Genomic DNA, 144,179 nt, shown 5'->3' with positions numbered 1-144,179 from the left:
AATCTGGACAGGGAGATCAAAAAATGCATTTCCAAGACAAAGGACCTTTTTTCTTACTTTTCATAGAAAAAAAAAAAAAAAACTATAACCGTAGCAAATGAATAGAATTGGTAAGGGAGGGATGAAATTTATTTTTGAAAGTCAAAATTAAATTGCAAGTATAATAATAATAACAATCACCATTAGAATAATTGGAATATGACATTCACCTTGCATGTTGCATGTTTCACACTTCCCTCATTATTTTGCAGCATTTTTGTGGAGAAAAAAATGCATACTGAAACCTGCTTCACATCCCCTTAAAACCAATATTGACACACGATCAAATATACCAGCCTACATGCTTGATAAATCCCAAGGCTTGCCTTCAAATTCCCTGTCATGACTGTGTACAGATGCCTCCTTATAGCCCACCTGTGTTCCTGCAACTTTTTTGAAAATCTCATCTTTTACATTTACTGTGCACAGGCCTCTTTTTGTGTGTAAAAATTAAAGTCAACACTTCGACAACAAAACAACATTCTTCCTCCTGTTTACATTTTCATGTCTCTTTTGAATAGACTTTGGTATGTGAAAAAAAGGTTTGGTTTTTATTATTGTGCTTCATTCAAAACACACAGTCGTTGCAACAGGTTTATTGTTGTGAAAACCACGTGACCGATTCTAATAAAATCAAATGGTGATAGTGGAATTCATACATTTTCTGAAATAATCTTCCTCTTCAAATGCACAAAATGTAGGAGTTCAAACATGCATAAGTTCTCTGAAACCCTTTAAAACTGAAGGCAGAAGGTTTACTGTTCATGATGGAATAAAGATAGAGAACAATGAGCGCTGCAATTGAAGATGTGATCCAAGATGTAACTGTCATCAGCAGCTCTTTTTGAAGCAAAAAAAAATACTTTTTCAATTAAATAATGAAGTTTAGACAGGCCTCTTGAGGTCAGCAGGTCACCTACTGTTATTCATGATGTCTCATTGGCTTTCCATATGAAATATGCAAAAAACTGTGGAGCACCATTAGTCATAGTGATAAATCTATTGCAGTTATCTTGATTAAATCATGCTTGGCTAACCGAAGGCTTTGAAAACAATCCTTGTTGCTTATTTGTGCATGAAATAGGTCAGTTCTAATTCAATATTTGGACACAGTCAGTAACATCCACTTGGAATTTGCTGAACAGACACATTAAAACAATCAAGACTTCTGCTTGCATCACTTTCACTGATCAGGACGAATTAATTCTCTAGTATAAATATAAGTGCAAAGGCTTGAAAATAACTAGTTAGTCTGTTGCACAGCCAAAAATAAAAAAAGCTGATTAGAAGAGAAGAAAGTTACAGCTGCTGCTTATTCTGCAGTTTTAAAGGAGGATCATCTGGGTATGCAATGCCAGAATGAGATCTATTTGCATCCCTCAAGAATGCCACTCCTTATTAATTCAAGCATAGTATAAATTCAATATGTACAACCACACATCTTAGATGTACTGATAATTGAAACTATTGTGTAAGAAAAAAATCTGATATGATACGATATGAAAATACTTGAGAACTGAAACCATTTCTTAAAAGTTCTTCTGTTGAGGTGTTATTTAACTAGTGTGCAATATTGTTGTGTAGTTGTAGTTTTTTAATCTAATTCCTGTCAAAATGTTACAGAATGTTTTACAAGAAAAAAATAAAATAAAAAATTCATGCCAAATTGAAAAAAAAAAACCCAACCAAAGATAGATGCATAAATGAAAAAATAAAAGACAGTTCAAAACTATTCTAATCCCTATGAGCTCACTACTTGCGTTCGGAACAATTGAATCGAGTGCAGTGTGACCTTGCAGTCCAAAGCTGCAGTAGTTAACTTTAGGGATGTGAAATGGCATCTCATTAACTTAACTTAAAAGTTCTTCTGTTGAGGTGTTATTTAACAAGTGTGCAATATTATTGTGTAGTTGTTGTTTTTTTTTTAATCTAATTCCTGTCAAAATGTTACAGAATGTTTTATAAGAAAACAATAAAATAAAAAATTCATGCCAAATTGAAAAAAAAAAAAAAAAAAACTCCAAAGATAGATGCGTAAATGAAAAAATAAAAGACAGTTCAAAACTATTCTAACTCCTATGAGCTCCCTACTTGCGTTTGGACCAATTGAATCAAGTGCAGTGTGACTTTATAGTCCAAAACTGCAGAAGTTAACTTTAGGGATGTGAAATGGCATCTCTTTAGTTCGTTTAGTTAGATGGTGTTCGCATTTACGAGTGATTCAGACGAATCATAGGTGGGCTCACCCAAACACGCAGGTTAGCTTCCAGAACCCTTTATTTGGATAATTGTTCACGATTACATTTTGATGGGAAGCTGTGTATGGGTGAGATTCCACGCTACTTGGTATGGACATTCCCCCCAGCATACTCTAAACTTTACATTATGTTTTAAAGTCTTAAGTCAATAGAACAAAACTGGTAACCAGGGTGTACCCCAGTTACTGCCTGAAGACAGCTGGAATAGGCTCCAGCGTGCCCCCAAGCCTTATGAGAATAAGCGCTTTTGCTAATGGGTGAATGGATGGGCAAAGCAATATTTTTAAATGATATACCAGGGCCTTCCAACTTTGTCTGGGCCCTCCTGAGTGATTTTCTACTTTGTATCGCACATATAACAGTTGTGTTGATGACACACATTGACGAATGGAAATGTGCCTCAGTGCTCGTTGATGTATGCAAGAGGCAAGAAATGCCTTTAACTGAATAGTATTGATTGGCTGCGCTTGCTCAGGGAAGCAGAACCAGATCACATGCTATTTGATGGAGAGTCATCTTGGTCTTTAACAGCCCCAGCTTCCACTCCCGTTAGAGGCCCACCACGCTCATTTATGTCTCAAATACAGCTTTCGTTCCTTCTTAGCCCGGAAGGTCCACGCTTTTTATAACTTTTAATCGGCTGTGTACTTATAGTCAGGGTTGTCTGAAAGAGAGGGCCGAACTTTCTTGAATCATTTCAAAACGTTGTAAATCAATTACCTCTGGAGTTGTGCTTAGGTTTATTTTTTAGGGTTGCCTGCCTCCATGGTGGTCAATCCCTGAAAGAAAAGATAATTGCAGAGGTGATAAAATGAGGAATGTGACTCAGGCACAAGCCGAGATCGGCAAAGGAAATTGGCGAGAAAGGTTTGACTCCAAGCCATGTTTTGAGTCGGAAACAAGCCTTCTCTAATTACGAGCTAACATGAAGAGAAACCGCTGCTTTGTTTGTAAATATTTAAACCAATGCTTTGTAAAGGAGACACAAGGAAATTTCTGGAGGGAATATCTAAGACTTGCACCACAGATCCAAGTCACCATAAAGCACCCACGCCCCCATCCACCCCTTCCTCCAGTCCCACTTATTCAGAATGTCGGTGACCCAGAACCACTGGCCTCAAATACACTTTTAGAAATCTGTCAGGCTCCCAAAGTTAAGGGCGCCCACTTTACAACAGGGCAGAGGAGGTGAGAGGTCAGAGGTTAACCGCAAGTCTTTGGGCTGAAACGAACTTTGATGACAAGTTGTGTTGTTGATGTGCCAACAGTGGAGGTCAAACAGTCCCCCAGCAGAGATGTGTTACTTCATCACTTTAACTGCAGAAAAAACAATCAATTTGTCAAGAGCCATACGGTACGCTTCCACTTGTCTGCCACAACAATGTATGGGCACATTTTTTTCATTTTTTTTAATTTGCAAGTGCAAATTGTGTTTAGCTCACATTTAGGATTGTACCAATCTAAATATATTGTGTTACAGTTTTGAGTAGACAACACAATCTAATTTTGGTGGGGGGAAAGAATGACACAATACATCCTTTACTGCATGGCCTTTCATTATTGATGGTCCATTTGCCGACAGCCAAAATGCACAATATGTCTTGCTATTACTTCCCTGACCTCATTCCAGCTTGGGGACAGCATTACTCATGAGAGAGGAAGCGAAAGAGAGGTGACGTCGGTGGGAGGAAATATTGTGAGTGCACATGTGTGGCCATCACAGAGACCTGCAAAATAATCATCAATAACACAAATCCCCTTAGTGTACAAGAGAGGAGGCAATGGCGGAAATGGTTAGAAGAGTGACGAAGGGGTGGTACAAAGGGTCATACAGTGAGGGATTTGAAAAAGTAAAAAAAAAAAAAAACTTCTCTTACATCTCTCTAGCGCAAGGTAAAGGTGTCCGAAATCTGACAGCACGTGAGGAAAGAACCATTAATCACTTAAGGAGACACCAGTCTTCACAAGCAGCTAAGAACGGTGCCCCAGGAGAGGCACAACAGGCAGGGTTAGATATCTGAACCTCGGGTCAAGATAACGCGAGGATGGATTGGTTTACAACACTTACCGCTCATGAATGTTTATTCATTTGTCAATTTGTACATATTTCATATAGTGTGCATGTTTGGCTTTAAGTCTTCATCAATGTACTTCATAGAACAGGCATTCTCGGCCTCCTGAGTGTCTTTGTTTTTCTAATCACAACAAGAGACCTGTTCCTTTTCAAGTAAAGTTATTGCAACAACTCTTGAAAACATTAAACATGTGCATTCAAAGGTTTTGAGTGGCAAGGTAACTTCACATTTTCACAATTCATTTACAGTGCTGTGGAAAAGTGCCTTTCCTGATATGTGTGTCTTTTTATATTCAGCACTTGCAAAGGTTTGATTTCATCAAACCAGTTTTAACACCACAGACAACCCAAGGATATATAAAATGCAGTTTCTAAATGCTGGTTTTATCCACCAATTTGGGAAAAAATAAACACCAATGTGAAAAAGTAATAGACCCCATGTTAAATCCCAAAGCAACTGTGACTAACCACAGTTTAGTGAAAGCTGACTTCAATTTCACAGGGCAGACCCAAAAAACCGCCGCGACCTATGTTGAATCAAGAAATCACTTAAATAGACTCTGTTGGACCATGTGAAGTAGGCTACAAAAACCCAAGACCAAATGCATGATACAAAGAGCCCAAACAATTCTAAAAGTGGGGGGAAAAAAAATCATTGAAATCTATTGGTTTATGAATGTTTACAAAGATATTTCCAGGGCTGTGGGGGACCAGCCAGACCACCGTCAGAGCCGTCATTCACAAAGAAAACTTGAATAGTGGCAAACCATCCTAGGAGTGGTCAAGCAACAAAGATTGCTCCAAGAGTGTGATGGTGGCTCATCCAGGAGGTTACAAAAAGAACCTAGAAAAAAAAAAAAAAAAAAACACACACACACACAAAAAAGAAAAAACATCAAAAAAATCTCATCACCAATTATCACAGACATTTGAATACAAATATTGCTGATAAATGTGGGACAACTTACTACAAGGGTTTAGGGGACAATTACTTCTTCATTTAAGTGTAAGACAGGTGGCTAATTGCTCCAACCTTGGTAAATAAAAGCACCATTTGGAAACTGCATTTTATATAGCATTGGATTGTCTCAGAGTGATTAATATTGGTAAGTAAAGGCGAAGTACATTGTACATGTTTTTCAATTTTCTTTCCCTGACACAACAAATTCAAATGATCAGGATTGTTATCAGGCATGTAATGAGCCTGCTGATGAGATGACCATTTGGATCAGGTGTGTCAGGGCAAGAAACCTGAAAGCGTGCAAGATGCCCATTCTTGAGAACTGAGTTTGGACATCCCTGGTAAATACAGTGTTTTCTCATCTTACATTTAGAGATTTAAAGATGCCATCCTCCTTAAACTTGTACCTTGAGTACTTGAGTACAAGTTAAGGTGTGGATTGCTTTAAGTGCGTGAGAAAAATAAGGTCGATTAGGTTGGGATGCATCAGTTGTCAGATGAACATTGGCAGTCTGAACAAGTTGAATGAGGTGAAAACAATTCTTGTTGACATTAATCATAATATGCAGTTAGAAAATAAACTGGGTTAAGCAGTTTGACGGATTAATAAACACACGGAAGCGGGCGGTCCTCAGTTTGGCACCTGGCTAAGCAATGTGCGCTGTCAAATTTTGACATGAGTCAAAAGGAAAGAGGACAAGCGAGAAGATTCCAGTTTGTACATTTTTTGGAACAAAAGTAAGAAAGCACCTCATCTGTCAATTCATGTGCATCTGTCTGTAATTGAGATGTCAGGTACATTGCGGAAATGAATACGCCTCTGGAGAAGGTATGTCTTCAACCAACTGCACAGATTAAAACTGCCATGCCCATGTTAATGTCTGAGAATGCAATCATGCAGAAAACTGAGATTTGCACACATCCTCACCAGCTTGTAATTACAAGTCGAACAAGCAACCACATGAGCGAAAGGAAAATGATTTTTTAGCAACTTTAAGAACTAACGATTAATGATATCGTCTAATTTTTAACCAACAAATTATGGAACGAAGATGAACATTATTGTATTATTTTCGGGCCTGTATAAGGTTTAGTCGTGAACCTAAATATAAGCTTTGTATTTAATACTTAGGGGAGGAAAACTGCAAGGAATTATAATATACTGAGCAAAAGAGCATCACATCAAAATTACAAGAAAAATGCAACAAGGTTTGTCTGAAGTTTATTGTATAGATTATAAGAAGCATAAAGATTTATCCTTTGTAGCAACAGATTTAAAAATAATTATTTCTCATTAACATCAAGTGGAATGTGTGAGAAACTGAGAAAGTGTGCCTCTTATTGTATGTGCATGCTTAAACTTGTAACACGATTTTTATAGTTCTATGGCACAGGTAATATTCCTCCACAGAGACCAATTAGAAATCTTTGCTCATTCTGCTGACAATATAATGCTAAGTTTTAATGTGGTGTTAAATTATGACAGACTATACTGTGGGCAAAACCATGCAGAAGAATTAATGTCTGCAAATTTAGAAATGTGGGCTTGGCATGAGGGATGGGGTGGAAAATGGAGAATGTTAGCAATTTACTGAGACACACAAAAGGGAAAGGTTAAGGATAGAACATTGGATGGAAGCTAAAACAAACATTAACTTGTGCTCTGCCTCAATCATACATTTTCAGCTTGAAGGGTGGACTGCCTTGAATTTATAATCAGCATTAACCCTTGGAATATTTTTAAAGCTACCTAAGGAGTAAACATATTAAATGTTTCTCACAAACACCTTAACAGTTTTCGATGAGATTATCTCAAAAAATAATTTCTGTGACCAAAATGAGAAACAAAAATCAAAGGATGCAAAAATAGAGGAACTTAAAATGGCCCCAAGCTTCCATGTAAAACAAAAAGCCTCCTTTGAAGTTAGAGGAAAGGTTTAGCTTCCTGATAACCCTTTCACCCGCTGCCCTTGGGTTAAAATCAGGCAAAAAGCATGTAAACATGTTTTATTACAGCATAAAACTCTGAAGGGCTTATAGCATGTCTGGACTTACTTTATTTGTCAGAGAGAGGCTGTCCCAAATGAGCTCCTAAATAGTGTGGTCGTAAACTTGTATGACTAAGTGCATGTTAATGGTAAAGGGGCTGGGGAGTCACGGACTAAATTAACCATCAGGTTGAAGTGCTTGGTGGCACACAGCATCATGGTACACTCGATTTACTGGAATAACAAACAAGATGGATAAACGAAGAGAAAACTATATCACTGACTTTTTTAATGGCCTTGTTTTCAGTCTACTTTTTTAAGAGTGGGTATGATTTCATTGCAAACTTGTATAACCTTTGTAAAGTGGTCCGTGAATGAAAGATTTTGGCAAGCTCAAATTTTATTAAGGGTATGTTTGAGCGTGACACTATAAAAATCAAAGTTTCTCAAATTTAAATGTACAATAAAGGAACATGGGCTTGCTTGAAAGCAACCTGTAAAGATGAAGAATTCAATTGCATTGTCTGCTTTTCTTTATTGACCTTCATTAAAATGTATGAGACGTCAAAGAAAGTCACCTTAAAAACTGATATTACCCTGGTAAAATAATATCAAATAATGTCACTGGCATCATGCAGAGAAGCATGTGCGAGAATATTTCATACTTGTTTGTGCTCAAAACTCAAATGGAAAAAAAGACACAACTCTACACCATTTATGCACTTGGGGTTGCACTGCACTCACCGTTTTGAGAAGGGACAGCATGACCGTATTTGCTGATGCATAGTCATTTGGATTTGCATACTTTAATTTCTTATGATGTAAAGATTAACAGTGACTGAAGATAATATAGTGTGAAAAGGTCCACCAAAGCCGTGTTTCCCAGCCTTGGGTACTTGAGCGCATTGCAGGGCGTATGTAGAACTCAATAAAACTCAGATGACTGATGGAAATGAAATAAAACTGCATGCTATGTCTATGAATATTATTCTTGTTCATTGTTTTAATGGCTTGCAATGCTGCAAAATTCAGAAACAACTGTTGTATAAATCAAAAACATTTGAAAATTGCGCGGAGGTAGATTTTTTTTTAATTTTTGTTCAAAAGACAGCCATACTGCATTTTCTCCAAAACTAGGAGATTGTTAGATCAAATGCTAACTCATCATCCAGTCACGAGCTCCCTTTTAAAAAAGGGTAAGTTAGAGTTTTCCTATGTAACACACAATATAATTGTAGTTCCCCATGCTCATTGAAGGGCAATATAGAAACTCATTACCACACAGCTTTCTTGCAGCCAAAGCAAACCTGTCTTTGGCTGTTCACAACCAAGCACCACGCTACAGGGGGTGTTTAGTTCAAAGAGCCACATGTAGCCTTAGCCTTTCTCCGGTATATTAAGATTCTGTCTCTGGACTGTGTCACGCCATTGTCTCCAGAGTTAACCTTTATTTTATGTCCTGGTATTCTGTTACGCATGTGCTTCGGTGGAAAAGAGGATCTGCAGAATTGCAAGTAAAGAGAGTGGTTGACATTTTGGTGGTTGTTAAGTTGGGAGCAGCTCTTCGGGAGCCAGTGGATGGAAAATAGAGGCTGTAAAAGTGAACGCTGAAGATCAATTCACTTGGTGCGCATTAGTGAGGAGACCAAGGAAAAATAGAAAAAGAATGCAAAAGCTCATGTATATTGCTCTCAAATGTATACGTCTTGGAGATAAAATGGTGAAGTCTTGTAGGATACTGAATTACTTCTCTTTCTAAGATGCAAGGAAAAAGATCTTGAAAGAGACGTCGTTTTAAAAATGATGTTTTTAAGAGTACGTATTTTCACACTACACATTACATGGGAAAATGGTAAGTAATAGAAATTTAATCACCATAAGAAATGAAAGAAAACACTAAGTCATGAAGATCTTAAAAAAGACAGCTAGTTCTTGCTGTCAGAGATCACTTCTTACATAACTAATCTATCATCGTCCGACAGTTGCAGTGTCATCCCCCACCTGTGTCCTCAAATACGTTTATTTATCTTCCCTTGGTTCCGTTGATGAATGGATAGGGCCACGGCTGATGAATTAATAACAATGTTAGCGCCATGATAACGGTGGCGAGTACTAAAGTGGTATTGATGGCTCAATCAAAGATGGGCAGCTTCCAGGCAGTATCGGTTTTCTTCAATTATATTGTGATTTTGTCCTTTGCCAAGTATAAGTATACCATGTAAAGCTATTTTAATTTTCATGTAGGAATTATGGTTCTTCGATTTTCATAATGCATTAAACAGATCTCCTTAATTCTGCTACATCTGTTGTTTCTTTTAATGCAGTAATTACAATATATATAATGTACCAATTTCCCATTCTCTTCGGATTCTTTACCCTTTTTTCATTTCCTTTCAAAGCCTCAAAAAGTGTGTTATTTGACTTCAGCAGGCAAAGAATGTAAATTTAATCTATTGCCATTCTTAAGTACAATACCAGTAGACTTAGGATTCCTCGAGTGGGGAAATCAAATTGTAGTACGCTTTGCTTAGATTTCATCAAGTTGGGGGATCTTGATGATACTTTTTCTCAATCTTGTAGCCCAAACTTTAATGTGAAGCGAATAGTTTTGAGCATGAACTTATTTTCACTCCAAGTTTAATCTTAGGCAAAGGAGATTCTGCACCTTGTTACTTCGTGACACATTTATTTCAGTTCCTCAGTGGATGTTTGATTGAAGATTATTGGACTTAATTTCTGCAAGTTTTTCTCTGGATCATCCTAATTATGTTAGAGTTGCACCCAACAGGATTTATCACCATGCAAAAAATTCAATATAATTACTTTTTATATGCTAATAATTGTCACTTTTAGTTATTTTTTTCTTTATACAAACTACATGGAATTATACAGTAAAATGCACACTGCTAGCTGATGAAACTGAAGCACAACTGCAGGTTTAATTGACAAAGCTTTGTAGCATATTAAACAGTGTTCATGTTTGTTTTTAAAAGTTCAGAGAGTGTAAGAAGGTCATTTAGCATGGTTTGCCTCTGTCTAGTTTACCGTCTGCAACTGGCAATGAATGACCCATCAGTCATATGTCTGCACACCGTTCTGAAACAGCCTGTGTTTATACAGGTGTAGGTATGTGTGCGTGTGCGTGTTTGTTTTCCTCTGTTGGTGTGTTACACGGCAAGCTTTTATCATTTACTGTGCTGCAGCCGTTTGCTTTACTCTTATGGGGATGCAAAATAGTCTTTGATTTTCAGCACAAGTTTCTATGGCTTGAAATGCAATAAAGACAGCCTAGTGAATAACATTCAACTCGTGAACTTGCACGTGAAAAGCTCCCTGACTAATGAATAACTTCAGGAAGCCTTTTTTTGCCTTGTTGTATGTAAGTTGCAACATCAACCCTGGGTGAGAAACATGCTGCTTCAGTCTTTTGTTTAATTGAAGATCATTACACAATGCCCTTTAAAGCTCAAGTGTGTAATATTTAGACATTTTTCATTTTTGTTATATGTAATTGTAGGTCTAGTAATTGCTATTTATATTACATGGGTAGCACCGCTCAGACAGAGACTGTCATGATTTGTCTGCACATCTCTGGCTTTGGCTTTCTTGTTCGATGCATGGTAGCCCGGGGTAACCACCCGGTGTTGGCATACAGTATATTTGCACAGGTTTTTTAGATTCTGCATGATTGTGCACTGAAACCAACAGTGAATTGAGTTTATATTCAATTGCTCTCTCAATTGCATGGCATATGCAAAATATTCTCTCTCTGAGACACCATAGTCCCAGTAAAAGGCAACTCTTAACCTATACAATGTGACTTTAAAAGATTGCCTTTTATCATCTTTTCCAACTAAACAGTCCTGCACCAACTTATGAATAATTTATATCATTTGAATTGCTAGGAACAGTGGTAAAGAATAACATTTTCTGAAGTTGGTTTTGTCCTGTGTAGGTTTGACCCTGCGAAGTGTGGGTGCTTATCTGTCCACATGCCAGCATTACTCTTCGTGCTTTATTTAGATACCTGTGTTTTCCGGTGTGGATAGATGACGCTACCGGGTCTCGCCTCCCACGCTTGCCCTGCCCAGACTCACACAGGAGCCGCTAACAGATAAGCTGTGGGAGACCTGAAGAGTTCTTACGGCGCTTGGAAGACCAGCCGGACATGTTCCACTGTGAACACAGCAGTTTCAGAGCTGAGAGTAAATATCTCAAGGTCAGTTTTAATGACAAGGTTGCGTAGGTAGAAATTGGTTTGAGGAAAATGTTTTGTTAGGCGAGGATTGTTTGAAAAAAAAAAGTTTTTGCCTGCTGTTACATACTCTTGTCTGTTCAATAGGCTTGGGCCTACACAAGGATATTTCACATCTTAAAAGAAAGCTTATCTTTGGACGCTCCCACACATAAAGATTACAAAAACAAAAGTCATGCAAAGAACAGTGTGTCATCTTGTGTGTGTCGTCTACTACAATAATCTCAACGCAGAACAAGATACACAAAGATTCCACCACTGGTCTAACATTCAGTCTTCTGGGACAGAGTTTTCTTGTTATCATGCGTGATCATTTTGAAAATACTCCCAACCATCTGGGAATGCACTTTGATAGGGAAAAAAAAAATGACGGTACAACATACTCTGCTTTTGTTGATTAAATCCTCTCTTTGTCTTTTGCTATTCTACTTTATTTAGTTCTTTACAAAAATAATTCCAAAAACCAATTTATGTAAAAAAATACAGAGTGGAAGGAGAGGGAAGTGGTTGGAATGCTGATACATTCACTAATTCACTGATATATATGTTTTCAATGGAATTTCTGAGCTGCGTTTATTTACATGTTGGCACTAATTCCTGCTCTTTTTGTGGAGCAGCATCCAAAAGGAGGCAGAAGCCACCTCCACGAGGATGGCTCAGTTTCAGTCAGTGGGAAGAGGGAGGTAGAAAAACATCTCCTCTCGCTGGTGATTATTTCCTGCTCACTACACTTACACACACACGCACACACACACACACACACACACACACACACAGCTACATGCACGCTTCTATCATGCCGGGAAGCCCAATGGCTCTCAAGGAAGACAGGATTTTGCTCTGTTTCCAGATGACCTATTCTTACTTGGGTCCTGGCCTTAACACACAGGGGAGCATAAGGGGCACAGTGTTGCAAAATTGTCACCCAGAGTGTTGAAATTCCACCAGGAATGTTAATCTGGTTGGTCCCCCCAGCACACACCATTGAGTAATCCCCAACCCCATTGCTTAAAACGGATTTGGTTGTCCACCACTCCTAAGCCTACAGCCTCAAAACATCAACTTTCTAGACTCAAATTCGACTGACTTAAAAAGAGCTGTCTGTCATTTTTTTTTTAACATTTTAATAAGAATGCTTTAAAGCATTATATATATATATATATATATATATATATATATATATATATATATATATATACATTGCATATTTTTTTTGTTCAAGTGTCATTTCTGTGGATCATCCCCTACTGATTTTAATAACTAATTCAGATTAGATTCTTTGTATTACTCACATTTACTTATTTGGGCAAATTAATATATTCAAAACAAGTGACTTTACACCTGTGGTGTCCATATTGTGGACCGGGGCCCACCAACATTTTTTCAGTGTCCCACTGCGTTACCTAAAAATGTTTGTTGTGAACATTAAGGCTAGCTAAAAATAAATAAATAAATAGGTCGACATATAACTTTTCTAATAATGCAAAAATGCAAATGATTACTATTTGTGCAATTATTTAGAAATGAAATTTATTAATAAGGACTATTTTAGAAGCAAAAACTCTTTCATCCACCTTTTGTCATATGACTTATGACTGGATCTAGTCTAATGGGATAGTGTGCCTTAGGCCACACCCATATTTTAGAAAATCTTAACTATTTGCCTCATAGTCTTTGAGAGAAAGTTATGTATTTTAATTTCTTGGTTCCTTGATTTTAGTGTCTTCGATAATTGAAAGCAGAAGAAATTTACAATCTGCCATTTACTATCTGAATGTGGCCCTCAAACAAATATGTTTGGACACCCCAGCTTTAAATACACAAGCACATATTGTCAATGGCCATTTTATACCCAAGTATATTTTGGATAGAGTGTGAGTTGTCCAATTTGTCTTGATATCCAAGAATGATTCCCCACAAGGCTTCTGTTTACTGCACAAATCTATGTGGACATGTGAGAAATGGTGTGTAAGCAGGGTGTGTAACATTGCTTTGTCAGTGTGCACTGGGTAATATTTACTTGCAGGATGATTGGCCCGGACTGGTTTGTTTTCTTCCTCCTACATGTGTCTGCAACTCAAAGCATTTCAACTTCTTTATATTCTCTGGGCTTTGCCTCTCATTTAAATGGCATCATGCAGAAGCTGCTAACATAAAAGCATCATGTTGCCAAACTATACAAAAAAATCTGCACACAATTTTACCATGGGCTACAAAACTCATTGGTGGATAACATGGTTCATAATTAAAAATGGAGTCTTGCTAGCAAAGAACCTCTGGGTTGTTTCTCCCAGTTGGTACAGGGAAGTTTGAGCAGCCCTTAGGCAAGGCACCAAACAGCTAACAGATCAAACATGTCCAGTGTTCAAGTGGTCTGATTATAGACATGTCTGTACATGCAATAATCTGGACAAATTGCAGGGGTCTACATCTGAAGGAATTTAGTATTACAGTAAATAATGACAACTTTTTATAATAGCATTTTTTAGACACTAACATGGACATTACATGAACACATTCATGCATTCACAAAGTCATAAACCAGTGTTGGTAAACTACGTTATGTAGCCACAGCTGCCTCTGAGAGCCTGACGGAAGTGTGGCGACCTTATTGCATCTACGGTCCCTTTGGTCAACCACTGGAGGCTAGGTGGGTGAATTTTCTTGCCCAAAGACACAACGAGACATGACTCGAACACAGTGGGATTCAAACAGTGAATGTTAGGTTGACTGGATGACCCCATGGCTGCCCCAAAGTGCACCTTGTGGTGTCCCTGAGTACGTCAAACTCCTGCTTTTGCTTGTAATACAATGCAATGATTAATAACTGACTGGAAATCGACTAGGTTAAAAAGAAGCCAGGTGGCAGAAAGTCACCCCCAACTCCCATTCCACACTGCTTTGGCTGGTGTTGACAGAACTGTGAAAAGGAGGCAGCTGTACAGGCGTGTGTCTTTAAACACTTATGACATGGCGACCCGGTACAGTGTTGATGTGTTGATGCTGCTGTAGTTATTGCTCCTGTGTTCGGTCAACATAACAATGATTTGCTTCCTCGTATGACAGCTGTGAAGTTCATGCTGGTGTTGCTGTCAAAGCTACAACAAACAAGAGAGGTGTGAAGCTAATGAGGGCTGAGGCTCGCTTGCAAGTCTGTTGATGTGTACCTGCCTGTAAAGCCACATACTCAGCTGCGTTCAGCCAACTGTGTGTAAACACAGATTCCAGCGTCACTGTACGAGTCGTCACTTGTTATGCAAGTTATGGAGGAATGTTTGAATTTACATTGGTAAGTGGAGCTCTTCACTTTTGTGGCATTTTTAGAAATCAGAGGTGAGCGGCCCGTCACCTTTCACTGAGGTATGCCCATTTTGATGACAAATTATGAGAACCTTGACAAAATTCAAATTGGTGACAGAAAAGGGGTTTATCGTAAAACATTGTATTAGTCATTCATTGGCAGAAGTGGGCAGTACTTCTGGATGGAGGTGAGCATTTTGTCTGTTCATCTACAGTGGATATTCTTTTTGCTGATGTACCAGCAGAAAAATTGTATAATTCCCATTTAGTGGTGATGGAGCCACGATGGAAGCATGGGTAAAATAAAACGAAGGACTGACGATTACGATTTGCCATTTTTCCAAGTCAAACTAGACTTGACGATGACGGATTGGGGCCCAGGATGTTTATGATTATGGACGATCAACAAAATCTGTACAATACCCACTTCTGGTAAAAGTGATACTGTGAGGTGAATCAATAATACGCATCAAACAAATAACTGGGGAAAAAGAGACAAACTGCTATGTGGTCAATTAGACCATGTTTTTTTTTTTTTAGTGGTCTGTCCCCGTGTGACTCATTAATTGAAACTGAATCAAACTGATTTTTTGTTTACACAGAATTGTGTATGAAAATGAATTTCAAAATCTTTACAAAGAACTTCCTTTTGATCCTATTAATTTATTTACAGTTCTTTGCCCAAATATTGTCTTGTGCTGCTGTGTGATTCATTCAACCCAAAATGTTGGGTTAAGTAAACAACCAAAAAACACCCTTTTTGGCCTTTATTTTTCCAGGGGGAGGGATATTCTTAACCCAACTCATTTTAGAAACTTTAGAGTGATTACACAAACATTCAGTACTACCAATACTAAATGAGAGACATCTTCAAATTTCCTGCCTTTTCACAAATCATATTTAAGCATTTCCTTGTGTACTGTAAGAATGTTTTTTTTTTTTTTAATCAAAGTTTTTGAGTTTTCAAAACAGTTATGTCAACAAAAAAAGAAAAAAAACACTGTTCTGTCCATTTTCATGGCCTGGTAGCGTTCATTGTATTCTTTATTGTTGGATTTCATGGTTTCAGGCTAGCGCTGAATGGAAAAGGCGCTGGCACGAAGAGTGAAAGCATAAGCTATCGCAGAGATGAGAAAGGTGGCAGGAGGGTGGACAGACTCACAGCTTGTCCTACAGTTCCTGGCCTGGCTCACTCTTTGTTTGACACCTCAGCCGAAAGCAGAGCTCTGTCAGCAACGTCCGCTGCTGGCTGACAAACAACATATCCTGTCTGTGTCGGCCCAGCTCTCCCTCTTTCAGCCAGCAAAGAAAGTGAAAAATGTGAGAGAAACACCAGAGAGGAGGTGATTCAACTTTGCACCCAGCTTAAACCTCTGAAGTAGGCTTTTTTTTTTTTTTTTTTGCTGCTATGGTATATTTCAACATATACTACCTTGACCCACAAGTATGCAGCTAGATGCATCCCAAAAGAGCACCTGTTCTAGTAAAAAAAAAAAAAAACAAAAAAAAAAAACAAGACACTGTACCTGGATTCATTTTGGCTTCCCACGACTTAGCGACTTCCAAGATGCAATCTCTGTTTAGACAGTGACATTATATCCTTGTAGCTCAATTATTTTCACACATATTCTAGTCCCTTCAGACATTTTTACTAAAAGCTGTCACTTACCAAATTACAGAAGATGGAAAAGGGATCAGGGGACATCAGGGAGAGAAGGTGAGAAAAAGAACAGATGGCGTGTTATGTGTCACGGTGGCCTAAGCAGATGTTTACTTCAGAGAGAATGTGATCAGCCATCTTGAGACTGTTTTGTATGACCAAAGGGAGTAAAAGTAAATTAAGTTAGCATACATTAATATTGCTTCTATTTTTGAAGGCCAGCCCGACTTTTTTAAGTTGTATGATTATATGTTGTATGATTACCAGTGTTTTCCCTCTAGGATTTTTTTTCAGCAGTGGGGGCAGGTGTTCGGGAGCTTGCTGTGCTTGATGACCGTGACCCCCAAAAAAGGGGGAATTACTAGATGTGTGAAACACAAGTGTCATGCAAATGAGCATATACAAGTATATTTCCATACTGAGAAGATAATATATAATGGCTCTACACTAACTTTTGCACATGTAACACTGCTCACATCGCACAGGAGTTGGTCACATACTTTCTTATTTTATGACATAAAGATTAGAAAGATTGACATTGACTCAAGTTATGATGTTTGCAAAATATTTTACTATAACAAGACCTGGTCAATTATTATATAAATCTTTAAAAGACAACATTAGGGGCAAAAAATCGTTTTGCTTTTATGTGAACAGGTGAATCTTGCAAAGGTTAAAGATTCAGAGATTTATTGTCACATGAATAGCATGAAACAACACAATGAAATTCTTACAGTGCTTCTCAATTATATTTTGCCAACCCCCCTTGGAAAGAGAAAACCTTTCACCCCCCCCCACCCCCCCCACCCAACACACACACACACACACACACACATGCACACATAAAAACGACATGCTGACTATCTATAAAAAATGTATAAGTATCCTAAACCTGTATTCTTTTTAACATTAACAAAAAAACAATACAAATAAACTTCCAATCACTCTTAATTATTTTTTACAGTTTATATCCAGGTTACAGCGCAATCTAAAACTGAAAAAAATAACCAAGTACATCAAAGTGCCTGATTTTTTTTTTTTTTAATTGCAATTACATTTCACGTGACAAAAACAAAGCCTTTGCCCTGGGGACATCATTTTAAGAGCATGCTGTTAAAATTATTTTTCGTAGGTGTTACTATAAGGCTGACATTAAGGCAGGATTTGTTTTTAAGTAGTGCCGGAATTCAGCCACAGCAAAAAAGTGCATATCTTATGCATCATTACTATCTTAAATCCCTGTCTTCTTCTCAGATTTGATTTCCACTTTGCAAGTTTGCTGGAGCTCTTTTTTTCCTTTCTATCTTCTTACTAGCTTCTATTTCATACATAGCTCTGCATCGGAAGAATCCTTTTTCACAGTCAGAGGAAAGCCGGGTTCTATCAAAGCTGTCTTCACTCACTTTAACTTGAGGTTCTTCTCAACCCAAGGTGTGCTAAATGGTCAATTGCTTCACTTTTCCAAAACATGGCTTAGACCTTCAAAATCCTGTTGACAGACTGGCATTATTAATGTAATCTTCCACTAAATCTTTAAATCATTATTAGAAAGACCTGAATAAGGCCTTGTTTACATAAGACTTACTTGAGAACTTACTTGTGAACATTCAAAGATGCAAATTTTCTGAAATGGGGAACAAGACACATTTATGGTAGCTGAACATAGTACAAAAAGCCAACCCTCGATTTCAAGCTTATATTCCAAACTTTACACATTAAGTTATTGTTAGGTAATGATAATGGAAAAAATATCTAGCTTAATATGTAATGGGTCACCTTTTGTCCATAGTTAATTAAAAGAAAATGAGAGTGTATAATCCTGACACAGACAAAATGTGGACTGACAAAAAAGAAACACAGAATTGGTAAGAAAAAAATCTGACTTAAATTAGAAAATTGGTAACAAATGGAAGTAATCCAAAGCAGAGGGGACATAATAGAATCTAATAAGTCACAGTACTCAACGTGCTTGATCGCATCAACAAAGGTTCTTAGAAAAACAGCTTCTTAGCTTGTAATTAAATCTGCATTATAGAAGAAAGTCAGGTGACTGGAAAAAGTAGAGCTTGTACAGTTACATGAACAGACATTTTAGAAACTCTTAATGTTCTGTAGATACAAATGAACCAAACAATTAGGTTCACAGAATTTCATAAAGCTACTCATTTGCGGTGAGCAGTTTTGCCCGTTTTGCCTACGGACCAATGCATGCTAAAAAAAAAAAAATGCTGAATAAAGAATGTTGGAAGTTTAATTTTCATTCGTTGTGGAAATTGTCTGGGCAGACATTATGTTAGATGTTTGTCAGTCTGACACGCCCCTTTTGCTGACTGAAATATAAGCCAACTGCTTGCATGTTTGTCTAGTTTATTGCTGCATCTTTAGACTACAAACTGCAATCTCTTTTTAGTCAATGTGACAATAGTCACGTCACTCTGGCACCAAGCAGTGGAGAAATAAGTTCAGTTGAGTGAATAAACTGGGTTGGTTTAATTCACCACTTGTCATTCACAGGTATAACACAGCTGACTTTATTGGGGACTTTGTTTGTGTTCCCTTTCTGAGTTTTGAGGTTCCGCATACTGTACTATGCATACAATCTAGCTCAGAAGTTAAAAGTAATGTTAAGAATTAAGTGTTAAGAAATTTGTTGCATGATTTTGCTTTTTAAAAATGATTTACTGGTACATGAATAAATTGCTTTCTGAAAAGAGCATTCTGTGAAGTGTGTTCACTGCAAGAAGGTCACTCTTTCAAGTAACCAAATATGTTTACAAGCGTTCTCTTTTTCACTCTTTTCCAGGAAATGCAAGATAGAAGTTATTAAATTCCCTAATTAAAGGGGCTTGTACAAAAATATATTAGACTGCTATTGTTTTTGCCCATACCAGGTATTTACACACACACACACACACACACACACACACACACACACACACACACACACACACACATATATATATATATATATATATATATATATATATATATATATATATATATATGTATATATATATACCGTCTTGTTAGACCGCTAAAGGCAATCACATAATTTTATTTTCAGAGAATTAATTTGCATTTGCCAGTTCCAATGACTGCTTTGCTAACAATTTAGTCAATTTAACAACATGCAATTGCTAAATAGAACCTTTATGAAATGGCAATGAATAATAATATGGGAGGCTATCCTGCTTGCACTTCCTTCTCACTATCTATGTATTTCTTTTTTTGTCATTGCTCCAAACTCATTGTGGTGGAACATCGGGTGACGTCTGCATTTTTTCTTTTTGTTGTGGTGCCTACTAATTGCTTCCCTCCCAAATAAACACGGTGATGCCTTATCTCTTTCTTGGCCATACCATGCTCCAATGGGTACCCCAGAAGCAGCAGCATCTTATACCCCAATTGCCTATCTCATGCAACCAGTGTTGTAGCCTCTAATTAAACCATTTGCAGTGAGGTAGCAACAAGACAGGAAGCAGGAGGAGAAGGACATCAAGGAAGAGGCAATATGAGTGTGTCCAAGAGTGTAAAAGGATGAGCTTGAGCTTGATAACTTTAATAAGATGATTTTGATTTTCTTTTTTTTTTTTTTAATGAGGACACGAACAGCTTGAAATGTCTGCCCATTGCACAAGACTGATCAACTCATACCTCCAGAGACAAAGCTTGTTACTACAGAGGGAGTGAAGGACTAAATAGGAGAGAAAACAAGGAGGGCCATTATAGAGAGTTGTGTTTTACACACTTTTCGTCTGACTGGTGTCTGAAGCGCTAGAGGGTGAAGGAAATGGAAAGGCAAAAAGAGACGAGGAGTCTTTGTTCTAAAGAGACGTAAAGATTGTTAAATTGTAACTCTTCAGTATCCTGACCAATCAGGTAATCAACTGAACATACATTTGGACTATTATTGTTAGCACAAAGTTACATTCAACCTACTGAAGACTTTGTTGAATGATATAAAATCATTCTGAAAGTGTGGTGAGCACAAAATGTGCAGGGTTAAAGAAGTATGTTTTGCAAATCTGAGTGCAACAGATGATCCTAATACATTTCAACTATTGCACAGTTAGCACTTCCACAATGGCAAGTTCAAGTGAACATTTAAAAGAAGTGCTTTGAACTTATTTTCATGATTAGTAATACTTTCATGTAAGAAGGTGAATGAAAGGGAAGGAGCGAGGATAAGAAAATTATGCTTTGAGTAAGAGGTAATAATTTAGCCTTGGCTCTCTGTGTGTGTCTGGAGGAAGGTGAGGATTCAGCGGCCACCTCAGGGCCTTTTCTAGAACGTACATGGAAGGGGGGAGCTTAAGGTTAGAGGGTAAGATAAGATAACACTGACAGCAGAGGGCGGGGTTATTTAATTGTGTTTATCTGGAAGTTTGGGGCTCTTGTGAGAGTGTTTGCACGTTTGTGTGTGTGTATGTGCCTGTGTGTGCACATGGTGTGGGGAAGCATCCCTGTGGGTCAACATGGCCTGGGAGTCATCACAACCCAGTTTGACACAAGGGAGACAGATCACTAAGGCGGTGGTGGAGGATAACACACACAGGACGTTTGGTGGCGTTTGTTTGCATCCTGTCCCCCTTTGCTTCAATACCCCATGTCAAATGAAAAGACAGACGAGAGTCACCCCCTAAGCAAAGCCTAAATCACCCCCTTGTGCATTTTTAACATCATAGATCTAGCAATTACCTTCCACCCATCAATTCATTGTGGCAATATGAGATCACTGATGGCACTGACAGACTAAATGCAGTCCCTGGTCCACTTAATAACATAAACAGACTTCTAATGGACAGAATGGTTGATTACGACTTCAATCATCCCTGACATGTGTATAGCTAGTCTCATCGTTACCCCCTTAAAGTAACCATCTTCCAGAATGGGAGTGGCCAGGTAAAATGGATGCCTCTAATGCAGCCCAGTACTACCTGCGTGCGAGCTCTTAGGAGGTCACAGCCCTGAGGCGTTGATGAATGATAATGGTGCCTTTTGCCTCAGTTAAATGTTCCTGTCATATCACTTATCTAGTGTTATGTTTCAGATTGTTGTTTTTAAATGGTTAACTTCTCGGAAGCAACTGTGACCTCTCATGAATCCAAATGGATTCATTTGCAACTGCAGAAGTTGGAGACAGAGAGCTACAATATATACAGAGATATAGAAATAACAAGTTAAATGGCAGTTGATATTAAACATGAGCCTGGGAAACATCACAACGTGTTTAAAAGTACGTACAAGGCAAGGCAACAAAGGCAAGCACAAACCTAGCAGGCAGACTTACAGTAACTTGGGCAGTAATGATGTGTCTGAGACAGAAAGGAGATGAGCAATTAAGTTAAGTCATTGGAGATTAAACTGCTGGTCGATCACAATAATGCATCCCAAGAATGCATGCAGAGCATAAAAACTGGTGCAATAGAAGTGTTAAATTTACTCTAGATGATAAAAAAAGAGAGTGGTTAATAAGGCTTCGTTTTCCCATCACTACAAAACACACAAAAAATTACAGTACATTTATATTTTTCTTAATCAGCAGCTGTTCTTTTTTTGTAAATACACAAAGTATTTATTTATTTAAAAAAAATAGTTATGATCCACTTAGTTCCTTAAATGCGTAAAAGGGCCACTTAGGCAGAACTGAGCAACCACCTGAGTCACTCTTACAGGAAAAGGGAAGTCAACTGGAAGCTGTAGTTGTTCTAACTTGTCCAGAGTTCCTGGCAAAGACAGGGAGAAGAGACAAACACGTCTTCATGCAGTTGCTGTGAAAGCATGTGATGAACTTGAAGCTGAAACTTTAAGGCTGTAATAAGCGATAATACAATATATATTTCTTCTTTTAATGCTTTTAAAAGCTTTCGTGTTGTCAACACTGAATCAGTAACAGTCAACAAAATGTAAGACCTTTTTTATGTTCATTTACCAATGATTATATCATGTGTAAATATCTAGCATGAAGAAAAATTAAGGCATGACCTTACAGTTAACACACTGCTGACAGGATCATGATTAACGTACACTACAGAAAAAAAATCTCTATTATAGAAATAGTGTATCAGGTACTTAGCACATAGTTAGTTCAAGTTCGTTGATGAGATTAGGAGGTGTTGGTGGAAAAATCAATGGTAAAATGGGGAGGTATCTGCAGGGTAAATTTGAGTAAGGAGAGTCAGCCCCCATGGGAAAACATTTTAGCAATGGAATGAGAAAGTCTGGACAGTGTTTTTAAATTCTTCCAAGAGGCTGACAGCAGCAACGTGTTCGCCGTCTCTGTGGAGTGCAGCTGTGGGATAAATTTCTCTATTTTCTCTAATTTCAGCTATTATATATATATATATATATATATATATATATATATATATATATATATATATATATATATATGATACACACAGTTATACAATGCGGTGAGGTGACAAGGTGGTAACAATTACAACAATGGATTAAAATGCACCATATGTGCTGCTCTCTCAGTTTTAGTCCATCTTTTTCAAATCTTTCGTTGTCCGGCAGTCCATTGGCAAAACATTGGTCTGTCCACTACTGTCTGTATATATGTATGTGTAAATAAAATCGTGACAGCATTTTGAAAATCTAAAATTTCTGATGAATTGTTCACGCAGTGGATAGCTTTGTAGTTTCTCCATATACAGTATAATGACTTCCATTCCTTGTCCTCCATGTGGTCTTGACTTCTTTTGGCTCCTTCTGCCTTTCCTTATTCCAACGCAAATTGCTCAGCATTTTTCTTTGAAAACTACCTCAAAACACTTGCCCTCTCTATTGATGAAGATTATTCACAATTAGCCTGTGAGCTCCGCCAGGAAGAGGCCTCAGCTGTATTATTTCCATCACTGACGTTGTGGTGTCATCTCAGCGTGGCACTGGAGAAACAGCAATGGACACATATATACCTATATATATGATTTAAAAAGAGAATTGTGCCGAGTTTTTCAACTTTTCAACCGACTTTTTCTACTTCATTTCTATGGAGAACATGGGCAGTACAAAAAAGAATCATACTTGTCTTTATTTAATTCATATCTCAGTGCATTAAATTAATTGCAATTGTGGTGTTGAGGTTTTCTTAAAAGAAATTGTATATTAGGGGTTTCAAAATTAGCATGTTGATATCAATGTCTCTTTCATTCAACAATTTCTTTCGAACAGCGATTAACACATACACCAATGCAGCAGAAACTTTATTATAGATTTAATTTTCAAAGCTAATTACAATGCTGAATTCTGAGAAATAACGAGTGCTGCTCAGGCCTGTCTTTAATAAGCCTCTAGCAACCACAACAAGCAGGGCGTGTGGAGATCATCCAAATGAGAAAATACTAAACAGCAGTGATCCACTCTATATTACAAAAAAAAAAAAGATTATGGATAAAAATGCTGCATCTAACTATGTAAAATTTAGTGACGATGAGCAGAAGACAAGTACTGCTTTGCGATTTTTAATTTTTTGTACTTGATTTCATTCAAATATATTAATCCAAGGGGTCTGCATGATGGCTTTGCACAACCACTTCATTCAAACACTTCACCACTACCTTCTGTTTTTAATTTACTCCTAATGATCTTACTCTTATTTATTGTACACACATAAAACTATGCTGCATGACACTAGCTGATTCTCTTGCAGGGTATATAATAAAGATGTTCAAAGACTGTTTTGGTTTCCCGAGCAACAATGGGAAACTAATTATTTTAACATTGTGCTGTGAACAAGGTTTATGTATGTGTGTTCACACAATCAGAACTCCACTTTGAAGTCGCAAATCTGTCCATTGCGGACACCAAGACTCTTTTCTGCTAATAATTATTTGGCGCTGGGTGGCTTAGTCATACTTCAGCAACCACACAAAAGGTTTGGCACACATAATTGCAAGAGCATCTTTGGATATCTTCCTGCCTGTTGTGAAACTGTTTTGTGATGATGAGGCTATAGTTTGTGTAGGGAAATATATGGTAACAATATAGTAATTTGAACTATTTTATCCTGACAAATTACAGTACATGGAACACATCTCTAGTCTACTTCATCACTGAGTACAGTACTCACCTTCTTGTCTTTCTCCACAAGAAAGAGAACTTTTTTTTTCCAAAGAATTATTCATAAAATTTATAATCAATTGGCAAAATATACCTTCCTGTCCCACATTGGAAACACACTGCCAGAAAACTCTACTCACTACGTTCTTTCATTTCCTGTGATTCATCGACACAGAAGCAGAAAGTCATTCTAGTTTCCGGTACAACATGAAAGTAGACAGTTTAAATTCCTTATAATGTATTATCATATTGGTTTGATATATATTTATGCATGCATATGATTGGTATGATAATTGCTGTTAGCATACATACCAAAACAATTGGCTGACTGGATTTAAAAAAAGAAAAGGACATCACGATGCAACCTAAATAAAACCGGAACAAAACAAAGACTGGCAAAATTTGTTAGGACTCGGGTCATAAGGCTTAGAAACAGGACTGTCCTAGTTAAAAATGAACATCTAGTTATCCTAGCTTTGGTTCCAATAGATCAGATAATCCTTTAGAATCCCCTGAAGGGAAATAGCCAAAAGGACAAGAAGAAGAGCTGATAAATTTAAAATGTACAACATACAAAAAAAAAAAAAAAATCCCATTACATTTACAGTTTAATCTCACATGATTGTTGGTCTCTGCTGACTTGTGAATGTTTTGAAGTGTTACTATAGGTCTTGCATCAGCCAATGGCTGTTATGTTAAACTCCCTGTTAAACCTTCCCTCTCTCTCTCTTGCTTTTTTTGGGTGTGCAGTATCAGCTGCCAGCAAGTGGGCAGTTTCTTTCTCAGCATTCTGTCAGCCACTCACTCACTTGTGTTCCTCTTATGTTTTGTTCCCCTCGGTGCACCCTGCTTGTAATGAAATGAGCACCACTTTAATTTGTCTTCCTCTTGTAAAGGAATAGTGTTGCAAAACGAATATGGTAGTATTTGACCGCAGGACAATTGCAGGAGACATAATACTGGGACTTATAGAACCATGGAGTTTAATTGACTGGTAAATGGAGATAATAAAGTGCAGTACTTGCTGAAATTACATGAGAAGTGTGACCAAACCCGTTTTCCCACCTCATATGAGCTGCATATTTCATCAAATATCCATTATTGTTCAAGGTCTTAAACTCACTGAAGAATTGGATATTAGCTGGTTGCACGCTTTACTGAAGGTGTACCGAATATCCCAACTGGAGTTAATGTGAGAATCAATGCTACATGCTCGCACTATATATTCATTGTTATAAAGACTGCAATTCATCGATCATTGTTCTCACCCTCTTCTCTGCATCAGTCTCTCTGAGAAAAGATGACAAAAATATGTATTTTCCTTGCAAATGGATCAGGGCTATTACTCTGCATGTTGACAACCAATCAATTCTGCAAGTGATTTCTGGGCCACTTGAAGGAGGTGCTCGATAAAAAGAGCCAGGCATACCTCACATAAGTTCTGGCCACCATAGCCTTTCTGAGTAGGAATTCAATCGTTTATTGCATCTTTGCATGGACGCCTTTGTACTGTAACTCACAAGAGTAAACAAATTGTTGAATAAATTAAATGTAAAATGTCACTTCAACATATGAGCCCATTCAGTATGCCACCAATGTCTAATTAGTAGGGCTGTAACAATCCATCTGTTTAACCAATGTTATTGATTTGTCCTGCGCCGATTGATTCAGCTGAATCGATCAGCACTGGACTACTATCCACTGATGCTAGCCATATAGACACAGCATCTTTTTTTATAAGTTATTGATTGTTTGAATCAATATAATTAACAGGATGTCATTTCATGTATTTTTCAGGTTCAAATGTCATTTTAGGCACCCAATAACATCACACAAGCAACAAAGATCAGCAGAGATAATGGTGATGAGGACGGACATTTTTTAAGAGAAATGATTGTTTCACAACATTTTGTATTTTACAAGAAAAAACAGTTTTGACAAGACAGTTGCCGCATCTAGCCTGAATGAAAAATAACAGTAATGTTATGTGGCAATTATATGCGGCATTCTACTATAATTGATAGAAAAATATTGCATCGGAATTGCCCTCGTCATCTCAAATTTTATCTTTCTCAAATCTGTAGATATATAAGTGAAGAAAAGTTACCCAATTACTACTACATCACTACTTAAATTGTATTTTATTGGTGTAAAACTTCACTGTATGAATTTAACCACAATAACTGAAAACAGGAAAGCTCCCAGATCCAAATTCACCACAAAGACGCAGCATACGGAGGCAGAAAGTCCATTTCTTATTCCACATTCTGCTTGAACTGTTTTCAAAAGAAATAACAAAAAATCTCAGTCATCATTTGATGTGTATATATATATATATATATATATATATATATATATATATATATATATATATATATATATATATATATACACACTGTATACAGCTTCGGTGATCTTCTCACTTTTAGTGTCGCCTCACATTGTCCCCTATGGCTCTGACCATATCCGTAGAAACTTTTCTCACATTATCAGCATGCCTTAATGGTCTGCAACATGTCAAGAAGACCTATCCGTCTCCTCGCCCACTCATCTGACAGCCGAGACAGTGCTTCCCCCTTCCAGCTCCGGAATGTGATCGATAGCTCCTCAGTCCCCCTCACTACTGTCTACAGGTGAATATCATTAGCAGATGATAAATGTCCCACCAAACCAGTCAGTCCTCTATTCTCAGTATAAATGATAAAACCAACATTTAAACACATGTAGAAACAATCAGATACGCATTCTGTACATTTAATAAGGTATTGCTGTGATGGTTTAACTCCTAAATAGCTTCACATAATCCAAAAGTCTCTCTATGAATCACTGTTAGAAGCATTGTCTACTCAACACTAAATAAATGTAGTATATACTTCCAAGATCAAGGACATATGTACAATTTTCGACTTAATAGTCGACCGTAATAAGAACAGGAAACCGCAGGGACATGAAGAAACCAGTCTATGAGCAAACCTTATGTGCAATAAAGTCGCTTGGAAAAGAAGCAATGGTTTTGGGCGTTAACCCTCAACCCAATCCTTGGTCATATTTTCATTTGTTTTCAGAAGCAACCTTTTACCTTCATCTGGGCAAGATGACTTGAGACTGGCAAATATGTGACTCACTCCCACCACTGGTGCGTACACAGGTCTATGGTAGTTTTTGCCATTCAATTAAAGAACATTTATTTTTTCCTGTTCCACTTTTTATCCAACAAAACCCCAAGTATTTACCCTGAACTGGTTGCTAGCCAATCACAGGGCACACAAATAACCATTCACAGTCCCAGACACATAAGGGCAATTTGGAGTGTCCAATTTACCTACCATGCATGTTTTGGGGATTGTGGGAGGGAACCGGAGTACCTGGAGAAAACCCACAGCGAGAATGTATAAAATCTACATGGGAATATCAAACATGTTTCAGTTATTTCACCTTTTGTTGATCCTTGTCCTTTGATATTTAAATCAAAAGCATATTGCATTAAATGTAAGAGACCAGGGAGCTGAAATTTCACCCAGATGGTGAAAACATGTCAAAGTTGAACATGGCCACTTAGTTATCAAACTACCAGAAGTGTGCCATCTTTTTACTGTGAAAACACTGCAACAGAATTACGTTTAAGTTTATTACTCCATTTGTGTTCATGCGTAGTTTAGTTCCCTTTATCGAGAATGTACAAAGCAAATAGTCATGAAAATAAAGAAAATGCATATAATGAGAATTCAACCTTTTTACTTTTTACCACTTTATTACGCGATACAAAGCAGTCATGGTATGGTGTTATGAGAGGCTGTTTCAATGCAGCTGGAAATTGCATTTGCAAAAAAAAAAAAAAATCTGCACTGACATTCAAGTTTAATGTAGAGCCAAAAACATATCGCTCCCCAGCTTGATGGCTAGTCAGAGACTTAACTGCATTGTGTTTACAAAGTATCTGTTGTGATGTAACAAAAGGCAATTACACTGCCTGTCTTTTTCTTAATAATTTCTGACTGGGAACTTGGTGTGGTGCAAAGACATACTGATTGTGCCATTATTCAAGTAAAAATATCCCTAATAAATGCCTGTCGGAATAATATTTTTTCAACAAAAGTCTAACCTGGGATCCATGTTAAATACTATATTCCACTGTACAGGGGTTCTTTGGGTCATGACGGTGGTTCCATTTCTGTGGAAAAGACTTATCCTGCATTTTGTATATAGCCACATGTTTGAATGCACTACAGACTGTCAAGTCAAATTTATTTACTGTGTATACAATAGCCCTTAATCGCACAGTCTCAAAGGGCTTCACAAGTAAAAAAAAAATAAAAAATTAATAGATCACAGAGAACATCACACATTCACAAAGTTATCACTTGAACAAAACTCCTAGAGGGGCAAAACTCAAAACCTCTTTTGGGGAAAATTTGAGAAGGGACCACAGATGGGAGGAGCCCCCTTACAGGCTCATCAGGCTGAAATAGATAGCAATTGCTAAAATAAGACATTGTGCCAAATTGAACTATAAGTGTCCAGTGTGAAGACGGCATGATGCCGTAAGACACCTTGCAGTAAGGACTCCTCACAATCATGCCCTGTCTGTCCATCTCCACAGAAGCGCCTTTGCGGATGTGGCCAGTCCGTCAGTGCAAATCCGCACAAATCCGCATGGAAGCATTCTGGCACTATCCTATGTTAATGTAGTACTAGAGTAAATATTTATAGCTGAGTAGTTCAGAAAAAAACTATAATTCTAAAACATCTTTGAAATGATACATGCTGTCAACTGTGTGACCTAGCCTGGTCAGCCTTTCAGCAACATTGTGAGCTGATAACCCCTTATAATTTTTTTTACTAGCTGTCCGTGAGCAACTCAAAATGGCTCCGTGACCCACTTTTGGGTCCAAATCCATCAGTTGAGAATCAAAACTATAAAACTAGAGATTATAATCCACAATACCTGACACATCTCCAGTGAGAAGGGGCTAATAAAACAGATTACAGGCTACGGAGTTGTTTTCATAAAGTATCGGTATCATTCTTCAATGATATTGTACTGCCATAACCACTCTATCTGCGATTGCTATAACCGAGGCTTTAACTATCAAGCAAAATCATATTTTGACTCCCTTAAAGCAGAGGTGTAAAGTCCATTCTAAGAAGATATAATCAACCGAAATGAGATGGGGATCCTCTATGACATTCATGGTCGCAGCAGGCTCACAAAAAATGTCAACTAAGCCTTCAGAGTAGATCATAACACGGTGTGTTGTTGTTGTTTTTTTTTTTTTTCAATCCACTTGTGAGCGATTTACAGTAACCTCCTAAGAATGTGTAGCACTTTTCAGAAAGATCGTGAGTCTTGTACTACATTTTTTCTTCTTGATTTACAGAGATAATGTCCTATCTTTACAAAAGGCACAGACAGGCAGTCGCCGGCGTACTCGCTTACCGTCCGCTTACAGACTCATGCTTTGTTTAGTCTCTCACATGAAGAAACAGATGATCAAAGGTGTAAGATCCCATAGCGTAACTTCTAGGAGCCTGGCGCGGTTTAAAGAAACAGAACATATGAAACGTCCCTTGTGAATTCAATTCCAACTGCCCATTTTCTATACAGGTTATCCTGTTCAAGATTATGGGGTGCTGACACTTAATTCCTGCGGATTTAAGAAGAAACGTGGAATTAATACTGAAATTGTTACCAAATAGACACAGGGCGCATAATGATGCCACACCTGGGCCCACACTATCTGCACCAAAATCAGACAAATATATCACTACGCCATCAGTGACTGTTTAAAAAACTGAGTCTGTGTATTTGATAACAGGTTGCGTCAGGAATTAGTGATTTGCTAAAAAAAAAATAGTTTTTTGAGTAAAAGTGAGCAAACGATGCAAATCGTTGTTCTCTCAGTTATGACCAATCAGAGGCCAGGATTGGGCAGGGGAGGGACGATTGAATGTACTACTATCCTACTGGCATTAAAGAATGAGTCAGTGAGTGATTGTATATCATTTCCTGTTCAAGATGAATCAGTGACTGAAACATACGTCATTTCCCGTCCAGAGTGATTTGTTATTCGCCAAGAAGTGAACCATACTCTTATTCCTCAGGGAACCGGCACTGGTTCATCTGGGATATACTTTAATTGGCATTCCTTTAACTAAGTTATCAGTCGATACAAACCACATTTAAAAAAAAAAGCACATATATTTAAATAAATATATAAGAGCACTCATTTTAATAACACTAAGTGGATGGTCACAACAAGTACAAGTGACATCTGTCAGACTCTGTCCAATGTGAGGGACATGTCCTTTAGACATTTTTTTTTTTCTTTTCTTTGTATTCACGCAAGAAGGGGGATTCGGTGAACAAATCTTTTTAACAATTTGTTTGAATGAATCTTTTCCATTGATTGAGTACAATTAAATAAAATGCTATGCCCATCGGACTACACCCTGAAATGTTTACCGATCAGTCAAAGGGCAAGTATTGATGCCGCAACTGAACCCACGCTACCTGCACCAAAATTAGATAAATATAATACGACACCACCAGTGACTCTCATGTAAATTGAGTGTGTATTTAGAAACAAACTTAAATTGCTGTAAACATTAAAAAGTTAAAAATAAAAGATTCAAAATTGTAGATTACAAAAAGCGGTGGTTTTATAATAGCAGGATTCCCATGTAATTTCAATACAAGTGGTGTAGATACACAACTTGCTTGAAATTTCATAGTTTGGTATCCAGTTTTCTGCCTTGCTACTTCATTATACAGCAAGAGAACTCACAGACTGTTCCAAATGCTTAATGCATAATGCATAAGCATATTTATTTCGAGTGGTAGCCAGTTTGTTTCTGTGCTCCGAGTTTAAAACACCAATCTGCATCCCAGTCGTTTCCCCTTTCATCATGATTAATTGATCCTTGTTTGTATCCAGACATGTCACACTTGCCCCTTCCTGTCTTTTTAATTTAAAACGCAAATGTAGATCTCAGAAGAAGCTCAGTATGGCTTTGACTCCGTATCATATAGGGAGGGTATGATTTCAGCATTATCCGGTGTTATCTCTAGCTGTGGGACACTCCCCGGGCCTTCTAACTCCAGCTATGAGGGTGATACATCAGAGAGCCAGGGAGGAAAGGAAGGAATAATGATGTGAGGTTATAGGCTGGAGCTATCTGTCCAGTCCAGACCCGAAACCGGTCTGTTTGACTTGGCCAGCTGACGAGAACATCGCTATCGTCAAGAATTTGCAACGTGATATACGATTGGCCATTGTCACTATCACTCTAGCACTTTATGACAAACTGTCAAATGTTCATGCAGAAAATATGTAGTTTTGCAGAAATGTTTCCAATGGAATATAGTGAATATCATAAACAAGGAGTGAAAAATACAGTTTGAGATATAGTTTACCTTTTTTTGTAGCAAACTGTTGTAAAAATGGTTTGTGACTCACATGCTTGTCTCGGTCAGGAGCAGGTCGGCGATTTGGAATTTGGAACATTTGAAGCAAGGCTGATTATTCTCATTAAGACAATCATTGTGCATTGTACAAGAATGGATGGCAGAGCAGCTTCTGGCAGATTCACTGTTGTTCCATGATAGCAATTGCACTTTTATATCTGGGTTCAATCACTTACCTCTTCACTGTACCTCTGGGAGTGGAAAAGACACAAATCATTCTGTGAAGCCTCATTATGTGTGTTGTTTACATTTGTGCCTTTTGTTTTTTTTTTACTATAAATAACAAATGGCAAGTTTGAAATGTGTTTTTGCCGCCTGCACTCTCTCTCTCTCTCTCTCTCTCTCTCTCTCTCTCTTCTTTGAAAATCAAATACTTGTTACGATACAAGGCTTGTTGTATATGATGAAGTCGTATTGCAAATGATGTCACAAGATGTTCACATCTTGAGATGTATTCACAATATGTCACTTGGTTGGATTTTAGATTAGAGCTGAAGTCCTCTAAAATGTCGGTGTGATATATAGGGAAGGGTACTTGTCAATTATATTCTTGATTTGCTTACTTAACCATGTATTTCTTTCTGGATTGAGGAGTTTGGTAAATCCGGTAAACACCCTCAACTTCATAAGAAATATTTTCAGTTTAAACTCCGAGTTCACAAGAGGAACTCTTATCAGAAGTCTCACACCCATTGTTCTCATCAAGAGGAAAAGTGACAACAGGAGAAGATGAGGGAAGTAAGAACGAGACAGTCAGTATTATACGTCGTCTCTTGTACCGCCTTGAGCGATACATCTCCCCCGAGAGGATCCCACTGACAACTTGACATCGAAAGAGGCTGAACATGGGGGGAGAGTGAAAAAGGTAATCACCTGCTACAGGCATGAGAGATATGGAGATGAGCAAGGACTACTCCCATATCACTGTCGTCTTCACTCTTGAATGAAATGACTTACACCAGATGCATACTGAGTGACCCTTGTATGAGAATACATCAATGATTATTCATAGGCACAATCATAAGCGTTGAAATATGCCATCTATGCCAATCATAATCACAACCACATCTACGCTACTTAATGAATCCATCCAATCAAATATGGGTTCAATCATGCCACATGGATTAATCAATACCAAGACAATAGAGATATTTTTTTCTTTTTGTTTTTTTAGTATATGCTTTTGGACTTTTGCACTTTGAAATTGTTGGCACCACTGACTGAAATGTCCAGAAACTACAACAAGACAGTGACAATATACACCCCTATATATATATATATATATATATATATATATATATATATATATATATATATATATATATATATATAGATATAGATATATATATATAGATAGAGAGAGAGAGAGAGAGAGAGAGAGAGAGACTGACTGTCTGACTGATGTGTACTTTTTCTCCAATGGGGAGTCCTTCAAAGGGTGTGATCCTGTGATTGTGAGTGAGTGACATGACAAAAGCACATCTGCTTGTCAGACTGACAGACTTTTCCTGTCCATCAAGGTGTTTCAGAGGTTATGTGGCTCAACAGCATGTCACAGCAGTTTATTTTTCCCACATTATTATGGTAAAAGACATCCATATACAAATTATCTAGTCACAGATATCTCTCGATTCATTTTGGTGTTAAACTCTTTGAAACATATCGTGTGGTCTGATGGAGATTTGGACAACGTACTGTCCATTCTTCTTGAGATCTATCCTCGAGGGCCGGTATGGTTATTCGATTCATAGCTCTCATTTTTGCACAAAATTTGAACATTATTTAGTGTGCTTGTACACGACACAAGTTCTTTAATAGTAAGAAAAAACGTTTTTTACATGGCAGGTGGCACACTGTAATGTGCATAAACCTGCAATGGAATATGATTGCATGGTTGAGTCAAAGGAATGAGATATGGCCCTAAGATTATTCAGAAGTAAGAACAAATACATTTTGTGTCTTATAGTGCCTCTTATCTGTTTAAATTTGTGAACATATTCAAACACAAGAATACACACCTTATGGGTAACTTCGGTGAACAAATTACTGAAAGATCCCAAAGTCCAGCCAGATGAGGAGAATGAGTAGGATAGAGGAGGATTAAAAGCTGGAGAGGGAAGTTAGCAACAAACTGCCAAGCAAGTATTTGCCAGCCTTCTGAGCATCCGCCAGGCTTGCACAAAACCTGTGTGTGAGAGAGGGATCATGCTTGAGGTGCTCATCATAAAATATACTCCTCCTAATCTTCTTCCAGCCTTCTCCATTCCAGTCATTCATCTGGCTTTTGGGTTCACACTGATTCAGGAAAGTGGCAGCTAAATGGAAACCATCGCTATGCTGGCATTTGTTAATCAGAATCACGGTCAAACAATAATGTCTGTCGGTGACAGATGTTTGAAGAACTGATCAAGACAAATAATTTAATGTGTTCACGGTATAAGTTCTCTTTAATGTGCTACCAAGTGAAAATACATGTGTATGACTTTATTTTTAATTCCATTATAATTACAGACACCTGAAAATTGGAGCTGTGCTCTTCTGCTTAATTTGAACCAAACTAGATTGTTAAAGCATAGGCCTGAGCATTTTGTTGCATGTTTAACATTTTCTAATGTGTAAATGGGTTACATAAGTTGGCACACTTACAGTATATAAACACACATGCGTGGACCAATGCCCACATTTATCTATGTTGTGATAATGAGTGTCAGTATGCAATTCCATAGTATCCTGTGCTTTTAATCACACTTTTGCAGCAATGCTGGAAATTTACAAAGCAACTCCCAAGAGTAAGAATTACTTTTCCACATTCTATACAACAAAAGATTCCTGTTAATACTCAAGGAAAACACTTAATAAACATCAAGCGAAAGAATGTTTTGTAAATTACTCCTGGTTGGGAATGTAAACAACAACACCAAGCTGCTGTGTACATTATGGCATCAAAGGAAGATGTAGGCTAGTTGTTGAAAACGGACGAGTAATTATATTTACAGTATGTAACTCACAAATGGACTGGTAAGCCAGTGGCGGAAGAAAAGTGTTCATTCCTTATATGGTGGGGGAGGAGTGGCATGGATATCCAAGTGTGTCACCCTGCACTGTTTCTGCTATGTCTAAAATATGTGAACAACTTTTTTTAAAATAATGTATCTCATGTCCTACAGTCCTCAGTCTTTGCACTCAATTTTAACACATCCATCTGAGGATTATTTTCCTTCCAGCAAACAGCAGACGAAAAATGTGATTTTATGCATATAGCGTAACACATTTTACCTCAATGTTACTCACAAAGACTTAGAAATGGTAAAATTACTATGCGTCAGACGGCATATCTGTAAATGCTGGAAGCAAAGATGACCTCGTCTGCATGAGAACTTATCCAGAATCCATATTTAGCCTGCCAGGTGTCACAGCTGATCTTTAGTTGAGGTGAATTTTTAGCAAAATGTGTAATCAGACAAACATTTTGGGTTTATTTGAACTTCTATGATATTAAAAGCAACATTACTTGTAGCAGTTTGTGTATCAAAGGTTTTCTGACACATTGGATTTAACAAGGTTGTGAAAATGTTATGAGAGCAGATTTGTGATATTCGGACAACTCTACCCATGGCAATCTTGTCAAGAATTTCTGTTGCATGGCGTATTTTGTGGGGTGCAGGTAGGTAAAACCAAACATTAATGGAAATCAACTACCTGCCTACCTTGCACTGTACCTGCCACTTTGACATGATCAGAACAGGTATAAGGTTTATATCGATCTTCTGCAACCAAATTGTCACTTTGGCAGGCACATCTCCCAGACAACTTTTAACATTACAGTGAAGGGATTCAATTTTTAACATCCCAAAGTAAAATATTCCTGATGGGCCTTGACAAAAAAAAAATGAACCCTAAACTTATTGCGTCCCAGAGCATCAAATTTGTTCAGTAGAGGAGCTTTCAACAGCTCCGGGCTGTCTATGCAACTGCTTCCTTTCAGACTTGACATATTCAAGTGTCCTCATCAGGCTCATGTTTCCCCTCATCCGGAAAAACCTGGTGTTACCTCTGGGTCAAGCCTTCGAACTGATTACCTGTCTGTGTCATGCCTTTGCTTGTTCACGCCTGCCTTCTCTAACTGTGACTGTATGGGTCATTCCCCTTTCATGTCCATCTGCTTGTGATAGCGTTTGCTTCTGTCTTCATCTACCTTCATGTCTTATCACCCTTTTGCGTACTCCTCACTTTTTACGGACTTCTTATTTTGCCCTGCCGTGTCAGTGTTACCATAGTTACTGGCAATGTCTAAAGCTTTGGAGAGTTTAAGGGACTGATGTAAAACACAGCCCTCTGTGATATTCCTTCCCTTCATCCTCATCCCTCTTGCTCACCCCTTAATTCCTTATTTTTTTTAAAGCTTCATTTAAATGCTGCTAGAGGAAAGTCATCTGAGCTTGTGCCAGACTTACTCTATTTGGCTATTGATTGTTACCCATCAAGTGAAGCAACACAGGCATTTGGCAGGGCTATTTGAAAGACAGCCCACTCTCATGTTGAGAAGAATTAAAAAATAAAGTCATGATGTGCTTTTGGTTACCTTCAGTCAGTTATTCATCAATTTGTGCAAAGTAGAAGTACAGAGAGAGACACTGAAAATATGTCAGCTTGTGACTACATTGTTCAAAGTATGGCATCTAAATATGTTCATTTGAGGAATACAGGAATAATGACTGTCGCTGTCTGCCTGTTACGGTGTAATCTTTGTCATTTTTCAAGCACGATGCGCTGATTGTCGGGCCAACACCACAACAATAAGTATCGGTCACATTTGGCTGACGTAGGTTTGGTGGCTCTGGGCCTTAAGTCATTAACTTAATATGAAGTATACAATACAGAGGTTCCAGAGGAACTCAGTCACAAGCTCATAAAATTTATCACAGGCAGAAAAGGACAGAGGCAACAAGAAAGAGGTGAAAGATGTGATGATCAAAGTATGTTACCTAGGGAGTGAGGAAAGAAGAAAAAGAAGGGGAAAACACACCGGCAATGTTTGTATGTGTGTGAAGTCACGGGAGGGAATCCTGTGAATAGAAGGGCAGTGATCAAAAGCCAGATGAGGCGAAGGTGAACCGAGGAGAACCGAAGAAAAGTGTTGGCACTACAAGACCCGTGTGCGCAAACCAAATTTAACATAAGGTGTACTACTTTTTTTTCTTTCATGCTCCTTCCCCCTCTGCTAGATATAGGCATAGACATTCTCAACTCTACCTTTCATTAAATCTTTACATCTGCCATTCACAGAGAGCGCAACTCCTGTAAAAGCAGTCACACGGTGCCCTACAGCTTTGCTTGGTGGTCCAACCAAAGACAGATTAAAAAAAAGCCCACTGATGTTGCAGATGCTGTTTCTCCCTCCTGTACGAGCCAATTTAGAGAGTTTCCCTCACTAATGAGCAAGCACAGGGAGAGGCCAAAACAAGGGAACAGCAGGAAGGTTTAAATACACACGATTCCCACAAGCGGCAAAGGAAGTTATTTGCATAATGCTTCCATGATTACCCGTCTCCCTTCCTGCCTCCACATTGACATACTGGTCTTGTGGGTAAAGTGAGGAGGAAGGAATAAAAGCAGGGGGAAAAAAAAAGGGGGACAATGTTTTGATTTCCAGTGTTGCAAGCGTTGGATAATGAGATAATAATCTGCAAACTCGACATCAGTGGCAAAGATCAGGGAGATCCCATTTCCCTTGTCTGCTTGGTGTATTACCATATTCTTATTATTCAATGCCATGTCGCAAGGTCAGAGCATTCCCTACATTTTTCTACCACCATCATTAATGCTTTTAAAATTAAACATTTAATGAAGAAGACATTTGAGTAGGATAGTAGAATCTCTCAAGTGAAACATCACTGCGGGATGCTAGTTTAAGTCAGATTCATGCAGATTTAGGATCAGTTTGGAAGTAATTAACTGTTGCACTGTTGTCATAGTAACAGCTTTTTCAGTATGATATATAGTACTTTATCAGCTGTGAATTCCAAAATCTATGAGTGCCAAGCTCTCATTAAATGTACATGAACTCCCATAAAGACAGTAAGTAGGAAATGAAAATTCATTATTTTGATGCTGTATTCATGTATGAAACCATTGGCAGTTCTTGAATGAAGAATGTGGCATCTCGCTGAAGTTAGAGGGCCGCCATCTTACATTGCCACTGTTACTGACAGTCTCAATTCGATTTTTGTTGAAAAGTATTGAGCAGAGTTTTACAAAAGAATCTCTGTATTGAGTAATTAGTAAACTCCACATCATGAGTCATGACTCTTAGAAGTTATGTTTATATTTCACAGGAAGTATCTGCTGTTAATGATATGCACACATAATACATTTGCTGAATTCTAATTTCATGTTAGCCGTGGACACATGAAGTAATGTGAAAATGATGCAGAGGAATCAGTCTGTATTTAAGTTAGGTGTGCATGTGGCAGAGCAAGACGAGAATCTAGATTAAAATCAAAAGAAAGACATCGACCTCTTTATGGACAATAATAGCAGAATTATTATAAAAGCAAAACTAAGAATGTTGTAAGTATATAAAAATCATAAACATCATATGCTTTGAATGGCCAGGGATCGTGGCATTAAACACACTGTTGAGAGTTTTCAGTGAAAGTTTACATAAATTGTCAATTGCAATGGCTACGTAAAATAGCTGTTCCCTGGCTTCAGCCATGAAGGGCCAATTAGTTTATCCATTCGTACAGAAATAAATGCATTACACATCCAGATTATTTTTAGAGATTGGTGGTTCCGACTAGACACTTCAAACTCTTGTGTTGACAGAGTTACAGAGTTCCTGTAAATCGTTATGATGTCAGTCGCAAATAAAAACTGTGTCATGATTTTAAGCAAGCAAACAGCGCAGCACATCAATCATTAGCATTTGGAATCTGAGGGCCCAAACTTGACCTGGAGGTTAGCAGCCTTCGGAATTGCTGAGATTTTCTTTACACATTTTATGGATGATACAGGACTAAGTGGTCCATTGGCGGCTGGGTGCCACAGAGGCAAATTAGTATTGACCAGGGGGCACCACAATCAAACTGACCTCTGTTAGCTCGTTCCAGTGTATGCCCCTAAAGTGGGCCGATAGACCTCAAGTGAATTAAAAGGCTACAGTGCTTGCAGCACGGGAATCTTTGTTTTTATTTCTCAACCTTTATTAGCATTTCGTGTCACACTCTTAGACCACAGGATGCGTGACCAGAACTGTTTCACAAAATTCTGTTTTCAAAACTAATATTGTGCAATTTTAAATGAAATGAATTAATTTAGCAGCATGTTCAAATCTGTGAGATACCGTGTACTTCTGCACTATTAATCAGATCCTGTGCCATGAAAGCATAAGGACTAGAGTTGGTTTAATACCTTCTAGAAGGCTGAAGATGGTTTAGGGCTGCATTGGGGTTAGGATCATTGAAAGGAATGCAACTGATGACAAAGGTGATACAGTCGACAGATTGATGGATGGCTGAGAGACACTTGGAGGAAAATTCACAAAATGACAATGCTATCTTTTATAGAGTGAGAAAAATAAATAATAAAAGGTATGTTTGGTTAACGTAATCAATAGAATCTGCTTTTAATGCCAAACAAAAGGAAACATAACTTATATTGTTCTATAATGAAAAAAAAATGTATGTATTTTTCTATCAACAGGATTGAACTAAAGGGTGCTCAGTCGAAGAACCCCCCCAAAATCCTTGATTGTGCATTTTGGGGCTGGTCTAAAAGCCACTTAATTGTTGATCAATGATCAATGCTACAACCCAAAGGAAGAGTGAAATGCTTGGGCCATGTCGATAACATAAAACGTGCTAGTTTCGTTTTGATATTGAATCGGGTTATAAGTGTGTATCTAGAGAAACATGCATTTTTTTTCATGTGCAAACACGCATTAAATATACATGTTTTATCATCAATAGAATTATTTGATATGCATGCGAATGCAAATAGATTTTGAAGTGGAAATACTGCTGGTCAGAACTGATCTTATTCCCATAGGTTTAAAAAAAAACATTCATAAGTACTCTATGTTATATATGGGTGTCTGCGCCATTACCCCTGCCATTTAGTTGTTCTCAATTGCCTGCTCTCACGGTATTTGCTATGTCTGTCTTGCTCCGTCAACATCGCAGCTTGTGAGGTCTCCGGTTACGGTGCCTAGACGCTATTTCAACTTGGCTGGGTGCCACAATCCCAGCCAAGTTGATTTCTTTTTTTTTTTTTTTTTTTACAGCAGACATTTGGACTTGTCATGGGCATAAAACACACAGGTGTAAATAATAAGACTAATGACGGGGCCCAAGTCCATTAAATGGCGCTGCAAAGCGTGTCAGTAAATGAACATGCACAATAGCGATGCCCTAAAGCTGGCTCACCTATATGAAGGCAAGCCATCATTGATGTAATTAATCATCATTCCAGATGTACATTTCTTCTTTTGACATGCCAAAATGTCTATAGTCAGGTGGTGCAGAAGCTGATTTATGGTTTGTGACTGCCTGTAATCAACCCAGTTTATTTTAGTTTCACGGAATTTATCAGCGTAAGAGGTGGCGGTTGCAACGCGGCCATGAACAATTAGTGTCATGAAGGCCGAACATTTTTCACATAATTTTTGTTCATGGCCATTTATAACGAAATGGCCCTTAACTTAAATAACATATGCACTGTCAATAAATGAAATATTTGTAAATTATTTCGTGACTGGTTTTAGTACCATAAATACAGAATCTTATACAATTATAATTAAAGATACCACGTAAACACCTCCAAATTGGGAGGTCAGTGAATAAATAAAGCTATTATTCCAAAACTTCAGAAAAGGAAAAGTGCACATTTTTCTTGTATAGCCATCATATTTCAAACAGTAGGATGATGATACTGTCAAAATAGTTTATGGAAAGGAGGAAGCTGTTGCACAGTCCTTTTTTATTTAAAATAAATAAATAAATAATAAGTGTGCCCTTACTGATTATTATTACTAAAATCACACATAAAAAAGTGTGCAAAAGTGGATTAATACTGAAAAAACAGGACTAGTAAAGAATATGATTATTAAGCATGATCTTGACAAGCTTAGTGATCCACAGACAAATGCAACACAGTAAGAGGTGTGCAAAAGTATATCAAATGTGGTCATACTAATCTATTGTTTGAAAGGGTCAAAGTTGCAACTGGAATGTCTACTTGATTTTGTGTGCAAAGAAAATAAAGGTTTCTGTCCAGAGTTGTATCATCATAGTAAAATGATGTTGTCCTTTGAATTCACATCAATGGCTTCTCATCTGGTGGCATTTTTATTGTAATTTTCTTATTTTATTTTAGACCAAATGTTTAATATAAAATGACCATAACATAATACTGAATAAAATTACAACTAACTTGTGTTTTTTTTCTTAGGTAAAATTGTAAATCTACAGAGAATATCTTTATTTACTGCTATTCCAGTTATGAATTAATGATTAGAAAATTGTATTGCAGAACATATACAGTATTCCTATATAAAGAACAATTTTCATTTGCTTATGTGTAAAACTATTCTAATAATACAGATTGATTCTCCAAATATTTGAAATATATTACTTAATTACTGCTGATCATCTGAATCATCTTGCTAAACCACAATAGTACCAAGGGCCTGTTTGGGTTCATTCATCCATCCATTTTCTATACTGGTTGCCCTCATTAAGTTTTCGGGTTGGCTGACGCCTACCATGGCTGAAAGAACCAGGGTAAGGTACCTTTCATTCAGACTTAAAATGCTACGTATTTTTTTTTTTCTATTATGATTCTTTTTTTTTACAGACACACTATGTTTGATTATTATCAAATCTAACTGAGTAACACTTTCTTCTGATCTTTGTTATTTTACCCTTTTGTTAGAGTGTAGTTGGACTCCATCTGTGGACACCTTAGCAGTAAATCTGAAGCCTTAAATCACTGTGCATCCAGGAAATAAAGGAAATTTCACATATTTTATTGAAAGTGAGCACATGTATAAGCTGCATTCAATTGTGTAAGATTGCAATGTTGATACACATGAGAGTTTTAGCTGTTTGATTGATTACACATCTGCCATCCAGCACCTTTACACAAGCACATCTATCGCTTGCTACTCTACACGTCAACCCCAGCTTACACATGTGCACACAAGCCATTCTGGGGTGACAGAGGCCCAGCTAAAGGCATATTAGCCACCTGTGGGCAAGCCAAGTTCTCTGTAAATACCCAGGGGAGAGAGGAGATGAGCTGAGGTGCCCTGTCAACCCTAATCTAGGAGGACACCTAATCTTCACAATCTTCCACAGAGCCGTCACCATCACTCTCAGAGAGATAGTAATAATTCCTGAAGCACTGCTATGACAAGATGAGTGCAGAAAATCTTTGAGAATTTCAGACTGGATGCTTGTGTGCATTATACCTTTAAGCGCCAATTTGACAATAATAATAATAGAAGAAAAAAAATGCATTTGCTCTAGATTATCCCAATACATCTGAAGATTAAGTCAGTGTATCACATGCATTAGCAGCTTTTTCATTTTCATTTTGTAAGCTTTTATTATTATGTCTCAAATACTGATCATCCCAATGTGCATATGCATGTCAATACCTCTTGACATTATGGGAAAAAAATGCTATGCTTTTAGCATGTATGCTGCAAGTGGGTTTGAACGTATTTGTAAGTATTTTTGAATGAGCTTGCAAAACAAAAATGTTACTCCATATAAGCAGGTCTGCCCCTCCACAGAAGAGTGTTGAAACTGAGTAGTCATGTTCAGCCAAGTAGGCCAAAGATGTGGTAGCCAGATCGACTTGTTCAAGGAAGTTACTCCAGAAATATCACTATGCAATTAAATTGATCACGCTTTTTTTTTCTCAATTTACAGTCAGATTTATTGTAAACATAAAATAAGAAAGAAATTAACTTAACATCTGGTGGAGTATTGCCCCATCCCCAATGAAGCAGTTCCCACTGAGTGATTTAATTATTTACAAAGAAAAAGATGATCAGATCTCTACTTAATTTTCTTGAGATGCAGATTGCTAGTATCCTGTAACGCAGGATACATTTGGAAAGGTTTCTTACAGAGAAACCTTTAAAGATATGATTTAATGTTGTTGCAGCTGTAATAACCCATTCAGAAGACATTGCTGTTTCCACTAAGGTCTCTAATTGTGGTTGTTCAGCAGTTTCCTGTTCATAACTCAATCCAAGTTCAAAAGTGTGCCCTTGACCCCATAACCTTGTCTTTTACATAAGGATGTGGGCTAGAGTGGGTGTGGAGGTAGTGTAACAATAAATAATGCATTTGTCTGAACATGAAGCTTGTTTAGTCATGCCTCCAATACCGAATCAGATATGTTGGGCAAGGACAGACATATAATAACTCAATTGGCTTCTTCTGAAGGACATCAAAATACATTCCTTTGGTTTAAACATCTGTTAAAGTGACTGGTCAGAGGCGGAGTGGGGAGCTTGTTTTTATTGGAACAAGGACCTTTCTGTAGAAGTGGATTTGAGCTGCATCTCCACCCCAAATGCAGTTACTCGTACCCAAATGTTAGCGCTGTAATAGTGTGCTTGCACTTCAAATAGAACTCAAAAGGTGATGGTGGGCTAGGTGGGGAGGAACAACAAGCAATTAGCATTTTTCAAGTGCCACTCAGACAGTTGGAGTGCTAATAAACAATTCTATGATCCATTAATCTGGATCTCACATGGCTGCCATCATAAAGCGCTGCTTGAATTTGTGTGGCATCATCAGAGGTTCTAATGAGACAATGGCATTAATCAGGCAAAAGCAAGTGTAAATTCATCAGTAGACAATCTATTACAGTAAGTAACAGTCAATTAAGTGACAGCTTGAAATATAGTACTGCCTCTCAGTGTCATCCATACTTTTATTTTGAATATGCATTGTGCATTCAGCATTGAAAGATGACAACAAATACCTACAGTATATATTTTGGAACAATTGGAGGCCATGCTATGCTTTCCATTCATCTAGACCTGATCTTACATGAGGATTATATCCATAACACATAATGATAGCACTCTTAAAACAATTGGGTCGGTCAAAAAGGGCCGGTCCAATGTTTTGGTCAATTTGACCCAACTTTCGATAATGTTTTGCTTCTTTTAAAAAATGTTCCTTTTTGACCCATGATTGGGAATAATTTTAAACCAACTGTTGGCAAAGCATATTAATCATTTGATGATCGATTTATCATTAGAAACTTCGGATCGTCCAGATGATCAGAATTCACAGCACAAAATATTCTCAGATTTCTTGTGTCTTCTCTGAGAGCAAATGGAGTGATATTTTTCTGATCACACTCAAAAAACGGGTTAATAAAAACTCAATTAGAGTTCAGATAAAGGGACTTATTCATTTTCACACAGTAATATGGTAAGAAAAATATTACTTTCATATGCAAGTAACTGGTAATATGAAAATTACATTTTGGAAGTATCTCACCCAACACTTTATTTCACATTTATATTATAAACATATGACAAGAAGCAGGGTGTGATGAGAATGTATGGAGAGTTGTCACAGATTCATTTCATTTCATGTTATCAACCGCTCAAATGTACCGCTATTTACATCTCAATATTGAATCTATTCAGAAATAGTTTCACATAATTATCTTGAAAACATGTTTGCATGTAGTTCAAACCACTTGAGAAAATGTATTGTTGTACTGAAAATTAAAAAAAAACCCAGCATCGTAAAATGTACAGTTTAGGTACTCATTCCGGTTCCTCGTCACGTACCCCATGAAAAATCAAAACAGCATTAGTGCCCCATGTAAACTGAATACATTGCCCTCTTTGTTCTGCTACCTCCCCTCTCCGAGCACAGAGAACGGCTAAAATACTTGAATTAGATCCCAGTGTTGGCCATGTGTCTCCTCCAAATCGGCACACAGTGATATGCAAAATTCCTGATCTGCTCAACAAAACAGCAGACAAAGAACACATCAAACTGTGTGTCCCTGAATTGGGACAAGTGATGCCGGAGGTGGCAGGGGGATATTGGTGTCATGGGGAGGTTATGCAAAATCGGTGCGGGTTGGCTGGCAAATGTACAAGAGATGCACATACGTTACACTTTTTTCCAAGCAAGGATACTTATGTCAGGACTTTTCGATACGCTATCTTCAATTCCATCAGACGTCACCCTGCCACAACATGTCACACAAGCATCGCGCACAAGTTTCACAAAGCTTAAAGTACGGGTGGGGAGGAGGGCATCTGGTGTTACTGTGGGGCTTTAAGCCAGTTAATGATAGCAGGCACCAGAAGCCCCACAGATGGCTAATCTAACTATTGTCTTCCGTTCCTAGTCCCTTCAAGCAAACTCCATCCCATTGCCCCCCCATGATGCATGCTACTTTTTACCCCTATTCCAACCAATTCTAATCTTGTTTAGCAACATTCTAAGATCTCTGAATGGCTTATCCCCCTCCCTTCATTGAAACATCCCCCTCTCTTCCCTCGCCTTTTTTTTCACCCAAATGAGAGAACAGCATGGCAGTGGGTGAAGGCAGTTATCTTCAGTGGTGTCAAAGGAGAGATTGGGCCTGATGGTGTGGGTGGAAGGGCACCATCGGGAGGGCCAAGGAATGTTCAGAGTTTCTTTCAAGGCGAGTTCATGCCCTCGCCTAATTAGCAATTATACTTCATAGTTTTTGCATTCACTAATATGTGGGGGATGATAGATATGGTGCTGACATGCTCAGACTCCTGATGCTGCCCTCCCACCGGGCGGGTCAGTCTTGCTCTCTTCTCATATCATCTGTCACTCTACATCCAGCATGTCAAATCCAGCTACTGTCTTACTTGCTGATACTGCAGGGATTTTTTTTTTCAAACTATAGGAGGGTGGTTGTCTGTGTGACAGATGTCATTGTGCCGTATGTCTAAGTAAGGATGCACTTTTTTTTCTTTTCAGCAAAACACATTTTCTAATTGGTTTTGGCTGCTTGGATTAAAATTTCAGAAAGGTCTTTTGTGATATTTTGTGTTGTGACAGAGTATGAGCCTGTTTGCTTCTTGGTTACTTAGTTCTTGGAGAATGCAAACACAAACTGCTGAGAGGTGTATACTATTCCACTTGGAACCTTCACCATTTAATGTCTTTAATGTCTTTGTTGTGTTTGCTACTTTATGTAGTACTATCTACTTGTCACATTTGTCATATAGGATTTAACATGATGTATCGGTTGCTGTGCAGTTGCTGTGACCTTTAATGGTTCAGTTTGCCACAGAGTCATAGTCTGACATAGAGATGTTGAGCATGGCCCCAGCTGGAGTTGCTCTAATAACATTTTGTCAGGATGTCAAAGCCGTCTTCTTCATTTCTTCCCAAATCAAGATTCCAAGTCAGTTTTCAAATTTACTCCGTTTTGTTTCCTACTCCACTTTTGTTGTGGATGTGTTGGATTTTTGTAAACACTGACTTACTACTACTCCTTCTCAACTTCTGTATTTTGTTTGCTCAATTGAACACGACTGGACTATTTATAGAGCACTTTAAAACAATCAGTTACAAATGTACATTGAGTAATCTTTGTCTCGCAAGAAGAATTTAAAAACAATACAATGCAATGTAATAGAATACATTGTTATTTATACAGCCACAAAACTACTATGCTAAGTCTCATGTTATGTCAAAAGTCAAAGAATTAAAATAAGTTTAAATAATGGTCAGAGAGCGAGCTTTACTAACATTAAGAGGGAGGCAATTCCAAAGAATAGGGTCGTCAACAAAAAAGCTTCGATGTCCTCTTAGTCTGTTAAACCTCCAATAGTGACTGGTTCTCTGACCTGAGGCAGGTGCGTAGGGCTGAGGAGCTAAGAGATAAGACGATAAGGAGGGGAAAGTCCATGTTAAAATGTAATTTTAAAATGGATGCCAGAGTTGGAGTTATGCGCTCCTTACATTGAGCACGAGATTGGAAGCGAGCGGCAGCATTTTGGACCAACTGGAGATGCTTGAGGCAGGTTGGCGGACTCCAAAATTAAATACATTACAGCAGAGATGAAAATCAAAAGTAAAATTCAAACTGGCGTCAGGTCCGACCTATGTCACTGTTTGGTAAATTTCATATTTTTTCATAAATCTTAACTATCAGTCGATCAATATGTGTAGGTGTTGTTTCTACAAATTAGTGACCTAAAATGTTGAAAATATTTAGCTGTCTTTGATTATGCAAAGGTTGAACAAATTTGCTTTAAAACAAAGCCATCACCAATTTAGTTCAATACTGAATGTGTGAGTATGGCCTACAAGCATTACATCTTCGCTCACATCCTAAATGAGACAGCTACATGGAACATTGCCTAGAATTCCTCAAAAAAGAGCAGATCGGAAAGCCCTACGTGTTCACGTTGCCTTCACTCCTCATCTTTTTACTTTTATGACCATACATATCAAAGCACTTTCAGTTCCTTTTCTTAGCTTGCTAATAGGACATGTTGCCATTTATACAGATTTGAATAAGTGGATAAGTAGCACAAAGGCCCCAACAGAATAGGGAATGACTTGGAACGCTTTCATCGGCTGCTGAAAAGGACATTGTTACTGTCCGACCTCACTGCTGATTTCCACAGGCGCGGGGGAAGGGGATGGGGGGGCGGTTACAGGCGAGGAAAGAATCCACTTAACACATTTTGTTTTGTAGTACAATCTTTTCTTCTCATTCTATTTGCTTCATGTCGGCTATGTGAAAAGGAGGAATTATTGGCAAATGGGATTTGTGCCTGTGTGTTGCGTCCAGGTATCGACACGCCTTGACATCAAAGGCTGCAACGGCGCTTTGAAGTTTAGCGTGACGGGCAACACCTGTGTCGTCCTCGTTGAAAAAACGTTCGTCACACTTACACTCAACACCTGTGCCTGAGCCAAGCTTGCAATCTGGGATTTGTGTTGGTTCACACAATCCATTCCATCCTTTTTCTATACCGCTTATCCTGTCCAGGGTCACAGGGGGCCGGATCCTATCCCAGCTGACTTTGGGCAATAGGCGGATTATACTCTCAAACGGCCACCAGTCAATGGCAGGGCACAGAGACACAGATACACATTCAAATGCACACTATTACAAGTGAACTTGCGCAGGAGTCAGCGACTTGGTCGCAAAATGTCCCAAGTATGCAAATGTGACTTCAAAATATTTGCACATGCTTCTAAATTAGCTAACATGGATTTGGTGCTCTATAAACATTCTTTAAATAGGATCAGATATCTCAACACATCTGCAATGCCCAACCCCTAATGAGGATTTTTAAGCCTTGTTTGAAATAGTTAATGAAATTGCCGTTCCTGTGAAGCGACTTTTCCAAACATTCAGGGTTTGCCCAGTGTCAAGCCATATGTCTTGTAGATTTCTGAGCTTATTTAATTTAATATGCCCGATGTGGATTTAAGGTCAAAGTATAGCTTCCCTGTCACTTTCTCTTTGTCACCAACATGCTACAAACTTTCAGGGATTAAAAATTAGCAAAGCATTTACCCTTTTTAATACCGCATGGTGTCTGAGAGAAGGGAGTAGTGATGGGACTTAAGGCTCTTCAAAGTGAGGCATCCATTCAGGAACGATTCGTTAAATAGCGCTGTACAACTGTTTGAAGTGACCCAATACCATTTTTTTTTTTGCCCCTATGCGACCTGTCTCTGATCATTGTGGTACTTCTATAAAAACTTAGGCGAAGCACACCTGTTGTGAGTGACATCGCATTGCCCCCAATCCACATGCGGGACACTTTTGGCCTGTTTAGCATTCACAAACAGGTTAAATACAGGTTGTATGTATTTGGAAATGGGAATGACTTCACCAAAAAAAAAAAAAATCCTCCAAAAATCTGAATTAAGTATTAAGTCCCGCTGTGTGAGTTTATCCTTACGTAGTTTTTGGTTTATTTTAAAAATATGTTTCACTCATAAATTAAACAGTGAGATTAGATTATACATTTCGGTTCATGTCGTACTTGAAGTGTATAAGCAATGGCACATGTTGATATTATCTTCTAAAACATTGTAAGCTGTAAATTACATAAGGCATGTTAATGGCCCTGTGTTTGCTACTTTATGTCGCAAAATGAAACGTTGCTTTATTTTGTCACATAGAAAAGTCTAAAAAATAAACAGTGAATAGCTTCTTGTTCTCCTTACAACATAAGTCATTATAAACATGCAGAACAATTTAAATTTGTATTTATTCTTTTTTTTTTTTGGGGGGGGGGTTCTTTACCTCAAGCCTGCACAGTGAACAAAAGCACATGAGATTCTGTCTGAATTTAGAATAACAGAGCTAAATCTATAATGTAAAAATATGCTACAATTAGAATAAAGTATTTGACTTACAATGTTTCATAAATCTACTGTGTCTTATAATCAATTTATTGATATTTGGTGCACTTTATGGCCCTAAAATATAGTATATGGTACTTGCATGTCTGGTGAATCATTTATTTGTGTTTGTAGGATGAAGGTAAGGGTGTGAGGACTATATAATTCTTGTTTTTAATGGTGAGGGCAAATTATTTACATTTCAAGTCAAGCTGCTATTACCTGAGACCTCCAAGAGAGCAAGGTTGGCAGCAGCATCAATAGCTCAAACCTGGAATGTGTTTCCCAAGCTTAATGGGAAAGCCCCAATACAAAGAGAAGTTCTGTTCCCCTATTGATGAGCCAGCACAAATGGCCAGCCTCCACTCTGAATCATTCTCCCAGGAAATGTCCTTCACCACTGGCTTTTTTTTATGCAGTAAGTCTCCTTCTGCCCACACTCCAGGCACTGTAAATGGCATGCCGGGTCAGAGTAATTGAAATCATTAATCGTGTTTTATTCCACTTTGGGGCAAAGTAAGCTGCAATTGCAAAGGAGGTAAGTATGGATTATGCTCCAGTGTTTGTGCAAAGTGAGTGACACAGAAATGAGTTCCATGCACTGTTGAGTTTCAAAGGTGGAATAGATCATTATATAATCATTGTGAAATCATTGATTTATTGCTTAAATTTGCTCTGAGCCCAGCCGCCTTGAAAAACACAATGAAAGTCCTAAGCACATTTTAATATGCACCGAATACTTATTGTTTTATTCTTTGTAATACGCGGATTAGATGCTGGTTTTGTTCAACCATTATATAGTAAAAGGAACTGAGCCATTATTTGTAGATATTCAACCATTCCCATTTGATCTCAAAAATAATCATTTTAAATATTTTTTACAAAAGCACCATATCTCACACAGAGAGCACATTATGCTGATTCAAATGCACACTATGGCCATTGCTCCCAGTTAAACTACACCACACTACCATTATATGGCATTCTTATTTACATACACTATGTTGTAAAATGAGACAATACCACTGTGAGTTTCCTGATTTTATGGGTTCTTTCTAAATAAGATTTTGGTGTTTTTTTAACATTGTGATTGACTGGTGACGAGCTTATTTTGTGATTTTGAATTGAGCCGGTATTCATAAATTATTTGCATGAAATCAATTATGGCCAGTATAAAAGAGCTGTTTTTATAAATTTGAATAAAAACATTTCTCTAGACTTAATTGATTCTGCATGAATGCCCTGGGTATTGTTTTTTTACTTTTAAACGGTAGGAGGACATGGTCCCATGCACCAAAACTAGGTTGCCTCAGGGCGAGGTTCATGTAAACACGCTCACCTATAGGCACAGTATCGGAAAGCCAGGAAATTGGTACATAGCCCAGCTATCAAGAAAATCATTTTTGCATGTTCAACTCAAGTGAATACATGCTTGCTGACACATTGACTGAAAGCAAACATGCCAGATAATTTCCAAGGAACATTGTCCTGATTGCTGAATGAGTTTGTGTTCCATGCTAGTTGCTCTTTTGAAACACTTCTGCTAATTGGAAGCACCTTGTGACAAGATAATGTAAGTGCACATTAGGCGCTTTAAACAAAGCAGCTGATTCCTCTTGTGCATTCATTGGGAGAGAGTGATAAATTGCACATTGACTTGGATGCGCTGGAATATTGCTCACAAATGGCTGTTTGCTGATTTGTTGTCTTTCTGTAAATCCAGACAATGCTGTTGTGAATGACACCAATGACTCATAAACGCTATTGATTCTTGATTCAGTTGATGTTATGAAATAAATTGTCCTGGGATATCATCTCACTTTGATTAAATTCAATCAATTGATGTTGCCAGATTCTTAGTCAGCAACACTGAGTAACCACAACAACTTTGGAATCTCACACAAATTAAGCTGAGCTTTGTCTAAAGTGAACATAAATCATCTTTAAATATGTTCAAAGAGACATTTAATCTTTTACAAGGTTAACCATTTTTTTATGTGTAGGACAGACACATCCAATTAGATTGAAACTGTTTCCTTACGAAGAAATCCGAGTACCTTTTCTTGCTAATGGCAATTATCTGACTAAGCCTCCTCCAAGAGGTGTGTGAACCCATTTTACAGCTTGATTGAAAGCTATTCATCACAGTCAAAATTCTCCTCCCTTTGGTTCTACATCTCTGTCAATGTGGGATGGGCTTTTGTGAACATGAACAAATATAAATAAGAGCACAATGCTGTTGTATTTGCTGTCTAAATTTCCCAGTACGCAACCCATGTAATCATGCTTTGCATTACTTGTTCATGATTTTTTTGAACACTTTTTAAGACACACATGGACAGGAAGAGAAAGGAGTGATATGATCTCTGACTACCACACTGTTACCTTGTATTTCTGCTGAAGACAACATTGGAACTGGATAGGCCATTTGATAAAATGTGTCCCTGCATATGCCATTTTAGATGTGATGATTGTATTAGCCATCAAATCAGCAAATACTGATTCAAACAGTAGCAGATTAGGAACACAAACATGGTGTTGTTTATTTGATGGTTTAACTCATTTAGTGGCAGCTATTTACAGACCCACCTTTACATAAACATAAAAAATAATATTCTAAACAATTAAATTCTCAGACCCACCTTCACCTTAACATAAAAAAATATATACAGTATATTCTAAACAAGTATCTGGGATTGAATGTCTGGATTCTGCAAAGATGAGTAAATACATTTTTGGGATTGAAAAAATTCATAATGAGCATTCTCAATGTAGTCAGTCATAAATTCAGGCATGTGCGGGCAGGATGAGCAGATAGAGAGACTGTGTATAAGGAGGTACTTGATCAAACGTATTTGACCCAAGCAGATCCGATCTCGCTGAACATGACCTTTCTTTGACCCTCAAAGCAGATGGAGTTAGATTAACAAATTGGTATGAGATGAAGGAGGGGGCCTAGTACTTCAAGCATGCAATAACAAAATATGAGCCTTGTTAAAAATTAGCACTTCTTCAAGTGAGCATCTGTGTCTTTTTCATGCGAGTCATACCGGAGGTATATCATCCTAATCACAGCCTACCTTCACTATATCACATCGATCGAATTCCCATCTGTTTCTCAAAGTCCTAAAACGGTATTTGAGTGTTCAAGGTGAATCATGTTCACAGGCATAAGTATTTTTTGCCCACATCCTAATGCATGTTAAGGGATGTTCTAAACATGTGAATTGTTGTGTGTATGTGTGTACATATGTGTGTGTGACAACAATGTTCCCCGGCAAAGTCAATAAAGTCTGAAGATAATCACCAACCCAGTGAGAGGATGTATGTCCCGGGGAAAGAACAGCAGTCCAGCCAGTAAATACAACCACATGATGGCAAACTGCACAGTGGCAAGTTAAGAGTAATGGAATTGAGCTGTTGATCAGGGGGTCAGCAGTTCAAACCAATTTAGATAGTCTAAACAAGAAGGTTTGTCAAAAGTCTATTTCTCTCGATATACCTCGTCACTCTGATACTATTACTATCAGATGTGAACCCTGATCATGCCAAGACATATTGTTCAAATATACTAATAAAAATTAGACATATGATTATATTTGAAATATGATTATATTTAAAACATACCGTTGGTCATTAAAGGGACAATCTGTAAGATTAAAGATTTCCTCATTAAAAATTAATATATTCAATGAATGTAAATGTAAAAAACTTGCAAATTAATGTGTTCTTAATGACCAACGTTATGTTTTAAATACAATCATAGGTGTAGTTATCATTGAATGATATTACTTTGGGGGTGGCACTTCTCCGGAAGGGACCATATTTGTTATAGTTACGGACAATGGTAAATGCAGCACCTCCTCCTGACCGTAATGAAAAACGCTGTAAATCTTACACACTGTCCCTTTAAGAACACATCCATTTGCAAGTTTTTGAAATCATTTAATTTATTCCTTTAAAATACAAAAAACGGTCTAAATTTTACACACTGTCCCTTTTAAGATGTGGGGGACATAGCATTTGTTCTGCACTTTCCATGTGTTTAGCATGACGGCTCTAACGATCTAGAATGTAATGAGGGGTAATTGCTGGCTCTGACAACACAACTATTGAAAGCCTTTATTGTTCTTTATTGGACGCCATTAACATCCTGATAGTGCACTCTGCTAAATTAGGCTTGATGCAAATCTTTGCTAATGTGCGCTATGTGAGCTCTGTGTGTTTAGGCTCATCTTGCTATAGCGATTAAATACAAAACTCACAAGTGTAGCATGAGGCCAACAACTACCATTAAAGTGTGAACGTCTAATTAGATTATTCAAATCTGTGCCTCATTTCAAAAGAATAATGGCTTCTCGGTTTACCAGCTGTACTTAGTTTTTTTTCACAACTGTTCTTATCCTTTCCTGAAAGAGAGGACTTTACCCAAAATGCATCACAATATGACCTGTGGATAACCCCAGCCATCATGATGCAAGTATCTGGCAACGGGCGGGGTCACACTTTTATCCAATCCGAAGACTCTGATGTGACCTCCTTCTGTGAGTGGTCCATTGTCTGACTTTGATGATCTGAATGGAGAGAGTGCGTGGAAGGTGGTGCGGACACGATATGAAAAAAAAAGGTGGAAAATCGAACAAGGCCCTACTTTTTACAATGTATTTCCTTAATAAAGTTTTGTTTTTCATCCACTCTGCCTCATGCTCATTTCTAGCCACTAATTTCGTTCATTGGCATTTTCAGGTGACTACTGTTTGCAGGTCAACCACGGTGCTGAAGTCTCGTTGAAACTATAATGAGCTGACACCTGCAAAAAAAAAAAAAAAAAAAAAAAACACCCTAAACACACCACACACCACACACACCACACACACAGCTGTGAATCCTAGAAGAATGTTTAGCACATTAGCCCATGCCCCCTGTGGACACACCTTTGTTTGGCTGCCACTTGACATTAGGCTGTTTTCCTTTGGCCTTATTAGAGGTCTTTTTGAGGTTGCGGGCTAAAACCTGACGAAAGACATTCATAGCTAGTTTAAATTATTTAATCAAAATCTATCTATCTATCTATCTATCTATCTATCTATCTATCTATCTATCTATCTATCTATCTATCTATCTATCTATCTATCTATCTATCTATCTATCTATCTATCTATCTATCTATCTATCTATCTATCTATCTATCTATCTATCTATCTATCTATCTATCTATCTATCTATCTATCTTAAACATGACCAATTCTAATGTCCTCTTGAAACTCTTTTTCAAATTCGCTCATTTTTTGCATGAGGCTCACAAACTATTTCACCCACGCTGAACTGTTTAACACACCACAAATCAAGGACAGCAGGGAGGACGGGGTATGATTGCTTTCCCACCCAGGAAGTAATCACAGTGGAGCTGCCACAGCTCTGATTAAGACTGATAAATATCGACGAGCAGTTAATGAGATGTCAAGCAGGAACAAGGCCCTTACCTTCATGTCTACCGATGGCACCAATGGAGAGGAAAACTGACCTTGAGATGGCAATGTCCCTACTGTCTTTCAGAAGTATGAGTAGCTCAGGCTATTTTTCATCATTGAAGATAGATTATTCAAATCAACGTTTTTGTATTTATCGTACTTTTATTCATGTTTTTGTCACAGAACAAATTAAAAAAATAAAACCTTCTCCAACAAAGAGATAGCACAGTCATATTTATTGTTTTACTCATTTTTTTAATTAGATATTCAACAGATGAGTATATGTATATGTATATTTACAAATAGAGCTACTGCTAATTTTTGTTTTGTCATTTTGTTGGTGTCTATTTTATGGAAGCTTTTTTAATGGGAACCTCACTGCAACTCATGGTCAAACTTGGTAATTGTTTTCTTTTGTTTTTCAATTGATGGGGTGGGGCGTGACTTCTCAATAGTTAATTGTAAAAAGATTTGATGGCGACAGCTTCATCTCCAAATGAGATTCCAACAATGTTACAAACTTTGGTTTGCTTTCCTAATAAGTGCCAACAGGGCTTATGTTAACTCGTGATCAGGAGTTGACGCTCCCACGTTTTAAATCCCTCCCCTTCTTTTTACTCTCATAAAATGTAGCATCTTAAATTAATGAACTTCAATGGAAACGTTATTATGTCCATCTGGATAATATATTCTTATTCGGCCAGATAAATTGCACAGTAATTATGTAATTATGTATTAAATCCTTCGAAAATACAACAAAGAATTAGTTCAGCAAGTAAAATGCATGGTACTTGTCCTTGTCAATGGGTTTTAGCTTGGGCCATGTGATTTATTAGTCATGCATGGTATTATTTTTCCGCCCCGTTTACTGTAAATTAAGACTCTAATCTTAATGGTGGGCCCCAGGGATAACTTATCTTCTCACAGCAGCATTTCAATATGTTTTTCGAACGGCCCTGTTTTACCTGTAGGCTATCATAGCTCTAAACATGTGGCACATCCTCACCACCTGTTGAGCTTTGACCGTGAACTCAAGGGCACCAGCTTGGTATGTGCTTGAGAACATGTTGACTGTTGCCCCCTGGATTTGGCAGACATAGTCAAGCGTCTCAGAGAAAGAACATGCAGCTGCACCCAAACAATCAACAATAGGAGAATTATGTGGGCCAGCAAATGCTTGCTGCTCTTTTGGAAGGTGGTATATTTTAACATTAAATGTGTCCTATATGTTTTTTCTTCAAATGTAAAATCTTTGTAATTTTCAACTCTTACATCTTACATTTGTTGTCAAATTGTTGATATTTGTAAAATAATTAGTGCGGTCAAATGAATATATTTTTCCAATTAATTGCCAAATTTTTCCACATTTGAAATTAATCACCTTTATCAACAATTATTTTCTATGAGGCTTGTATAAGATATCCACAGATATTTAAATATTGGAATAAATATGAAATTCACAAGTAAAAAACACATAAGCTAGTTTCATTCTAGTTGACATGCAACTGCTGTCTGAACGGCCAGGTAGTTTAAAAGACTATGGTAATAGGTTTCTTTGATCTTTCTATATGAATATTTTCCTGTATAATACGACTGTTGATCAAAACTACAAAATCTTACACATTGTTACAGCTATTTATTTTAATCTCACTTTACTCAGGAACAAAACTTCTCACATAGAGGTTTAGAGCTGCAACATCAGCACCGCAGTTCTTCAGTGTTTACGAGGACCTGTGGAAGTAACTTGAGCTCTGAGATGACATGCAGATGTACCACTGATACGGTCTTTGAACTTGGCTTTGAGTTTTGCTTCATTTTTTCAATGACCCGTGAAGCAACTTTTTAAAGTAATACTACATAAACGTCCATCTTTGTCTGTCTTTATGAGGGTAACTTCCCAAGTTTGGTTGCGGAGGTGGCAGAGGTCAGCTGGCACAGGGAGTAAATAGAATTTGGTTAATTGTTTTTTTTAAACACAATAAAATTTTAATAAATAGTCAAAGATATGCTTTAACTTTGATAGCCCTAAAAATAAATATGCAAAAAGTCATGGATTGTAAGTTTTCAAAACGCTAAGTGCATGAGGAGGAATCGTGACTGCTGACTCAAAAGTATTATTTGTTTTTTTGCTTGTTTGTTTTTAGGGAAGAAGGGTTATTGGTTTTCCCCAAAAACATTCAACGATCTTCACTTACATTTTTGAATAATAAATCGAAATGCTTTCAACCCCAAAGTGGGACTGTCTAATCAAATTAGTGAGTAGAGCTGCTCATGTGATGCGTGTCAACATTGTTTATAGTGAGAATAAGGCTAAGAAAGTCAGGTTTATTTGGGGGATTTATTATTAATACATGTGTTAAAATTCGTCACGTTTTCACATGTCAGTACTCTGCGTGTGTTTACGTGTGTGTGTGTGTGTGTGTGTGTGTCTAGATTATTATTCATTGCATCGCTCAGTTTTGAAAGCATAATGGCATGAGCTATCAGGGCAAGATGCATTTGTTAGGAATTGTTTTTCATGGTAATAAATTCATTCTTATTTTTAGTTGTTGCAGAGCTGGAGAGCTTTAGTCATGGACGAAAACAAAGATATGCACTCTGAGTAAATCTTTGTTGGGACTTCCTGCCAATTAGCAAATTGTGCAGTTGGATCAGTAATTGGGTTTTCCAGTTGACTGGATTCTGTGCACAGCCCAGCTGAGAGCGGTCCGACGCTAAACACCTTGCTATTTGTCCAGCAATTATGTCGGGTCCCTGTGTCACCGTACAGACGTGACCAATTAGCTGTGCCCAACTCGAATGAAAGAGAGGGATTAGTGCAAAAGCGCAAAGAGGGGAAGAAAAAGTAGCTTGTTGCGTGAAGCTTGTACGGGGGAGGATGAGCCATAGTCAGTTGAGAGATTATTAAGAGTGTGTACTTGTGTGCATTTCTCCTGTGTGTGTTTCACGTTGATCATCATCCTGACCGACATGTGGCTAAGGCATGTTAATGCACACTGATATTTATGCTAATACTGTCCCGCTGACCGAGTGAGGATTAGAAATTAATCTTTATTGACATCCCAATCATTTTACCCTGCATTACAGTATATGACTGGTTTTCATGAAACAGGTCTGCACACAATCGATAATTTCCATCTTGAGAACAGTGGCACTATGTCAATAGACGAAGGTTTACTGAGCAACAGTTCATTTTGCAATGTGCTTACGAGTGACTTTAGAAGGCATGGATCAAACGTTCCCAAAATGGCTCAAGGTGGATGATATGGTCTGTCTGGACACAATGTAATAGTTGTCAAAAATTTTCTGAAAAATCATTTTAGCTTGAAACCTCGAGAATGCAATTTCTCCAAACTAACACTTCAGCAGATTCCATTCTGACCTTTGGGTCTACGATTCTATCCAGAATCTATTTTTGATTCAAAGCAATTTTCATTTCGAAACGGTTCAAAACAAATTGCCATGATCTACTCTTTGCAAGAAACAATCACAAATTGTGACTTTACAGTGTGATTTATAAACATTTATTTAAGTTTTGAATTGAGAGGAAAGTGAAAGAAAAAAAACAACATAAATGCTACTTTATTCGTTATTTTCATTCATTGACATACCATGCACTCGAATGAAAGAAAGGAGCCTATTTAATTAATGAGGTATTTTACGTATAAGTGACTAGATGGACAATTTATTGTAATTAAGTAAAATATCAACGTAATTTCACTCATTATTTTTCAACTTTTTTCTGTCTGAGTTCAAGCAATTAAATTTGAAGGTACTACCTAGTTAGTGCAGTTACTTTTTGCCGTATCGTACCATGAAATTGTAAATGACTAGCGGTTTCTTTGCATCCTTTAATCAGCGATTAAATATGATTTTCTTTTTTTTTTAAGGCAATGTGTTAATGTTGGTAGAGACGTTATGTAATGGCAATAAAAACAGAACCGCAAGGAGTAAAGCTAGCTGGCAGCAACCGGTGCTGCGAAGGCCGGCTTTAAAAGCATTCTACTGCAATTGAATTGACACGCATGTATTTTTTGGGGTGTTCATTTTGAGGTTGGTCTTCACAGCACTCCTATCGCATAGGAGAGATGTTTTTTGCCTCTTCTTTGGCAGTGTGTGTCTGGTGTAGTTAAACTACAAGCCAACAGAGACTGTATATGTTTAATTATTATTTATTGTTTATAAAACCGATTTTGGGGATTTTTTTTTTATTGGTTGGGAATTATAGAAAACGAAACTGTTTCTCGTATAAGATGTTTTTCCTTCTGCCAAATGCATCACAAAAAAGTATGTTGCAACTATACATTGTACATCAAAGGGTAGAATGTGTTGCAAATATCTGCAGCTACCCAGACTCTGAGGCCACAGATACAAGGCTCTATATTTTCTGTAATTGGACAGGGAGAGGAAGAAGACAGGAGCCTGGGGACAAGGCGAGGGTTGGATGAGGAAGAATCTATGATCTGAGCATCTTTCTCTTATTAGCTGAGAAACAAAACCGTTGGCTCAGTGCCCTCAGAGACTAACTCATATTAATTGGTGGGTAGGAAATACAAGAAAGCCTGTGTTGCGCCTTATTGGCACACTGTGGATTTCAAACTTTTTTTTTTTTTTTTACTTTATTGCAACAGTTTGAAAGGAGATTTTTTTTTTTTATTTAGAGTAACTGCTCTTTTGCTAATCCCTCCATCCATCAATGTTGCTTTCTTGTGCTCAGTACCAATACATGCTCAAAGTTGCCCAGAGCATTATTGAAATAAACCCTGTAACCATGTTCCTTTAAAGCCCATTCAATGCAGTCCAAATGTGTGTCTAAAGTGAATCTGTTTTGTTGCAAATACAAATCATACACACCAAAAAAATCATACAATCATAAACACCCCAAAAATCCATTATAAAAGCAAAGTCTGGAGAGTGGGTCATGTTTCTTCAAATAATTTAATTGCAAAAGAGTTATTTAAAAATATTTCTACATGAATTTGTCTACGTTTTTCATTTTATGTTTGCCATGTCTAAATATTCTCAACACTCTTCATAGAGAAACTTTAGCGCATATATTTGGTATATCCCATCTTCTTATGATTTGATAAACATTTATAATGCAATGTAAAAATACAGACAGTTGTGAAAAGAGGTCAAGAAAGAACCGAGTAGACACGCATACCGTGAGTGAAAACTGACAACGGAAGCAAAGCCAAAAATGTCGAATAGGGAAAGGTTGTAGTTGCGTTAGCAGTGCATATTATATGATGGACGAGCCAAAAAAGGGCATGTTGGAGTACTTAGAATCAGAATGCTGAAGATATTGAATCCTTTTCAGGTAATTATAAATTACATTATCTTGACACATTCTAATTTTCATGTACAACCCAGAGAACAATTTTTAGCGTAGCTGTTGTATGTATGTTGTGTTGTGTGTGTGTGTGTGTGTGTGTGTGTGTGTATATATATATATATATATATATATATTATATATATATATATATATATACTGTATATAAATATATATACTGTATATATATATATATATATATATATATATATATATATATATATATATATATATATATATATACTGTATATATATATATATATATATATATATATATATATATATATATATATATATATGTGAAAATTGGGATTCCCACATTGTGATAAAATAAATAAGCTTACAGAATAAATGTTTCCTTGTATTTAGCCCTCAAGCTAAACATACCGTTGTAAAAACAAAGAAGCAAATTGTGTTGGATCAAATAACTTTCTTGCTTTGTTGTGCTTTCGTGCTGTTGCCATCAAAGTATATTTTAAAGTTATTCCTGCTTCAATTACTATTTAGCAAGTTTTGTTTTTACAGTTTTGTAAAATATAAACCACGTGGTTGATTTGCATTCCCCCTCTGACTATTAACAATAACCTTTACAAGACATATACATGGCCACTACCTAATATTACAATAGCACATCAATACACACCAAATATATAACATTCACATATGAATGAATTCACCCTCTTAAAGAACTGCCTGTAAGTTGACAACCATGACTTCCCAAATGGTCTTTATGAAATTGATGCAATTATTTAGTAAAATGGAGGCTGCAGGTTTTGGAAGTGTGCGCGCCAAGGCTGTTGATCTGCAGAAGGCTGAGCCGAGACAGGATGATTGCAGGCCAGACAGGAAATGAAGAGAGATAATGATAGGTCAGCCTGCCATATGTCTGTGTTCATGGTGTCCCAGCAAAGTCAGACCGGTTAGGAGCATTAATGGACCTGACAGACAAGACCAATGGGTTTCTCTTCTGACAGCTTCGGATTCTTTGATGAACATCCTCTTGTAAGGAAGTTTATTGAAGATCCTTGCATGGAACTCTTCTCAGGGCTAGTTGAGAAAACGTAATTCAGTTTCACTTAACACTTACTCTATGCTTTACATTCTACATAAAATAGACTATTTAAAGCATTTTGAAATGAAAAATGTACACGCTTTTATTTAGTATAGATTTCGGTTGTTACTTTTCTCTTAGAACGGATCAGCATGAGGATGTAATTTCAATTATTTCTTACTCTTTCTCTTCACCTGCATGCCTTCAAGTCATGTCGCATTACCCCCCAAAAATCTGTTAATTTTTTTTAGTTACTTATCCAATGGTTCTTAAAAACATGTACCGGTCGATTGGAACAAGAACAAAAATACAATATGCGATGTACAGTATATGTCATTTATTTTGTTTAATCATCATCAATTAATCAGCTGAATCCTCTTCGCGTTTCCATCTGATTGTTTCAAGTCCGCTTTCCCAAATGGTCTTTTGATCCATCTGGTAAGTGGTGGCAGGGAAGTGTAGGATAGGGTTTAGGGCACAAATAAATACATAGGGAAGGATGTCAACAAATTAAAACAATAATTTTGATTATTTCGGTATCCAGGTACTAGTAAGTAGAAAGTTGTCCACAATGGGGTTCTCTGCACCTCATATGCATATATATATGTTTCTCCAAAGTTGACTGTTTTTCCATAAAAAAATGAATTTTAACAGTTGTCCACAGAATATAGCATAATTGTTCCAGATATAATTGCTCCTCGTCATGGTTCAGTTCATGCGTAATTTCTCCACAGTGGCAAATAGCGGAAGCTGTATTGTACAGTATACTTGTGTGCAATGTGACACACCTGCACATCCAAGCACACTTAATTACACATACGCCCACACACACTCACAAACACACACACACACTAAAAAGGCCTAGTGGTCTGTCTATTGTGTTGCCACAGTCCTTGTGTCCCCGTCTCACACAATGAGTCCACTTGGGGTATTTCAGTTTGACCAGCCATTATGAAACCACAAATCTCCCTAAAATGTCACAAAGCCAAAAAGAAAAAAAGAGGACTGACAAAAACGGAAAAAGAAAAAGTAACAGTTGATGAGCAAGTGATCCTTATCTTGTAAAAACCCTCCTTCGGGTGCACGTGTCCAACTGTCCTTAAGCATTTGACGAACCTCTGCGATTACCCTGATGTTTTACTTCACTCCATCGTCGTACCTCAGCCTTCTTCAACAAGTGTCCTTTTAGATAACACACCTTCAATATGAAGATGGAGAAAAACACATGCACAGTGAAACAATTCCAGGCTAAGAATTGTCCTCTGTCTCCTTTTAGGTTTTGTCTTCCAGCATGTTCATTGTTTGCAATTAGTTACGTCCATCAAAGCTGTGTTGGGGGGGGCTCTCACATCAGGATCACTGTAACAGTTCGGCTGGTAAAGCCACACTCCCTAAAACACACGTTCATGCAAAGTCAACCTGCACCAGACCCGGTGAGGCTCTCTCAAATGGGATGATTACGCCGACCCCTTTCAGAACACACAACATTGTGATTGAATAGAAAAAAAAGTACATGATGAATAACATAAAACGGGAAGTGGTAGTGGTGAACAACAAAAAGTAAACAAGTTTGAGGCACTGCAAGTCAGTTTTTGTAGTGTCTAATTGGCAGAGATGGGTCAGGCAGCTTGGACTTTTCCATTGGCTCGATCTGGCACGGTTCCTCCCATTTTCAGTCTTGTGACTGCACCACTGTGGATGTGTCTTTCCTCACACCTGGACAGGAAGTGTTTGGTTCATCTGTAATCTCATGTCCTGAATGCTACCCAGAATCTTCTTCTGGTGGCCAGCCAATGTAACTCCTATCCGCAGCAAATCCCTGAATGATAGAGAGAAAGAAAATGAGGAACAAGGGAAAGTGAGTGCAGGTGCTTCGGTCGTAAAACAATAAAACAGGGCAATCATCACAATTCAAACGTTGAACTGTACGTCTAATATCAGTCGCAAGTAAACACGGGCAGGATGATCCACAGGCTTGGTCATCACCCATGAAACACCTCCATCAGTTTAAGTCAACAAAACGGAGAATACTGCTGTTGCTCGGCAGGTGAGCAATAGGGCATGTGTTAAACTGCCAGAAAGTGAAAGCTAATGATTAAATCGCAACCCTAGCTACTGTTAGGCAGCTGGAGTGCAAAGCAGCCTGATATGGCCAAAAGCCTCTATTCCTAAGGTGTTACCATCAAATAGATTTTGTGTTTTCTTTGGTAAACGTTGTAAAGGCTATAAAACCTAATCTCTGTAATTATAATTATTCCGTACCAATAGAGAAGCGTTGCAGACAACAATATAACAAGAAGGCAAAAATTAAGTTTATACCGCGCGCATACTGTATAATCCTTTAATTTTCACAAAAATTGACAATGCACTTTAAAAAAAAATAAAAATACTGCACCTTATGTGTGGATTGCTATACTGTATCCCAGTGCTACAAACACATTATTATACTGTGTGCCTTATTTTTTCCCCACCCCAAAAAATACGAAACAGTGCAAAATCAGTTTGCGTTATTTTAATTTTTTTTTTTGCTCCAACATCTATCATCAGCCAACTTCCTGCAATCTACTTTTTGACGATGGGGCTGTGACCATGCCTGGTTGGGGTGAGCTGAAAATTATGAGCTACTGATACAGTTCAGTACCGCAAGTAACTAGAATAAAAGCTTATTGTTACAAGTAATATTAGCTTGGTCCTCCAACAAACAGCAACTCCAAAACGTTACAGAGCCACTACGACGAGCCCAAACCTTGCAAGATATCTTTACGATGGATAAATCAATAAAGCACAACACAGTTACTGTAACTGAGTTTTATTGCTCTCGTTATTGAAAATATAGGGAGAGCAATGTAAACATTTAAAAGTGCTTTTGGTGAAATTAATAGTCTAATAGTCTACTATCTGTAGCCTGTTACATACTATATCTTCCGTTATCTTTTAGCCTCGTTGTTTGCATCTGTGTTCTTTATTTTTTTTCTTTTTTTCATGTCATGTGATGTCATGCGTTCCAACAATACTTCCTTCATGATTGACGCATTGAGCACCCCAGTCTATTCTCACCATGTCACAAAGCTGTAACATGAGTGATCTGATTAACGGAATCGGGAATGTAAACGGCAGACAGGAATAGATCAGGTCACATGTGAGCAGGTAACCAGAGATCTTTATTCAGAACAATTTAAATCGTAATGTCAAAAATGTCTCTATGTAAACAGCGGTAAGGATATTATTTTTTAATATGAGTAAAAGGGCATTACACTTATTTAGTGCTTGTCTACATACCCCAGATACTGAGTGCTCACATTGACAACTCATTTACCTACCAAATTCAAACACCAATGGTGGTAAACTACATTATGTAGTTACAGCTGCCCTGGGGGAGAACGACAGAGGCAAGGCTGCCATGTTGTGCCCATGACCCCTCTGATCAACCACTGGATTGGATTCGTGGCTATTAATACTTTTAGTAACCAATATGTTCTGCCGCATAGTCTTAGAAGCTCAAGGAATAAAGCAATTGACTTCAATTCTCTCTGAAACGCAATACCAAAAATGAATATTCCAGTATTCAAAAAAGACATTTAGATTCTATAGTTGAGAATCTTAGTTTTGCAAAAACCTTAATACGTGAAAAGATACACCGTTTTTCTCATTTGAACCCTTTGTCCCCAAAAGAATGTACACATCCCTGTGTTGGAGACAATGGTCACAATTTTGCTGAGAAAAGCTGAATTTCAAATTGATATCAAACAAAATCCACTCTACAGTTTGATGGCAGTATGAGGTATGAACACTTATTTTAATGTTTGATGTAATATATCGATGTTTCCATCCAGGTAAATACGCCAATTTAAAAGACCTGAGAGAGTGCATCATCTTCATTACTTGGGAGAATGTAATCCAATCCCTGTGGGGCAACGATTAGTTTACTGTTGGGGCTCTGCCACAGTCTGTGTCCTCTCCGTTCAATCACACACAAGTACAGGATAATCTAATATTACACTCAAATATCTAACACTATGCTTGACTCAGGGACTTTTGGAATTACGTGAACTCAACTTGCAAAAGGAGCACGTCCATGAGCGAACTCATATTCACACTACTTGTTCATCCTCTCCAAAGCTCAGTGAGGGCGTATCACTGCAATTACGCACAAATACAGTAAGGTTTTTGTTTTTTCATTGTTTGTCATCCCCATCAGCAGTGTGACAGAGGATGAAATGATAATAAATGGATGCCATTAGAGGAATTACTGGCCATTTGGGGCAACAGAGAGCCACAGTACACCACACCTGTCAGCCTGACCAAATTGAAACAAATTACCCCCACCTCTAGTGCCTATTATGTGGCTAATGGGGAGGATTTATTTATCATTACAATCCTAATTCATTTACTTGATCATCACCGGTCTCCTATTTTCATGAGTTCCATTACATAATTTCCTCTTTGTAAACAGCAGAAGGAGGCAGGAGAATTTTCAAGGTCAACAATTAGTTGCTTGATGGGAACACAGACAAAATGTGTGGGATTTTCCTGTAACTTTTTAAAAGATGATTTGAAAATGGGGCAGAGTGAAGCAATTCTGACTGTCACTATGTGAGGTGTGCTATATATTTTTCAAAGTTACTCCACGACTGCTTCTTGACTATCATCACCTCCTCATCACGTTTAATTTAGCTATGAGCCGTTTGTAGAATTCTGGCTAGGTCAGGTCACAATCCACACAGTTTTTATTCAACGTCAGATCGATGACTTGAGGCCTGACTAACAGAAACGACGCCACTCACTCTGCTGTCATCTGGGCAACCAGGTCAAAGGAAGCAAATCCGGCATTGATGAAATTGTCATGGTAGCGGCTCATCTTGATGGCGTCCAGCCAGTCTCCCACAGTGGTGAAAGTTGTATAGTCTGGCACGCAACGGTCAAGCAAGGGTTGGGATACCCTGCATGGTGGAAGGCAGATAAGGAGGAGAGAGAAAGAGAGAGAGGGTTAAGGTGGTAACTCCATTGCCTCTATCGGCCAACCTAACACCCCCAAAATGCCTCCCTGCTGAGCGCCACCTCACCACCTCTCCTCTTCTCTCCTCTCCTCTCCGCCACATGTCATGAGTTGTGCATGTATGTGGGGTGGATAGAGCTAGCTCGGTTAAATTTGGATGGGTGGAGAGACTGGCTGGAGGTTTGGTTGGTGGATGCTCGCGCTGCAGCAGGTGAGGGGAGGTGTATGTTCACAAATGATATTTTAGAAATGATATACTTATAGGATTAATATGTGGAGTATTTTTTGGAATGGAGTTACAAAGAGAAAAGTTGGTCAGTTGGTCTTTAATGATGGTAGGACAACTGTCCCTCGTATATACATACAGATACAGTTGCACCCAGGAAAAGTCAGACAAATTCTGAGACATCGTAAATGTTGTTTTTATGTCTTGCGAGTGAAATTATGTTACACTGGGAAAAATTGAATTTCTGTGGGTAGTTGTGGGATTGGAACGATGAAGAGATGGGTGTGGATGGACCAACCCCTTGAATGAGGAGCTGGAATCCACAAAAGATAAGAATGAATATCTGAGATGGAAAATGCCATTTGAAGGTACAGCTTCCAATCATATTTTTAAAAATTCTGCAGGGTTTTGGAGTGTGCTCAAAAAGGTTGACTGAGATAGTGTTTAAAAAAAACACTGCAAAACCCAGGACATATACACACGTAAACTTCGTTCACTTGTGTGTGTGACAGCAGTGCGCAATTGAGTTCACAAAAATATGATTAAATGTCTTTCAATATATGGGGTGTAAAAGTAATGTTTGAAAGAAACTATTCAATATGATTTGGACAATGAATCCATTCAATGCATCACAATTCAAGATGGTATGCAAAGATTTCTTTTTTTTTGTCAGTTAATATGGCAATTTTTTTCAGTTAGTTTGGCTCGGTGGAAGAGTGGTTGGTACGTCCGTCTCACAGTTCAGAATCCAGAGTTCAATTCCACCTCACTCTGGCCTATGTGAGTAGAGTTCGCATTTTCTCCCTCGAGCCCACATGGGTGTTCTCCGGGGACTCCGGCTTCCTCCCACATTCATAAATATATTTTTTATTTTTATATATATATATATATATATTCTTCACATGATATACTCAGATTTATTGCTTTATTGCTGCAATGTTTTGTGTAATCCTTACTGTATTCCACATTTAGCTAACAACGACCCCTCTTCTAAGTCCACCTTTTAAAGAACAACTCAAGGTCCTTTGCTGATCAATGCTCCATCTAGGCAGCCCACCTTGGAAGTTTATTAAAACTGTAACAATTCAGAGGAAAGTGCAGCAGAGGAAGAAGAAGAGGACAAGAGTTAGGGGGAGGTGTGTTGAGGGAGAGTTTGAAGAGAGAAAGAACATAGGGGCAGCCAGAGAGAAAGAGCACTACTGTCTCTCCTCTCTGCTCTGTTGATTCCTGTCATCTTTTTGATGGCATTAGATTCATTAACAATTAAAAGAGGAATGAAGAATGGTGGAAAAAAATAGAACAGGCAAAGAACTGTAGCTAATAACTGTGATACAGTGGCTCCATTGAGTGGTGTAGATTGAGTGATTTTTAATAAGAGCTACACTTCGCTGCTCAAGGCCTCGGGGCTGCGGTTAAAGCCAAACCAGGGTTGTTCTTTAATGGGGTATTGTTGGTTCTCCTTCTCTAAAGTTAGCTTCAAATAGATCCAGTATGTTGCTGGCCACATTTAATTAACCAGTTGACACACATCAGGATCAGAGGCCGACGATGTCCGACTCTCCACAATGGCCAGGTCTAATACGCCGAGATCTGTTTCAGTTTCTCCAAACCTAAGTCATTATTTTTTTAAGCCAGAAAAGCAGTGGCTATTGGACATTTCTGTTTGTGAATCTTTAGAGACGAGCAGCAGTTGAAAGAGATAAGCATAAATGGCCAAATTCAATAGGAAACACAAGTCTAGTGTTGAAAATACTATTGCTCATTACTCTGACCACCTACGGTGCAGTCTGTAATGATGTCAAACATGACGATTTTACATGAGTCAAAGAACTTTTTTGTCAAACTGTGTTAGGTACCCCCCCAGCTAGCCTTCAATGCCAAACAGGACAACCAACTCTCCCTGTTGCAGATTTGTCGGCTAGAGGCCACCTCTCTGCTGGCCCGTTTTAAATCTTGTTAGTGGCTAATTAAAAGGCGCTCCCATCTTCTTTTTGCATCGCCTTAATCGAGCTAATTAACCGCAAGCGTAATCTTCTAAGAACGGTGCTACTGAGGCCAACCGAGACCCCTGTTTCCCCCTTGAGCACAACCCAGGATTTTGCAGACCTCCCTCAGGACAAAAAGACCCTGATGCAGGGACAGTTAGGTAGGTCACCCCCTCCCCAATCACTCAAACTCTGCTGCCTTAGAACATTCCAACTCTTTCCAAGAAACTGCATGTGCCTAACGGCAGTGATTGTGCATGTGGCACAATCATTCCATTTAGATACACATACTGGCCCATATCCTGGAAAATGTTGATTAGTGATTTAAAAGATAGAATACACTATTGCAGGAGCTCTGGGTTATGTGTAAGTAGTACAAAATATCTTAAGATTTGCATGAATGAATCTGATCCGGCTATCTTGGCGTTTTAGGGGAGCAAAGCACACCTTAATTCCTGCTATCTCGCAACCAATCTTCCTACTTACCCAGTAGACTGTGTGCTGTTAGTGACCACTTTAAGGCTGGCGGCATTGCGGATAAGTTTATCCAGGGTAGCAACAATCTGGGTGAATTTTGGCCGGAGGTTGCGCTCTTTCACCCAGCAGTCTAACATGAGCTGATGTAGTGCCGTGGGGCAGTCCATTGGCGGAGGCAGTCGATAGTCCTGCTCCACTGCATTTATCACCTGTGGATACAAAAGAAACAGCGGTGACCCCGCTTGCAAAGTACTTTGTAGAAGAAAGATGAAAAAAGACTCAAATAATTAACACAAGAGAAAAGCTAATCAAGGAAAGCCTATGAGAGAAAGAGGTACAGTAGTTGTGGGTAGGCTGAAATGGGAGTAATGTTCAAAAAGGCAGAACATATTGAATAGTTTTACAACGCAATGTACTTAAACAAAAATCTTCGACAGTCTTAAACACATCTGCGCATGTCATTTTCTGATCTTACATCTTGATTGCTCATGTCCCAATACGGCCGCTCTCCATATGACATCACTTCCCACATGACAATGCCGTAGCTCCAGACATCACTTGCTGAGGTGAACTTCCTGTAGGCAATTGCCTCCGGAGCCGTCCATCGAATAGGGATCTTTCCTCCCTGTGGATATGCGAATGAGTAGGTGAGCATGAAATACTGGAGGGATGGAGCACAAACACAGAGTCACACACATACAAGAGGAAAAGAGAGGGTGAGATAAATGCAATCTGAGGAAACGGTTAGGCACAAACACAAGGGTGCAAGGCGTACAACACACCAGGTTAGTAGCATGGCTACTAAACAATGACATGAAGGAACATATAAACTTTGGATAACAACGATATGTACAACATGTCGAAAACATATGGCAAATAATTTCTACAGATTAGCTAAAAATAGATGATGCGTTTTTCCCACTGAACCAAACCAACCCTCAAATAAAGTACAAGTGGAAGTTGCTAGCTGTCATTAAATGAGTTACTGTGAGTGTTGAAAAAGGCGGAAAAAATGTATAGTGGCAATGATTGGAGAGTACACTGCAAAGGGTGTGGAACATAAAAATGTCATGTTAAAATAAGGAGCAGTGCAAAGCAGGGTGTACAAAACTGGACTATGATTTCCCCCGAAACATCAGTGAGAACATATTGGAGCCTCTTTTAGTTCTGCAGTTCAAACGGAGATCCAAGACCCTCCCCAGTATGCCTCAGTAGAAATCATGTTGGTGATGCCAAGAGGAAGTCACATGCTACACTCTTATGGAATACATTTGTGAGTTTGGCTCAGATGTAAAATGTATTTATTAATACATGAATTATTTAAGTAAAAATGTCAGATGCAGCACAAATACACGCACACCCTCTCTCTCACACACACACACATACACACACAATGTAGGAGCTTACCAGTGAGCTTGTGTAGGTAGGGTCTGTAGGGTCATCCTCAAGGAAACGAGATAAGCCAAAGTCAGACACCTTGCACACCAGGTTACTGTTGACCAGGATGTTACGGGCAGCCAAGTCTCTGTGCACGTAATTCATATCTGACAGGTACTTCATGCCTGCTGCGATGCCACGCAGCATGCCGACCAGCTGAATCACTGTGAATTGCCCATCATTGAGCTGGCAAAGAGAAAAAAAATAACATAGATGAACTGGATTGAAAGAAAAAGGGTTGCTGTATTTTTTCTGTGTCATTCACAGACAAAATAAAAAAATAAAATACAATCTAAAAACGTGCCTTATAATCAGGTGTGCCTTAGGTATGGATGTCGAAAAGATGTTTACTAAAGTTTGACTCATTTACTGTGCTGCTTTGTTTCTCTTAATGTGCAGTAAGGCTGCAGCTATTGCTTATTTTTGGTATTCTGATATCCTATAAATGGTTGAGATGAAATATCAATATCATATCATTGTTTAAGAATATAAAACTAGATATATCACAATACTATAACTATTACAAACACAGAAGGCAAAATAACCCATTCCTACTTAATTATGAATGATGTCTATCACACAAGCCTCCTGTATACGGAACACTTGAACACTGCTTATTAGCACATAATTCATCTGAGCCATCGATGAACATTGGCAACATTTGTCTCTGTCACAATACATATAAACTAAGACTTCAAATCAGCACTACAAATCAAATAAATAACAGCAGATTTGAGTGCAAGTATTTGCAGAGGAAGCACGAATGAAACAAAATAGCAGATGAATCAAAAACCGAAATTGAATGTATCAGGTTTTTCCTTACCCTTAGGAATGAATCCAGAGCTCCATTTTCCATGAATTCAGTTACAATCATCACCGGTCGACTTTTGGTCACCACCCCTTCCAAGCGGATTATATTGGGGTGGTCAAACTGGCCCATGATGGATGCCTCTGAGAGAAAGTCTCGCCTCTGACGGTCAGTGTAGCCCACTTTGAGAGTCTTGATGGCAACAATTATCTCACGGCGGCCAGGCAGCTTGAGGCGACCACGGCATACCTCACCAAACTCTCCTGCGAGGGCCCAGGTGGTGACAGCCAGAAAGAAACAGCAAAGGAGAGGAACGATGGAAAAAGAGAGAGAGAGAGACAAAGGGCGGGGAGAGATGTATGATGGAAGAGTGGAGGAAAGTGGGGGAGAAGAGGGCAGAGGGGACAATTAACTGGTTAGAACCAAGGAACCGGGGAAGGGCAGCAGGTGTGGGACAAGGGCAATTGCACAAGAAAGCCAGGACTCGAGGCCATAATCAAAGGACGGTGATGATGGAGGAGCATATATCGATTATATGCGGATTAACTAAAGCGTTTGATGCACAATGTGAGTTAATGCAGAAAGATAAATAATGGCATGATGTGATGGTGAAAAAATGGGATTGGGGAGTGATTAGGTAGCTCGTCATTTACAGGGGTGAGTGGAACTGAACTTTGGAAGGTTTGGAGAAGTATGCACAGGAGGAGGAGATAGGTGGAGATAGAAGTTTCGGCGTTGTGGGAGTGGTGGATGGTTTGCATTTTGATTCTACACCAAGCGTGATGGTGGTAATGCGTGTCAAAAGGAGTCAAAAAGTGGCAAAGTGGAGGAGGTTGTGGGCAACGGAGGCAGGAATGTAAGGATGGAGGAGGGGAATTAGGTAGAGGAGGGGGACATGGAAGACGGGGTTGTCACTGCAAATGCTGGGAAGCAACGGGTTTCAAGTAGTAGCCTCTGCAGCAGGTTGTAGTAGTAGCAGTAGTAATGGTAGTAGCAGAAGTGGTTGTAGGAAATCCTTTTTCTGCCATCACAACACCCTCTATTTTGGCTCAGATACAGGAAGAGAAATCAATCTCAATTGGTACAATCCTGCAGTATTTTATAAAATATATTAAATTGAGTAAAATGAATTTGTTGACCATTTATACCACGACATAAAATGTCAGGGAAGGCTCTTCGAGGAAGGAACTATTCAGAAGAAGTAGTATGTGCAAGGATTACATGTCAAAGTAAAACAAACTTGACTGAATGTATTCTCAAATGGCTAAAGAGGAATCCAACCAATTTTGGCAATGGGGTCGGTATAATATCCTGCCCCTTTCAAAAATACCTTTTACTCCAGGGGAATTTGTGGCTAAAGTTCTATAAGTCAATGCTACCCTGTAACTAAACACGTTAGGGTAATTGTATTAGAGCCCACATTTGCCTCGGGAAATGCTTCATAGAACAAATGACAACATTTGACAAAGTACAAGCATCTGACTGTATGTGGTTTTTAACATTTGAATCCCTCAGTTTAAATACATTTAACAGGAAAGCCCAAACTGAAAGTATTGTGGAACCAAGTTACCATTAGCTTCACTGTTGGTTTCCTTTGAGTCTTGAGACTGTTAAACTAAAAAATATTATATATATATATATATATATATATATATATATATATATATATAGATATATATATCCCATCCTTGCACACCTACTCTCTAGTCTCCTGGAATGATTTCACAAAGATTCAATTAAGACTAGATAATGGATTTAATATATGTGCAGCAAATGTGTTTCATAATTAGGAGCTCCACAAAAGTCAATGACTATTTGTGTTGGCTTCAAATTTGACTTTGGCACTTTGGCAGATGTCGTCAATGTTTCAAAGCACAGCTGTGGCGATATCAGCGTCTATGGTCATTAATTAGTCACCCTTGTCATTATGGTCATGTACTGTACTGTAATGGTCACCTTTTGTCATTTTTGTACATTTATCACAAGTCATTCAGGGTCCTGCATTTACTTCTGTGGCTGGTTTGTTCCTTGATGTAGCAGGTGCCATGCAGTTATCATGGTTGTTTAGTTTGCTTTTTGTTATTTAGGATTGCTGTCTGACAGGCATAAACCCTGGGCTTTTAATAACACGTCAGAACTTCAGCAAGCTTTAAAGCTTCACGTCAAGCTGGTTTACCATTCTCTAATCTAGTTTCCGAGCCTGGTTTTTCCAGTATTTCCAAGTCTAGTTTCCGAGTTGAGTTTTCGGATGCACGTTCTGGTTATGTTGGATGTCTATAAAAACTTTATAATTTTCCATTTATGTATCCCGACTGTTTCCGGTTCCAAATACCGCACCAAAAAGAATTCAAACATCTACACTTTCTATGAAAGTTGTAACTCTGTGGTCAGTTATACATTATATTGCATTCCTTTAAATCTTTCATATTTTTTACAATTATGAAAAGAATAAGAGCATGTGACAAAAGGTTTGTGATAGTTTATGCGTGCTTTATCTTTTGCCCTTTCTGCAACTTAATGTCTTAAAATTAGCAAAAACAATAGAATTGCTTTGTGTATAGTAAATAATGACCTTTTTGGCTTGCATGGACATAAATGATGCAATTGTTTTTGCAGTAAAGAAGCGTGAAGCTTTTATAATGAATTTGATACAGATTGATACCCTGTTTTGGGTCTGTACATGAAAGCTCTTTGTGAAACCAATCCAAGAACTGGACTCAAATTTCCCAACACAAGTGAAACAACCATCTTAAATAATGGGTGGTACATTTGCCTAAATGAAAAAAAAAGAACGTTGAAATCAGGGTGCCTCTAAAAATCACATCTAATTTAATAATCAGATTTAGCTGGAGAAATCTACGAGACGAGAGAGGAACTTTGAAGAGGTGACAGGCCAGATGGAGAAGGGGGTAAGGGCATACCGATGAATTGAGTGAAAGTACCGCTTGGTGTGAAGTCCTCTAACGGTATGGCCTGGAGGTGACTAGCAGTCTTCCCCCTGTAGCTCAGGAGCTTTGGTGGGTTACCTGCGCCGATGACCTCCTCGATCTTCACGCAGGAGACATCAATCTCTTTGGCAAACTCCCTCACGGCTTCATTGGGATCCTCATAGGTGAACGGGTCAATGTAGACCTTCATTCCCGGAGTGACTATTGGGGATTCAGTGGCAAGAACGGGAGAGTGAATCTATGTTGCAAAATACAGTTCAATAGTTGTATATGCCGACACCCAGCAGTGCTGGTCAATTTAGCTTGGTGCAATCATTCAATTGGTTTTGCCGCAATCAGCAACAGAGGTAAAAATCCCTTGTCAAACAATCATAATGCAACAGTTTCCCTCGTTTCTCCCTTTAGGTACCCTGGCTTGTATCATAGAGAAGGGTACCAAATAACAGCAGTAAGTTAATTTAGCATTCCAGACAACTTAATTAAACAGAATAGTCCTCATAGTGGTGCACTCCAAACATAAAATGGCATTTTTTTTTTAATTATTCGTGACCAAAGGGGGAAAAAAAACATTGCAACAGATAAGATACTTACTGTATTGCTGTAGTTTCTCAGTGTATTCTGACTCTGAACCATTCCTTTGCTTTCTGTTAAAATAATAAAATTAATTAATAATGTGGGGAGTAACAAGATGAAAATATGATGACACTGTGGATACAGATAACGATTGATGTCTGGAATAGCATAAACACACTCTGCTTTGGACACCGAAAACATTTGATACAGATTGCATCAAAAGCAGTCTGCTGTTACGACATGTCTGAAACAGCAAGTGAAACTTCATTCTCTGTGCTTTCAACATGAGCAGCTTTGAGAAACAGACTCAAACGGTTTGCCTTTCTTATACTTTCCTCAAACGGTTTAATTTGTTTCGCTCTCTTGCTGTGTTTTTATTCCACTCTATAGTTTTACCCCCCCCAACCATTTCTCTCCTGTTAGCTACTTTCCATTTTACCCAATCTGTACTCAGAGAGGTTGGATAGTGGCAACAAAAATGATAGCATAGCGTGGGGGCAGGTTTTTTTTTAAATTACATCTTCCTTTGTTGTGTAACCAGTAACCAGGGCAATAATACCCGGTGGTGATTTGCATCTTATTTAAAATTCTAATTCTAGTTCCGGAATGCACCGAAGCCCGGCGTTTTTTTGTGTTATTATTTTCTCGGTGTTCTTTTATGGCATTCGGAGCAGTAGTTAAGCTGAGACCCTGCGAGAGACACAATGAAACGGTGTGAACACAGGAGAGTAGAGAGGCAGGAGGGTTGAGCGGAGGGGGAGTCTGGGAGATTATTATTCATTGTAGCGTGACCGATGCCCACGCTTGTCAGCCACTGCCTGAACAGGCTTGAGAAGGAAACTGAGTGGGCGCCTGTCGGTGGTTGGTGCCAACCTTTCACACATATATTTGCGCACGTGACCGTCTGCTTGACAAAAAAGTTGTGTAAGGATAAATATGTTTATAGCGATGTAATGTTCCACTTTGTGAAAAGTGTGAAGAGCAGCATTTATCCTCCGAATACTCTAAAAAGGACCCTGCAGACAATGGCCCACCTAGGTTCTTTGTGGGCAGAAAGCTGTACAGTGTGCTGAGATTGGAGCTCAAGCTCCATCATGTCCAGTGTGTGAAGGGATGTTTTAATCAAAGATGTTTACTATTCACAGACTCACAAGACTGTCTGGTATTCAGTGGCCTTTTAGGTGGCACACGGCAAGCAATCCACTGAGACTCTCCTGGGATGGATCGGAAGACATGTAAACAAAGTTGACATTTGAAGCTATCTCTGTTCATTCAAGTTGAACTGAAAACGTCCTCTGCAAAAATTCTGAAAAAGCCATTTCGTCAAACTGTAATGATTTTCAGAATTGCTCCGCCTCATCAACCCTTTCATCCAATCCTATATTGTATGTTGATTGACAGTGTTATGTGTGAGTGTGTTTTTCCTTTAACATATAAAGTATATATATATATATATATATATATATATATATATATATATATATGTATATCTACCTGAGGCAGACGATTGCGATGACCACAACAGCAATAATGAAGACGAAGACGGCAGTGGCTGATCCTACGATGAGGGGTAGTTGCTCTTGCCACAGTTTTGGTGCGTCAGCTAGACAGTCAAGGAGAAAGAATTGCAATTTATGCACATATAGGCTTCTACAGTTTGCCTCTTACACCAATGCACATTGATTTTGGATGCAAATTTGGTGTAGTATCATCAAGCCCTACCATTCTTTAAACCTTCAGCATTACCAGGTATACTATCAGCATCATGGAGGTTTAGCTGCTAAGACCCAAATACCCCCAGAAATGTGTATGAATGTGACATACTTTGCAGGTTGGTACTGAAGTCAGCTGCACTGCTATAACGGCCATAGCCAGCCACTGTTCGTGCACGGACTTGAACCACATAAGGCGTACCAGCCTTGAGTCCTTCGATGCGGGCATTGCTCCGTTGGGCCGTCATTGTATGAGCAATGGCTTCACCCTGATCCTGCAGAGAGACATAGCCAATGATGAACACTAGTGAAAAACATCATAAGATCCCTAGCTTGTCTCATTAATCCTTATCCCACTTCAATGAGCTACTGCTCCTAGCATGGTTGACCAATTTCACTTTGTTAACTGGAGTAAAGGGAATGAAAAAGTAAGAAGCAGAAATGGTGAGACATGTTATAGCTGGCTTGCTAATCCATTGGGACGAGGGCAAGACGACAAACAGCAGATATACACTGAATGCCTTTGTTTACTCCCTGTGGCACTTCCAGTCACAGTTCTGTGCACCCTTGAAATATAATTTCTAATGGAAGGATGGAGAGAAAAAAGACTCTGGGTAATATGGAAGGCAAAGAGGAAGAAGAAGAATCAGCGGCATACAGAGAGCCAGGGCAAAATGGTGACACAAAATACCAAGGCGGGGAGGGAATGAAAGAGGGGAATAATTCAGGGAGGATTATGCTAACAAAGATTGGAAATAGTGACTTGCTTTGTTCCAACCATGTGTTTATCAGCAATTTTATTGTTTCCCTCATTTGCAAATGCACATATGACATGGTGACCATGAGTGTCAGTGAAATTGGATAGAATTAGAGGACTTACATTTCTGCTTACCTTCTCATGGTACTTAATCTCATAATCCAGAATGATTCCGTTGGGTTTTTCTGGAGGGAGCCAGGACAAACTCATGGTACTTGCTGTGGCTGCCATCAGGTGAACTGTGGGTACTGCAGACGGTGCTACGGAAGACAAAATGAACAAGACGAAACACATTATGTCAGACTTTTATTTGGATAACTAAAGTCTTAAGCTATTGTGTACTCAGAGAAGTGAAGTGTTGAACCTAGTAAAACCAGTCACCACCATTACGCAGGAAACTTAAGAGGACTTAAAGAGGTAGGGAGAGGATTCTGAAATGGAAAATATAAAACCACACAAAAGTGGAAACTGCATGGATCATTGATCCAAATTCGGGCGTTATGATATACCTCATATATTATCAAAGAAACACATTATATCAAAGAGCTGAGTTTTTAGGCTTGACCTTTTCAAATTAAGTGATCATGGTCACAATCTCTGGTCGCTCTTCTCAATTTAGGTAAGATCTGTACATCGAACTCACTCTCTGCTACATGTCAGCCTTTGTTACATAATTTGAAGGGTCTCTCCATGAGACTAACATCTCCCCTTTTCAATGCTTAAACCTTCCTTTGACATTTTACAGTTTCTCAGTCTTAACTTTTTATCACCATCGCAGCATAGCATCACCCCTTTGTCTTAAACCGTCTTCTTTTCCTCACCAACATACAAGCTGTGTAGGCTCCCTATCCTTGTTAAAACAGGGGATGCAAACCCCAGTTTTTTTGTTCTTTGATCCCCCGCCCTTTGCATTTTTCTACTCCAAATCCAGCTTGTGTCTGAGGTCAGGCATCCCTCTATTCCTTCTCTCCCCTCCTTCCCTTCCCCGAAGCCTTTTTTTCCCAGTCTTTATGCCCCCCCAAGCCACCCTATTCTAGACCTCCGCCACACCTCTTTCTTTCTCAAAAGACAATGCTTCCAGAGTAGATCCCCTGCTTACTCCTGCCAGGGGATTAAGCTCTGTCCTGCAGAAGCAGATGCAGAAGTAACCATGGAGGTGGCCTCCCTGGCTTATCACCACCCTTGTATTTATTTTGGTTCTTAGAGTTGAATGCACATTTGGGAAGGTCTTAGGTCTACACTGGTAATAATCTAATCACAGATGATGCACTCTTGCCCCTTTTTTACTCTCTTCCTACTCTGGTCTGACCTAGGCTACCATGAATAGACACTGGGTTCTGTCCTTATAGTGAGGCACCCCTCATAAAACAATGAGGGCCTATCATAAGCAACTATGGAACCCTCGGGTCCAATATCCAAGAAGAGAAGCCATTCCCACAGCATCTTTGAGAAGCGCATAGGCTCAAGGGTAAAGGACAAGACTACAGAGAAAAGATGATGAGGGGGATGGGGCCACAAATAATCCTTTATGTTGTCTAAGCCAACAGAAAAAGGAAATTTAACAAAGCGACCAAATATATCCAAAGCTGAACTTAAGACCCAAGCAAAAACCTTAACAAAGAGCAATTCTTCAGACTGTCACCAAATTGACCATGCTAGACTGATCTTTTTAATAATAATAATACAAATAATAATAATCATCATCATCATCATCATTATTATCATAATCAATATAACTATATAATGTGTATGCCTGGTGTCTACTTTGAAATGTCTTTACTAATCCAGCAATCTTCTCTGCAAACGCAAACAAAACAAAAGAGTGACTGATTACATTGACCTACTTACGGGTGTTGCTGTAGGCTGGTGGAGCAGTGAGTTAGGAACAGTTGGCTGCTAGAATATTGAGAGTTCAACATGTTGAATGCACTCCCTATTGCTACTTGGGGTTGTGATTGAACAAAGCATGCTGCGGGTTTGTGAGGAGCATCTTTTATTATTTAAGTTCACATGTTCTCTACAGATCTGGCAAGGCTATATAGTAGAGCTACGTAGTATAATCATGTTATCTCTCGTAGACAAAAAATAAAATACAATATCTTGAAAATTGCAAGTTTGGATTTCCTATTCAGGGAAATCTATATGTTCTTTCCTTGTCCTGCTATTTTCTTTAGCGATATGAATTTTTCAAACTGGTCGGAGCCACCATGCCCACACAATGCAGCAGTGGCCATAAAATCCTTTCAAAGTGTCAATGATCATTGTGCCCTGCAATATTAACATATTATGTAAAACACTTGTAATTTCCTCAAAAATCAAGTCTGCCTTATAATCATTATGCGTGTGTGGATGTTGTGCTAAAGTTGAATAAAGTTTGACTTGTTTAATGTTAGTGTAGTGCTCCATTAATGTGCAGTTATGTATCTTATAACCCGATTTGCTACGACCCAGTGTGCTCTAATATTGTACATGAAAACTTGTTATTAACATGCATCTCTGTAATTGCAATGACTGTTAAGTATATCTGATATAGCAGCACGCAAAGCATTGTGGGATATTTTCCTAGCCAAGTCTTAACAAGTACTAAACTGGTGCATTCTTGGTTTAAGCTAGTTAAAGATAACGGGGTATTTTGTGCATTCTTGGTTAATTGGTCCTCTCGATTGAAAAAGTACTTGGCAATACTCACAATACTATCCACAATACTTTAATGGTTAAATTGTCGACAAATGTTACTTGAAGTCCTTTGTTATTGTACTGTTCATTTTAATTACTTGCACTTTATTGAATGAGTCTGCAACCCTAGTGAAATAAGCGCCACTAGAAAAACGTATGGATGAATGGATGCTGTAAAAATGGTTATACTACATTCACAGAAAATCAAAACTGTATCTACTTAGATGCCGGATTTTTTGTTATACTATTTATCAATCTTTACATTTGCATGTGTGTAAATGATTTGTTTTGAGATGATCTAGCCGGAAAAAATTGTGTAAGATCTCGGGGCCTCAAAATTTCCCTCTTATACCTACCAGCTTGATTAGTGGTGATGTTCACAGCAGAAAACTGAGGTGTGTAGGGGCTTTTGTTGGAAACTCCATTGACAGCCTGAATCTCAAAGCTGTATTGGGTATGGGCTTGCAGGTTGCGCACTGCCACTCTGCGCTGGGTCAAACCCAGGTGGCGTGGTGAGATATCCACGTTGTCATCGCAGCGGGAACACATTCCCCGTTCAGGCAGACACTTCTTACAGATGACGTTGTAGAAGGTGTCATCGCGACCACCAAGATCCCGTGGTTCACTCCATTCCAGGACAAGCGAGGTTTCGTTCACACTGGAGATGACATTGCGTGGGGCGGAGGGAACAGCTGCAAAAAGACGTGATGGGATGAGGAAAAAAGGTTGGGAATGAGTCCGAATTTAATCTCCGTGCATAACAGGTGTATCCAAATTTGTCTTCTTGACAGTGCAGTCATGTACGAAACAATAAGACTTCAGATTGCTTCATTACACTTTAATTTAAAATGCATTCAATAATATTTGCAATCATCTTGTGACCCATAAATGTTCCCGTTTGCTGCGGTATTGTTTTCACACATTAATTGGAACAGATTTTTCTTCCCTTTAATGAGTCTGTTCCACCAGTTCAGTAGAAAAACAAATATTTCAAATTTGAACTTCATGCTGAGTTTCACTCACTGTGTGTGTGCATCTGTGTATGTAATTTGGGATGTCGGGTGAGTGAGAAAATCTATTGGCAATTCTTATCCAATTACTAGAACTTTATCTCTCATTGTGCTGGGGGACAATCATGCCCATCCACCACCCCACTAACCAACCTGAACCAGCAACAGACAGGAAATGTAGATTCTTCCCAGGTTTCCTGTGACTTTATTATCTCTTATGCGAGCATGTTTGCATATAATAAAAGCACGGTTAGTTAGTAATAAAAAAAAAAAAAAAAAACTGAGGAGAGATAGACTTCTCTTTGAAGGCAGCTGGGTCACTATGATAACATTTCAGATAACAGTGGGAAAATAAGCAGAAGTGTTTGCCTTCTGCGTGCCCTGGTGGGAACAACCTCCTGTTCCAAGTGATGATAACAGTTACGGTTGGCCCAAAATCCACAAGGGAAGTTTTGGCCTTATTACCATGACTTTACAATTAATTCATCTGCCCAGCCATTACTCACCCCGGGATCAACCGTCATATACCTGTTCTTGTGGCATGAAAAAAAGATAAAACATAGGGATACAAAGTATATGAAAATAAAAACGGCACTTACTTGTGCATGAGGAGTCTGGTGTCTCTGTGTCTGAGCGGTAGTAACCATTTTTACAGGAGCAAATGCTTGCTGCCCCAGCACTGGCACGGCTGTTTACGGGACATGGCATGCAGAAGCCTTCTCCTTGCTTGTACTTGAAGGTGCCAGGGCTGCAGGCTAAGTTGGAGAGCAAGAAAGATGCAAACCAAATGTGTGACTAATCCTGATTTACTGATTCCTCAAAGAATTTGAATATTACAGGATTATGTACAATCATTTTTCTGGTCAAACATATGTCACATTTTCCTATTAGGAAATATGGATTACTATCTTCCTTGAATGTAAACAACGTTTTGAAAGGATTAGTGGCACATTTTAATTTCACAACTATGCTTTTGGAATCATGAGGCTTGCATTTGAAATACTGTTTCCAGTCACATGACTCACATCTTATCTAGAGTAATTGGTTAAACTTGTGTGCGTTAACATCCATTGATGTACAGTCACACAGCCCTTGGCTCAGTACTCGCATATCGCTGGTGCTTGGCCCAACCCTCATAGGTCACATTTAGTTGAAATTCATATTTGTTTCCAAAATCCTTACTTTTGGTCAGTCTCTGAGTTTTATTTTTACACATTAGTCAACAATTTAAAGTGTTGAAAATGACAAGATCTATTTCACAATGTGATGCTAATGGCAGGACAATTTTGACATTTCAAGGTCTCCAGAAAAATGATGAATTTGGAGCTACATTGTGCCCCCACACATGTGATGTGGTGGAGCATTTCATATTAGGGCAACCAAACATAAGCACAGTTTGTTTTTTGTTTTTTTGTTTTTTTTTTTACCAAAGCATTGACACTAATTTCAAGTGTGATTTTTTTTTCTTTTATAAAAGATGTTAGTATATGAAGATATATTTTAACACATCCTGCACTCTGACTACTCTGTGCCTGACCTGAAACCATTTTTGCATCTCTTTCACCATTTGAATTTTTAAAGAAATTAACTAAGCTTTAACCAAAATCACAAACATTTGCTTTTGTAATGCTTTGTAATTGACAGATGTTTTTTTTCTTGAAATTAATGTGTCCACATTGTCTAAACATGCTATTCTGATTCATATTGCAGATATATTCAGAAGCAAAATCTTAGTTTATATGCATCTCAGATAGCAGCCATTTTACCACTTGCTGTCGCCTGAAAAACCTTTCCAGAAAAAAACTGGATGGATTTTTTTTTTCTGTATTGATATCCCATGAATGGAATATTAATCAGAACTCCATGTTTAGACTAGTCTTGTTCGTAGAACACCTTATTGTAAAAATTTGTTAGGGGGACGGGGGTAAGCTAACACTAAAACAATTTTGCACACATGCTAGTAAATGGAAGTGGAACTGTATCTTTGAGAAGAAGTCTCATTAGGGTCTGAACTGTTCAAAATATACTGGAATGAAGCAAGAAAAAAATGTGGCACTGTTTGGATCATGACTGTCAGGGATCCAGCTGCATAAAATTGTCTCTCACCGTGGTTTCTCGGTTTGATTTATTTTGCTTTAAACTTCCTGTTAAAAGGTTGGAGGTCAGAGCAGCAGACGACTTATTGCTCCTGCTGCCGCGTTCCTTTTCTCCTAAACTCAATATTAGCACATGGCCACCAGTTGGCTGAGTCGTGTACATTAGCACTGAGTGTGTTTGTTCTTCAACCATTAATCAAAGTTATCCACACCACTGGCTAAAAGGAAGTAGCGCAAGATAAACACATAAAAATGACCTTGACATATAGCAGGCTGCTTCTTGCCTGGCCACCAGTTGGCTGAGCTCATGCAGGTTCATTTAAGTTCACCCCAATACAAAGAAAACCATAAGCAATTTCCTAACTCAAGGGAATAAGAAGTATAGGATTTTCAACATGTTAGTCAAATCAAAGAGGTTGAGGAAGCATCCCCATTAAATTAAGCTTTTTCCCCGTGTTTTAAAGTGCTGATCAATCACTTCTTGTGAGTAAAGAGGTCATCCTCTGCCTTTTATGCATTTTCCCCCAAGGAACCAACTAAAGAATGAGAAAAAAGGAGACATGGGGGTAGAAAAAAAAGGAAGGGAGAGGGAGATGTGGAGGCAGTGAAAATGTTAATCCCGCTAGCGTTTCCCCCTTCCTCTTCACTCTCCTGTGTTTTATCCTCTCATGCAGAACATAGAGCTTAAGAAGCTGATTAAAAGGAATGGTGAAATTGGAAAGTGTGGTGCAAAGAAAAAAGGAAATAGCGAAATGAATGGCTGGAAAGGAAAGGATTGGCTCATCGATTAATAGCAAAGCACGTATCCTAACTGTAAGTCGGATGGTGTATTAATGAGCGAAACGGCCTTCAGATTAGAATGAAATGAGGTGCGGGGGGTGGTGGAGAGTGAGCTGGAGAAAAAGTGGGGAGCTAAAGGAGATGCTGTCCTTTATGTGCGAAACAGGAAAAAACACATGAGAGCATTATTGAGTTTAAAAAAAAAAGGACACACACACACACACACACACTGGTCACTTCTTCGGGGAGCTGATATCTGATACAGTAGCTGGTGTCAATTATTTGGTTGTTCAAACGATGAATTGCATGTAAAACTACACATTTTAATGCCCATTCCTTAATTCATAATTGGACAATATTTAAAATTGATAGTGCAGGAAATTCGTTTTGGGTCAGTTAACGGTTTAGTCTTAAACAGGTTGGAAAATACTGCGGACAAATGTTAATTATAATTTTAAAAAAAACAACAAAAAACAACAAAAAAAACGCTGTCGGACAAAGATTAGAAAATGCTACTGTCAAACCAAAATGCTGAGGGTATTGACGATCTAAATTAAAAAAAAAGTATCTTAATCATTAGAAGTAATTATTATCGATTAATTCCATAAATGTTTATTGTTAATGAATCTATTAGTGGTTGCAACTCTATAATATATTGTGGAGGTGTCCTTAATGTGCTGATGTGATTGTTTAACGTGAAACGGGAAAAGTGCTCGTTCACTTGTGTATCTACAAAAAGGAGTCTTTTGAAGCCTAACAGCAATATGTTTGTGCTGAAAGTGCACAAAGCGCGCATACACAAGCAGGCCTCCATCACCTCTACTCATCAATAATTTTGCCAGCTACCCCCTTATCTCATCCTCCTGTCTCTATTTGTCCTACACAACCTGAGCCTAATTTTACGCCCCCATACCCCTCAACACACACTTTCCATTTATCCTTCCCTCTCCTGCTGTCACCTGCACTCCATTTCAGCTGAGACCTTGCTTGGCTGAATTCACCTTGCTCTCAACCTCTGTGAACTCGATGTGTTCTCCATCAGCCTTCAAACTATCATCAGGGACCTCCCAGCTTTCATAAATAGGCAGCCTCGCCTGCATTTCCATTTATTTAGCAACCAGGTGCCTGGATAAACCAAGGTCACAAGGGCAAACTCCTGCTGACAGTGTCAACTAAAGTGGATTGTTCTGCCTTGCAGAAAATGCATTAGTGGTGCATAATGTCGTAGAATACCATCTTTTCTGACCAGGATTCAAACAACATATACAGTATATATATATATATATATATATATATATTTATATATATATATATATATATATATATATATATATATATATATATATATATATATATATATATATATATATATATATATATAGAGAGATTGTTGAGTCCATGGAGTTACATTTCGATTCAGTATGGCATAGCTCCGTTGAAGAGGATATCAATAATGTAAATGTGCCATTTTGTTCTGAGCGAGAGCTCTCCAGTGAAAGACAATTTGATACGTATCCCAACATAATTCAAACTGGAAATGATTGGATTGAGTTTGAGTTGATGCACTCACATCTTTTAAATAAAAAAAAAAAAGATATTCCGGTTCAAGCTGTTATTTGTTACACCCCTAATATGGTGTTGTCTTGGGTACAGTAACATTTATTCGTGTGAATAATACACAGCTGTAGGCCGGCAACCCGAGTGAGGAAATAGGCACATCATTAAAAAGCCCTTGAGTTGGAAAGCAGCAAGTACTTTCATTTTGGAAATGTCATAGAGAACAGCGTTGCTCGTTAAGAGACAACCATGTTTAGCAATGACTTATGCTAGATTTGACCCCAACTATGAGCAAAAAAAAAAAGTGGCATATGTCTCTATTTTATCTGTGACTGATGACTCAGTAGGTTCAAAATGGTACAGTTTGGGCATTTCTATTGTTGCATGTTAGATGTAACTACTAACCTTGGCATTGCGTATCTTTCATGGCAGGTTCGAAACCAGCTGAGCAGGTGCAGGCACCTACAGGAACCATCCACTCCCCATCTCCATTGCAGTAGAGCTTTAGTGGTACAGATACCTCCAAAGCATTGGGGACACACGTCCCAGGCGCAATCACTAAAGAAGTAGCCTCAGCTCCAGTTGCTGTTTCCGGAAAAACTGCAAAGTTTGCAATGGTGGTGGAGCACTTCTTATAAAAAACCCTCACTGAGATGAGTGACATGCAGGCCCCAAGGTCCTGGAAGGCCAAATAAAACCCGGCTTTGGACAAAGGCCCAAAACTTCTCACTTTCGTGTTAACTAGTCCAGAATCGAGCTTGGAAAAGCTTGTATCTGGGGCTATGGTGTCCACTTTCACATATGGGTTTTCCATCCAGAATGGACTGGTTGCTGTGGCTGAGTCCGAATCAGACTCATAGTAAAAGAGGTTGAAGGTCTCTTTGCAGGAGCCTGGGATGTTGGGGATGCTGTTGCAATCACGCACTGTGAATTTCATCTCCACATATACACGCAGCACATCTTTCCTTGGGATGAAGTCACTGCGGAGCCAGTTGTTCTGGTTGAGTTCTCGTACATTACATACTTGGTAAGTCCGGATGGGATTCATGGCATCGTCATAGCCACTCACTTCTTCCCACTACAAAGAAACACAAACAGGTTAGATTATAATTATGTGCTTTATTAACTTACTAACATAAAGCAAACCGACATGGAGGATAAACATTTGAAACGACGAAGCGGGGGACTTCTGTAAAACGTTACAATCATAAAAACAATTAAAGACTTCGCTAACCATAACCCTTTTTCCATGAATGCATCAAAACAAAACGTTACTATATTTCGTATGTTGGGTTTAAGTCAATCATACCGCGGCCTGATACCTTAGTAACTCAGAGTTACCACTTTGAGTTTAGCACCAAAAATTACTTGTTTGGGGGGAAGCTACACATCGTTTCATAACACAAAAAGTACAAATATTTTAACATCTTCTGACAGGGGGGGAGTGTGCTCCTTATCCTTTATGTTTCTTGTTTGTTTCAGTCCTTTGGGGTGAATTACTGAGGACAAAACTGAAGTAAAAATGTCTAAACTTTGATTACCAGCTTCATTAAATAACTAAATGCAAATCAGACAGTGAAAGCTTTAGTGTGAGACACTGTAATCGAATGTAATTTTCAGTCACGAATGAGGACACCACAATTAAATGGGTTCACTTCAAACGACGAGTCCTGTGAGTATGGTGTGTCTGTGTGGGTGTACGTGGTGGGGGACCTGCTCTGCTTTCCACAAAACAGCGTATGTTCATTTAGTAAGCTTTGTCATCGTTTATTTGCACTGCGCATTTGAACCACAAAAGCAACTTCAAATGCTTTATGTGTTAATGTTATGGTTTAGTGGTTAATCCTTAAAGATGAAGAATCTTGCTCTCATTATACCTTATCTAAAGCATCAGATTGACCCTTTGACCTTCTGCTAATAGAAGGATTTATTTTTTGATTGTGCAAGCCTAGTGGAAGTAAATAAAGAAATTTCTTAAATGCAACTAAATGAAAAACACCACTAATGAGGTTCACATAGGGACATTTAAAACAAAGACAGCGTCCAAATTCAGCACCGTTTTTTTTTTTTTTTTCAGTGCTGAGCATTAATAGGGTTATAGTTAGTTTTTAATTAAGGCTAAAATATGGATGTGAGGGGGGCAGGACTATTGATCTAACACCTGAAGGGCTATGTGGTAGAGTGACTTGGCCTGGCTTGGCCTTAAGACTTAAACTTTGGGTTGGCAAGAAGAGAGAACCATAAAAGAACAATGCCATAATCACCTGCACAGTTTTGGTAAGAGAGGACATAAATAAATCAACAGATTTGACATTCCCTGACCTCACTAGTTTACGGTTAATTACTATCTATTCTTAAAGCCATCAGACATTGAATTAATTATTTCTTGACTTAATTGTTTCTTGTCTTGTAGTAGGCATAAAGTATAAGGTCTTTAGGAAACAGGGAACCCCACGTTTTGGACGAATTGACATTTAATAGACATTATTTCTGATCAACATGGGCACACAAACTCATTGGCTATGACAGATATACCTGCACGATTTAATAAAATCTGTTAAATGATGTATTGGACACTATATGTCATAAAATGTGATAAATGACTACATATATGAATACTGTATATGTTTAGTTTTATTCCATTTTATTTTTGTATTACCGTTTACAGCCTTTTCTGTTGTAGTTTTCTTTAACACTATAACAAAATATAGAGACATTGAGACTCAGCCAAGCCAGGAGAGCCTCTCGGGATAGTGTATGGTTGTTCTCCGTGAGTGAGTCTATTTTGAGGCTTTTTTTTTATAGTTCTGGATTCAATGTTTCTCTGTTTTACTTTTGGTCTCACTGTTTCACAATGCCATCTCACTCAGACATTGTACTGACATCTCTAAAACAAGTCTACGACGGGGAAAAAAAAAAAAGTCATCTATCAATAAAAACAATACGCACATTTGGCGGTGATAAGTATGTATTAAATATTTTCTAGGCTCCAGTCAGGGAAATTTAGAGATTCCAGTGGCTATCAAAAGCAATGATTCCAAATTCTACTAAAGTAGAGTTAAAAATACCAATTCTACACCTGAAAATAAATTATTGATATGCATAATGCAATCAGTTTTTGGTTTGTGTTTAGTATATGTTTGATGAAACGACTGAAAAAAATTACTTCTTCTATTTTTCAATGCACTTAACATCCTCTTTTCTCTAGAATCAATAGTGTATCCAGTGTGCCCTAAAGACGTATGTACATTTCCCCCAAAAATATATACCAGTTCATTGAATCAATGTCTCATAATCCACAGCACTGTATAGTCCTTAGAATGTGGTAAACCATTATTTTTAGGAAGGTGACTAAGTTTGAAAAAAATCTTTACGGAACACCATCAAACATACAGTATATGCCATAAAATGGGGACACACAAATCATAGCTTTCTGCCATCTGGTGGAAAAGCATTTATTTGTTCTGTCAGCCACTATAGTCGCCAGAAGAGATAAAAGGACAAAGATGCATGATTTGCTGTAAATATTATTCCGGCCAATTAAGGGAATTGTGTAATTTCCTGTGGCACACAGCTTTTATGGCATTGGTTGGAAATCACTCCTCCAGAGACGTCTGTCATTTAAAAAGGAACATCTGTTGATCAGGACACCTCCATGAAAATGTGTATAATTTGTCTCATTGGTCCTTTGCTGCCACATTGGAACATTGATGGGAAGGGAGGTCAGAGTGGAAGAAGAATACGGACGGCTGCGAGAGGGCTAAGACAATTGTGGGCTTTGGCCATTTGATTGTTGCTGTTAAAGTAATGTGGCTCCATTAAGGGGGAGTTACAGATAGTAAAAGAAAAAGGAAAAGCTGAATCAAAAGGGTGGATGACTTGGAACAGCTGGGGTGGAATTTCCATGTCTGTGTGTTGGGGTGTAAATAAAATATAAAAATGGGGGCCCCACTTTTTAGAGCACAAGGGCCACAGTGAGAAGGCCACACAAAGGCATTGAGAGGAGTGCTGGAAAGGCTTTGAAGTATTTGGTTGGAGAGGTCAAGACTGTTTTTTGTCCTCCTTAACCCATTGTGGAAACCACATGGGAAAACAAAATCAAACTGTCACTGGTACTTTGTGTGTGAACGATTCAAGGGCATACAATGGGTCAATATCAAGAGATGAGCTGGTATTTGCATTTAAAATATATTGACGAGTGGCAAGCTACACACATGTTGCATCTAATGCAAATCAGTTAGAAAACTCAAGAGAAAATTAGCATTTATAGAAGTAATACATAAATGCAAACGAAACCTCAAAAATGATGCCTGTTTGTTAACATTACTTTGGTCAAATTATCCATCTACCTGACAGGTGGCTTGCACTGGTTGAATTTTTTAATCCATTGGAAAGTGGACTTTTTTTTTTTTTTTAACAATTTATCGTGTTATTTTTCTGCATCAGTCCATATATGATTTTTGCAGGATACATTACAGTTGTGCTTGACAGTGCTGAATCCATTAGTGCTCCAGTCACAGTCCCCCTATAATAAAACCATGAGCAGTCCAGCGGGAAACCTCAGTCTTTAATTTCCATTGGGAAACCCCAGTCTTTAATCTGACGTGGAGTAACGGTGAAAATAGTGATACATGTATAAATGTTTGTACACGTCAAACAGTCTGCAAAATAAACTTACCCCAGTCTCGGGGTGTGAAGTCCAGGCTAATTCTGTGGTGGCCCACTTGGTGTCCATCAGTGTCTCTGAAAACGGAAGCGGAATATCTCGGTTAGAGAAACAACAACAAGGATGAATGAGAACAATAAAAGTTTCTCTAGATTTACAACCATCATAAAACTAAAAGAGGTTTTTCCGTGTTGAGAAATGTTGGAGATAACGCAACGTCTAAAATATGTCGAGCAGAGATTCGGAGCTATATTGTGGGCAAGACAAAGAAACACTGTCTGAGTTTCTCCAGACAGAGATCTCGGTGGTAGATCTGTGAAGTGGCGTAAACCATGTTATTGCACCTCCTTGTTAAACTAATTAGCCCAATTAGATGCGTGTTTGTACAGAGAAAAAAGGGGGAGAAGAACACGACTATGGATAGCACCAAGAAGGAAAAGATGTTGCTTCCCACCAAACAGACACTTACAGTACCAGTTGTAAAACGTGACTTGATATATGAGCCGACAGAAGGTTTGAATGAGTGGTGATAAAAATTGAATGACACAAAGGACTGGAAGAAAGGTCAACACGCTTCAATTGGTTTCGCATTGTGTCAAAATGACATACTTTAACTCTTGACTTGCAATTAAACACTATGCTTCTAAAACCCAATATGGTGGGCAACACACACTGCTGCAAATCCTCTTTCCTCCTCCCAACCACCATTTCCCATTCTCGTGCTTCTTCTGATTTTTCTTCTTCCATGCTGCCAGCTTTGTGCTAGCAGGGAAGGAGGAAAATAAATGTGGAGTCTTTTATTACCTGGAGCTCAAGGCACGGCGCGAAGCTACTGTTATTATTCCTACCACTGTGCTGTGCTACAAGATAGCATAAAATGATGAAAGGGGTGTGCTGGTTATTGGGCTTGTGCTACTTTGAACTGCCTTATCTTTCTTTCCTTTGTTTTTTCCACAGGGACACTGACGTCAACAAATTACACTATATGGATAAGAGCATTTATTTGCTGGTCAGAGGTCACTGATTTTGGACACTGCGTTAAAAGTAGGTTGACCAGATGTCCTGGATTAACTGGAACAACCCTAATTTTGAGCGTTGTGTCCCAAATCCTGTCTGATTTCGTTATTTTTAGGCATGTCCTGTCAACAAGTTAGGGGACATTTGCATGTCAACCATACAGTTGTCATAGGATAAGTATGGATGTAACAATTAAATTACTTGATATTTACTTTGACACTCACATTTGCAACATACCAGAAATAGGACTACCTTCTGTTGCCATGCCAAAAAATCATGGGTCACCTTACCCCAAAGGTGTAGGGTTAATGTCGACACGCTTCCGAAACCATCAAAGGTCTTTCCTCAGCGGGATTACGCAAGCAATGCTTGACGAGTATTCATTATTAATGCAAATCTGGATAAAGTTGCATATGAAAGCTTGTTTAAGCGCCGTGTTTCAATCCTTTAATGCATATAGTGTATGTTCTATGCAAACAAACCACTAAGTGCACCAGAATAAAACGGCATGTTCTGTGGTCCTCAACATACTTGGCAATTACGTCTTGGCTGGCTACATTACTGAACAGCACCAATAGTGACAAGCATCACTCAAGTCAAAGACCTCCTTGTGAATTACGACTGTAGATTTAGCAAGTCCGTGCGGCTGAGATTTCCTGGTGAATTACAGCCCCCCATGTGCTTTCAGTTAATGTTTCGGACATGGATGTGTAGCCTTTACACTGCTGAGCACAAGCGTTAACAAGGTTTATGACAAAAAGTAAAATAAAATCTGATTGTGTATGTAGCATGAGCTAGGCCCCCCCCTCAGGCGTAATGACCTGGAACTGTGAAGCCCCTAACAACTGTCTCTGTGGGAGTGGTTCCCAAAGCTGAAGTGAATAGAATGTACACGCAGCTGTACAAAGTCAAAGCCGGCTTGCTTTGTCAACTATTCTGTGCTTCTGTGCTGATGCTGAAAAAAAAAAAAAAAAAAAAATCACAAAAGCAGGTTGCTTTTGTTGATGGTGTCTCTTTGTATAGCCACACCGTGTCCTAAACAAGCGCAAACTTGTGTGTCAAAGTGTGTCAATGGATATTAGGTGCAAAATTTCCCATGACTCATAACATGACAATAGGTGATACGAAGACTATTACTGATGATGGTAGTAAGTAAGCTGAGAGGTGGAAATGATCCTCATCCGCTCTCTGTTGTGTATGATGACTATTATGACTGAGTTGTGCCAGCCCGACCGTTATAGCTGGCCTACCCTGAGAATAACTTACACATCATTACAGTATGATCCAAAACGGAGGTAACAACGAAGGAGAGAAGGAGTACAGTGGAAATGAAAGGGAGATATGCAAATCGCACACCTGTGCAGTTTGACTTTGTGGTTTGGATCATTCGGGAGCATGGGCCGCAAGCAAACACACCGTCCCCACTTTCCTGATGCGTCTGCATTGTTCAAACTCACCAGGCCTGAGCTTGCATGTATCCAGAAGTGCATACGTGTGTGTGTGTCTGTGTATGCATATGTGTGTTTTATGCAAAGCCCTGTATTGTGCCAAAAGTGGAGCACTAATTCTGAGTCAATGGAGCAAGGCAAAAACCCTGGATGACTACTCTCTAACCTGGCCACTCCCTACCAGTAAGTGTGTATATAATCTTTGTGTTGGTTTGAATGACCAAAAAAGGCACATATGTCTATTGTTGGCTTCAATTGATTGTCGAGTAGGCAATATTTAACACAATGCCACCTGCGCTCTAACAGAAGTTGTTTTGTTTAACTTTTGGTGAGTTAGGGCTGAGTTAGAAAACCAGAAAGACAGGTTGAGGGGGGAAAAGCACAGTGTCAATATGAGACCCTCCCCAACACACAAAACATTTGAGTTTAACTTTTAGGTTCACTATATTAACATCATTCCACTAAACCTGTTTCATTTCCAAGGTGTGTAAAGTGGAGCGATCTTCGTATTGAAGACATGGCAAAGCAAACAAAGTAAAAATCAGGCGATTGACCATGCAAAATATTGGATGTGAAACAGACACACAGATAAAGACATGGTATCCTAAACTTCTTATCACTTCTCGTTTACTTTTTTCTGAGGTGACCTCTTTTCTAGAGTTCCCCCAACTCCAAGATGTGTTTGCATGATAAATGTTCCTCGCAGCATACAAGAGAATGGTTTTTCAAACTCCTAGCGCTCAGAGAGCGCTCAATTAGCATGTCTGTTTGAGCAATCCGGGGAACGCTTTAGTAAAGCATTATTAATGATCGAGGTCAAATGCACCTGAGATTAGCAGAACAAAAATGGCTGTGGCATTTGCCTTCACTGCATGGACTGATTGTGAGAGGGAAAAAATGTGGGAACACAAATGGGGACGATCATAATGTGATGCGCACACAGGCACACACTGTGGTAAGGTACATGTAAAGCACCCCTTCACCTTCTTTTTAATCCTGTAATGACAGGGCCGGCCTAATAACAGGGGAGGGCACTAAAGCATTCATCTCTAAGGGCCACATCCACACACACACTCATTCACTCACACACAGACACACATAGCACAGAGTTGCAAAGCCTTTTAAAATATTTCTTTGGTTAAACAAAACACTAACAATTAATGCAATATCCAACAACAGCACAGAAGAGGTGAGGGCGTGAGCTTGAGCACCTCTGACTTGGTTTGCATGCGATCAATATTCAGTTGAGGTCAAAATTCCAATTTTGAAACACTTGGGATTAACTGTTTACATGCATGAGTAGACAATCTTCTTACTGTATACATGGTTACCAGTTTCGAACCGATCTAAATCGCACCATACGGATGTCATGACTAACAGTCTAGACTTACAGTCTTTAAAACACATTATATTCATGTCACTCAACACACAAATAATTTAGGTTCCCTCTTTACTCCAAAAGTGCGGCTCTATGCTGCATCTGAGCCTCAACTACTTTGTTTACCTTTGCTTGTGTATTTATCTGAGTTGTACAACATCCACATAGGCACATATACATTCTTTAAATTTGTGTCGATATCCACACTAGGTCATGTTTTACATTGAGACAGAAAATAGTATAAAACATGAAAAAAACTTAATATATTTAATTCAATAACTGTTTTTTTATGCTGTTTATTTGTGCGAAAAAACGAACAACTATTGTCACAATATATCCTTTCGGCTGCCACATTTGTTTACTCTGAAGTCACGTTTTTTGGTTGATATAAGTTAATTTCATCATGAAGCTGCACAGAATACACTGTACATTAAGAACTGTTACTTAGAACTATTTGAACTTTCTGCTTGTATATTAGAGTATTATACTAAGTTTAGATGATCAAAGTTAAAGCATTAACTTTTGAGATTAATTTATATTTTATATGCATTAAAAAAAATCAGTTCACTCAGTTTTATTTAGTTCCTGTGTCCGCTGAGCTCTGCTAACTAAAAAACTAAATTGAGAGGTTGGTAGTTTAGAAAAGGTTATTGATGGCATGTAAAGTAAATGTTAGTTTTTAGATAATGTTGTAGACACATCAAATTAGTCAAGACACCAACTAAGGCAACAACGGAACACTTCACCCTCTGAATGATAATAAGAATGCCCGTCTGCATTGCATCATCAATAAACCAGAAAGTAGCCCGTGAACTAACAAACAGGTCGATCAACATTAATAGGACCCACTGAAATGTTTGGCCTTGGTGGAGGCCTTGTTTCTGCCACATGCGTTTCTAGAAATAAATATTCCTTGTAAGGCCAGATGTCCCATGAATGTTACTCACTGTTTTGTTGTTGTTGTTTTTTTTTTTTTGGGGGGGGGGGGGTATACACAAAAATATAGCTTATCCTCATTTCAAATGGCATATCAAGAGCCTTTAAACCTATAATGACTCCCTGAAATCCTGCGCTTCGGGCCTATTCCTCCTCCATAGCTTAATTATGTTCGCCTGACCTTTTTTTTCTTCTGGATTGCTTTTGTTGCGATGCTCCTCAGTCAAACACAACGACCACATGGCAACCTGGCATGAGGTGGCTACTCCATTAAAATACTGCGGCGCCTGGTTGCCAAACACTTGAGCCACTGTTTAGCCACAGAAACAGAGAAATGTGTCAACATGGAGTGTGAGGACCCCACGCTCAACTTATTAGCGCCATTAGCCTGATTGCTTTGTGCGCTATCTTTGTTGGCTTGCCTTTTGTCATCCACAGAGGAGTTGTTGCACAGAAAGAGGAAGAGGAGGGACAAAGATTGAACAGGAGAAGAGGTGCTATTGAAATTCAAATTGTTCAAGCAGCCTTTTTGCCTTTGTACGGGTCCAGAGAGCCGTGATAAGGCGGTACCCCCCCCCCCCCCCTTTTTGGAGAGGGGGGGGGGGGGCAAAACCTCCCCTTTTGGACAGCACACGCGCATGCACGTACACACACATGCACTCAGAGGCACGGTAATTGGTTGCTGTAACATAGACGGGCCAAGGAGGTGATTCCTCTGTGGAATTCCTGAACAGACTTGCCTCCCATGACAAATGCCCCCCTTCTTCTGTCTACACACGCACACACTCACACACATACTTCACCCCACTAGTTCTCTGTGTCAGTCATGCCACAATGGCTGTCACGCAGGACGTTTGCGGTGTGTTTGTGCTAACAGGGTTACACTCCTGAAGCCAAGCAAATAAGCTCTCTGCTTACCTCGCTGTCTCTGTCTTCCTCGTGCATCATCGCTCTCAGTGGAGAAGTCTGATGAACTGTCTTTGCCCTTTGCATTCGTCACAAAGGCTCTTGCCCTCAATTATTTCCTCTCTCGTCAAGCTCAAAGCTGCTGGAGTTGCAACGACATCCCTCCGATTTTGAATTTGAATTTTTGAATAAACAGAGGTCGCTTGTGGCACATCGCACAGTGTGAAATGCATTAATGTGTGTATTGTTGTAACCACTCATGCTAGTGCTGTTTTTCAAGACCTAATGAAGTCTAGCCTAGTTTCTGTATTGCTGATGGAATGGGCCTCTTTGTCTTTGCCTCCTCCCCCATCTTTCATCTCGTTCCCCTAAGCCCACCGTTCGTCGCCCTCCCCATCCTCTTCTCTCACTAACTCCCCTAATTACAAAGCAAAGAGGATCTGACGAACAGGTAGCCCCGGGGCCAGCTGTCTGTAAACCAGGTGTGCCTCACCGTGTATATGTGTGTGTACATGCACGTCAGGATGTGCGTTGTGCAAGACTTTGTGCTTATGTTAAGTCATCAGAAGCTGCCTTTTCACAGTTGAGATGTATTCATATGCATTCAAAGAACAGCTGAAAGGGGAACCCCTTTGGTTTCAAACTGTCAGATATATATATATATATATATATATATATATATATATATATATATATATATATATATATATATATATATATATAATTTAAAAGTATTTATAATCAAATGAGCTGTAAAGTAACTTAACTATTACATGTGAATAATCTGTAACAATGGCAACATTGGATTTCTCATTACACATATATTATGAATAGATATATGACCTTTTTTTTAATGTATTTGAATACATTTCAGCCCCAATAATCAAAACTATTGACATTTTATCTTTTATGTACACAACATTTATGTAAAACAACAGCTGAAGGTGAAGCATTACCACTTGTTTTAATGGCTACTGCACTTGCTTTCATTTATTGATCCATTGGTAGACTGTCTTCAAAATCTATCTCTGGAGAGGTTCCATGTGAATTATTTCTACATGGTGCCTTTTGGAAATGTTTTATTGTCCAACTGCAAATGAACTGTTACTCCAGTTGACAAATGTCTGTGATTGCTTGGACTCCTAAGTTTTAAATAGCTGCAAAAAAGAGTGTGATACATTTAAGATCTGATAAGGTAATAATGTAAAAGGTTTCGTTTTCCAACCTTAACATTCCACATTTATCTTCTTGTCTCAGCGTGCCTCTTCAGTGAACATGTGCTCTGTTATCTTCATGCGTGTGCCTGTCTCACAAGACTCCTCACTCGTGACTTAATAACAGAGTTCTGATGTGCTGATGTTTTACATTTTATAAAATTCTACCTCTTAAGGGTGACACAAAGCTTAGAGACTTTACTGTAAGACGGTATCAGACGGAGTCATCCACTGCTGTGCTGATTCATGAAATTGTTGTCTGACTTTGTCAATTTCTTACGTAAAATTTGCATCTCTCACTGTACACTAATCACAGTGTCACATGTCTGATGCTGACATCATCTATCAGTACAGCACTTATCAGTGCAAACCTGTAGTCCTCTGGCTTTCTCTCAACAATAATGATATACTGTGTTTTGATTCTAGGAATCAAAGGTTTCAAGGGGTAGTTCACATCATACTTTGGAAAGACGCCTGACTCATTTGTAAAAGTTAAGGGCATCAGGTCTGTATTTAACCACATCCCGGATACTGGCACACCGCCAGATTTCCCAGCGGGCATGCAATGTTTACATGACATAGATGGAACCACTGCCAGAATGAAACGGATTTTACCCTTGACGTAATTCATCCTATTTTTGACATTTTATATTTACCAATTCATTTCAGCTCCAAGTTCCAATTCAACTTCGAAACGACAGTAAATACTGTTTCAGTCAGGAATTGGATTGCTGTGACCAAACAGCGGATGACTTGAACACTGTTTGCCTCTGCGTGAGATGCCTTGATGCCATCATCTGATTTTCTGGTGAATGACTCAGTCGTCTGCGACTAAAAATGCAAACAAGCGGGCAGGGAGCACGTTCGCCTTCACCCTGCGGATCTGCATATGGAAATAGCGATCTCCTTGTCGAATTCTGCGGGCGTTCGCGTGTGTGCGTTTGTATTAGTCAGCGTGAGAAAGGAAGCGAGACGGAGTTATTTAGACTGTGTGTTTGCATGCGTGTGTGCTTGTGTGTGTGTATATTCATTTGTAAATCTACAGCTGTTGATTTCCTCCTGTTTCAATGCAGCCCCCCCTGTGGAGGCTGTATTACCAGGTATAAGACTTGTATTTAAACCCCAATGTGGAGTAAGTGCAACCTCAGCAAGCTCTGATTGATTTATGAGACTGTCACGGAGATGAGAGGCAAACACACTGCATGCACAGACAGAGCACATCTCAAACTTCTATAAAAAGACTTGAAACAAACCAAAATAACAAGCAGGCAAACACTCATCCAAACTCCCAACTTTATTATTACCAGCATTCAGCCATTCCTACTTAGTAGACATACTGTAAAATCTATTTTGTGTGTGGAGTGACAAAAAAAAAAAAAAATCACTTGGTAAACCATTCAGCAGTTTACTTGTAAGTTAGGTTGCAGAAGTCATTACCAAAATAATTTAAAAATACTCTAGCACTTTAATACTCCTTGATACGACCTTGATCAAATCTCCCCAGCCAATATCTATTTGTTTTCTTTTTTCCCCCCAGAAACTGTTGTGATACACTGTGTTATTGTGTATTTGTTTAAGTTTTGTTTTGTTTGGAAGAAAACCCATGATCTTTTTGTTGAAAATTAGGTACATTGGCTCAACAGATTGATTTCCAAGCGATCTAAAAAATTATTCAATAAACTTAATATGATACACACACACTGATGTATTTGTTTGTATGAACGTCTGGTAGTGTGATTTCAAGTGAGTTCTAATCTCTCCATGCACCAGAGATCTTCCAATGGCACTACACAGATGCTACACAATATGCTGCATGGACTCAATGTCAATTCTGGCACTCGAAACTGGTATCTGGAGCTGGCCAAAAGTCTCTTTCATCCCCTTTCACATTGCAGAAACTTTATCAGGAACTATCCGCTGTACTCTAGTAGTTTGAGTTGCCCTTTCCGTTCACTCCAAAAAAACCTTCTGGGTCCGAGTGGTCCCCCTAGCATCTACCAGGAACGATCTGAGTACGTAGTCGCAACCAGGGTCGTCGGCTACCTCCCTGCACAGCTCGAGGGGGGCATGTTGTTTTTATGCTGATTGGTTGGTTGAACTTTGAAGTAGGTTATTTTGTGAATGTGAGCTCAGCCGCTAGAATGTGACCCACCATTTTTATTTTCGCTTAATTTTGTTTACCTCTCTTCCGAGAGTTCTTTAAGACAGAAGCAGGTAAGACATAATTTGATAGAAGTAATGGACAATGAGGTCCTGGCTCTCTTGAGCATTTATGGGGACCAGGCAATGGCAGTTCACTTTGGCAAATGGATAAGCGGGAAATGCTGAGTTGGATCTACATTACACGGCGAAGGTAGTGCGCAAAAAGCATAAAAAGTTAATACAGGGATGACAAAAAGCTTCAGGATCACAACCTATAAGGAACATAGGTTCCTGGTGGTCAGTGCAAATGTTTACACAATCCTTGGTGCATGAATAATGAATGAAATTGTTAAAAATAAGACCCGTAGGCAAGAGCTGATGGCTGAAAGATGATTAAAATTAGTGCTAGATGATGAATACTATCACTACTGTATGCTGCACATCACAAAAAAATCTGATGAGTTGCGATATGATGAATTTGAACAAACATGCATGCAAATGACCATTTATCAACTCCAAAAAAACTATCATGTCCATTTTTTCTCCTCAAACGCTAAGTCGATATAATAATTACCATGCCATGATTAAAAATATCTTAAGGGTAAACTGCTGCACACTAATTGGTACATGCAGTTGAAAGTCGACGTTTCACGAACACAAATCAAAAACAATTTCCTTTGGGCATGTCGGAGAAAAGAGATGTTCTAAGCAAGAGACAAAGACAAAAAGAAGCCCAAGCAACGCAGAGACAGATATAGACATGGGAGGTGAATCGGGGTGCAAAGGTAACAAAGGAGACTTAAGACAAGAAGAGGAAAGAGGTGCTCAGCTTCCTCATATTCCCTAAAGCATCATCTCCGCTTTCATTGCCACAGTGTTTTTGGCATACTGACATACATAGGCCTTCAGAGAGTTGATGTGTGTTTGTGCTCGGGCTTCTACAATGTCTTGTGTGTTCCCTGAAGTGTCTGTGTCTCACATGCAGCCTGATGGTGTCTGTTTTTTGTTTTTTTTTTCCTTATTGCATTACTGTAGCCCAGGGTGCCATCATCTACTTCACCAGCGTCTTCTCTGTGGTCGCTTCAATGACATGCATCTTTTTTGTTTTTTTTCCTTTCCAATGCCAATATACACAATCCCCCTAAATATAAAGATCCACCACAGCCCAGCAAAAATGGGGCAATGGGATACAAGTAACTTGTTCTTATATGGACTTTATTATAAACAGTTTGCGGTAGTGCTTGAGCGAATCCGATCACTAAAATAGATGTGAATGAATTAGCGTGTGCTCTTTTGTCTAAGTCTACAGTTGTTTGACTGTCTTGCTGTTCGTATAAACATTATCCACCACACATATATAAACACTCTTGTCCTTTTCAGAAATGGGACGGACGTGCAAGTGGCTGCCTCATAGCTCCAAAAGTTGATTTAAAAAAATGTTGTGTCAGCAGAGTTCTGACCAACAGAGAACCATATGACATGGGAACCAGAGCTTATATTATATCTTGTATGATGCTAATAAACACATACTGTGCATTATTAATGTGAACAAACATCGCAAACAGAAAGAGCGTGAGAGAGAAAAAAAAATAACATTTGTGGTTCTCCCTCTTTCTTTCTTCCTCTTTATCTCCCTCCCTGTCTCGCTCTCTTTCTCTCTCTCACAAACACACACACACACACACACACACACACACACACACACCACCAATTCTGTTTATTCATTGGGATGAACTGTAGAAAGAGCTGGAACTGGGCTATTGAATGAAAGCCACAGCTTTTTGAATGGCTGAACACCACAAGAAAAAGGCTGAGCTCTGGGCTTCGTCTCTTTGTCTCGATAGTTACTCAGTGTCCTTCTGGTTGGTCCTCTCATTTCCCTGCAGTTTTTCCTACTACTGTCATTTGCTGCAGTATCAGATCAATTTCCACAACATGAAGTAATGATGATTTTGAATCTAATTAAAGATTTCCACTTCCTGTTACACCCGGAACAGCTGCCTGGGAGTCTGCAATAAGGGACAAAACCTCAGTGCGGTCTGGATGTTCAACATACCAGTGGCTTCCAATTACTTTAACACAGTTTGAAAAACACTGCGGTGGTCAAAACCAAAAGTCTGTGAGGTTTGCTTGTTTCTTTTCTGCTTCTCGTTGGAAATGTATAGACAAGATAAACAAAGAACAGGAGGAAAATTGGAGCGATTTGTTCAGACTTAACAGGGGGGAAAAAAAACGATGTCTCGACTAATTATGTGATATTGAGATGCTGTACGGTAATTACCAAGTCAATTATTAAAGCCTTGTTAATTTTCCAAGGTATGCCCTTGTTACCTGTAAGGAGGAAAACTGAGGGAAATTAAAATAGTGTGGGAAAAAAATTATAGGTGGGGATTTTTAGCAGATGAGTAATTATATCCCACCTTCACTACCATCACTCATACAGACAAAACTAAGGGAAGAAAACATTCTAAGGAGATATGAAATATTTTGCTTCCACACTGGTTAGTTTAAAAAAAATGGCAGATGGCTGGCTTGTTACAGCTTACCTGCGTGCCCAGTCATTAGGCAGTCAGGTCAAAAACTGCAAGAACAAAAGGGAGGTTCGGGTAGTTAAAGTATGGAATGTAACCTGGCGGGTCAGGACTCTGAGGGTGTGTGTGAAAGACAAGCAGTGACACACAAAACCTTTTTCTATGGAAGGCACGCAAATTCACATGCGCCAAGATCATATTAAAGAACAGATATCTGTTTCGATATACACCTACATACAAAGAAGCGAGGGAGTGTCACATAAAGCATTGGGACATCTCAGTGTCAAATACCGCAAATGCAAACAGGAACAACTGCATGCATGCACTTTTACTGCAGCTAATTATAGGAAACACTGAGCAGTTAATCTGTTTTCGTCCTTTATTTCCACCCCCTAAAATCCTTTCTTCTGCTATCACATTGTGATTATGCTTCTGCTTCCAAGCTTTGGAGTAAAGGAGTGACTTTTGTAACAAAACCTTGGCAGCAGCATTACGCTGTGTTATAAAATGGATAAAGCCACATTTAAGACTGCTTGTGTTTGTTAATTGCACTTAAGCAATGGTTTATGGTCCATTATGACAAAGATGTGGCGGCTAAAAGGGGTTAATGTATAAATCCTGGGTTTGGATTCTCTTTCTTAAAGCAGGTAGTGGCAGATGAATGCCCTTTGTTTGGCATAAACAACTTTAAGTGCTTGCAATATGGCAGAGAATAGCTTTATTTATGACTTTATTTTTTTCTCAATGTAGCATACCCTTAAATGTTTGAATAAATGTATGTTGCTGACACACTTTGTGTCTTTACCCCACTTTGTCCTCTCCTTGTACCGCAGGGTCCTATTGGACCCTGATTCTCGATCGCTACCGAGTTAATTAATCTCACACTTGGCTGCTGTAATAACTTGACTTGTTAGACCTCAACTGTGTGAATGGAAATCACCTCCTGAGCAGCTAAAACGGCCACTAATGAACCAGTGAGGTGAAAGAGAGAGCGCAAAAACAGAATGATTAGTAATGAAAAGAAACCATAAAACATGGTCATGCTATTGTGACTATCTGTTTGGCAGTTCATATTCATTTAATGAACGGTTTGGCATTGTAAGTCAGCGAATGAGCTAAAATGTATAGTATCGAAAACAAAGGTGATAGAAACTGCCGTAGGTGTTATGTCTCATTACATTGTTTTGATTTTGCCACACAATTAACTGAATCACTGCACTTATGATTGACATTAAACTTCCACAATGGACTCAGGCTACGTTTATACTACAGCATGTACAGCAGCCAGGGTTGCCTCATTTGCCTTGAAATGTGGAGTGCCATGGAATGCTGGCAATTGTTTTCACCATTTCAGACTACCTGCGTATCCGTGATGGCCATGAGGGACAAAGGAACTCTGAATTGCAGAGTCTGAGAAGCACAAAACGATTCAGCCTTTGGTCATCACACATTGCCATGGTCCCTCACGTTTGTGTTATTCTGTAAAGTCTTTCTACTAGAGATGTAACTAAAATAGGTTTGAGCCAGCGAATCATGTTTTGATTGAAAAGATGCAAGCACATAGAAACAAACCAAATCAATTGGTATGGACATATCAAGATATGAATAAAATCCTCTTTTATCAGTAAGATATTTTAGAATGGAAATGGCACATTTACAGTAATATCAAGTTAATTTTCAATATATAGGTACGATGAAAAAATCATGGCATCTGGCATCATATAATCTGTTTTTGTGAGATCTATCCTTGGGTTACCCTAACCTTAACCCTAAGCCTAACCCTATGGAAATGGCACATTTAACGTACAGAAAAATGGATTTGAGAGATGATGAAGAAGATGAAGAGATGTAACTAAAATGGGTTTGAGCCAGCGAATCATGTTTTGATTGAAAAGATGCAAGCACATAGAAACAAACCAAATCAATTGGTATGGACATATCAAGATATGAATAAAATCCTCTTTTATCAGTAAGATATTTTAGAATGGAAATGGCACATTTACAGTAATATCAAGTTAATTTTCAATATATAGGTACGATGAAAAAATCATGGCATCTGGCATCATATAATCTGTTTTTGTGAGATCTATCCTTGGGTTACCCTAACCTTAACCCTAAGCCTAACCCTATGGAAATGGCACATTTAACGTACAGAAAAATGGATTCAATGATATGTAAAATGACAAAAAAATAATGTTATTGGACTGTCTCAATGCCATACCAAAATGAAACAATTTGTAATCAAGATAGGTATTGAATCATTTTTTTTAGTGAGACATGTCCAGGAAATGGTACTTGGTAGTGACAAATTGAGTCAACAAAATATAAAATGACCAATACCCTCTCAAACTGAGCCACAACATTGAAACGTATCCTAATCCCACTAAATCAAATCAAAACGTTCCTCCATTCCGTTCCTCTAAATAAAACGCATACAACTATAATGAATCATCTTTTTTGGAGCGATGAAGACTTCTTCTTTTTATGAATGGAGCATGGACAGTGGGCATCTTTGAAACGTTTTTATGGCCCCAGTAAAATCAAATGATGCTCCAGAGTCTGTGTCAGCACAGGGGACCACACACTGCCACTTAAAAAAACATTTGACAGAGTAGTTTCCTGTCAACAACTAATTTACTAATCCATTGCTTGCACCAAAACATGTAGTGTGTTATTTCTATACATTACACACAGAGCACTCACTCTCTGTTGCCTGCTTGCTCACACACATTCAGCATCATGCGTTACAAACAGGTATGTCATGTAAGCATTGTGGGTAAATTAAACACATGGTTTAAGTTTAGAAGAGTCGTAGGCGGTGATTAGGGATCCGAGCTGCTGAGGAATACATGCTTCCCGTTCCACTACAAAATGCCTCCAACTTTTCATACACCCTATTATGTACTGTCAGGTTTAGTTGCATTCACCTTGTTTTATTACTGTCGACCAGCTTTTTCGTCTGTACTGTGACTGCCATGGCAATTTTTTGGACAACTTAAAAATGTTGCTAGGCACCCACTGCAATTACAGACTGTCCCCTTTGCTGCCCAGTCCCCCACATTGTCCCAAAACCGTTCAATGTTGTCACTGCTGGCCACTAAGAACAGTCTAAAGCAGTGGTTTTTAACTTTGTTGGAGGTATTGATCCGCACCAGTTTCATACGCGCCTTCACCGAACACTTATTTATTGAAAAATACGTTGCTATTTCTTCATATTCAAGACATAGTTGGGAGTATGTTTAATTCTTTATTTTCTTACTGGTGAACAAAATGAACCGCAGTGAAGGGCATAGCAATGTAAAGTGACCATCTGCGGCTAGTGATGGCCAAGCGCGGCGTGTCATCACAAATTGACACAATGAAACTGGTGTGTCTTGACCTCCGCAATGGAGGCTCTGCCGTACCCCTGAGACCGACTCCCAGAATCCCTTTGGTTCGAGCGAACTCAGGTTAAGAAGGGTCGTAGCTGTCACACCAAATCTTGGATTCCTCAAATATTCATAAGAAGTGTTTTTTGATTGGCTCACGTTTTTTTCCTTTTGCCTTATGTCTTGTGTCTCAGGATTTGGTATACGTACACCTGTTTCCGTCATCATGGTCCCTTGTGTTAACTAATCAGCTGACCTCTCAAGTGTTTCTTCTTGTCTTGTCAATTTGCCTTATTTATTTCCAGTTTCTTTTGGCCTTGTCTCCCTCCTTCACTGCATTTGAGTCTTCAACCCCTCATAAAACACAACAAATAATCTGTTTCTTTAATATGAACTTTTGACCACTAATAGGTGATGTTGTGCTGTAAATATACAGTAAATCAAATGGCTACAGGACCTTATTCCCTCAGATATCCTTTTATTTGACTTGGAGGTTACAATATGAAGAGACTTGGCTTGAGAATGTGGGTACGTTCCAGATGTGCATACTGCCTAAACAGCCATTTATTTGTTTCCACGATGTCTGTATTGATTGTGTGTGGAAGAATTTATGAATAGTGTTTGCAGCTGTTTTACTGATAACTGAGACACATATTCCCGAGGCGACAATAAAAAACATATCGCATCCTGACAAACTTGATGAAATTACACTGACCCAGTTACATCATTTCATTTCACATTGTGGTCCAAGAAATTTTAATCCTTTAATATCTCATAGCTAAATTCGAAGGAACATCTTGAAGTAAATAGAAGGCAGTGCAACATGTAGCATCCTGAGTTTGACCGCATTATCTGGTCAGTCTCATGGTCAGGGAATGGTACGGTCCCAAGGCCTATTAGATATTAATGTATTTAAACCTTGGAGAAACCACTGGATAGATAACCCAGGCACATGTTCTGGGCAATTAAAAGAAATTGATGAATGGACAGACATGCAATTCTTCTGGGGTGCATATGGCAAAGGGGCTCTTCAAAGCCCCACTTCAATTACATAAAGACCTCTGCGCATTGGCATGTCACATAAAACGGGGAAATAAAACAAAACACAATGAATCACACATATCCATACACATACTTAATATGTGTATATTCACACGCATCAAAACAGACTAGCACTGCATACTCCACACATCGATCCTGAGCGATCTATTTTTCTCAACCACAGGCACAAACAAAATCCTAATGCCGTCATCCTGGCAAGATGGATGTCTAAATAACTGCATCATGATTACAGAACCTCTTGCATCACTGACCCACGCAGAAGAACCCTCTCAGTATGTGTTGACTCGATTAGACTCAAACCATCCAAGCGGCGAGGAGTTTGTCTGCTTTATGGCACTTTTATCTGGAGGTGTCCTGTTGTCCTTAAAGCTCCCTTGAGGTAGTATAAATTTCAGGAGGAAACACTGGTTACAATACATCATTGTAAAAGTATGAGGGACAGAAGAGCCTAAGCAGGAAGTGAGGTATGTTGAAGTTTCAAACCTTGTCTGAAAAAAATGCCAAACTCTGAAATTTCAAAATGCTTCTCTTCCTGCTTTCCTACAGGAGCTTTGGCATGGTAAACTTATCAAGCTTAGAGTTCAAAGTCATCGCTCTTTAAAGCTGTTTGTCCTGAAGAAACACCATGTTTTTTTGTTGTTTTTTTACGTTGTCATCTATCTATATAGCTCACCATCCATTTTTGGACAAGGCAAGAGCAGTCGGTGGCTATGCTGCAGGCTAATGCATTATTCACTCTCCAATGATATGTTGCTACAGCTGGCAACTTGCAAGGAGAGGGATGTCACCCATCAGCCTCACACCACATCTATCTCTACACGCAAGGCCAACAGGCATTGACTGACTGATTTATGGAGTACATCATACATATTTTGTGCATGCACACATCTTTCCCATATTTTCCTGTGTAGTTAAAACACAGATTTCAATTAGTTTCCCTTTAGACCTCAAAAATCAATCTGCATCGAGTGTTTTTTTGTTTTTCGTTTTTACCAAGGAATTTTATATATATCCATTCATCCATATTCTAGGCCACTCATCCTCACAAGGGTCGCAGGCTTGCTGGTGCCTATCACCCTAGCACAGCGGACTTCTGTCTGTAGACAAAGGACACCCTGAACTGGTTGCCTCGATAATATGCATTGAGATGATGAGGGGCAAGGTCAACTCTTTGCACAAAAGGAAATGTTTTAAGAGAAAATAATTAACTAACTTTATTAGTCACCAAGATGTTTACCTCACCTGAACCACCACTTCTAGTGTGATCCTTTAAGAACACATTGAGTAAGTTAAAGAATAACATTCTCCCTGTTTATGCCTAAACTGCTATTTTAGCATAAGTGGTCAGAAAGAATAAAATCACCTTTTTTTCTCTCTTTGTAATTGGAACAGGAATACAATTAGTTTTAAATGAGTTGTAATACAGTATGTTACTTCTCTTCCATATACACCCCAGATGACAGCACAATCCTGACCTTTTGGCTGGGTAGATAAGTTAGTGGAGTCTGCAATGCTCCAACTCCACGGTGTGGGTCAAGCATTGACCCGCTTAGTCATTGGCCCTGACACTGAACCAATCAAAGTAGAGAGGGTCAAAATGAGTCCCTAGGGATACTGGTAGACATTGACTTGGGGGTACTATTAATGGGATTCTCCTTTTGCTACTCCAAGGCCACAACAGATTAGACTCGCTGATCCACGACATGAACATTATCTTTTCAATAATAGAAAAGACTTTTCTAGGTACGATATTTACTGTATGTATTCATAGTAACAGAAAAGATTGGATTTGACTTACAGTAGCTGTATGTCTTTTACCCACTGGTGAAACTCACTCAATGCTAAAACAATACCTGTAGTTTCTATTTTCGCAACCGATTAGTTTTTTTTTTTTTTTTTTATGTTTTAATTGTGCTATAAATTGCACTCATCAGTGTCAGCATCAAAATCGAGTCCCTTACTGCCATTGACAATGATAAAGATCAAATATTCCAAGTCAAAATTCTGTTTAAACTGGACTGGTACTGAATTATTGTACTCCAATAGTCGCAAGTTCGAAATGGCTCAAAAAAGAACTATAGATGACAAAGATTCAACTAGGAAAAGTCAGTGTTATTCCTCTAACATTCTTGCTGCTCTAGCAAAGTGTTAATATTTCACAAACACCAACCCTGCCATTCTGTACCTCCAGGTATTCATCCATTTTTAACGACTGTCAAGTCTAACACGAGCAGCTCTATTTTTAGTTTAATGAATAGGTGGAGAATTGTTTAGATTTTTTCTTAAGAGTTTCCTTATGCGGGGCACTTAGTACAATATTACAGGAACACAATGCCAGAAAGTATTTGATGTAACATCAAGGTTGTGTGTGTGTGTGGGGGGGGGGGGCTCTTTGCATGGAAAAAATGGGGTCAGCAGACATTGCTGAGACTGTATGGATTGTCTGAAAGAAGCACCATTAGTAATGGACTAATTAGAAGGAGACGAAAAGATTTCCAGTCCCGGTCGAAGCAGAGATTCATAAATAAGTAAATGCAAGGGCAGCGTGGCTGCTTAATTAACAAAGTGTGTGTGGGGGGGGAGTGTATGAATCTCAAGAGGGGCTTGACCCAATCTGCTTGCGGGGATGGAATATCGGCAGCGATCCTGTCCATCATTGTGGCATTGATTGATGGTAAGCCAAATTGAATCGCAAATCATCACCACGCTCTTAGTCCCCTCCTCCCCGGGGACTGAGAGAGGCCAAAAGTGGCAATGGAGGCAATGCTTATGTATCCCCTTTCTGACACCGGAGGCTTAAACGTTATAATTCCCAACAACGCTCCCGAAACCGCACCCTAACCTCAGTACTTGACCCCCAGAACCTCCGTTCATTTGGCTGGGGGTTATTTGACTCCTGTTGGTTTGTGTTCCTGTTCACAACTTTCTTCTGCTTGTTTTCACACTTTTTTCTGTTAGGTATTTAAAAAGTAGACACCTCATAGCAGTCACTCTTTGACACCCTGTGGCAATGCATCCTGCTGTGTAGAGGTGCATTCTTTTTGCATTACACATCGCTTAGTCAAACTTTGCATGGCTCATGATGACAGATGTTAACCGTAAAAGAAGTTCAGAGCAACAAGTTGAGGGAAAACAAAATAATGAACATGAAAGTGGATTTTAGCTGCATTTTGATGCCTTCAGAAGGAATTTCAATGAAACTGTAGAGATTGAATTTGCTTTTACTTTTTGATAACAGTCGCATCTAGCTCAATCCACAATACAGGAAGTGTATTGTATTAGTCCACTTATCACAAATGGGCACCTTAACATAGTGAGCAGAAAATACAATCGCATCTGTTTCATGCTCCTACTTTTTTGTATCAAAAAGACAAAAGAAGAGGGCAATAAAATTGCAATGAGGGGCTATCTTATTTGTGATAAGATGAAGCACCAATGACAAGTGGTTACAGCAGAAGAGTGGTGTGCAAAAAAGGAGAATGACATTTCAAGAAGGAGACATTATGGGCTTGAGGCAAGAAAGAAGCCAAATAAAATGAATGAAAGGTGAAGCAAATAAAAGGAAGCTTTTTTTTTCTGGATATGCTATTACCGAGGCCCATCTTTAGGCCTGTCTTCTGTGCTGCACATAAGCCAAAGGTCAACAAAGTCCCAATTAAAAACTAACTACATATTAAACAAAATCATGCTTTCCACCTTCTGCTCAACACAGCTTTGATATTAAAGAAATAGAATATTTTGCATATTAAATAGAAGCTATGGTACTGTTATGTTTGCAATCACAGTTGAAACGAGATTCGTGTTTAGTCTCTTCCTCTCAACCTTTTGTTCAACTTCAATTATCCCATACATTCTCACCCACTCTGACGTTAGCAGAGATTGCGTTTTGAAACGTGTCACACGATGTTGCCATTGATTAGCTATGGCAGAGTCATTGAAAAAAAAAAAATCAGATCAATGCTCCCAGACAGTACCAGCCAAAACTTTCATCTGACTTGATGTGGGAATGATGTACATGCCAGAACAAGGAAGAGCCTGGCAGTTACTGAATGAGTCAGGAAGATATAAGTATGCAGTCTCTGTCCTGGTGCAATAGTGAATACCCCATTATTACTTCTTCTTCTTATGGTCAACACAGTAAAATATACTAATGTTACTCGAGTACGTTTTGTTTAGTATTCATATTTTTGTGCATGGTAATAATGATGTCATCTGTATCGACTGCATATAAGGGCGCAATCTTAATGTGTTAAAACAGTAGTTCTAAACATTTTTTCTTTGATGTAAACCTTCAGATTTTTTTTTTAGCCAAGTACCACAAGAACAGCGTAAAATAAAAAGACACCAAATAGAGAGAAGGCTGTGCCAACATTGTCTGATTTATTAATTATAGTCGCTATTTTTGTAAACCTTTTCCTTTTTAACTATTTGGAAATAAGAAAAAGATCATTCTCTCTTTCGGATCATTTATAAGATGTGTTCTTACAACGAAATCGTACGTGTTCTTACAACGAAATAGTTGGCTTCAAATTAGGTTTTCAAATAATTTGAGTCCATTCGGATATTATGGTGACTGGGTTTTTAGGATGAGCAAATTAAATTTAAGACTAAGTATAAATATCTAGGGGGGGTGCAATACTTCTGTGAGTAGTGAATCTGTTCAAAACATTTTGAACTGATCTATACAATATTTACCTGAGGTTCAATTACAAAATAAAATCATTGCAAAATGTCATTTTCAACAAATTTGCATATTTCAGTCATTAGGTACAATGGCTGTGAGCAAACACCTCCAGATCGGGCTACTGCTCATTGTGCTAACAGTAAGCATGGAGACAATATGATGGTGTCTAAATTTGTATGGAAACTGAGTTTCATGAGTTTCAATGACAAACTCACTGAAACTCATGGTCAAACTATATTTTTTTTAATTTTCAACAAGGGGAGGGGCATGACTTCTCGAATATGAGATAATCTATAGTCAATTGTAAAGAGATTCAATGGTGACAACTTTATCTCCAAATGAGATTCCAAATGAGATTTTTTTTTAATCAAATAGGAAATATGCTTAGCTTCCATGTCTTTGCCTCAAATGTTCTTCCATGCATCTCAATCTTGCTCGCCTCCCATAAAGAAGAAAGTTTGAACAAAGAACTTTTCCTAAGGTACAAATGCAAGGTCAGACACCATGAACAAACGCAAGAAGGAGCCAAGTTGCCTTCTTCCCTCTCGTCAATTTCAAACACGCACACACACTGCTCCGCAACATCCAAATGCCATAATTCAGCAGGAGTACAGCAGATAAGAACCTCCGAGTCTTTGAACTGTCTGTATATTTGAAACCCCTTCTTCACTCCCCATCTCGGAGCTCCCCTGCTGGTCTGTTGAGACTGTGAGGAATGGGCTGATCGATGGGCTCTGACAGCAATGAAACGAATGGTACCAGCTGATTGATTCATTAGTGGTGGAATGGGTGGAGGTGGATGTGACCCTAAGAAGCAGGTGGGTGTGAATTTAGCACGATTGGTCCATGTGCATTGAGTGAAGGTAATGTGCACATGCGGATGGCCATCTTATTAGGAAACTGCCGCTTCTTGTGTGCGTTTGTGTGTGAGTGTGGAAGAAATGCGAGGTTGGAAGAGATTTCAGCGGGGTGTGAGAGGAGAAAAGAAAGCTGTTTGTGGCCTGACTTGGCACAGAGGCAGGGGTCAGACTGTATTGTGTAGGACTTTTATCTGGTGGACTGCAATTAGGCTTCACAGCACTCATTGTTGAATCCCTGTTAAAATTGGTGCTAACAACCCACACGTCACGAGCATTAAAATTAAACACCAAAATATTCTTCAGTAATATATAATTTCAATAATTGGGAATAATTGGGAACCTGAAGTTATGAGCGGCTAATGACATAATAACAAAAATAGTAAATATATGAGTACTTGTGCACATTTATGTTGGTAAAGCGCTTGCTTGTGAAAATTTGCCCTCCAAAAAGTGGCTTCAACACAAAGCACAAATATGCACTTGAAATGTCGGTTTTGTTTTTTAGGTTTTTGCGCTAAAATCTCTTTTTTTTTTCAAAGGACTTGTAAGTATATTACTTTAAGATTTGCTACCCAACTTAAGTACAATAATTCAAATATTCATTCTAATGCTCAATGACCTTGTCGTCAAAAAAGAACAAGTGATGTAGATGTGCAAATAAATATAAAATAATTAAAATATTGTAATAAAATAATCTCTACTCTAAAACTATCTGACCAAAAAAAATATATATATATATATATATATATATATATATATATATATATATATATATATATATATATATATATATATATATAAAAAACGATCCAATGTCTGTCGTTGTCTCATAGAATTGACAACCGTCAAACCGACCCAAATATTGGGGTGGTCCTTTGACCTATAGTAGGGTGGTTTTGTGATGGAGTGCATAAATATTTGTGATAATAAATTCATCGTTTAAAACTCTAAAAATGTTCAAACACTCAAAATGTCAGCTTCTATGCAAAAACATATTCTCGGATATTTTCAGTCCTTTGTATACGCAGATGTATTAGCATTGTGTTTAATCACACTCCAAAAAATGTTAAGAAAAACCAAATAGTTAATACATTACCAACCCAATATTTAGGTCAACTTGATCCAGCATCCTGAGTTGTTCTGCACAAAACAACACCAAAAAACGGGGTCTTTTGTACAAGAGAGACTCAAAAATTGGTCATTTTGCAACCCAAAAACCTGGGTCAACCCAGTTGAAAAAGGACTAGCAACATTTCTGCCAATTTTTTTGATATATTATGGACAAACTCCGCAACCAATAATTGTTTGAAAAATAAAATTAGCACAATTTCTATACAGTCCTTTAAAAAAAAATGTTTAATTGATGAAATTGTTTTTTTAAATCAAATTCACAGATAAAATCAATAAATGAATTGATCAAAGAAGTAATCACCTTATGCTGTCCTACAATATTGCAATAGTTTACTTTAACTTCTAAAAAAATAGTTTCAACCAAATTTTGCATTCAATTTCTTAGACATTTAAAGAATTGCATTAATGAGTAGCAAATTCCGTTCAACCACTGTCCTGCTGTTACCAAATGGGCTGGTGTCATGAGTGTCTTTAAACACCCAAGATAAAAAAAAAGTTCCAAACACCTCCATATTTGTTCAACTGCCCCAAATGATGACTGTGATGTACCTGGGCGTTAAGGCTATTATGTCTTTTTATTGTCCCCTTAGAATTGCCCTCCTTTAAACATTAAAGTCAGCGTGTCAGGGAGACTTGGGTCTAACTTGAAGTAAGGTTAAATAAATGCTGCCGCAGCTGGCAGTGTCTGCAGGAGGCAGCTCCAAGGGACCGTGGGGATTATGTAAATACCACGACAAAAGGTCACGTGTGATTGGTACCGCTTCAACTGAAATGTGCTGGAGTGAGCGTTAAAGATGTGCAAGTAAACACATCACACCACTGAAAACAGGGGACTGCTTTTGTCCTCGAATTGAAAGGATAAATATATATAACAGAAGTGGAGATCTCCTAGAGTCCGTGAGCCTTTTTCAAGTACAGGTGATGAATGTGTTTGACAGCAAGTATGAGAAGTGAAGTTAGAGCCAGTAAAAGTGCCGAATAACATGAGTACTGGTTTCCTCGCTTAAGCATAAAATACACGTGAGTGCCTTCCCAAATGTATCCTGGTTAATTACTGGATATTGAATCCTACCAAATTAACCCCGACCTCACTTCTTCGAAGTTGTTCCTACCTATACTCTTACAATAACAGTCTTTTGAGAATGAGCGAAAGCTGCTTCTCCACATCTTGAATTGTCTTCAAAAAACCTCCTTGACATGTGCTTCATATAGTTAACAAGCCCTGCTAAACTGAAACCAGGTAAACTGGCCTTTTTCTCTGCCTGAAGGCACTCAGTAACATGGCTACGGTCATTCTCCAGACAGTTGTAACTGTCAATGTCTAAAAGTCATGCAATATATCAAAGATCTTTTTTCCCCCTGCGTTGTGGCTTAAATTTGTAAGAGACGTCTGAGGGTGGCAATGAAACTGTGGAAGTGAGCCCGGAGGTGGTTTTCCTCCTTTCTAAGTTCACCCCGCCAACCTCCTGCATTGCTTCAACTATCCATGAAGTTAGGAGAAAGATAATGGACATCACATGTGCATAAAGGTTCCTAGTCCATTTCCATATAGTATGGTAAGGACGAGCGCACAAAGAATACAATGAGAGCAAAGACACAAAAAGAACAAGCCGGGAAATTTAGATCATTTTTAGCGCTTCATCAAACTTTGGTACTTTATTAATTGGTTAATGTTGATTAATCGATGAATCAAAACAAATTTAAAACCAGGACACTAGTTCAAAATGACAGTGCAAGAAATCCACAAATAATATGATTCCCTTTCTGGTTTGGTCCGTAACATGTCAGCAAATAAGCAAAAATGTTGAATGTAACAATATCAGTCTGCTTTCACGAAGGGCTATTGAAATTCCCGTGATGTTAATGCTTATGACAGTACAACACACCAGAAATGAAGGTCAACTTCAAAATAAAGCTTAGTTTAGCAAGTAATATATGGGCATACCTCTGAACCCTTTTATTTTGAATGTTGTTCCTGGTAGCATGTCACGACGTAATAACTTGACTTTCTAGTGCAGTTTTTTTCATGCAGCTCTGATGTCACTTTATTTCCATAGCTAACACATCCATTGTGGAATTATACCATCAATAGTAGTTTATCATTCCAAACACTCCCATGGACAACTTAACTGTGTACTTAAACTGTCCGTGAAAACATTGACTTGGGATGATAACGAGACTTCCAAGTCTGATAATCATCCGTGTTGCTGGTGTGTCTTGTGTTACAGTAGCCTACGTATTAACAAGCTGCAGGAAGTTGCACAGTCGGCCTGTTTAAATATACACATCCTCTTTCACTGTATTTTTATTCACGACTGGAATATGATAGCTCCAGGAGCTTGACAAGTATGTTTAAAAAGAAACTAAGCCAACCTCAGGGACCGATTTCCCCCTTTCGCAGGGGTCCGAATGAGGGTCCCCAGGACATCCGTTTGAGGGTGGCAGGATGTGGGTTGTGAATAGGTGAAATTCACAGCAGGTCCTGACGCTCTTCGAAATTGGATCAATTTGGACACGTTGTCATTAAAGACACATTATATGAAAATATGGCGCCGGGACCACTTGGAAAAACATGAACTCCACTTAATACTGCCTCCCCAAAGATGTCATCAGTACTGTATTTGAAGTCACTCATAGTATACAATCAAAAATGGGAAATGGGAGTAAATGGGAGTCAAAATGTGGAATAACCCTCTCTCAGGTTAAGTGACACAATCGTGTACAGACTCAAAAAGGAATCATCATATTTTGCTCTCTGACCTCATGTTTTTTTTTACTTCTTTGATGCGAACAAACTAACTAGCTAGCTAGGAAACTAACAATATAATTAGCTAGCAAACAAACTAACTAAACCTAGTTTCTCTCAAACACCCCCAAGTATTAAGCTCGCCACACACACTCTGCGCCACCCATCTTGCTTGAGTTCACTCTTTTTCACCCACTTGAATTGTGTGTGCGTGTGTGTCCCGTTCTGCTCTGCTGACTCCAGACAGCAGCAGCGGTGGGCAGGCTCAGACACATTTGGCCTCCCTAGCTCGGCCTCAACAGTGGGTGTCAAAGACGTGCCATCCCGCAAGGCCCCTGGGCTCCATGCGGTGCCAGCAAGAGATGAGCCAACACACACGCAGACACACACACACATACACATATACACAGGGTGTCTGGAAAAAGAGAATCCACAACAAACTTATTCTGTCAATGCCCTCAAGAATCCTTTGTGCTGTGGTTGCCTTTTGGACTACAAAGTGCGGTTTAGTGACATGAACACACAAACTTGACATGAGATACAATAATCAAGAAAGTCAGCTGACGTCTTTTTAAAAAGCATAAACAAAGATTAGGATTGTATTCAGTAACAGATAATTATTTTGGCTAACTTTTTTGATTTACCAGTGAACTGTCCAAATGTACCAAGCCTCCCAATCAAAAACAATTGTGATGCACTGCCTTTATCTTGTGGCCCTAATGAGAATTGGAAAAGAATTAGAAAATGGATGAAAGGATACATTTTTCAAGCCAAATTTGATATTCAATCAATAAAAAATGTCTCAGAAGCTCCATTCATATTAATTTACAATCAAATACATTGTATAAAATCATTCAACAGTTAAATAAGAGATGTATTGATGTACAGTGCATTCACTGGCATTTATATATTAAAATTAATGTCCAAAAACCCACTATTTATGTGTTGGTGACAGTCCTCGGGGTTTTAATAATATGCCGTCATGAGTTAGCTGTAATCAGCTAACAATAACATCTTGCTATTTACTTTATCTGCCACGTATTATGTTTCATAAGCACCTAAACTATAATACTGATGAATTGACAAGCAAATGTCCAAATTTGCATGATCTGGAATGTTTTTTTTTTTTTTTCGAATGAATAAAGTAGAGTATAAAAATAAATTTGCAGTGTCCACCCTCCAGCATGCTGTGTGAAGGCACCAGCTGGCCAAAGATGGCTGCTGCCTGCCTAACATGTGAAATTCCAGCTCAGTAAATCTTTCCACGCCACCGTTTGAGTCATGAAGTACAGCTCTGTGCACATGAGCACTCCCTCAGACCCAGATAGCATGAAGCATGTCAATGTGCTGCTTTCTGGTCCAATTCTGACCCACATCCCTGTACCAAAACTACACAATACACTTCAAATCATCATCCCATTTTGACACGTTGCTGTCTGACCCCCGCCCTTCTTCCTGGGCATCTTATGTCCATCTAAATCTAAATCACTGTACATCTGTTCAAGAGAGCTGCTGTCGGACAAATGAGCGACAGATCGGATGGAAGAACCTGAATACTAAATGCCCACACTCCCATGATTGAGCTCTTTATTGCTCATGTCTACTGGCTAGTATTTAAGAGGATAATCAAAACAAATGCAGATAAACAATGGAATAATAAAAGCAGCAACAGTGCAAAATGGAGCGCAAGTCCTCTTCTGAGACTGAACAATGCTAGTTTGGTTGATCACCAAATTGTGCTCCTCATGAATGCCCATGTGTAATATCTAAATTTTATCAAATCAAGATGCAGTTTAATCACTGAGAAATAATAAAAAAAAGAGTAAAAAGAGAAAAAACTATAATCATATAGTTAATCATATAATCACAAAGTTTCCGTTTTGGTCAGCATGTGCTTTTTTTCACAATGCTAAACCTCTGGTGAAGTTAAGAGGTCACTCTAGCACAATGCTCCAAACCAACTGCTATATGTAATCTCCTTTGAAAACAAGCAGTATCGGTAGCCACAAACAACAAACAATAATAATTCATTATTATTATTATTATTATTATTATTATTATTATTATTATTATTATTATTATTATTATTTTAAGCAATGGGTGATTGCCGATATCAAGTATTGGTATCTGGTCGGCCAGGGCCAGAGTTTGCATAGTTTTTTCTTTTTTTTTTTTTTTTTTTTTTTTTTTTGAAAACCGCTCAACAAGGAGAGGCCAGATCGTCCTTCCAATTGATTCAGGACCAGTGATAAATAGCCTTATGAATTGGTAATTGCTCCCTGCAAGAACACTGCAAGAAAGTATCCCTCCCTGCATCTAATTCCGCCTTTTTATAAGTCTGAGCAGTATCGATCCACTCAATCGATACGGAGCACATCAATTGACACTTTGTAGAAGCCTCTATGTGACAATTACACCCGTGCCGACGCGTATATGCTCTTTCATAACGGGATGAATAGATAGATAGATAGATAGATAGATAGATAGATAGATAGATAGATAGATAGATAGATAGATAGATAGATAGATAGATAGATAGATAGATAGATAGATAGATAGATAGATAGATAGATAGATAGATAGATAGATAGATAGATAGATAGAACGATGGATAGATTGTTTTCATATATATATATATATATATATATATATATATATATATATATATATATATATATATATATATATATATATATATATATATATATATATTGCAAATTGCTGGCCATTCGTCCTCGCATTGACTCAAAAAGAACCGCTAACAGGGCGTTTTGTCATTTAAATGTCTTTTATTTCCTAATTCGCCGTCCGTTGTTATGGAGAGGCACGCTGAAATAAACTTTGAATCACTCTTAACATAAGAAAAACCTCTTCGGACAGTTGCCATCTGGCGTGATTTATTGATTTAGTTTTGCTTTTTTCCGTTTTTTTTTTTTTACTCTGAGTAATAGGCCTACGTGGCATTGCATCGTTCAAAGAGTTTATATTTAATTCCAACGCGCCGCAAATATGATTTAGAAGCACTACTAACATTTGGCACAAGCCGTGATAATTGTAATAACATATAAATGATGACACTGACAAGGACCCCCGCTGTCATACACACACTCACACACAACATAAATCATTCGCCAAGTGTAAACGGGCTCAGGAAGGCTCCCGTGGAGGTGTGATCTCACCCACGTAAACACATAAACATGTGCGTATAAAGCTCCCCATTTGTGCGCAATCACTCCATATTGCGCCATAAATGGAGCCTCAATATTACAAAGGACGACCGAGCGCCCATTTGTCTTATTTATTTGCAGTGGAAATGTGATTTTAAAAAATGAACAATATAGTCAACGGCTTCCTGCAAGAAGAGGCATTACATCCCATCGCAATATGATAAAATAAATGCACATATATAAACATGAAAATGAATACCACTGCTACTGTAAATTAGAGGGATTTAAAACGTTGGATGGCTTCTTCGCCCGCAAACTGAAGAGTCAATGCACATAAGAGACACTTAAAGCCATCTGGATTCACTTTTCGATGGTGAACCCAACAAGCTTATTTACTTATTTTGATGGGGGGAACGAGATTATTTGTACCGAAACCTCTCAGAGCTTAACATTCAACATTTAAAAACTCAGTATTTAGAACCCAACTTTAGAAACGTCACCCATCAACTTAATAAATAAATAAATAAACAATTATATATATATATATATATATATATATATATATATATATATATATATATTTATTTAAAAAATTGTGTATAATATGGATCTTATTCAACTCAGGTCGTGGATACATTATAATTCGCACTTGAATTAATTGTCAAACCCGCTTCTCGTTTGAGGACACGGGTCACTAAAAATTAGCCACCCCGAACGAGCCAGAACCTAAAAGTGGACGTAAATTATTGTTTAGCTGCCTGTGCATGGGGTAGCCCACAAGACAACTTGAAACTCAAAACCTTAAATGGAAGTGAGCCTGAGAAGAGGGAGCGAACGAAAAAGAGGGAGAGATGAATCCATTAATTATTCCCCGGGCTGTGTGACCTCGAGACCCGGGGAGTCTCGCATTGGGGCCGCCTGAACTTCCCCCGCAAGGCTCTCTCTTTTTTTCTCAAAGTATAACAAAACAGAGTCAGAGTGTTCACCATAAATCACTAAGCTGTATTAAAAGCTTCTAGGTAAACCCTACGCCGGGTCGGCGGGACACAATTTATGACATCACTTTTGTAGCGAAATATATTGTTGAGTGAAATCCATCCATTTGCAAAGCAGAGACTCAACCGATACGTTTCTGGTGTCAGGGAAAAAAATACTATTGTAGCTCTTTTCAGCCTCATTCTGTCTACATCTGGAGCTAACTTGAGCACAGCAAGCCCCGATTCATCCATTCAAACCATGTGTTTTAAGGCACCGGTGCCCAACTGGTGTCCGCTGACCTTTACTGGATCACTGAGATGATCTATTGCAAATAAATACCAAGTATTTAAATATATAAGTTGCGTATGCCTCATTTATTTTGACATACAATTTTTATTTATTTATTATTATTTTTTTTTAAGTTTGAGTGTATCTTGGTGATCCACTCGTGTTTCTATACTCCATCCAGCAAGTAACTTCCACAGCACGACTTTCTTATCAATTGCCCAATAAAGCAATACCGCTTATCAGATAAGAGTTGAATTGCACCCTTCGGTACATACAGTCCGATTGCACTTTCTCTTCGCTCCTTTAGCATATCACAAAATGTAACTTACATGAGGAAAAATAGAATATCGCGGCACTGTTAATTAACTTTATCTTGCAGCTATTTAGGCCAATAAAATAAATTTCAAAAACATTTTCTGGAATATATTTTGTAATTATTTTTCGTTTAAAACAAATGAGTAGAATTATAACTGGCAAGACAATTTTAACCTTTTTGCAGGTATTTGTTATATAATAAAAATGACAATTGAACGGCACAGTCACGCAGGCAATGCGCAATAGCCACTGGCCCAATGTTCCACCTTTCAAAGAACCACGGTGCACCCTCGAGTCACATTTACCATGCACGCTTTAGAACTCTGCCTTATTTAACACTTTTAGTCGTTTGCAAAAACTATTCGCTCACATAAATTATAATAATTAAAAAAACGGAGAAAGCGGTCTCATAGGCTATTTTGAGTTATTCTGTCATCAATCTTTTTTTTTTTTTTTTTACATTAAGTCAAACTACAACGAATTGGTAAGGGAATTCATTATAAAGTTCTTGAGAGTTTTTTTTTTTTTTTTTTACTTTCAATGTTGTTTCTAGTAAATCGACCTACTTTGCATATGTGACCGTCTGCATGTCAAAAGGCCACGCCACCCTAAAAGGCACGCAGTTAACCTCAGAAGAAAAGTGTTTTTTAAAGTGGAAAAGATAGGGGCGGGGGTCCCCACTATCACCACAGGCAACACCTCGGCTCCCCGGTGAGATACAGTGTGGCGCTAATTTCCTCAAAAAGACCAAGAAAGTAGCAGCAGGCGATGGGTAATGTCACAAATAACAGAATACACAACTTGCATTGCAGTGCTTGACAACTGCGCACTGCACTCCGCAGATCCTACCCTAAAACAGATGCCCAATCTTTTGAATCGAACCTTGTTTTTAAATGCAGACTAAACTAAATGCAGGACTGGGTAAGGTGAAAACGAGTTAAAATTGAAAGTGTGTTTTCTTACCTTCAACTGCAGTGGCTACAGGCAGCAAGAAGCTGCACAAGAGCAGAATGTAATCCATTGTCATAACGCGCTCATGTAAACAGAAGCACGACAGGGACAGTGTACAATCCCGGGCTGGTCACACTCCACGCACAGTCCCTTCCTTCCAGTCCCACGGAAGCATTCACCAAAACACCAAAGGGTGCGCGTTTTCTGGGAGAAATGTCACCATCGGGTGCTTCAAATCAGAACAGTCTTCTTCTCTTTATATCTTCAACGCGCCTTTGAATAGAAGCAGAACCGGTACCAGAACTCCCCTGGTGTCCCTCCTTCTCTGCGCACTGAGCGGGTCAGCTGCGAGCAGGTCCAGTCCGGGACCACACCATTGGCGCAGTAGTTCCACAATCGGGATTTTCCTTGTGAACAGTCACTGCATGAAAAGCTCTCCCCAAAAAAATAAAATAAAAAATACAACCGCTCACCTCTGCGTGGAATATCCGAAAATCACTTTCTGTTTGGTCACACAGAAGGAAAAAGACGCACTTGTGTCACCACCATAATGCGTGTAGTCCACAGCAAGAAATAATAATAATTATTATAATAATAAAAAAATGCAAGTCTGTCTATGTCCACGGACAAACGGTACTCCAAGTTGGGGTATAACTGGTACTGTATTTATTCCCTGAGCCGAGTGAAATGCGCTGGCTGCTGCGGCGGACCGTCTGCCTGACTCTGTGCGCTGGAATGAAGCACACAAGCGTGGATGAAGGAGAGAGAGCGAGAGAGGCAGGAGCGAGCGACGAGAGGGAAAAGGGAGGGGTTAGGCGGCACTGACAAAATGTCAACCTCAACATCATGTTGTCTCTTGTTTATTGTTCAAATGAAACGAAAGTTGACTTCTATAGCAACAATTGTCGCCTGGCAACCAGTCTGCAATGGAATAGGGACAGCAAACGCCCGTTTTATATTTGAATCAAAAGTCTAAAATGCAATATAGTAGCGCATTTAAAAAAATGCAGCAAAAACAGATGACAGGGTTTAATGGTAATGTTTTGCAACGTTAATCCCTCCTTTGTTAACATTTTTGAGTGTGGCACTGATTTTTCCTTACTGTAAATTACTTGAAGATTCAAACGCCCATCGGATAGACAAGCTCCTGTCCACAGGCATGGACACACAGCGCCCCCTGCGGATCGCCTCAGTGGGAGCGAGCGAGAGACAGCGACTGAAAGAGAGAGAGTTTCTGTTCATGAAATATGTCACTCAGAAAACATAGTGAAGCAAAAGTTACCGTTTGAGTGCGTCAATGACATCACTAAATCGAATATGATCCTAAATGAAACATGATACTACACAAGAAATTACATTTTATTTACATTAGTACAGAACGGTCTCTTTGTTTTTGTTCTGCAACTACATACATTGTATATTTACCACTGAACTCGGATGAGCGAGTGATTTAGCTCAATAGGCATAGCAAAATCTTTATTTTTCCTTCCTCGGCCCATCGAACTGCAAAAGTGTTTTTCTTTTTCTGCTAAAGCTGACAGCAGGAGGGTGAGAGGGTATCTGCCACAGCCTGAACTTTACAGCCGTTCTCCTCATTCCCTTTCGCTTTTACTTATTTTGTTGAATCACTAAGTGCTTGGGGTCCCTTCTCAAAAGCGTGTTAAACCATATTCCTATCTTATATTTTCTTTTGGCAGTCATTAGGAGATATGATCATGTTTGCAGTGTTTAAAATGGAACTTGCTTCCTTCTTTCATAAACTCTAGCAGATGGAATTGCTGATAAAAAAGTTAAGGCATGTTTCCATTTGGAGAATATTCCATATTGACATGATCTTGCCTTTTCCATGATGGCCTGATCTTGGCATAGTCAGACTAATAACGAGCTAGCAAATTTCACATGCAGTCATGATTAATTGTGTTTAATATTAATGTGTTCTCTGCTTTATGTGAAATGAGTCCATTTGAAAGTAGACTGCTACTGAGGGAAATTTCAAACTACAGGCCACCTTCACTTTTGAACTTTATTCTGTTTACATGAACCAGCATTGATGTCAATTCAAGGGAATACATTGCCTGGAAGTATTTCAAGAAATGAATATAAAGAGTTCAGGCATTTGTGGGGAAAGTAGACCTGTGAAATGTTGCAGTGGAGCCAAATGACTGCTCTGTTAGTGTAAAGTTGAAAGGCGATTGGATGTCATTTCCTGGGAGGTGCAAGCGGACAGACGTAACCGTGTGCTCTGTTGTGTGTCTCTGACACGGACGCCTTAACACTCACTGCTGAAAAATATTTTGAAGGCAAAACTAACGTTTGTGTGTTTTACTTGTGACCAATATTCAAAGGATTGCAATAATTAGTTGGACCATACAACCCAGACTACTGTGAAACTTGAAAATATTTAGTAGGACTTGAGGATTATATTTATCATCCATTCACCCATTTTAATTTTTGCCGTTTATCCTCATATACTTTAAAATGCAAATTAAATGCAAATAGTATGTCTGTATATGGTGTGTGTATATATATATATATATATATATATATATATATATATATATATATATATATATATATATATATATATACAATTAATGACATGTTAATATCATTAACAGTTATAGTATAAATGATACTATAAATCATGTTATTACTAATTAATATTTTAACAATAATTTATAGATTATTTTGTCACCTAATCAATGAATTGAATGAGAAAATAGCTTTACTTTCAAAAATTCCAAGTTGATAACAAAATAAATAAGCTTCAGTTACAGGTTTGTAGTGATTATTGGTTAATTTCATAGTCAATTTATTGTGACTTTCAAGCAATCATGTGTTGCTCTATTTTGATATAATCGTCATCATTTACTTTTTAAAAATCCATAAAATGTAAATTATTTTATTTGAAGCACTAACACTACCAATAACAAAGAGACAAGAATGATAACAGTGGTAAAATATTTTTGAACAATGGATTTTATCTCTCGTAGTTTTCATTTAATAAAACAAGTAAGTGCAAATGCATGTAAAAAGGCTTCCTATGTCATGATTACAAGACAAGGGAGGAAAAAAATCCGCACGTTCATGTTTCTTATTGGTAAGAGGATCTGTGTCCGCTTCAAAGCACACCATCTGAAGACACACAAGATCGGTCTCGGCTGCCTGGTCGCCATTAGAGGCCAGGATTACAACTGCCACCCCTGCCATTTCAACACGCTTCTGACTGTACCGACACATAAGAAAAATAAGATAAGATGTTTCTAAAATTGCAGCTTTAGATTTCCAGCCTTTTCTGAGATGTTGTTGGGTATTTGTTTCAGTGATGAGACAGGAATTCACTATTATGAGTTACAAAAAAAAAAAAGTCCTAATGCGATAGGGAAGTATGAAACCACAAACTATTTTAGACTATGTTATCCCAGCACCTAAAATATGCATATTATTAAATAGATGTTTTTTTTTGTTTGTTTGTTTTTTCTGAGTTTACAGCTCTTCATTTGGTACAGTTATTTTTCTTTTAATGGAGTGTATAATACTGGGCCTGTTTGAGGCTGTTCCTATTATAACTTGCAGTAATAAAATGTTCTACATTTTCCTCGGTAATTGGCTGTAACACATCAAAAGTTAATTCTAACTCCTTGTACAAAAATCAATTATTATAGCATAGTATATTATCGGCTACTTTTTTGTTCTACCTTCTACCCACAATAACAACAATTTACCCAATAATTGTATAAACCCCTAAAAAATCAGTTATGGACTGATCTGGAATCTATTGTGCGACTTTATGTACACAGCAAGATACTGCATCGGCACACAGGCACGGATTAGGGTTCCCCATGTGATCCGTGGAACGTCTCAAAGCACCTGGCACGTATTAGAAACACAGTTCGCAAAGTAGTAGACATTTTACTGCCATATGGAAATTTTTCATGCTTACACCTACTGGGCCCTCAGCAGACACTCAAAAACCTCACCCGTTCTTCCTCCCACTCATCTCGTGCCAGGATATCGCTGTCTCTGTATGTTCTCTATTTCACACATGCAGACCGGGCAGCTTTTCTGACACACGGCAAATTTTTACTTCTTTTCCGCCCTTACAAATCATATGGCTGGGCTCAGACACAAACACACACATTAAACCCACCGTTATAGCATATATAAAAGTTTTGCAGGCACACACGCCCACTGGTGCTCTCATGTCTGGGTTTGGTCTAATAGCAGTACTAATGTGATGTGAGTGTGAGCGGATCACTTTACTCCAGCAATATTAAGGGAATGGTACGGCTGGTTAGAGTGTCTTTTGACGTATGTGTGTGAACAGGCGGTGAGTGCTGCTGGTAGTAGTACCGATGGTGTAGGAATGGGCGGTGGGTGGCTCTGGAGAATCTCAATATGTGCATGTGTCGGGGGCGGGAGGGCGGTTCACAGAGGTTTTCTAGCCGAGTGGGGGTAGGGTGGGGGTTAGCCTAATCCCGCAGACCTTCACCAGTGACCGAGCACTTAACACAGGATCACAAATGCAGTTGGAACTGAACCCTCCTGGGGATTGCCATCAACCGAGCTCTTCGGAACACAGCGCCGCAAACGCTCACGCGTACAAACACACTGAACACCGCGTGAACGTTCGAGGTCTCACCTCTTGTCCAAGTCACCAAATTGCAAATCGGCACCTCTGCGCTAAATGTTCAGTGTCCTTCTTCCTCGCCAACACCCCTACGTCTACAGCAACATGCTACCTACCGTCTGACACGTTTGGCTAAAACAACAGTCCAACAAGTTGAAAAGTAACATATTCTTCCATAGCACAGTAGAATTTGGAACCCGCAAGACTACACTACTCCATGCTATCCTGTGGGTAAAGACAAATGTCCTTCTCAGGACAATGAAGTTCAGCTCATCTCATCTTGGTATAGTTTTTCTCAGCTAATGAAATATCTTGACAATATAACCACTAATACACAATGCTGAATTGAACTTGAAAACAAAAAGTAATCCCAAAATGGACATCTCTGTCCAAAGTTCATATTTTCATCATTAACTCAAAGATATTGTTTATGCAACAAACTGGTTAAACTGTGTACCATACTTTCATAGTTGACCAGATGAAACAAAAAGTTGACCCTTATTTCTATATTTTTCTAGTTTAGTTTTGATAGGAATCTATGCTTTTGCACTTTCTCAATACTTTCTCAAGTATTTTGAGCATCATAATAAATAGCAGCATGATTCTGAAAAAAAAAAAAAAAAAAAAAAAAAAAAAATATATATATATATATATATATATATATATATATATATATATATATATATATATATTTTTTTTTTTTTTCTTTTTCTTTTTTTTTCTTTTTTTCCAAATAAAATGTAGTAACAATGAAATACTACTAAGAAAATATCAATTTGAATTTTAAAAAAAGATCTGTCAGGGAGCACAGGAATGCAATAAAGTTCACAGTACGTGACAGTGTCAATCTCTGGTAGATAGTAAGCGCGTAAATAATTTGCTTTGACTTTCCATTCCAAGCAATTTACTTGTGCAATGTGTATTATCTCCTGTTTAGTATATGCCATATAACCTAAAAACACTTCCACGAATTCATTTTCTTAACTGAATGAGGCTATATGACTCATCGTCCAGTCACAATGAAACTCTGACTGACAGACACACACTCATAGTCTGTCATATATGTATTGTGTGCGTAAGGAGGAATCTGTTCCCCACGTAATTACCCATACTGGGGACCAGCAATGAAAGAATCAATCTTTCATCACTACCGCAGGATTATGCGGGGAACGTTGGAAGAAGCAGGCAGTTGTCTGCACGCTACTTGGATGGGAAATGGAAGTGTTGCGGATGAGGTGGCAGACAAGTGATTACATTTGCTCCCAACTCAAATGACATGTAGTTATTTCCCTTCTAAAAAGTGTTCAACTGTGATTTAAGTTTTTTTTTTTGTCTTTTCTTTTCCAGAGGTGGCTTTGGAAGACTGAAATCTGTTCTTTACTTTGTCAACAAGCCATTTTTGATGCCATTAAAAATAATGTGTTTATAGGGGAAATACTCCAGCAAAGATTAACCCGTGTCAAGGGTGGGCTACAGTTAAGTTCAGAACCAGAAAAACAAGAATGTGAACTTTTGAAGTCCCCCTTTGTTAAGAAAAAAACTCTGTGGGGCTGATGTACATGCAGACTTTGGCACTGTAAAATACGCCTTCAAACCAATGGAAAGTTGAAGGTGCAAGTTTAAAGTAGATTGGTGAGATCCAAACTAATTTAGATGTCAAACATGGTCCAATATTCAGTTCAAACAAGCACGATATGGAAAGTGGAGTCTTTGGTGAACAGGGGATTGTTAATTGTCTAACATTTGAGAAAAGACTTTCTTGGCTGTGCTGTCGAGTGTCAAAACGGGCGGGTTCAAGTTCATATACATGCGAGCCAGCACAATCTGCACAATACAACACAGTGGAAGACATCTGCAGGCATTTGTTTAAGCTACCTACGCCATCATAAATAAAAGGTCTAATTAAAGTGATTCACATCCAACAATTTGTTCTGGCAGTGTAATTCTAACCACACAGGTACATTACCAAAATGGGTGGAGTTAGACAGTGGAGTCCTCTAATTGCTTGACTTAATTTGAGGAGCCATTTTCTAATTTTGTGTCTTTTTTTTTTTTTTTTTCTTTTTTCAGGTTCGTGCCAGGTACCTGAGGCAACTGCTTTTTTTATGAACAATATTTTAACATGATAAAACATTATTCTTTTTAAATTATTATCACGGTTATTACTATTATTACAATTGCTAATGTTTCATGTACTGATGGCCTTTCATTCTGTATGAGTTTGAAATGTCTGACTGCATTTAAATGCATCGTATGAGTAGTCTTTAAATCAGCAGGTACTGGAGACTTGCACTTGTCAAACTAATTGAAACACAACCAGCTGTCTGAGGAAAAAAAAACTAAAAAAGAAAAGAGTCACAAGTTTATTGCTTTAACCATGTTTTACATTGTGATGTTGCAGCAGTTGACATGACTACTCTTCCTTCTCTGGATGGGCATTGTTATTTCTCTGTGTTTACATGAGGCACAAAGTCCAAACTTTACACAGCAACAACAATGTAAAACAATTTTTTTCAACAGCAAAGCTTCCTTCTGCACAGCTGGTCCTGGATCAATTTCTCAACTACCATCCATCTCCTTATGATTGATTGAGGATCGGCTCATGTCTGCCTGTTGTTCTGGTTCAGCTGGGATGGGGTCCAGCTCTCCCTGTGGCGCTGAAAAGGATCATCGGTATAGAAAATGGATGGACGGATAGAGTCTCGTTTTAAGGAAAGAGGTTCATGCAAGATGCCTTAAGCCGTTGCCCAGAATCAAAGGTCTGGGATGAATAATCACCGGCACTGGTTCAATAACATCATGATTGATTGTCCCTCAGCCCCACACTGTCTGAGATAACATTGCTCAAAGTGTTCAAACACAATGTCAACACAGTGTGTCTCTCGTGGGGCCCCTGTTGGCGCTCTGTACCCAGAAATCGTATGTTGGCCTTTGACCATTCAGCATGTTCAGCTGCAAAATACAACGCTCCCTGCAGTCTGCATAACCTCAAGGGCAGGCAACAGTGGCAAATGGTGGAACATGCTGTTTACTGTAGGTCATTGAGGTTCTCTGTCAGTTTCCCTTCAAACAAGCAAACACATTTACTGATGGAACATCCATACAGGATTTTAGTTTTCTTTTCAGTTTGAACCATCGTCAATCACTGTAAGATAGTGTATAGGTAATCTCTAGTCTTATATGGACAATTTACTTGAGGACGTACGGGTCAAAGCTTTGTTGTGCCCTTCTTATGAGGATACATTTGCAGTAACTAATGGTTTCCATCCATACTGCCAGTCAGGCTGGAATGAGTTCAAGTCCCCAAGCACCAGCAATTCTCCCAGAGATGGTTATTTGCGAATTCTCACACCTTAAAATAGGCTGACCAGATTTTCAAAATTCAAAACCAGGACATGACATTATTGATGAAAATCTTACATGCAATAAATATTCACCAGGAACTATTTCAAACAATTTTCATTGATAGTCAATCTGCTAACCCATGACTGTGTTCATACTTTTATCATCTTGGTTGAAACTTTAATGCACTCACCATTATCCAACCCATTCCATTTTACACATGATTGGTGTACTCCCAATGTGGTAAAATTCATGTCCTCCGACTTTGCAACTTGAATTGACATGTGACTGATTTTGGTTTGTCAAAAAAATAAAAAATAAAATGCTTTCAAATACCCTGTGCAATGTGCTCAGGGGTTAGTCATTGCTGTATAGTGCACTGAATGAAAAACTTCAATAGATGCTAGAAATTTGCTACTTTTGGAATAGTCTTTGAACACTCGTCAAGTCAACTGTCAAATGTGAGTAAATACAGAACTCGCTTTCTTTCGCTTATCCACAATGCGGGTGTTGGTTGTTAAATGCAAGCAATTGTTTTTGAGTTCTAAACTTTATTAATCATGAAAATGAATTGGGAGAATATGATTACGTTTTGCATGATTAGACAAGGGAGCAGCAAGTAGTTCTGGTTCCCGTATGCCACAATGGCAAATGCCAAAATAAAAAGGAAATCATTTAACAGTTAAATTCTTTTTCAGTTGGTGTATGATTTGCTATGAAAACTGCTTGACAGAAATACACATGGTCTAAACAATTGGCTTGCTGATTGGACTAAAATGACGAAACAAAACAAAAACTGGATGCCAGGAGCAGACCTGCTTGAGAGTGGAACAAAACGATGGGGCTGGTGAAATCTGCCCGGACTTGGGACACAAGGCTCAAAGCTGAGTCAGTCTAGTAGCCCCACCTTGAAATCAAATGTTTTGCGTGAAGCCCTTGCTACCTTTCAACATGGCTCCCATCTGCTCATTCTCTTCCTGGCGCAACACACCACGAACCAAATCTTCATAATGGCAAATGCAGAACTTATACTTCTTTCTCAACCCTAAATCTTCACACAAGAATATGGAAATAGCTCACATATTCCAGGACGAATGGCTAACGTGAAAGCAATAACAAAGGCACCCAAATGAGATAGTTACATGATTCAGCAAGTAAACACGAGCGCACACACATTTGGCAAGATGTCTTTCAACATGTGTGTTTGCGTGCGTTTACAGTATATGTGTGTGCCAAGCCCTTATTACCTGTATGAGTGTGTGCAGTCGTCTGTATAGTGTAGCCTGTCTGCTTGCATGCAAAGTTTTTATTAGCGAGAGTATGTGTAATGCACCAAAGAGCTTATTATTACCTTGGCATTTTGTTGTGTGTGCGTTGTCCCTATTAGTTTCTTCCTCGATACCAGATGATGCCCTGTGATCACAGGCTTACATGTAAAAAAAATGGAACATAGTGAAACCAGACCAGGATTGACCAGGGAACATTAGGACAAAGCAAATTTTATACAGGCATTGTTCATTGGTAAAAGCCATAAAATACTTTAAATGGAAAAAAAAGAATAAATCAAATTAGGACCAGCTAACTTTGTAATGTACTTTATATTTGTCGTGAAAGTTTCTGTCACTTAACTGTACATTATTCCCATGGTGTTGATGTGAATGTTTCTATAGAAGACTATAACTGCAATGTTAACTTTATAAAATAATATTATTACCTGTTAATCCTATGGTTAAATGCTCTTGTTAACAAAACGTTGTTCAGTTTCTTTAGGGCATAGTTGACAGTATTTTTGATTTGAGCAAAGTTCTGTGATCTTTTTAATCTGTCAACAATCCAGCACACAATTCTTTGGCAAAGACCTTTAAATTTCAGTCTGTTGGAATACATTCATGTCTACCGAACTTTATGTCTTTATTTTTTATTTTTTTTATGATGTACGTTGTGGAAATTCATAATGTGTTCATTTAACATCATTAATAACAGCAGAGGCAGCACCTCATATTTGAGGGGCTCCTAACACACAACAAAGAATTCTACTAAAAATATACATTATAACAATTTACAACAAGAATACAAATACAAATAATTAAAATGTACATTCATAGATACTGTAGATACAGTATAACCACTTTGCAAATGAATGCTACAGTGTCAAAATTATTGTATAAAGTGATGAAAAAATGCAAATAAAATATCAAAAATATTGTTCATAAATGAGAAAAAATATTTGATCTACAGAAAAAAAAAACTGGTTTAAATTAGGGAGGAATTTTCTTTAGCTGGAAACCATTTTTAAGTTAGCAGAATACAATGGCAGAGCTATTTGGTGACCTTGAATGGCCATAACCACATTTGGTCACTCGTTTTCCATCCCCACACCTTATTTTGTGGCTGTTATGATAAAGAATGACACACGCAAACATGGCCATGCCTCATTTAGGCCTTGATACCCTGGCCACCCCACTGAAAAATTCCTAGCTACGCTACGCCCCTATACGGATTTCTAAGTATAGAGTTCAGTGTATGCTAATGTGAAAATACTTTTACTGCAATTACAACACCAGCCCAATGAATGAAAGAAGAAAAAAAATCTACCATTCACTCACACACAAAAAAAGGTTGCTGTTTCACAGTTGAAAAGTTGTCCTAGCTTGACTCAAGGGAGATAGAACTGGTAGTGTCATTATTTTGCTGCAGGGCTCTGACATGTCTGTACATTACAAATGATGAAGATGACACCATCGATGTTAAAGGAAATAAATAGAACTTGTGTTACTCAAGAAACAACCAAGTGAATCTGGAGTAATTTATTTTTATTGAAATATTTATTATATGTCATTATAATAGATATTTACGAGTTATTAGACTACCACAAATGTTCTTTCAGTAATTATATTGGATTGATTTATTCACTGTCTATTCTAATATGGGTTCAGGTGAGGTGGAGCCCATTCCAACCTGATTTTGACAGATAAGTGGGCTACCCCAGCAATGTGACTGGGCTTTTTTTTTTTTTTTTTTTTTTTTTAACCTCGGCTGCACTGAGCTGTCGAGAAGGGTTTTGGGTAAGGGAGAGAACAAAGTGGTCACCTCTAATTCCTGATGACCACCATGCCTCTGTTCATTGTCAATCACTGGGAACTTTGAGACAAACTGTTCAATGTGTACAGTTGCCCAATCGAACGTTTTTTTTTTTTTTTTTAACGTAAAAGGGGAGAACATGCAAAATCCAGACAGCACGACCTGACCGAAAAGTATTATTCTCTAAATCACATTGTCTTCATTTCTTCATTTCGTTTTCTGTGTTCCAATCCATCTCAATTTCTGTAACCTTGCAAAGTTGTGATAACCTAATCGACAATACCCCTTGTAGAGAGGGTCACTCATAACTCAAGAACACTCATTTGTGTCCAGACAAGCTTATGTGGTGTTCACATGGCAGTTGGGATGACTGCATCCAGTTGTTCGTGCATTCACCACTGACAGGGAGCAACAAGAATTTGACAAACGGCAAAACACATGGAGTAAAAAGAATTGCTGCACTTTCTACATGACATCAGCGTTACAAATAGCACTGTCAAGTAATTTGTTGTGATTTGCTCGAGAGGAAAAGCACCTATTTAATCTAATAATATGCTGTGAAAATGACATGTTAAGGATGCGATCTTTACAATGAAAGTGGTAGGTCGCAGACCTAATGAAAGTAGAATGCCACTCAGTCTTGCACCCGAGCCTGAAAAATTCCAATGAAATGATCACCTATATTCTGTAGATACGCATCTCCTGCATTTTGTCATCAACATTCATATATTCCTGCATCTGCTTCTGCATCAAGATTTAATGGGCTTTTCCTTGGCCCCCACCTCACCCCTCCACTATGTCTTGTAGAAGTCAGCAAGGTTTTTATTGAAAATTCTTGAAAACAAACAAAGCACAAATAAAACCTAGCCCCTCTGGTTGTGGGTAAACAATAATGATGACTGTATCGCCACCCTGAAAAATTGTTTCAGTCATATGAAATTGTATGTGTGTGATGTCCCAACCAGATTGATTTTTTTTTCTTAACTGACGAATGAAGCAATTGAAGTGTGGGTCAACATCTGTGAGGACAAAAGTGCTATTCACAAACAGAAGAGGACATCAAAAGGAGAAATAAAAGGCACGGAGACTTAGGGCACATTTCAACATTTCAAACGGTCTGTCAGACCACAACAGTGTCAAAGTAATGCACATTTTGACAGAGCTGTAAAACAGCATGAATATACTGCCATTTGAATAACATACTTACCCTTACCACCAACTATTTATAATACCAGACCTATCCAAACAACATTTATACTATAGTCCAGTGATTCTCAAATGGAGGGTATGAGTACCTCTGGGGGTATGTGGAGGCACTTCAGGAGTATGGGAGATTTCAACAGAATTTCTGCAGATAGCATAACATTGAACTGAATGCTTTTTAATGCCGTAAAATTTTCAAATTAAGAGCAAATCAACTGGAACTTGAAGAAACGTATTCCTAAATTGTGTTATAGGAACTCCTTTGCACGATGCAGTCCCTGTCTTTTTTTTTTTTTTTTTTCGGATTTGTAGCTGTGTTTAGTTTTACACAAAATGACAGCAATATTTTAAACAGGTCCGTGAAATACAGGTAATAGAAACACACTTAATGACTCAATTTTCTGGCAGCTGTGCCAGAAATAAAATAGATGAATAAAGTAAATCCATATTCTGTAAATGTTGAATAAAATAAGATGAGCTATCATACACTATAAACGTCCAAAGTTAAAAGATGGCGCACAACTCCGTTTCACGTCTTTTTTTTTCCAAGTCTGCAAAATGCGCATGTTAAGAATTTGAGTTAGGGGAGTGCTGTGTTTCATAATATTTAAATCAATAATGTAATAGTATATTTGTATTTAATAATGCTAAAAGGACGCTGCAAATAATATGCTTAATCAAGCTAATTATGTTATTGCTATACACAGAAACAAAAGCAACCATTTTAACATGTTTGTTCCTGAACTAGATTCCTCATACTAAGAGCAAATATTTCTTATTTTACCTTTATCTCATTTTAAAAATGATGCAAAATGTTGTTTTTCTGCAGCTATACAGGTTGATTGTCACTGTTGTTGCATTTTTTCATGTGTCCTTGCTGAAAGTAATCATTGAGTGCTTGGTGACTTTACCCAGTGTTCCCTACAGCCCTCAGGAATGACACACACACACACACACACACACACACACACACATACACACCTACACACGTGCACTCGCACTCACACACAGGTCTGTCACCCATGGCGATGTGAGTGATCTCTGTATGGACGCTGCCGAGGTGCATAAGGGGGGCATCTGGTCTTTTTCCTCTCTCAGTTGCTGAAATGTAAACACCCCAGTTGCCTGGATTTGCCAAATGAGCACCTGGTATTTCAAAGTGGACTTTTTTTTATGTTGGGGTGGGGGCAAAGCTGTTCAGCATTATGTAGACTTCCACACAAACAGGCTGTTGCACATTGGCCGTTTTTCACTACCAAACATATCACAGGAGTGGAGTAAGGCACATGGGTGAGACAGGCCAGCAGGCCCACACATGCAAATGTCGCACATTCACACAAGCATTTGAACGCCCCGCCATCAAAACATAGTCAGTGGCGTATTCGCGCTTCACACACACATACACAGCAAACACTTTGTCATTCTCTCACCTGACCTTGTGTTTAGTCTATATACAATGTAATGGTATATGGTAGGATTACTGTGATTGATCTGCGCTACATTGCTGTGGCCAGTGGGTATGTGTCAAGACTTTCTGTCCTTGTCCCAGTGGGCTGCTTGGGCTTTGCCAAACCTTCTTTCTCAGAATGTGAGAACTAAACGGTCACACATTACATCATAGCTCATATCAGTTGTTACAACTAAAAAGGTCAATGTGTAACTGAAAAATGTTTGTGGTGATGGAAGATCATCAAAAGGTATTCCAGACGTAATTTTGCCTTGTTAGATTATTTTCAAGTATTTTTTCAAGGTGACATAGAATATACTTTTATATTAGTAAGAATAAAATAGCTTTAGAGATTTGGAGATTCATGAATTAGAATGATGATATACTGTCATTGAAAGTTAAAAATCACAGTAAATGTCATGGTATCCAATGAAATGAGATGTACATTTCAATATGACATACTTCCACAAATGGATTGGATTTTGAAACCTATCACCATTCAGAAAGCTAAAAAAAAAAAAAAAATCAGAACAACATCTGATCTCTGATGTGATCTGAAGATAGACCAATACATGTCTATTTAAACAACGTGTTTATTTCCTGCGACTACAGTGTGCAGGGAACTTGGACCAGCTCGGCCCATAAATAGCCCAACGTTACAAACATCTGAAACCCAGTAAAATGCACTGGGAGAAATTACTGGGAGAATCCAAATTACCCCCCCATTTTTCTTTCAGCCTTTACACGCAATTTGGTTAGGAATTGCGTTGTCTAGTTTAGTTTAGTTTTTGTTCATTTCATTTTCTTCATCATACCCGAATATGACAGAGCTCTTTTGCGCTGCTGGAAAATACAGTTTATTGGAGAGAAAGTGACTCTTATCTGCTCATTCGTCTCCTTTTGATTCAATTACACAATTTTTCATGAATGTTTTCTGTTTGAAATGGCTAACAAACAGTTTTTTGTACCAGATCTCAAACGCTTTACTGTACCACAACGGAAAATGTCCGCTGGTGTGATTGTTGATTATGTTTATACTGTGAATTTTCAAGACAGAAAAAAAACACGTACTGTTGTGTTGTGTTCTTGTAAAGTTTTTATCGGATATATGTTGTAAACCTGACAAGACACCTACAAGAGCTGATTGTCTAACAATACATGCTTTTGAAGCTGTAAGGGGTTCCACGCTCCAGGGGAGACTTCTGTGCGGGTTAACCAAGTTGTTCCGCATTAAAATTATCTGAGCATTCTTTGTCCTCTGCGGCAGTCATACATGAACGTTAAAAGGCCATCTCCTTGTTCCCACAAAGCTGAAGCGTGGAATTGTCCAAAACGTCTTGGTAAGATCAAGTATTACGACACAGGGGGTCTAACTCAGCTATTATGAGCACACTCCTAAATGTAATCACTGTTGTCACAAAAGTGCAGATAAGAAAAATATCTGAGAAGGAAGATCACAAGTTGGCCCAGGGATCCTTTTACTCATCGCCCCTACGTCTCCCTAAAATGGAAAATGCGGTCATGTTGCCGTCAGTGTTGTGATTTGTGGTCTGTTGCTTTTGGGGCTGATTCACATTCATGTGATAACAGTCTGTCATGCTACTGCATGCCTCATCTTTAACAGTGAGCGGAGAACACTGGCTGTCTGTCATCAGAGCAAACTGACGCTTCCTGGCCCACACCCTCTCAAACCTGACTCTGACCTCATTGGTTCAAAGTCAAGAAGCTCCTTTGGATTCCTAAACGCATTCCATGATACACAATCATCCAAATCCGCAGTCTGAAGCAGTAAGTTGCGCGTAGACTTTGTGTGCATGCATTTGTGGTTGACGACACCACAATGACTTACTCCAAAATTACTCGCTTTTCTGGCATTTCAGTTTAGTTACTTTTACACGGTTATTTAGATGACGGATTTTTGACTATGAATGCACCTGACTGCTCCATGGAAACTAAACAATGAGTCCCACCTATTATCTGGCACCCAAGATAGTAACAAAGCTGTGTTGATGTGTAAATGAGGCAACCGGAATATCTGAGGAGATCATTCAAAACAATGAACGTGTTGAAACGCCTCCGACGCAAAATGCTATATGACTTTTGCAATGTACTCTGTATTTATTCACATGCTGCCGTTGATACAGTCTGTATACTTGCATCTTGACATCATAATGATAGGTTTACTTTACTGAGATTGTTTAGTTGTGTAGACGGCACACATGTTTGGTGATATTTTAGACGTCTTCATAAATGGGAGAATGTTATCAAGAAATGTGGCAAAATGACCTCCTTTGCTTTTATACTGTTGGTTAGAGATTTAAAAAATGAGATTTATTAACTAAGATTTGTAATTAATGTATCTTATTAGTCTTTTGTTAACTGGACCTATACATTTCTATAGAAGTTTTTATTTAGAATATAATGATCTGAATGGTTGAATAATGATGATGATTGTTTTTTTTTATGTTTGCTTTTATGAGCAGAATATTCTTACAATTGCAGGTATTTTTTTGTAAATGTCAAATGTGCTTTCTTTGCCAGGAAGAGGCTGACTTACAGTACCAGTCAAAAGTTTAGAAACACCTTCACATTCAACAAACGCTCACAAAAACATTAAGATGAAGAAAAAAAGCTCTTATCATTTGATCATGTGTAGCTGTATACAAATATCATGAAGATGCCTTAGAACATATAGAATTCTTTTTTGATTATTATCATTGTTTTTCAAACATGCCATCACTGGATTTTTTTTTTTTTTTTTGCAGGGAAAATTTATGCTGGTTCAAATAGCCCTGATTACGCGTAGACAAGGTCTATATCTTAGCTACATTTCAAGCTTGATCCTAAAGGTTGTAGGACATTCCCAATCCTCACCCTAAAGCACATTACATGTTTAACTGCCATTAGAATACTTTGACATCCTTTCTTTTTTTTATCCTTTTGCCCTTTCCTCTTTTTCTGTTGTTCATCAAAACTTTGGCAAATTTGGCAGAGCTCCATGGTGTCCTCCCATTCGCTGGGGGCAAAGGTGCTCTAGATTAAAAAGAAAATTGCAAATTGAATTCACACTTGATGAAACAAACAGATTTGCATGAATCTATCCATCTGAGATGGGGGTGACCAGCTCCAGGCAAAGAATTGTCCTACCTCTGAACTGTGTAATGTACTAAACTAATTACTGAGCTTTAATTGGAGAAATGTGTCATCAGGTTTGAGGCGAGGTCATGAAAAGTAGCGCGACCCTGGTCCAAAAAGGTCGCAGTTCTTACTAATAGCTTGGGATGAACGAAGAGAAAGTGTGCTTGCTCTATTTTGTATGGTTTTTACTCCACTGTATGATATATTCATCTGCTGAATCAGTGATCACATTGTTCTTGTTTTTGTATTGTCTAACTGTATTGTGGATTATCTTGATTCTTTTCAATCACATATGAGGTTTCAATACATTGCATCAACTTAAAATGTCAAGTGAAATTCTGAGGCAATTAAGTTAGTGCAGCAGGGGGACCAATTTGCCTGAACATAAAAGCTCAGCTTTCCGACTTTTTGTGGCCACACATGAGACGACACAAAGGTGTGTTTGCCTTGTTTTGCTATGCATCGATTGGACTTTATAGCTGCTGGTTTCCATAAGAGGTCAATGAGAAGGGTAAAACCCTCCTCGCTCTCCCAGGGCAGGACAGGAGGACGCATGGGGTAAATGTGAGCAGGCAGGCTGCTGCGCTTCCTCCGTCTTGTTGTGCTTTAAGCCATTTAGCAGATAGAGGTCTCATTCCAGCAGGAATTTCACACCCTACTGACAATGTGGCTTCTGTCAGCTGCCGCTCAGGGAGTCTTCAACATCCTTCCTTCCGTCTCCTTCCAGCCTCTTCTTAATTCATCATGGGACGTCTTTACGTTTTTAAAAGAAAAGTCAAGGGTCCGGATGACTGGTCTCGAGTCAAGGGATGTGTGCCCAAGGTGGGGCCTGGTCTTTTAAGGTGGTCTGTTGGTTTAGTTGAGGGAGGACATTGTTGTTTTACTTCATGTTGAAAGCATAGAATGGTCAAGGGTCAAGCCTATCTGCTCATGTGAAGAAGGAGGAAGGAAAAAATCAGGAAATATGAACATCCTCTAGACACCCTTCATTTTCACTGGACTGTAATTTACTAAAAACAAATCATAAAGTGGGATTTTTTTTCTTAAATCACTGGCCTTAGATAAACATGCACTATAGAATAAAATTATCACATTGGGAAATAACTTTATAAATAACTTTTATGTGTGTGTGGAACTAAAAAAATCGAAAACAACAACAACAAAAGCAAAAGCAGTTCTCACAAAAAGCATTCTCAGTTTAAAAAAAGTGTCCTGTAAATTAATACGGCCATACACACAGCTTGGTTGTTTTACAGGAAGTAAAATAAAACTAGTTTGTCAATCTACTTAAAAAAAAAAAACAGTATAGCTGTACTAAATAACCCTAAAACACAATTGTTGTTCAAAAGTAGGGCATGTGGATTCCCCTTACCAGCACTGTCATAAAACATCTCTCATCACAGATATGAGTTCCTTCCTGAAAAGGAAAGGCCACATCCTTTCCTGTAGTGAGAAACCAAGGTGAGTGCTGTGTTCTCCTCCCAGTGTGCTCAAGTGTCATGCCTACACAGGCAAGATTAAAGATACATCCTGCTTTTTTATTTATTTTTTGGAAGTCAATGCTGTGAGGAACAGATAAATTAAGGTTATTGTTTTCTTTTTTAGGGAGTTTGCAATTTTTTTTTAGGCTATTCTGAACACAAGTGAAATAATTAGACACATGAAGTGTGACAAAAAAGTTCCAGGTGTCACAAACAATATATTTGAAACCCCGACTACAGATTTCAAAACCAATGAACAATGAGTCTCAAAGGCGCATTACTACACATAAACTTCAACAACCATACATAAGGTGCACCTGATTATGAAGCTCACTGACGATTTATATATATATATATATATATATATATATATTTTTTTTTTTTTTTTGGGGGGGGGGGGGGAGGGGGTTAAAAGATTGTGATTAATATATATATATAAAATATAGTCTGATAAACATGCTAAAAAAAGAAATAGGGCAAACAATATAATAATACAGCTATCAAAACTGCTGTAAAAGTCTGATTTGGTTTTGATGGCCAGACTTCTATGCCTTCGAAATACAGTTTTCTCCATCCTCCCATTTTCTATAGTGTTTCTCCTCATTGGTGTCACGGGAGCATATTCCAACCATAATGTTATTATTATTTGCCTTTTAACAGGCTCTTATTGGGGCTGTAGTGTTCTATTTTACTCCCATTTCTGGCAGAGCTACGGTAAGTACCTGAAATATGATTAAGAATGGAATTGTCCATGGAACTAAATTAGCCGAAATTAAATTGGGGAAGGGAGGAAGAGTTAATTAGTTTAATAAGACTTGGGAGATGGGGAGTATTTGGAAAAAAAGGATGTTGTTTTTTTTTATTGGGTTATAGTCCCTTTGCATATCTCCGCTACATGCCAGAGGTACTGTGGGGGAGGTAATCTGGCAAATTGAAAGGTACTCTCATATCGCTGTGGGGGTACAGGTGTGACATGTGGCCTTTGATGCATCAAATGTAGAAAATAAATTAATTCTTGCCGCTTCACATTCAATCCCCTTTCCCCCACCCCTTGATTAAAGTTGCAACGCACACGAAAGCCTTGTATGTAATGAAGTATTGAAAGTAAAAAAGAAAACAAAAAAAAACATTTTTATCAGGTTAGTCAATCCTATCATGATCTAGAAATACATTGCGATCTATCAATCCAATGATTAAGCTATCTAACTTCTATGTAGATATACATTTATATGCAGTCAATATTCAGGTTTAGGTCTCGTTGTCAAGACCTGGGTTGGAAATATTTCCGTTTAACATGAGAGTAGGGTAATATTAATTGTTTTAACCCAAATCGAGATGGCACAATGTCTTGATGGAAAGAAACATCATTTCTACGTAATACTCTCTCCTGTCAATAAAATACATACATTTTCATGTCACTTACCATATTAATAAACAGTCGGTTTGCTTCCCACTCTAAAAGTTCGGCGCTCTTTGTTGCATCTGAATTTACTTTACGTTCATCTTTTCCACACAATGACATGATTTTTTTCATTGGGAAATCTTCAATATCTCGGTATAGGTGAAATTCCACGTCATTCCTCTTTGACAAGCACTCTATTTCAGGGGTGTCAAACGTATGGCCTGTGGGCCGGTTCTGGCCCATAAATGGGTTTAATTTGGCTCGCAAGATGATTTTGTAAATATAAAATGCAAAGTATAAAATGAGCTAAATAAATTGAAAACTTAAAATGTTTTATGATTAATAGTAATGCTAATATTTTATGATTGAGAGTGATGTTTTACTTTTGTGGACAATAATAAAAAGAAATAATAAATTTGAAGTTGTTGTTTTAAACAAAAAAAAATACCATGATTTTATTGGTTCAGCCTATTTTGGAATAGATTTACTTCCACCCTGCGCCCTGCAAGCTTACACGAGTTTGACACCCATGCACTATTTAGTGAGTGTTGCCTGTGGTTACTTAACAAACAAGGCAGTGTACAAACTGCCAAAATCTAATTGCAGACATCAGCAGTACTTGAATGACCTCATTCTTATCCTTTATTTACCCCAGTCCATTTCTTCTACTCAGCTTCTTGCAACAGCAACAGGTTTCACTTGCAGGGGAAGAAAAAATATTTACTGTAATTCAATGTCAATTTATTACTTTAATTAAAAAAATATATAATTTTGAGAAAAATGCCATTTTTTGTGTTTTTTTTATATGTGTGTGTGTGTGTGTGTGGGGGGGGGGGGGGGGGGGGGGGGGGTCCACCCTAGCCTTTTATAATAAATTTGGGATTGTGTGATGTCAATACCATGAAGTGGTTTTACTTGTAATGCCCACCCATTCTTGTGATGAAACCATTTCCATTAAGAGTGGATATCAGTCAAATGGTGAAACCTCAGTAGAGTATATGAAGCCCAAATAAAATGCAAGCCATGGATTAAAAATCTAAGTGGAGACCCAGTGTGGATTTGTCATTGACATGCAAACCAATTTCCTCACTGGGCTCTATAGCAAGGGATGAAAATTAACATACATTTTGATTTCCAAGGCATAAAACCAATGCTTTTTTTTCAGCAGACATGCCAGGATTGGAGATGTACTTATTTACTATGCATTTATTCATTATTCATGTTTATGTGCATGTGCTTCATAGCTGCTTTATTCAAAGTCAGGTTTCAGGTCTGTTGAAGGGTTATATGATGCCTTGCAGATTAAAACCTTGACTTTTGGTCATTTCGTAGTAATCAGTACATTTTTGTCTTGGGAGACCAGACATTGAACCGCAGCTAGCTACATCACAAATTGCTTCACAGCTCTGGATGAACAGGCGTTAAAGGGGAACTAATCCCCACACCCAAGTTTTATAGTAAGAATATACTGAGTGAGGTCACACTAGTAAAAATTTTGCACCTACCAGCAAATTAAGAGGGCAATTGAATTGTGTCAACCGAAACACTGTTTCGTTCGACACTTGTGGAAACTAGTGCTGTCTAGAGATTAAATAATTGAGTGAACAATTCATTAAAATCTGGAATTGGTTTATTCAGTTACTCTCATTATAATCTTAAAGATTTCTGAGAAAACGCCTCTTTTTTTTTTAATTTAGATATTTCATAGTATTGGGACGGATCAAAAAAAATGGTGCAACAAAAAGTAGTCTAATGTCATTTATATTTTAAACAGACCTTAAAAGATGCAGTTGTAACTATTCACCTACTGCTTTGTTAGAGACAAGTCCGAAGTGCTAGGTAGCATTGGGAGGAATGGTACTGTTTTCTCCGGTGAACGGCCAAATAATTAGAAAAATCAGTCAAATAAAACATTGTCAAGCCTGTTGGTCTCTGACTTTCTCATATTCTGTTCTCAATTTTAGTTTGGCAAAGAGCTTTTGCGTCTTTGTTGCTATCGTTAGCAGTGGCTGAAGACACAGTTGGGTGCTTTGCATTTATGTGGCTAAATGAGGCTAAACTTGCGCTGTTTCTGCAATAAGCAAGATCCCGCTTACAAAGAATGCATATTATCCTGCCTTCATGAAAGGTGCCGTAGGGGCATTGAAATTAATTGGTAAAGTTAAAAAGTATATTCATCGGACCACACTCTCACACGCTTGCCTATTTTCAAGTCTTCCTTCTGCTTTTGAACATGCCTTCCCACCCGCAACAGGAGCCTATGAAGTTATGCAAAAAACAATGAAAATGTGTCCACTTTAGTGTGTTATTGACCTTTGACCAACAACGCAGCCAAAATCACCAATGCACAAATCACCACCAAGTTCGACAATAAAAAAAATAAATTCACCCTATTTAAAAAAAAAAGAACACTTTAAATTCAACTGTAATTAATTGATTGCATTGAATGTGTTAATTTGACAAACCTGTTCAGAACTGATTAGATGTATTAAAGAATTTTATTTTTATTATTCTATTCTATTCTTGTTTATTATTTTCTTGTAAAATTCACCTTACTGAAAACCACAAAGTTTCTAAAGCGCGGCCGTCGTGAAACACCTTGGCCGATGTCCCCTTCAGAATGACTCAAACAGGATGCCCTCACACTTCCTGGGTCATCTGTCACCTCGGTTTTAAAAGGCCCACACACTCCCGCGCTGTCTGGTTCACAGTACAAAGGATGTCTGCTATTGTAAAACCTCCAACCCCTGGCCATTTGTGCTTATTTGTCAAAGCAAGGCGACACATTCCAGACACATTTTGTACGTGTAAAATTTCTTTGAAAGGCTAAAAGTGTTTTTTTTTTTTCTTTGTAAGGATGCAGCCATATTTATTTATTTTTAATATAGCGAAGGTGACGGTTTAAAAGCCAGACATGAGTGGGGTCAAAGATTAACTCATTCAAGTTGGCTTTGTGATAGGTGAATGATAAAAATAAAATTATAAAAAAAAACAAAAAACATCAGTATTGTATTTCTTCCATTCCAAGACTTTTATTACTGTATTTCTAGAAGTGCTTCTTTAATTGTGTACACAGTCACTTCAAAGTCATACCATTCTTCCAGGATGCCAAGACTAAGAACAATCCCATGACTGGAGCTACCACAGTAATCCTTGACAAATTTCACACTGTTTACATGCTGGTGGAGGACTATATATTACCTGCCATGTAGTGTATGTTCACTTTGCATTTTAAAGAAAGAGCCTCCCTGATTTGTCACAACCCAGTTAACACTTGAAACCTAACACAGATGAAGCCTA

At 38.4% G+C, this 144,179-nt stretch overlaps 1 protein-coding gene across 13 annotated transcripts; it reads right to left on the bottom strand.

Annotated features, from left to right (window-relative positions):
* Nucleotides 1–61,651: 61,651 nt before the first annotated feature.
* On the bottom strand, nt 61,652–121,871 carry ephb3b (eph receptor B3b). 13 transcript variants are annotated; one of them, XM_088424933.1, is made up of 16 exons: nt 121,168–121,871; nt 90,046–90,110; nt 85,773–86,445; nt 81,534–81,689; nt 80,281–80,616; nt 77,372–77,508; nt 76,604–76,766; nt 76,274–76,382; nt 74,798–74,850; nt 74,180–74,419; nt 71,274–71,521; nt 70,421–70,636; nt 69,489–69,674; nt 69,023–69,222; nt 66,114–66,269; nt 61,652–63,148 (listed from the first exon to the last, which is right to left on the bottom strand). In XM_088424933.1, exons 1-16 carry the CDS (start codon nt 121,229–121,231, stop codon nt 63,040–63,042), a joined length of 3,111 nt encoding a protein of 1,036 aa, XP_088281059.1. In that variant the 5' UTR covers nt 121,232–121,871; the 3' UTR covers nt 61,652–63,039. The 13 variants fall into 13 exon arrangements, with proteins under 13 accessions (XP_088281059.1, XP_088281064.1, XP_088281062.1 ...); XM_088424938.1 differs by having other exon boundaries at nt 69,489–69,638; XM_088424936.1 differs by having other exon boundaries at nt 74,201–74,419.
* Between the last annotated feature and the right edge of the window lie 22,308 nt (nt 121,872–144,179).

This window comes from Hippichthys cyanospilos, chromosome 10 (genome assembly GCF_059441005.1).
Source record: "Hippichthys cyanospilos isolate Australia breed blue-spotted pipefish chromosome 10, RoL_Hcya_1.0, whole genome shotgun sequence".
Lineage (NCBI taxonomy): Eukaryota > Metazoa > Chordata > Actinopteri > Syngnathiformes > Syngnathidae > Hippichthys > Hippichthys cyanospilos.
The sequence above is the reverse complement of the archived record's forward strand: the minus strand, read 5'-3'. Positions and strand labels throughout refer to the sequence as shown.

What these genes read in the sequence shown, in the direction of transcription:
- ephb3b (XM_088424933.1), bottom strand. Translation starts at nt 121,231, where the DNA reads ATGACAATGGATTACATTCTGCTCTTGTGCAGCTTCTTGCTGCCTGTA. An exon ending in CATCACCACTAATCAAGCTG is followed by an intron (nt 77,509 to 80,280) that starts GTAGGTATAAGA and finishes TGTCTTCCGTAG; the next exon opens with CACCGTCTGCAGTACCCACA. An exon ending in TACTTTCACTCAATTCATCG is followed by an intron (nt 71,522 to 74,179) that starts GTATGCCCTTAC and finishes GGGCCCTCGCAG; the next exon opens with GAGAGTTTGGTGAGGTATGC.